We start from the raw sequence: 121896 nt of genomic DNA, 5'->3' as shown, positions 1-121896 counted from the left end.
CTCTTTTCATCGACGACGAAGAAAATTAACTGTTTTTTGATTGATCAAGTTCTACAATGTCACCAGCATGGAAAGTGATCCTTTGTGTGGATTTGCGGCTATATTTTAGGGATCCTGCACGGTTTTGCAAGAAAACCTTGTTTATAATAGTTGTTGAAATTCCGATACCTTAATATCCCCTTTGAGAGTACAAATACATGGAACCAGAACTGTAATAGATGCAATATTGATTAGATCGTTGCCTTGTGTTTGAACTGCAATAGATGCAATATTGATTAGATCGTTGCCTTGTGTTTGAACTGCAATAGATGCAATATTGATTAGATCGTTGCCTTGTGTTTGTTTGGGGTTTCATAATCCCTCGATGCTATGCAATGCAGAAAAACTGTCAGCCATAGCCGTTTTGAAACGAACGTCCTGGATGTGTCTTATGTGAAATTAAATCTTGAAAATTAATCATGACATACATACTTGCGTGCGAGCATATATTACTTACATACACACAGGTATGTGCGTATATACATACACGCATACATATAACATACATACATACATACATACATACATACATACATACATACATACATACATACATACATACCGACGGACGTACAAACAGACTGACAGACAGACAGATAGATATATTTACGGCCAGGAAGAAACGGAAAGCCATAATTTGGAAATTGACATGACCTGTAAGATAGCCATCATATCCAGCGGCCTCATGTCAAACCGATATAACCAACTTTACACTTCAACATTGTTGTTAGCTTATACTAAAATATAAACTTGGAATGGAAATGTGTTTTCAATTTGACCATACGCTACCTTAACAGTCATGATAGATGAGGATGTCGGCTTTTATACTGTTGTAGATGTTCTTGATGTAAGTTATATTTTTGCAGTCACCTGTCTCGCGGAAACTTACATGTTGTGAATCAAGACGAGTGAAAGATCGTGATAAGTTCGTCTAATGAGGTGAATTTAACCACTAGGAGAGTGATGGATTTGGACTGTATGCCATGAACATCGCTGTTGCTTCGACGTCTCGTTAACTGGATATACCGTTGGCTTATTGGCAGTTATAAATCCTACGTCAACACAGATGAGGTTACAAACAACAACAGGGCTGAACATTCAGCTATCAAATTCAGCAAATGTTTGAGCTCTCTCCTTCAGATTCCCATTATTTTAATTCCGTTTGCTGTGGAATTGAAGACTATCACACTGAAGCCATATATACAAGGCGCCATTGGTTTGTGATTTCGCTGAATTGAGGGATCGGCGATATAGCTGGCGGGTAGGAATATCAGCTCACGGTTGAACAGACTACATTCGTCTCTCTCGTTATGATCATCAAAAACCTGCCGATTAGTAAACCTACACTGTCCTTTGAGTCGCAACATCTGTAGCAGAAGCTGGTCACATCACGTCGTCCATGAGCTGAGTAAGGCAACTGTAGCCTAGAGCTATCTGATCGTGTTTTACTTTGGTCAGAATACTCCCGACAAACTCAGGATTAGCATTGCTGAGATAGCGTAAGTATCCATAGGATAGCACTTTCATGAGTATAAGTATGCTACTCTATGTTCACATATTCAATGGTTCAACGTCAAGTCGTCAATGAATATTGAATAGTCTTGTCACAATATCCAGGTCCTGGAAATACGTAATCCATGTGGATTGAATACGGATCTAGGGATCCAAACAATTGATGGCATTGAAACTGCCCATTCTCAGGTGTCTCTTGTTTCTTTTAGAACATATTTCAAAACCTGTTGTAGAAGATTCCTGACGAGCTGATGAATGGCTCTATTGATTTTTTACTTTGATCATTTTATTTCTACGTATCCAAGCGATACCTACAGACAACTAAAAACACATCTCCGAGTGTCAATGAGATACGGGTAACATACGTTAATGCTTCACATGTTAACAACGATGGTGCAAACATTTCATTTTACACTTTTCTGTTGTCTTGGTTCTATCAGTGTCAACTTTTTGTACAACGATTAGTACATTACGTCTGGATAAGCCATGGTGTTCAAATATGAAACTGGCTGCTTCAAAGACACAACATTGTCTTCCTGTTGTTACCTTGGACATGCGCCATGGGTCTAGGTTCTCTGAACGTAGATCGTCCCGCTAAATGTTTGAATATGCCCGATGAAGCGTTGCATTGTCATAACATTAACGGCCCATATAAGTGTATTAGGCTGAGTCGTGTTAACTGAGCTCATATTTGCAATTGCCTGTCGCACTAAGTAATGAAAGCCTTTCATTTTAGCAAAAAATAAAACGAAACGTCACCGGGTTTATGTGGAGACGTTACAGTATACACATATTGACTGGCCATGAGGGCAACAGCATACGTCTGTACCCCGAGGGACTGTGAGTCACCCCCAAAAACAGACTGTTTCCCGAGGCCGTAGGCCGAGGGAAACAGTCTGTTTTTGGGGGTGACTCACAGGCCCGAGGGGTTAAAGACGTATGCTGTTGCCCTCATGGCCAGTCAATATGTGTTTTGTAACACACCTCATCCGTAGTCATACATAAGCACGTACCATACACAAAAGTTGTCGCATGATGTAATATGTTGGAGTGGTTCAGCAAGAAAAAGTTTTTGCCGACAGGGTCGCAATACTTCTGCAAAACGTTCAATGCACCTTTGATTATCGTCTTCGTTCGTTTCGAGTCCTTGTTTGAAACCAGAGCATTCAGTTCTTCTTCAGAAAGTAGGATAAACCGAGAAATTTCTCGACTATCGTTTCGCTTGTCCGCAAACGGCATCTTTGTTTACATTCTAGTTCGCGCATGCGCCAATGTTTTTTTGACGTCAGCGGGCATCATTTTTCGGAACTGATGCCTGGCAGGCAACAGTTCCGACAAATGATGCCTGATGACGTCGTTTACGTGGATCAGCACAAAAAGAACGCATCCCACGTGACTGTCAATTGGCGAATTAGAACATAGACTGCGGATGAGGTGTCGTTACAGTATAAAATATCACATATTACCACTGAACATCAATAAGCTTACTTGATGAAAATTATTATTTACCGAGGAGAAGCGCCTGAAAGCTTGTGACTGATGGGTTAGGAACTTGTCACATTTTGCAGGATTTTAAGCTTGTAGGTGTCACCAGGGTGCTGCAGTAATTTTGACCGTGGTTTCCTTTATGCTACACAGTGACGACGGACAGGACAGAAGTCTGCTTTAATAGTATTCCGAACCATTCACCAATTTTACCTCAGCGAAATTAACTTTAGATTATGAGTGAACCTGTTTATGATTTGGGATATCCAAAGGTAAATGTTCACTTCAAAATCATTAAAACACGGAGTGCTATTAAGACTAAATTCACATTCAAAATGTTTCAGACTAATTAAGCAATGATGTTGTATACATAGCCAAGGAAGGGCAAGCTTCAAATCGTATGATTTCATTTCACTGATGGAAGTAGACAAAATATGTATGTATGTATGTATGTATGTATGTACTGTGTGATGTATGTATGTTGTATGTATGTATGTATGTATGTATGTATGTATGTATGTATGTATGTACGTACGTACGTACGTACGTACGTACGTACGTACGTATGTATGTAGGTAAGCAAAATATGTATGTATGTATGTATGTATGTATGTACTGTGTGATGTGTATCGTGTGTATTGTGTGTATGCTTACATATTAATGTTTTCATTTTTAATGTACATGTATTATGCATTCATGTCTGTTATACAGACAGACAGACAGACAGGCAGACAGACAGACAGATAGACAGACAGACAGAGAGTTTCCTGATGTTAATTTCACACTTGAATTGTTCTCACTTCACCGAACAGCCATAATTAATTCACAAGCCCGCCCCTTTGGGTCAGTAGAAACTGACAAACCCCTTGGGAGGAGGCACAATACAAATTAATACAGCGCAACGTACATAACAAAATAACTCTGCTCCTCGCAAAGTGTCGATATCATAATCACCTAAAATTGAACATCAAACTACACAGTACGGAGACCGGTGCGATATCAGAAATGCAGGTTATATTTCGCGACAGAATGACGCACAGTGCCCGAGAATTTCTCGTTGTAAAATAATTAGGTTTTTTTTTTCCAGTAGTGTGTATATTTATTCGAAATAGTGATGTGAGATGTCAGCGTGTACGGTTTAAGAGTTTATAAGGAAAGGTTAGGAACTGACACTTGTTGTTAATGTACATTTCAAATATAAAAAAGTCGGACCAGCATCTATGAATAGGGCCTTAATCATTGCAATTTAGATGTAAAATAGAAATCACTAGAGGTTACAGAGAATTCAGATAAGCAATACGATACGTTCATTTCCTTTTAATTCCGCCGAGATTATTCACCATGCTTATTTGACAAAATCAACCTTCAATTCGATCGACCATTTCTGATTTCAGCCTCTTCAATTTATTGTTCCTCGTCTGCCTCTGATTTCAGCCTCTTCAATTTAGTATTCCTTGTATTGTAAAAACTTACCATTTCCATCGCCGTTTATGCACTAAACACTTATTCCTGTTACTAGGGATATAGTTTCATGATGACACTGTTCTGTTACATTGAGTGTATGCATTAAGGTGGATTTTCTGAAACAAAACATAGGTTATGTCAAATCACGTCTACCATAACATATCTTAGTGCAATTGTTCGTAAACCGAACGAATGCTCTTGATCTTCCATACTTACCACATTTCAACAAAATTAATTTTGAATATGACATATCAGTAACGACGAAAATTTGCTTCGCAAGGAAAGCAAACTGTTGTCACGCAATTGGATTCCTGTTTCCATGACAACATGTCACCTTTTGACTTTAAGGACAACCGTGTTGTTGATTCCGTCAATTTATGTGGTGTGTGTCAATTTACTGGATTTGATTTGATATTTGAGTAGAACTTAAAATCTAATATCTCTTTGGATTATTAATTGGCAAAAGGAAGTAACCTTAAGGAAGATACAAAATCCATGAAAATGGATTGATTGATACTCTGACTTATAAGATTTAAAAGTGCTTACTGTGGAAGTATTTTTAACACGTGACATCAATAATCCGCGCATGCAAAGTTTATGTTATACCATCGACAGAAAGTTCCAAATTATTCCTGTTGTTTTCATTTATCATCTTCCAGGGGTTCTTTCCAAGCCATTGGTAGATTAAGAGCAACAACTGCAAGTGTATCCTCTTTTCAGTAGAAGACATCGTTAACATCTCCTTAGAAGTCGGTCATATGAGTTGTAATTTGAGAGTGTGCATCATGGTGATTTGGTGGAAGCAGTGCAGATCTTGCTCAATAAATGCAAATATGTGGCGGCTCCAGTAAAAGTGGATTACAAAGTATGGAAAATAAATAACACTGCAAATCCAGAGTATGAAAGAGAAAGGCAGTTGAAAGGTATCCAATTTTGAAGAAAAGGTAACAAACAAAGTACTTAAGTACTTCAGAGATATCAGTAAAGGGAAATACCGCAGCATACTGTAGATATCGTCCTGACCTTTGTAATTTGGTACCGGAAGAACATCAACAACAAAAGACCTCTCCATTCTGTAACAGTTTCAACAAATGACGTCATGTAGCGCATTGCCATCCGGATATTATATTATTCTGAGGTTAACAACATTGATGACATCATCATCACCAAGAGCTAATACCATTGTCCAAACAGTCGAAACGTCAGATGAGTTGAGGTTCAACATAAATTTTCATGATATGAAATTTGCATTATTCATGTGAATTAACTGGTGCGTGCATTAGAGAGTTTGCTATTTCACAGGTATGACATCACTGATCTATTCGTAAATATTATCGTTTCGGAAGGCTGATGTCTACAATACAAACGCAGGACAAGCATTTTTGAGTCCAAATTCTTATCACCTTGCTTCCTGTGCCTTCCTATGTTGCCCTGCGTTAACAGTCATTTTCTTGACGATTGTGACCTGTGTATGGAACAGTCCAGACATGCATATTTTACTACAATTGATAATTTAGCATGTCATGCTTGAAGTAGTTTCATTAATGGCTTGCAGATAATTATATGCATTACATTAACCATTGCTGGAAAAATAATACACTTCTTTGGAGATTATGAATGCCGTCGAGACAAGAAAGGTAAAACAACAGATGAAATGTGTGGTGACTGATCTCGAAAATGTTGTAGATGAACTTAACGGGGTGACAAGGCAGTTGGGTTCTCTGCTAAAGCAAATAGACCGAGTGACGTATGCTTTAATTCAAGGATGTGAACATGGCTTACGCTCTCCAGAACTTGAAGAAGCTACCTACAAGAGTATAATTCCGAAGCTTACCGAACGTGACGTTTCAGCTGATTGTAATTCCGCTATGCGATGTGTGCATCCTGATGGCAGATGTAACGGAGATCCAACTTTTAAGGAAACAGAATTTGCTGAGGACGAACCTAAAGCTCTAGCTCTATGCAGGACGCAAAATAAAACCAGCATTGACAAAGGCACTTCATCTGAAGGTTGGTCTCGCATCGGAGAAACTGTGTCGGCTGGATCATCTCCACAGTCACGAGGTAGCACTTCATCAGCAAGTGATGGGTTGAATGCGGGTCTAGATGTGCACCGCTCGATGGCAGGACACCGTCGGGGACGTAGAACGACTTCACAATTTAATGAGAAACGTCAGGCAATGGGAAGTTGCGGAAATAGATCGTGGGAAGGCAGCAATGTGTTACAAAAAACCATTTTCAAAAGGTTGTCCGGTGAAAGAAAAGTGACCAAACGTGACAGTACTTTCAATATTACAAGCGCAGATCAAGGATTGTCCGCCCATCTACAGAAATCGGAGAAATTTTTTAGAGCATCATCTCTTCATGGATTGAAGACACTGAAGAGAGTAGGTGTTAGTGAAAATCATCCCACCAAGTATGGACATACACAAGACCGCAAATTGTACGACTCATCAAGCATGCATGGCAGAGATACTAACGTGTCATTCGACGTACTACTTCAAAACAGATATAATCTAATTCCATTGTGTCGGACAAAACTGCAGGGTGAATTTTATCAAACTGATAGCTCAGACTCTTTAGAAAGTGCAAGGCTTTTAGCAGATTTTAGAGATAGCGAGTGTGAGTCCGACAAGATCACTGCCAAGTTTACATCTCATATGCATAACTCTGTTACTTCATCTGAAACAGACGACATCGAAAAAGGCCTCTTACAAGAATACGAAGCTAGCTACAATAGGAGCGTAAACACATGGACTACGTATGCATTGGTTCACATTGACAATACGTCTGAAGAAGAGACTGTCTGTCTTGAAGACGGTTAAAAGTAATGAAAATGAAACTATTCAGAACCTGGTCCGCTAGGATCTTTACCCTGGATTTTCATAGTGGCTTTGTTTCACCATCCACAACAGCGTTGATATGTGTTAGCAGACGGTGAAGCCCTTCTCAAATGAATGGAATTCATGCTATGTTGTACCAGGGTTATTATAGAAATGTTCTGATAGACAAGGAATAATTGCACGTTTATTAACCGGCTAATTTGTACGACACTATATTCAAGCTATGCAGAAAGGATACAACGGAAAAATGTCAAACTTCATTAGAAGAGGAAAATATGAATGAATGAAAGATGGTTTGAGAGTTGCCTGATGTACCTGTGAGACTTGGTAAAAGGTGACAAGTGATTTTACTAACTTCACTGTATGCAACGCGGGAGTCATGACGTCATAAATGATGAATTCAAATGCTATCAGTTCATCTGTCTGGTCCAAAAGCGTGTCTCCTGTATAATTTTCCAAGGGAAGATAGACGACAATATCATAATAAAAGCTTTGTGATCTATTAGTATATTCACGACTCTTAAGATAAACTTTAAAAGGATATCTGCATGTCATAGATCGACCTGCATCACTTGGTTAGGACTCCTGAGATCAATGCTGCCAAGATGGCGATTGACTAGATCGCAAAACGATAATTCCAATCTCCTTGTCGAGTTTTTGTAGAGGGACAACACAGTATAAACGGGAGTCTGTAAGGTCAGCATTCATCTGGAGTTCAGAGGGTAACTTCGTGTATCAAGCTCCTGTAAGCGACTTTTTTGTTCATTAAGATTGAATATGATCAGCACCGTCCTGCATTTGTATTGTTGCGATTAATTTCATTCGAATATGCAGATTCTCGGATGTTGAGATATGTGAAATGGTGACAATATTTTGTGCAAAACATGGCTTGTGGGGTGACCTAAATTGAATTTACTGTATTGGCAATATCTGAAAAGACACAGGAAGTTGACCTTTTTTCAATGTTTGATAACGGTAAACAATTTAGTTGATGGGCGTTATGACTCCTAGAAAATTTAGATCTTCTTTTTCAAACTTGAATTGACATTTAATTGTTAGCAAAAACTCTGCAAGCTGAAGGTTGGACTTTAAGAACATAGAGGTCAGAGCGATGCGTTCAGGGTAAAGGGAAAATCAAATATTAAAACCAGTAAGACTAGAGGTTGTGAACGGAAATTATTCATTTTGAAATGGTACCCAGCGCCACATATTACAAGATGATCGAGAGCCTGCTTAATGCTATTTTACGAGAACCGAATCGTTTCAGAATCTAGCAATTTTCAAGTCAATTACCCAGACAGGGGAAGTTGATTCAAAGAAGCCAATTTGTCTCTTGCTTGAAACCATGTGTCTGTGTCATTCTGCATGCTTTGGTTTCATCAGTACTGTATTACAGTGAGAGTCCAGACTTTTATTGCAGATTAAGAATGAGCTCTGCAATCAAGAAAATCTCTCGTTGACTTGATTTCACAGCTATCGGCCGGCGATAGTTGATTGTGTTGTATGTGCAGCATGAATGCCTGGTCGATAGCAATGACTGCACCAACATAGGTCTTTCTTCTTGGCCTTGCCAGAAGATTGTACACTAATATGACAATCTAAAATATAAATTAAGAGTAAATGAACGAAGCATAAACAGGTAATAAAGATAGAAAATGGAACATGGTAAATGTAATATTTCAGTGACCTTTTGACCTCTCTTCAAAATGTATTGTCATCTGTCGGAGGCGTTCCAGTAACAGAACAAGTATGGGATATGACACCTTTATTCAGTTGAGTACGGGTCGATATCTTTTGTGTATTTTTCTAATGGGATAATTTTGTCTCTGTGCCTTTGTCGATCTGGAGCGTCCTTCTAAAGATACCCTATATTTCTCAGACGCTCAGATATTTTGTAATTCCCGTTGATACAGCTTTGCGGTCCAGTCACTGTACAGATGCAATACATCACGTAGTATCGCCAGAATAACAGCGTAATCCACATGGATCATAGACTGATTAATCACAAAGTAAGAGAAATATCCTACCTGTTTAAAAATGACGAGAACAGCAACATTAAGCGTTCATGAATTGATGTGTGGAATTTCGTATTTATTTCAGCAACGGCCATTCCTCCTCAATTAAGTGTTTAAAGTGTTCAGTAATTAATCACCGGGCGATGAATGCATCAAGGTAATAACTGAAAAGGTCAAAGTGTACATTGAAGTACTTCAATTGGAAAACAAATTGATCTCCAGTACCAGGTGTATTACCTTAAGTGTTTTACAGTTTTATGTCTCACCATAAAGCATTATATTTTTCCAGTTTTACCTTCGAATGTAAGAATGTTTTACCCTAGATTTTGTGCACGTTTTCAGAAAGTAATAGTAAGAAGATATTGCAAATGTTTTTTTAGATGAGTGATGTATTTTTCCTTGGCCTTGTTCATGGCATTCAAGCACAGTCTATTCGTGATCATGAAACAAACTGGTTTTGCAGTTCAAACAAAGTAAGGCCATGTTCACAACTAATTTGGAGAGATCCGAGAATAGAATTTTGAATTAAGTATCCTCCTGCTAGTTTATCATGAATTTTCTTCGTAGCCTAGATAGCGATCTAAGTCAAAGCTAATGGCCTTGTATGTTAACATAGTATTTCTAAATAAGTATACGTGCCTCGATTTCATATTGTTTGCTCTAAATCGGCTTGACAGTCACATATTAAAAAGAGTCGATTTTTGAAGATATACCTGAAGGTATGATACTATGGTGTAAAACTTAACCATGTAAGAACAATTACATGTTGACAGGAAGACAAACACATTCACGTGACATGCCAAAATGATCGTACATATTCAGCAAGTAACATTATTCCAATACATACCAATGGCCACTTCATTCTCATTTGACCTCGGTATATATTTGAAATCACCCAAGGCGTTAATTTTAATCCTTATGAAATCAACAGAAACGAGGGCAAGCAAAATGTAACGAGGACATTTTGAAATGAAAATAAAATGTCCGACAGTAAGAACATTCAAAGGCGTGGTTAAACCTCATTTAGAATACAGGGACTTTCTTTAAGTGTGACATTATGCCACATAATTGTAATTAGTAATCGCGATCTTCGGAAATTACGGCAAATTTAGGTCTCAATGTAATTTGTTTATGAAGGGGTCTTTTACAGATTTCCGTATTCTTTATTTATCAAAAATGAAAACAGTGTATACCTAATCTGCTCCTATTGAAACCGATATCTCAGTCGACGATGGTAGACAAGTGAAGACACGTAATAAGAAGTGTGTTTTTTCAAAGAATAGCATTAAAATGTTCCATGATGTCAAGGCATAGCTTCAATCTTTCCACAGTCTGACACATTTTTAAGTAAAAAGACATTTAACTTTCTGTGATTGCAATGAAAACATTTACATGGCGATAAGAGGCATTTGTTTTCAAAATAGAACATAATTCCTCACATAACTGATCCGCTATGCCAATAGGTTATGAAATAGGCAGCTTCAAGCAAGTGATTGTTCATGTTATATGTCATGTTCATGTCCATCTTATTTATCGGAAGTAAAGACGGAAAAATAATTCTGCCAGTGTTAAACAGATGGAGTGTTTTGAGTGTCACCCAGCACCAGGTAGTATCGCGTAAAGTAACTGTCAGTCGTTCATCTTGAGTAGCACGCTCATAAAATAATTGTAATTCAAATTTTAGTATCGTTTACACTGGAAAAGAAGAAACATTTAACTTAACTATTGTGGCTTATTATGTTGTAATTCTCCACAATTTAAAAACCGTTCTTAATGACGCGACCTAAACATGCTGCTTAAAAGTGTACGTTTCCCATTTGATGTAATTTTGGTCAGTGTTGACATACTTTGTGTTTTCAGATCGCTCCTATCCATGGATTGAAATTTGTTTCAGTGTTTCTTCAAATTTCAAATTCTCTTTTCCGAATTCCTCGACTCTCTCCTGGTATAAGTGAAGGCGACTCAACACCGAATAGAAACCTCTAACCGGGAATGTAATTAAGAATTTCACATAATGAGCCCTCACATAATTTACTTCGGTAATATTTTGCATTTACTAGCAATAATTGAATACACGAGTACTTCGGAAGGAGAGGGCACGAGTGTCAATAGAATTGTTCTGTCAGTTTCTAGGCAGCTGGACATGCAAATTAAATTAATTACCTGCATTTACAAAGCGATTTTCAGCCCTATTTCCAATAAGTAAGGCTACCTTCATATCTGTGAGTCGTTATCAACTGATGACGTCACTCAAATTCACTTTTCTCTAATATGTCGTAAGTGACAGCTCTGTACGTCTTTGTATTTCCAACAAACACTCACAAGAGTGCAAGCCTGCGCGCTCACGGTAGCAACTCTTACGTAAATATGTAAATATACATGATCCAAAAGCTTGAATTGTTCTGTAAATAAATACATGTGACTTCATGTGACGCCTGATCACGTGACCGAGATGTAAATATTAACCAAAAATCATTTTGTTCAGAATGTTCTTTAAATTTGCACTTATTGAATAGTTATGTAGGATATCATCCAGTTCAATTTGAAGGGCCATAGATGTAACTTTGATGATTTTTCTGTTCACTTTTTTGTTTTGTAGTATACCAATACTGCAAGTTCTTGTTCCTCTCCCCAAAGCATATCGAAAACATATATGATGACCTACTATTAAGCTTGTCAATTCAGCTAAAGTGCGTTTTTATTGTTAACATTTTAATTCCAGTCCGGACCAGAATTCACTTGTCAGAGATACATAGGGATCACACAAAAACGAAATCGCGAAAAGGCGATTTCTCATTATATACTAGAAAAACTTCACGTATAACTCTTAATGAAAGGAGAGAGTCATTAAATGTTAAACATTTTCAAACTAAAGCTATCATTCCTTACGATCCCATAAAGCCTTATTTTTAGTTTCTTGATGACAAGACGACCAATGGAATACAGACGTAAATCTTATATGTCGTATATGAAGCATAAAGTTTCAAAGTATCTGATGTTAAAGTCTTCCATTCAGTTGTTACATTATCTACATGCAGATAGTGTCAAGTTATCAAACCCACATACTAACTATAATAAAAGCTTCAGTCTAATTTTGTCGCAGAAAGAACAGGTAATTGTTTAAATTAGCGTACAGTAATATCTTTCCCAACGGATACTTTTAGAGATTACTTTTCCCTTTCCAATAACTGGCAAATTAAAAATTATTTTTACTTACGGAAATTTTATCGATGAACGCGTTTTGTTTAGAGGTCATCATAATTTATTTATATATTATTTTACCGCCTCTCAAAGATTCATGCATGACAGAATTGTGAGAAGCTACCCGACCATTAATAACATCCGTAGAGGTGGGTGGCGCTATAATAGCTGAAAATGTCGCCAGGTTATAAAGGGTTACCAAAGAATAAAGGGGAATATTTCCCAGACTTGATTAAGGGCTTCTAAGCTTGGCGGAAAGTCACACATTCGTAAATCTTTGTACCAGAAGAAACCATGCAACCACGCCTGACATTTATGTGTATTACATTTGCATAAGTAATTTATGTGCACACGTTATTGAATCAACAAACGTTTACCGACACGCCTTATGTTTTGTCCTCGGTATACAGGACTCAAGGAGGACAATAGATGTGGTAATATAGGCCTCTTCCCGAAACTGGTCAATTTCTTCAGACTGGGGGAGGGGGGATACTGTGGATGGAAACTGTAACTGAATGATGCGATTCATGGCTGGTATGTTTCTTTACAATTTGCAAACATCCAGATATCTGTGTTATATTTCAGAGATATCTGGATCATTTCTGTCATTATTGTAAACTTTAACTGTTGAGACTGCCGAGGCAGTACTGTGACCGCGAATCAATTTACTGTGCAATGCTCTACAGCTGTAACTATATTGACTTTATTTCTGAGAGTCTATACTACAACTGCGTGAATTTGGCATAAATACTAATCATCGAGGATTCCAGTGCTGAGGGCACTTTTGCAACTACACAATAATGTCAGAAATGTTATTTTTTATCAATAAAATTCACAATCATAAATTTGGTAATAATAGGGTCTGTATTACAGCTGTGTAAATATTGCATACTAATCATCATTCAAGATACAATAATGGCAGAAATATTAATTTTTTATCAACGGTATTCATAATCACACAGTTATTAATTATTTGCTCCCCAACTGATGTGACTAGCAACGCTATATAGCCCGTGATTGCACTTGAATCTGGTACAGCTGACTTTCAGATCCTCTGACTCAGACCTCGGACCTCAGATCACGGCATCTCAGGACTAAGACTTCAAATTCAAACCTATATGTCTTGTATCCTCGGTAACTGCATAATGATATTGATTTTTAATGTTTTACTTTACATATGACCAACTCTACAAAAAGGCACAACTTTTCGTATTATTATGGGAGAATTTTGTAAGTTCGGGATTCACGGATAGAAATGATCATTTGTTTTGATTTCGAATGTACGCAATGCCTTCATCAAAATTAATCATGTTTCATTTTTGATTTTTTAATATGTCAACTATTCTTGTGCGTACAGTTTAAGAGTTCTGAGATTTTAATTTCACGGTTCTGAGATATGAGGTTCTAGCATCTGAGGTCTGAATATGAGTCTGAAGATCTGAGTCTGAGAATTTGAAAAGTCAACTCTGCCACTTGAATCCCGGGTCATTGTGAATGACGTCAAATATATTCGTGCAGTTGAACTTGTAGCACTGAAGGTAGCATAACACAGGGATGAGATGTGCGGTCACAGAACTGCCTTCAAGTTGGCAGTCTCTCTTAAAATCTAATATTTAGGGAGCATTTGTATTTTACGGAGACGGGGTCGGTGGAACTTATTAATAAGGGACTGGTCAGTTTCTTCGGCCTGGGGGGCGGTGGATTCATGGGGGGGTGTCACCCTGTTTTTGACTTTGGTAAGGGTGACCCTTTTTTTTTTCTCTCATCTCCAGAGGAATTCTCAAACAGGGCGGGCGGGCGAAATAAAAAAAAACCTCTATTTGTTGCAGTTCAATGTTTTGTCCATTCAGTCTGTACAATGTTAAAGTACAAAAATGTGTATTTATTTTAGTTCAATGTTCTGTCCGTTCAGTCGGTGCAATTTCTTATCTTTCAGTTCAGTGTTCTCTCATTTTAGTCTCTACAATTTTTAAGTACAAAAATGTGTATTTGTTTCAGTTCAATGTTCTGTCCATTCGGTCGCTGCAATTATTTCTTGCCTTTCAGTGCAGTGTTCTCACATTCTAGTGTCTACAATTTTTAAGTACATTGCAGTGTTTCATCTAGGATAGTACACCAGGGCAATCCCCTGTACAGGAATTTTGAGGGGGATTTTAAAACTTGGGGGAGATTTAACTGAAACATATACTTTACCCGTAAGTTTTAATGTTGCAATGATGTCACTTGTGATACACATACTACAAGCCATAAATCACTTGCTTACACAATCCAAGCTGTACTTGCTGCAAACAGCATCCTCTATAAGATTTTTTCAAAAGTCAAAAAATTTGAGTATCACTGTTGTGAATTTATAGGGCTCTTTATGGCCACTTTTTGATGTCGGCAAAAATAATCAACAGCCTCCCCAGGCCGAAGAAACTGACCAGTCCCTAAGTTACAAATGAAATGCAAAAAGCGACCCCTTCAAATTGAATTTCTAAAATTTGACTCCCCCTTTCATCAATTGTAAAATCTGACCGTCCCCCATTATTCATCTGATTTGATTGATTAAACCCTTTGCACCATAAGGCTGCATTCACAAACACCTCTGGAGGGGGTGGGAGAATCATGAAAAAAACGCTGCATGTCTGTACATTGGCCTAATGCATGTTTTATATTTCATGTAAATGTACTTTGCTTGAAGTGGTAGGTAAAAAGTGGATGTGTGTACAAAAATTATTTCATCGATAATATTGATTCGCTGTACATGGTGTAGTCTATGAGAAAACTATGTGCAATAAGCTTATTTTCCAATATAAAACTAGCTATGTGCATTTATAGACGTTTGATAACTAATATAGGCCTAAATGTACTTTATAAGGGATAAGAAGGGATACAGGGATAAGAAATGTCATTCTGGTTGCTGGGGAATAGCCAATGTATGCAAGTACTTGGGATGCCACGTAAAGCTGCTTGCAGCTTAAATTGTTCATATTTTTGTCGTATTTTTGTCATCGTTTTTCCATCATTTGCAAACGCCGCCGAACAGTGGCGGCGCTGTCGGGGCGGGCGTATGCGTGCGTACATTCATACGTATAGGCACAGGGCGTTGTCTACATGTCCGTCCCCAGGGGTTGGTAGGTGTTTCGTTGTATCGCTAAGGACTGGTCAGTTTCTTCGGCCTGGTGGGGGGGGGGGGCGGTGGATTATTTTTTGCCGACGTCAAAAAGTGGCTGACCCCCCCTATTCCAAATTTTGAAAACAGGGTGACCCCCCTATTACAAATTTCTAAAACAGGGTGACCCCCCCCCCCCGGGCGCGACAAAGGTAAAACAAAAGATGGACATAAATTTATATATATATATATATATATATATATATATATATATATATATATATATATATATATATATATATATTATATTTTACATTTTACATATATTTATATTTTAAATAGTCATTCTATGTTTTAGTGAATTGTTGACATGTAGTTGTAAGATAGGAATTTCAAAGTGTCAATCTTAAAGTTTAATACAGTACATTTTGAATGAGCTGTATTTTGAATGAGCTGTGAATGTATTTCACACTTTCTCTGCTTAACCAGATGTCCTGAACTGTTGTACAGAAATGGATGTCAATCATTAATATCAAAGAGGAAAAAGCAGTGAATCAAAAACTTTGATGGGTGTTAAGACTTGCCAACCATCCAATTAAATCTACTGAGGAGCCATAGAGAGCTTTTTTAGCCAAATCTGATGTGTACAGTGTCTGAGAGGACCTTTTCTTGTGTAACATTGAAACCATAAAAGCACAGCTAATAATGACAAAAACTGCCTTTTTTAACTGTTATTTTGTTCATAAAAAAGCATCTTTCTACAGAAAACCTATGAAACAAAGGAAAATAATTGCATCAATGAGAAGGAAAGATATCTTGTCATTTTTCTATCTCTAAAATAAGTCACTGTATCAAATATATATTGTGAAATATTTGTGCATGTTGCTTTCTCATACTGAATTCTCACAGAGAGAACAGAAAAGTATCAGGAATTTGTCATCCTTTTCATATGAAATGCAGATTTCATAATGGTACACTTTCACTTAGCAAACATCAAGATATCTCTGAAAGTATGGCGCCCGAAGGGCGCGCCAAAAAATATGAAACATCCTGATATCTCTGATATATATGCCTTGTATATTAAAGTCATCATGTGCACCTGAAGGGCATGCTGAAAGATGTATGATATATTAAAGTAATGAGCTTGAAGAGCACGCTGAAAAATATTGAACATACAGATATCTCTGATGTATGTATGCTTGATATGTTAAAGTTGGGCGTGCTGAAAAATATGACTGATTATTAAAGTTACGCGCCCGAAGGGCGCGCCGAAAAATACAACTGAATGATGAATTTTGTGGCTGACACTAGCATTTTAGGCAATGATGAGCCTGTGTCAAAATTCAAAAACACACTGACCCCCCCTATTGGGCATTTCAAAAACATGGTGACCCCCCCCTTCAAACATGGACCCCCCTATCACCAAAGTCAAAAACAGGGTGACCCCCCCCCCCATGAATCCACCGCCCCCCCCAGGCTGAAGAAACTGACCAGTCCCTAATAAAGATATATTCTACCAACCTTTGGTGTTTCGGTCTTAACTTAGCACTGCCCTTGACAATCTTGCGTATACGTTTTATCAACATGCTGCGTCTATTATCTGATGAGTTTGAGTGCTAATTAGCCAAAGTAATCAGGGGTAAATTACTAATCTGTGGACGCTCTCACCAGATTATCACCGGATTAAATTTGACAAAGTCAACAACGAACGCACCAGCGAGGTATATCTTCAGTTATACCTTGCTGGTGCGTTCGTTGTTGACTTTGTCAAATTTAATCGGTGATAATCTGGTGAGAGCGTCCACAGATTAGTAATTACCCTTGATTACTTTGGCTAATTAGGCACTCAAAACTCATCAGATAATAGACGCAGTATGTTGATAAAACGTATACGCAAGATTGTCAAGGGCAGTGCTAATTTAAGACCAAAATACCAAAGGTTGGTACAATATATCTTATTAGCGATACATCGAAACACCTACCAACCCCCGGGGACGAACATGTAGACAACGCCCTGTGGTTGGGCGTTGCCACTTGGCATGATTCCTGCTAGTCCCGGAAGTAAAAGGGAACTACTACAGGTCAGGCCGGCGTCTGATGCAAGAGAATACATAAAACTTAGCGGTTCAGATTGGGGAAGCACAAATAGATCTACAAAACTGACGTTGAGAGAAGAAGATGGAAGCCGATCAAGAGAAGACAGGGGTTGGTAAGGCTGGCTGCTCGTATGTTCCGTTCTTTAATCGCAAAATTCGCTCGTTTCCTTGTTCACTGCTGATGGCATGGCCTCGTGTGGCATGACAATATGGTAAAACTAAAAGCAAGTTTCAAGGCTGTCAATGGGATGACCTTCACAAGTGCATGTACAGTGCCCGGTACAGTGATGTACAATTATAGGTATGAAGTAAATCGGCAGCGGAGTTGGTCACTTGCAGAGTTGGTCTATTAGGTGAACACAACCGGCCGTAACAACCTACAACCATGGAGGTAGCAAACTGTGTGTTTCTTTCAAGTTTTAACCATATGGTTCAATCGGTTCCCAGACACTTCGCACCAAAACCACTTCGCACCATACCATCTCGTCCCATACCATTTCGCACCAAAACCACTTCGCACCAAAACAACCTCGTACCAAAACCTCTTCGCCCCAAAAATCACGTCGCCCAAAACCATTGCGACCCGAAAAAAAAACACGATTTATCGGTAACCGTTAAAAGCTGAAAATAACCAACCGCTGCCAGTGAAGTTTTAATCACCTTTCTACCATCCCAGGACTGAAATCTTGAAATTGTACACATTTCGAGAAAATGACATCGCATCATGCAATACCGCGCACGGCACCTGAAATGTACCATTTAGTAGTTTGTGTGTTTCTTTTTTCTAATGGTTTCATGGAAGAATAAATGGTTCGTGGTAGCCAAGTTGCAGGTAAAAACAACGTTATGATACATCGTGACATCGATGTTTTAGTACGAGTTGACGGAACTATACGGTAAGCGAAGTGGTTTTAGTACGAGGTGGTACTTGGGGCGAAGTGGCGTTGGACGAGGTAGTACTTGGGACGAGGTGGTTTTGGTGCGAAATGGTTTTGGGACGAAGTTGTGTGGGGCGAACTGGTTTTGGTGCGAAGTGTCTGGACCCCGTTCAATCATTATTACCGCACTCGATCGATGTCCTTGTTGATTGTTGTTTCGCCAGTTGTAGTACTGGGATGTAAAATGAGATTTCGCCCCATTTCGCCCTCCCCAGCTCCCTTTTTCATGACATGCGTTACTCACACTAGGCTAGGCCGACTGATGTAGCTCTGAAAAGAATTTCCACAAAAACACGTACAACAACATTTTGTAATATTTCAGATATTTAAAAATGAAAATTTTGACGCAGTATTTGGTGATGAAGGCTGTGTACATATTTATTTGTTGCCGGCCTCCACGACAAGGTACAGACCGATAGAAGTCTGTTGGGGGTTGGGATTGCAAGTTCAATGATAGCTGCCACGTGAATATCCTTTGAACTTTATGAGCATAGGCTGGTTCTAGAGTTTGTCCTATAAAAATGTGGGCCTTACACTTTCAAACCACCTTGTCCCCCAGGCAATTGACGTGGATAATTTGTCCAAATTGTCATCATGTGGCTACAATATGATGTACCTGAGTGATCACATGATCTAAGGATTAATATACAAAGTACTAGTAGCTTGTGAAGAAGTAACAAATGATATGATTGTTTGCTCTGTAATTTCCAAAAGTATTTCATTGAAACCTACAACCATATTCTGAACAGTACTGTGGAGTCAAAGTCAACTACAGCTGTAAGCTGTAATGTTTGCTTCCTTGAGTGACAGTGCTTTGAGGTCCTAGGTTTAACACTCAGTCACTTGTTAGTACCAAGTCTGCATTTTGGTCTGTGACTCCATTTACTGTGAAAGAATAATCTCACATCCCAATGGATTGGGATTCAATCGCTGACATGATTTGGGGATTTTTCTACAAGAGTTGGAGCTAGGACAGAATTTTCCAAATTTGTGTCAGACATTGTCTTTAGCCTATCGGTGCGGTGGATTATTTTTCTCACGTTTCTTCAACTTTCAAAAGTTGCATTAATCATATTTTATTGCAGAAAGCACAATTGTCATCAATGACCTTTCTGTTGTTGTTTTCATTTCCTTCAGAAAAAGTAGTCCACCTTCATCCTAACCAAATGCTTTTCAAAATGTACAAAAAGTTTTCTGTCACTGCTGTACGTCAAGCAGTAACAGCATTACATAGAAATCATTTTGTGCTGCTACAATATTTAAAATAAAGCACATTATATCTTCCCTTGTTCTATTTTCATGTGTTTCTCACTGATAGGGGAATACACAAAACCTGCACTTTGAAGTGTCGTCTGCCAGAACTACAGTTCTGGTTTGACAGAGAGTGACCCAGAGCTCACACTAGTCAAATAGTCAACATGTTGGGACAGCGAATGACCAACAAGCATTTGTCATATGAAAACATTATTGTTCAGAGGATAACACAGATTGTAAGAGCAAATTGATTGCATGCTGGCATACCTGTGACATCAGAAAAGAAAGTCACGAAACCAGATCCTCTGTTGACAACGCAAGTCACATTCATTGTTTGATTTTTTTTGTCTTTAAATACCAGAAGAATTAAATCATCATTGAGATATATTTGGCTGAAGTTTGCATACTTTATATTCATCTGTGTCAAGACAGTTTATGTCAGGTGTATTTCCATCACTTTCAACCCTCAGGTCTTTTCACCATGCAGCACTTTGAACTGTGTTCCCCACTGATTATAAAAGTAAAGATTGGAGGCTAGTTGGCATATTAATTTGCATTTTAATTTGAATGTTCACTATTGGAATTGATTGGCCACATACAATCTGAGCCAAATAAACCTTCGACAAGAAAGCACTCCACCTTGTACATCATCTTCCTTGATGATATTCTGATTGGTCATAAGAGATATGGTGTGAAAAAAGTGACAATTAATGATCTATTGATCCTTCACTGTTGCAATACAAGTTTTGAAACAATCAGTGACCAACTTTTAGAAAGTCTGCAAGGCAGCTCACAGCCAACATATTCTTCATGAACACAGATATTCACTCCATTCATCTGATCCATTTTGTGACACATGTGAATGAGCTGTAGTCCCATGAGACATTAATATTTCTAATTCATGATGTAGTTGTCAAGGGACTCAGAGATGGATCATAGTGCAGAGAAATTTCAATTGGCAGCAATGACAGTTGAAGAACATTTAGAAACTGCAAACTATTGCAGTGGGTGGCAATGAGTATACTATAAGTGGATATTGACATTGAGTTCATAGGAATTTATCGAAGTGATGGGTCGTTTGTCACAATGAGAAGTATGCCTTGAGCTATGCTTCTGGGTTCAATACACATGTCTTTTTAGTTGTTTCCATAATAATATCTTTAATTTATCGCATTTATTTCAATATCAAATAATAAAGTCTTGTCCTTTACAAATAATGCTCTTTGATGTTAAAATTGGCAGTTTGAAAGGAAAGTACCCCACCTTGCATTTGTTACTTCATGGAGGAAATGCTTTCAGTTCTTTACTTTACTGTCTTATTCACACAAATATGTTCATCTTTCCATCTCAAAATATTGCCAGACATCTGTGCTGCTATCACACCTCTATTTCAGTGACCAGGAATGGTAGATATTCATAAGATGTGTAAATGTATAACACTTGCATCTTGAGTTTTGATTTATAACACAATCATACTGTAGCTACCAGACCCAGGGCTTCAACTTTAGCCAAAATGTTTTTCCACATCCTGAAAGTCTTACTATTAGTCAGCATAACCTGAAATATATGGCACCAAGGCTATGAAAGAATATTCATGAGTCTGTAAAGGCTTAACCTGGAGGAAGTTTTATTAGTTAATATTTGGTATACATGTATATGTTTTACACCTCACCTACAGTACTGATCTCATGATTGCCTAAAAGTCCGCCATGTGATATTCCAAAAAAGTGATATAACATGGTTCTATTTGCTATTGTGGTCGACTCTTGCCCACTACGCGCTAGCCGTTCGAACATAAGTTCAAAGCGTGCACATGAATTTTATTGCACAGATGCCGCACCAGGAACTTTTGCACGAGATATATAAAATGTGTTATTGAAAATTTGGGCGATGTTTCAACCTGTCGTTCGATGCGCATAATGCAAATACTGGATTTTGTGATGATTTCAAATGTACGGTGTGATAAAATGAACAACACATGAAGGTCGGGCAATATCACGATTTGTGGCATGCCCTTGGGCTGGTGATCCTGACCAAAATATTGATGATACCGTCGCCTACGGCTTGGGCATCATCAATATTTTGGTCAGGATCACCATCCCTTGGGCAGGCAACAAATCATGATATTGCCCTCACTGTCATGTGTTATTATTTAAATATATACGAAAGAGAGCTTACATGATATGTTCGCGGCGTTTTTATGTCTGTAAAAGTATGTATGTATTTATGTATGTATGTTCGTATGTGTGGATGCATGTCTGTCCACATCAAAAACTCCAAACCCGCAGCACCTGGCACCTACCTGCCATAGGCATGGCCATACATATATGTGCCAATGGTAGCTATTCTTATAGGTGGGAAAAATTGAGTGTCTGTATGTATGTGTGTATGTCTGATTGTGTGTCTGTTCACATCAAAAACTCCTTAACTGCAGCACCTATCATCTTACTATTTGGTTGTACAGGTGCACTGAGGGATGGAGCTATGAATTTGTTCAATAAACATCGTGCAAATTCCTAAAATTCTGTAACCGCACGCCAGATTTGGTTGAAACTTGGTATACAGCTTCTTTATAGTGACTTTAGTTCGATTTGTTCGAATTGTGGTGAAATTTTTGTAGCTGTATTTTTGGGCAATTTTTCACGCTTTTGGTTAAAAAACCATCTTCTCTGAAAGCACTCATCCCATTGCCTTGAAATATGATATGCATGGTTAGCCTCTGTCAGATTTGGGTCAAATTGTGGTGAAATTTCATATTTGTATTTTTTGGGCAATTTTTCACAATTTTGATCAAAAATATCATTTTCTCCACAAGTACTTTTTGGATTGCTTTGAAACTTGACCCTCGTGATCCTGTGCTTGTCTTCTGTTGGATTTGTAAAAATTGTTGTGAAATTTGTATTTGTATTTTTGGGGCAATTTTTTGCACATTTGGTCAAAAAATCATTTTCTCTGAATTAACAATTCTGATTGCTTTGAAACTTGGTATGTATATACCGAGAGGCAACCTTAATTGAGTGTCTTCATATTGTGGTGAAATTTTCATATTTGTATTTTTTGGGTAATTTTTCCCATTTTTGGTCAAAAAATCATTTTCTCTGAAATAGCTCGTCCAATTGCTTTGAAACTTGGTATGAATGTTCCAAGAGGTAAACTTAGATAAGTATAATCACTCTGGCCTGCCACATTGAACCCAATGTGAGCCAAGTGTCATTGACGCTATGTTTTGTAAACTTTCCTTCTGATACAACCATATCTCAAATTATACAGTGTTGTTTGATCATTGATGTTGTTCTCAATTGCTTACTTTATCTTATTTTCATCATTGTTCTGCTCAAAGGGTAATTTTTTATCTCCTTTACACGTAATAGTCGCGCCAGCGGCTTACTGACTACGCATGCGCAGATTCATAATATACTATGCGAGTAACCAGAAGTGTAGCCTACTTTCATGGGCGCCGCCATGTTTATTTGAGTACTCGGAAATAAACAAATACGAAACATGTAAATTATTATCTTGTAACACGCCATTTATAAAATATATCTCTTTTATCAGCCAGTAAGTGTTATTATCCACCTTGTCGCTGATACAAAATATTGTTAATATCACGTATAAAAAATAGAAAAAGGGAGAAAACTGTCATGCATATGAACGGGGGCATACGCAAAGAATGCTGGGATTGAATTTTAGAAAAGCGCCCCCTGTGTCAATAATTAGACTCGAAAATTGCCAGTTTTTAGACGGAACGTTATAGTTTCAGCTAGCAAGTGGAAGATGGGCAGTGCGGTTACCATTGCAATGATAATGATTGCATAATACGTCCCTTGTTTAACGCAATAGGCTCTTATTATGGTAAAAATTGCCAATTTTTGTCCAACATTTTTATATATTACAGAAAATCTATAGGCCTACCTGCACTGCTGCAGGGTTTGACGTATGTACGTACGTGAACTGCTTTCATCAGACAGAAACTGGGCATAGTTGTCACGTCATGTAAACGTATATGAAGTAACAATTAATTATATTTTATCATGAATCAATACAAATAACATTGCCAATCTTAACCCCTGGCGCAACACCAAGGGCTGAGCCCTATATAACATTAAGTGCTGATGCACACAATTCTGTTTCATTTAGAATAGTTCAGGTGAACTACCAGTACATGTGTCTGGTGGTTCTCACTGGAGCACTTGTTGTTTAAAGTGCTTTTGTAAAAGAAGGTTATGAGTTTTGTCTATTACATTTCCATACATTGTGCATACTTACAGATATTTCTATTTACTGTTTCTGTCTTTTCTCAATATTTAGTGTGACTTGTATATTTCTGGTAATACAAACTTTTATTACTCCTCTTACAGAGATGTCCTTAAACTGTGAGTAACTTTTCACATTGTTGACTTCATGTTCTTGATACTGTATAACAACTGACATGAACCAGTTGTTAATAATTTGTACCAAGCTAGGGGATACTTTCTCTTTCAGACATTTCAAAAGATTCCACAGAATTCTCATTTATTTGTCAGTGTCTTAAACTTGATTTCAGTAGTTTAACAATTCCGGTTTCATTAATCAGGGTCATAAATCCTCTGTGAATTACAGTAGTACAGTACATACCTAATACATTGAACATCTCACTATGCCGTTTCCTATTGAAACTTGTCAATGACAAGGCAAGTTGCCAAACCATCACTTGTGCTCAACTTGACCCAAACTACTTTATCATTTGCCCAGCTTACTTAAAATTGGAAACTGGACAGAAATGTATAAAACTGAAGATATTATGAATGGAACCTCTGTTAAAAATGCCTTTTTAGTCACTGTTAATGTAAACTTGTCCTCATATTTACTATGATTAGAATGTCTGTTTAAACTAAATTATAATCTGAAAATGCTAAAATTAATGTTTAATTCCAAATATTTAGGGAACATTGCACAAAGATACTGCAAATACATGTATAGTCCAAAAGGTTTTCACATACAGCTTTTACTGATGTACTGGTACACTGTACACGTACACACAACTAATACTCCTCCAATTTTAAATCTTTTCCTGCCAGACAGTAAGTCAGTAAAAAGTTGTATTGAATCCAAATCATTTGTATTTTCACCCATGTTGCTTGGTCTGTCATACTAATAAAACTTTAGTTCGTAAAAATCATGTTTAAAATATCTATGCTTTCAGGGGCCTTCAAATGTTCATTAAAATGCACCCAAGAAGACATGTTATCCTTATAAAGGAAAGTGAGGACAACTTCACACATTGTTTTCTACCTTTGTTAATGATGCAGAATATTGAATCAATCAATGTGGTTTTATGATATGGAGAAACATGGTGAGACACCAGTTCAGGCCACACCAGAACCATACTAGCATCTCTATTTGTTGAACAATTGCTACAATCAAACTAACATGTGAGAAAAGAAAAAAACATTCGAGCAAATGATGAAGGAACCACACTTTGGTTCGGAAACGAATCACTCCAACATGAAACCAGTTTTCCCGGGAACCCAGATCACATTACTAGGGTCAAAGCATTGTCAATTCATGGATGTCTCGCCATGTTTCTCCATATCATAAAACCACATTGATCGATTCAATATACTGCATCATTAACAAAGGTGGAAAACAATGTGTGAAGTTGCCCTCACTTTCCTTGATATACAGTGTACAACTTGACCTGATGGTGAAATATGAACTTGACAGGATAATTGATACAGCTGTACATATACAACTTATACTTACATGTCTGTATGCTCAGGTATAACAAAAATAAATACATTTTCCTCATCGTCAAATATACATTAAAAAATGTCATTTTTTAATAATGGATTGTCTGCAGTAGAACTTTGGACTGTGAATACTCTTTAGATTGCTTGACTGTGAAAGATTGCTCTACTTGAGCCCACCCATTGTCCTCTGTGTATGCATCACAGTATATGCAAATAAATTAGTACAGACAACTGACTGTAAAAAAGTTCAATAAAAGTTGAGGGTTTAATATCTGTATTGCACTTGAAGAAAGGAGACTTTCCACTTCAACTTGTTTTTGTTTGTTGAAAGGCATATGCATTCTACAAGGGTAGCTAATAAAATTATTAAAGACTGAACATGGAAATTTATTTGCCTCACAGCAAAAGATCACTTGCCTTCTTGATGTTAGGCCAATGGTCACCGGCCGTTGCCATATCTCTGAGTCTGTAATATATAGGATTTCTACTTTGAAAAGCCAGTTTTGAACCAATAAGTACTTGTAACTCTCAGAAAATAAAACTGATGTGTACCCCGCTGGTGATAATATGAATCACTTTGAACAATTGGCAGCAAAAGTGAAACAGCATCAGCAGGGGTTGTATGTATGGTTGAATTATTGCTTTTTATGAAGTCTGAATATGCAAGTCAAAGGTCCTCTTTTATACTCCTGCTAAAAATAATTTCTCTGGCATGAATTTTAAGCAATTTACCAAACTCTGATAGAAATCTGAATTACTGAAAACAAGGCCAATAAAAAGAACTATTGTTGCTGATCCTCACATGTGTCAATTATCTTTACAAGTTGTATCATTAAAAAAATAAAAAAAGAAGGTCGGAGGAAAAAAATTTGTTCTTCAGATATTTTGGCAAAGCTACAAAGGCAGGGAATTTTTAATTTCTTTTTCGCTCATATTTGGTATGTATATAAATACCAAAAAGAGCTTATATTTTATGAACTGGCAAAATCTCTCACTAGTTTCATTGTCACTGATGACTTGGAGTCTAGATTTCACAGGCTGTCCACAATAACAGAGGCATGTAGGCTGTGTCGACAGAACATATCTGAGCCCCAGGAAGAAAACAAATGGCTGTAAAAATATGCACAACAAAAATGCTTTACAAGTAAAACAATTTCAGTAACTGTGATATTATCTTGTTAATGTCCTTAAAAGTGGGGTCTAACACTTTGACTGTTGTCAGTTTACATACACCACATAGGCCTCTTTACTGTAATTATTCTTCCTAACGTAAATATCAAAGACTGGTGTTTCATGCAGTGCAAAATGACAGTGCCTATGTGTATAAGATCACATAAATGTACTATAGTTGTGACCATTGAACTTCTTGTAGTCCTCTTACTGTGTGTTTTCTTAATTACCACTACATTCAAACATTCCTGTGGCTTTCTTTTCATGTCAATAGAATTACCGTATATTCAGAGCATGAAATGCATAATTAATAGATATAAAGGTGAAACGTGTCATCCTAATATTTTGTAAGAGACCTATGATGAATAAAAACAATAATTTGTATTCGGTCAATTTGCATACAAATTCAAAACATTCATTAGCAGGGGTACAATATATTGGTCATCTGTGTATCTGGTACATGTAGGCTTGAGTTGCTGTTCCTTTGAACTCTGGACAAACCAGTCAAAGGTTTCCTCAGACACACCTACATGTATTGTTCTTAATCATGTGCATACTTTTGTTGTGCAAGAATTTTAGCAATTTGCCAAGATCTGATTAAATTATCCATCAACAAAGGTGTAAATTATATAAAATGGAGTGATCTTTCCCCAGCAGACCTACTTGTAGGTCATACAGGTTCAGGTACACTGGGTTGTGACTGTCATTAAGGTTATGTATTTGTAAATGTATATGTCTGTGTGATTGAAACATTTGCGTGCAAAACATTTTGTTCTTTGGTGTTTCTCACAAAATTTCATGTATACCATGTTTACATGTACTTGTACTGTACAATGTTAAAGGTACTGGTATTTTACTGATCCTTTCAATGTGTCTAGAAGCTACTAGGCACACTAATGTGTCTTGCAGCTACTAGGCACACTAATGTGTCTTACAGCTACTAGGCACACTAATGTGTCTTGCAGCTACTAGGCACACTAATGTGTCTTGCAGCTACTAGGCACACTAATGTGTCTAGCAGCTACTAGGCACACTAATGTGTCTTGCAGCTACTAGGCACACTAATGTGTCTTGCAGCTACCAGGCACACTAATGTGTCTTACAGCTACTAGGCACACTAATGTGTCTTGCAGCTACTAGGCACACTAATGTGTCTAGCAGCTACTAGGCACACTAATGTGTCTTGCAGCTACTAGGCACACTAATGTGTCTTGCAGCTACTAGGCACACTAATGTGTCTTGCAGCTACTAGGCACACTAATGTGTCTTGCAGCTACCAGGCACACTAATGTGTCTTGCAGCTACTAGGCACACTAATGTGTCTTGCAGCTACTAGGCACACTAATGTGTCTTGCAGCTACTAGGCACACTAATGTGTCTTGCAGCTACTAGGCACACTAATGTGTCTTACAGCTACTAGGCACACTAATGTGTCTTGCAGCTACTAGGCACACTAATGTGTCTTGCAGCTACTAGGCACACTAATGTGTCTTGCAGCTACTAGGCACACTAATGTGTCTTGCAGCTACTAGGCACACTAATGTGTCCAGCAGCTACTAGGCACACTAATGTGTCTTGCAGCTACTAGGCACACTAATGTGTAATGTGTCTTGCAGCTACCAGGCACACTAATGTGTCTTGCAGCTACTAGGCACACTAATGTGTCTTCCAGCTACTAGGCACACTAATGTGTCTTGCAGCTACTAGGCACACTAATGTGTCTTACAGCTACTAGGCACACTAATGTGTCTTGCAGCTACTAGGCACACTAATGTGTCTTGCAGCTACTAGGCACACTAATGTGTCTTGCAGCTACTAGGCACACTAATGTGTCTTGCAGCTACTAGGCACACTAATGTGTCTTGCAGCTACTAGGCACACTAATGTGTCTTGCAGCTACTAGGCACACTAATGTGTCTTGCAGCTACTAGGCACACTAATGTGTCTTGCAGCTACTAGGCACACTCATGTGTCTTGCAGCTACTAGGCACACTAATGTGTCTTGCAGCTACTAGGCACACTAAACCAAATGAGAGAAAATCTCCCCATCAGGAGAAACTTTCCTGATTGGTATAAAAAAGGACCCTAGTCAGGAACTTTATACAAGTAGTTCTTGGGATATTTTATGGCAAAGTTACAAAAGCGGCAAGAGAAATGTTTTTATTTATTTTTACAAACTAGCAAAATGTCTGACTAGTTATATTGTTACAGATGACTTGACATGGAGTCTGGATTTTACCAACTGTCCAGAAGAAAACTCAGGAATAGAGCAACAAAAATGCCATAATAGTAAAACAAATAATTGTCTTTTTACCGTCCTTATGGTGGGTCTAACAATTAAGGTTTTTCATTTTTAGCTACTATAGACTATAGTCTATAGAAGCTATTGGGATGGGTATCCGTCCGGCGTCCGTCGTCAGTCTGTATGTATGTATGTATGTATGTATGTATGTCCGTTTGTGAGGCGTCCGTCCACTCAAATATCTTGAGAACCGCAGTACTTACTGATTTGATATTTGTTGTGTAGATGAAAAGTATGATTTTGAGAAACTATTTTTTTAATTTTTTGATATTGTTGAAAATAGGCAAATTAATGCCAAAAAAGGCGTTTTTGGTAAAAAATCTTCTTCTTCATAACCGCTGGTCAGACAGCTTTGTTATTTGGTATACAGGTCCCTAGGGATAACCCAACTTAGATTTGTTCAAATTGTGATGAAATATGCAAATGTGTGTTTTTAAGAAATTTTTTTGTCATTTTTGGTCAAAATCTGACTTACATTGTATGGAATTCTTGTACAGTATAAACCCTATCAATTCACCCAGAAAAAATAATTAATATGATTTTAAATAATTGAATTAATTAGAAAATCATCAAAGCCAAAATAATTTTAGTGTGGAATTATCAGAAAGTTCAACTTTTTTTGACAGTTCAAAGTGAAATGCTTACCATCTTGGAGGATTAAAACATGTAAAGGCAACTTTCCTGAATCCCAACTTTGATATATTCTGAACCGTCATTTATGTTATCTAAAAGAAATTGCTCATAATAGTTTGTCATGATAGGGTGGTCAAATAAATAGAGATAGAGAAAGTTCTAATTTTCATTTATGGTTGACTTGGTAAGGATAAAATAAGATTACTTTTTGAGGAAAAAAATAGAGTGGTCAATTAAAAGAGTGGTCAAAGTGATAGGGTTTTTATGGTAAAGCTTGGCTGTAAGATTCCTCATGTGCTATTTATAGCACTTATGCAATCTGTGTAAACAGTGCAATGAAAGTGTAACATGATTCCTTATAATGCTTTGGATGACCTTGAACTTCTTAAGTTTCAAACATTTGTCTCTTCAGTGTGCTTTCTCTGAGTAGTACAGTCTCAACTTATTCAACAGAACTTCCTTACAATGTTAATTTGAAAGTTAAAATGTGCTTGGTTAATAGGATGAAAATACTGATATTAAAAGATAACCAGCTCAAGATTCTTATAACCTGACAGATATGCTGTTTTTTTATGACGTTAATCTTGATTTAAGCAAGTCTTGTTTACGTTAATTAGAAAGTAATTAACTCTCGTTTATTTGCTATTATAGACTAATATAGTCTGATGAAATATGCAAATCTGTATTTTTACGGAATTATTTTCCATTTTTGGTCAGGCCATCCTGAAATGAGCTATCAAAGATATCCACCTTCTTCATCAATACATGTGTCACAAAAGTTATTCTCTACATAACACAGCAGAGCTCTGTCAACTGTTGAGTCGCTTGTTTTTTCAAAAACGCTGGTCAGACAGCTTTAATATTTGGTTTACATGTCCCTAGGATGACCTTAGTGAGATAATTTCATACAGTCAGGAAATACTTAATTTTGTATCCATGTCTATAGTAGCTTCAGGGACTTTGGCCCTATGTTTCAATTGCCTGATTGTTGAATGCATGTATAAACTGCAGGAGAAAACACATGACAAACTTCATTTTGAATTCGCTGCAGAAGAACACGGCCAAATAATCTGTGACATTGATGCTATCAACCTTGTTTTCATTGTGATAAAATTTTTATGCTTTTAATGCACATCTCTTCAAACTGATTCATCTTTTATCATATGTCAATAATGTGTTGAACAAGTCCCCCGAATGTATCATCTGGACTAATGCTGATATCTTTTGAATATACGGCTAGTTTTCAATCGGGTTCGAACCCACAACATACGGCATCCGTCGCCTAGCGGAGAGGCCACAGAGAGAACTGCTCGGCTAAATCTCCACTCTTTTGAACTACACTGTCAATAGAATATTGGAGATCAAATTGATACTTATGATACACTAACCTTCATGAAACACAACTATTACTGCTAAACGTCTATTCCCACTGCATTAGACCACATAAAAATACTGACGCTATTCAACTTGTTTAGAATTTCTGACCAAACTTCATATGTCTCATTTGAACCATAGACCCACGTTTTTCTCGAGAATCTATGTTTGAACACCTGTGGATGTGAAAACTCAAGGGACTAGCCAAGAGCACTGAAATAATTGCAATGCGGGAGTACAAACTGTATTTATTTTGTTGCACTTTTAAAGAATTCCAAATTTGGTAGCGTAAAAGTGATGATATCAAGGAACAGTTCATTATTTTTGCTGGCCTTATATGAAATGTGTATGTCAGTGTCCTGTGGATCAACTCCATTCGTACTTTTTGAAGTCAAAAGTCATTTTCAGGAATTCAACCATTTACATTTCAAACCTTAATGTAGGATATATTCTCCCCATTGGGAGAAATCTTCATGTAAGAGAAAAATCAATAAACAGGACAGTTGTATCAAAATACATGCCATTGGTCTCAGTGGTTTACTGATTCAATGAATGGAAGATTTTCTCTTTTGTCCAGTGCAGTGTGCCCTGCTGACTTTAGGGCAGCTCATTTGCAAACGTTTGAAATGAATATTTTCAAATTGTTCCGTGTCTCCTCTGCAATTGTGTGTCGAAGTGAAAATTGCATATATCAAGTTTAAGAAAAATTGCATCCATGAAGACCCATGACTCAAGTGAGCTGCTTGTCACATATCCCTCGAATTTCTTTTCCATTTGATTGATGTGTGAAATTACAGTATTCATCATACATTTTAAGGATGAGTATCTTCACCAGTTTATTGATGTTAACAACCATGCTAGTATTAATGTGAATCAGATGCAGATTTTGCAGCGAATATGAAACATTACATCAGCAGGTTTTGTACAGTATATATATTATTAGTCATAAATGTAGGGTTGAGTTACTGTTTTTATGAACTATGAACAGACAAGTGAACATACTTTTGTCTTGCACGTATATTACTCACATATGAAGGCTTGAGCAACCCTTTTGTAAAACTCTGGATCAACCAATCAAAGGTTCCCTTGGACATACCTATCATGCATGTCCATACTTTTGTTTTGCAAGAATGTTGGCGATTTGCCAAACTCTGATAGGAATCTGAATTTTCGATCATGATTGCTTACAAACTTGAAACATTTCATCAGCAGGGTAGAGTTTATCAGTAATGTATTTAGGCTAAGGCAACTCTTTTTGTGAACTCTGGATCAACCAACCAACCAACCAAAGGTTCCCTAGGACACACACCTATGGTGCATGTGCATAGTTTTGTTTTGTAAGAATTTTAGCAACTTGCCAACTCTGATAAGAATGTCAATAACTGATTATGATTACCGGTACGTACAAACTTGAAATATTTCATCAGCAGGGTTTCAGGTAGTCACATAAGTACGCTTGAATCGAACAGCCTTTTTATGAACTTTGGACTGACCAACCAAAGGTTCTCTTGGATGCAATTGTTGTTTGTACAATTACTTTTGTTTTTTGAAAAAGTTGGTAAAATCTGATAGGAATTAGAATAATTGTTAACGTACATATGCATTGACTAAAGCAAGCTGTAATGTACTTAACACTTTGTCAACAAGAGATGTACCGGTGAATTTGCAGTACAGTAGCATCATTGGTGATGTGTATGCATGTAAGATGTACTATTGAAAATGATTATGATGTTTCTGCTGGAGGACATATCCCTGATGCTATCTGCCACCCAGTTTAGTGATATAGTCATTACTTTTATCAAGTTGCATGCCCATCAAAATGTTCAAACTACAGTCACAATGGCACAAGCAGCTGTGGATAGACTTTGTGTTTGCTACTGAGTATTTTGCCCGTGCATCATTGAGCACTTCAGCTGTGTGGAGGGGTCACAGTCAAAAGTTGCAAAATCTCAGCTCAGTTATTGAACTGCCTTTTAATGACATGTCCACATTGAGCAAAACTGTGTCCAATATCGCCACAATATATATATGTTTGTGTCTACCTGTCTATCTGTCCATCCATCTGCAGACAGATTTCATTCCAGTCATAACTTAAAAAGCGTTGGCCAGAATGTCATGCAATTTGGTACATAGCGTAATGGCAATAGTCAAGTTGTCAAGAAAATTGTATGCACCTCTGTCGTGCCAGAGTTGATGGTTTCACATATTTGTATTTACTTTATACATGTACTTGTATAAGGTTGATTAAATGGTTGTGTTTGTTTTTGTTTTGTTGCAGACGAGACAGTCATTTTGTACGCATCAGAAAGTAAAGGTGATGATGGTACTGGAGACGGCAGTGAAGCAAAACCTTTTAAAACTGTCTTGCAAGTATGTGAACAAGTTTCTTTACTTTTATAATATTTATTCAAATTTCATTTCAATATCTATGGAGTTATGATTCTGCACATAAAATTTACATATGGTGTAAATTTGGTGAAAGCTTACGTTTGTTATCATGACGATACAGTAGACATAATTCTCTTAATTTCAAATTTTGTCTCCTGTCAATATTTATATGGACATGACATCAGTGGTCATAGACTGAAAGATTCCGTCGTGTGCGGGCGCTCCGGCGCACTGCGACCTACGTCCCTTTACCAAGTTTGAATGAAATCGCTCCTTGCATCTCTGATTCATGATATGATACATTATGGCTGCATGGCAGCCATTTTGTTACAATTTTTTCGTGTCCTTAGCCAAAACTTGGCACGTCTCAACTGATTTTATTCACCAATTTTATTCAAACTTAGTACAAGGACATTGACCTATGTCATACATATGCACATTGATTTGTTTTGTGATACAATCCAATATGGCCGCCGTGTGGCCATTTTTTCCGATTTTTTCATGTCCGGAACCATAACTCAGACACGTATCAAGCAAATTTATTCAAAGTTGGTACAAGAACATTGATTTATTTATACATATGTATGTCGATTGGTTTCACGAGATGGTCCAATATGGCCACGTGGTAGCAATTTTGTTATGGTTGTTTCATGTCGAGAGCCATAACTCTGGCAAGTCTCAACTGATCTTATTCAAAGTTGGTACATGTACATTGACTTATGTCATACATATATGTGTTGATTTTTTAAATAGTAAGATCAAATATCGCTGCATGGCGGTGATTTGTTACAAGTTTCTAATGTACAGAGCCATAACTCAGACATATTTCCACCAGTATCATTCAAAGTTAGTACAAGGACATTGACCTATTTCATACATATGCTCGTCAATTTGTTTCACGTCATGTAGCAGTAACATGTCAATTATTGAAGTTTCGTAAGTAGGCTGATATGTCAAGAAATACTGCATCAAATTCATGAAACTTTGTACGGATGTTAAGCTCACATTGCTTTAACATTGAAAAAGACATTTATCAGTGTCATTTTAATTAATTTGTAATTGCATAAGTAATGAATTTTCCTAATTAGAGTGATATAGCCACAAATTAATACAACATCAAATGTGATGAAACTTGATACAGATGTTGATCTCATAGTGTTGTAAATACTGCATCAATCTTTATGAAATATGGTACCAGTGATAATCTGTTAAGTGTTAGGATTGTATGCAAAAATGTTTTGCAACATCCTGTTGATTAATTCCTAGTTGACTCATTTTATGAACTTTAGGATGGTGGCCTACATTGGTTTTATGTTTTCATCACCATGGAACTCATTCTTTGCCATTGAGCACCATCTGTATCACAGTATTTTTATCACAGACCTAATTAATGAAGAGGACTCTATCCTCTCTGAGGACATGTAATCAAAGTACCCATTAACAAGTGGGGACTGTGTCATCAACAATGACTTGTTTTTTTTATTCCACAGAGAATGTTGACTCCTTTTATATTTTAATAGTTTTATTGAAGTTTATAACTGACGCTCTAGCCTTTACCTCCACCTTAAGCAATTTATTATATTTTGGAGAAGTTCAGATCACATGCTTGTTGTTTGGATTTGTGCACTTCCAAGCTCTCATTCAGGGGAGGGGTATAAGGCCACACAATAAGCTCCAGTTCTGTATGCTTGATGCTTTTGTATTGCTTCTTGGTAGTGAAACAATGGTTTCTTGGCTTGAACTTATTTGCTTTCCTACCAGAGAGACTGTGAAATGAATGGATTTTCATGTTTTCCTTAGTACTGGTAAGATAATTGAATGTGAGGATGGACTTAGACTAAATGTACAATAACAGTCCACCAAAGCCATTCACAACACATGTACTAATGTTGTGATATACTGGTACAATATAGTTTGTGTCAACAGTAACATACTGTACACATAATCTGATATTAACTGTAGGTGGATCATTCGATCATTTGATGGAAACAACCAAATCATTTGATATGACGTGCTTTCCTCAAGCAAAGTGAAATACAGCAAGTGTTTCTTGTATGTTGATTGCAGGCAATGAAAAGTCATGGCAAAGAGCCTCTACCTAAGATCTATGTTGACAGCAAAAAGGAAGGGGAGGTGAGTTTACTAAATACTTGATCTATTTTCTGTAATTATAATAGTTTCATTTGTTATTGAGCAATATCAAATCAAGTGGTTTCAAACAGTAAATGATCAGGCCACAGTCCTCCTAATCAAAAACTGACCTTGAACTAGATTGAACAAGATGTTTTCAGTTGCCAGCTACATGTAGGACTGTTGCATCATCAATGATGGCTTGTCTTTTGTTATTCTGGGTCAAACATCTCAGATTGTATAGGACTGTGATGTTGGTCGTACATCCCTAGGAGGATTAAATCCTTTCAACTCTTGTTGTCGTTGAATTTCATATCCTTTGTATTTATGTTTGTATGATATTGGATTGCAGACATGGGAGGAATTGTCGCTTGCACAGAGGAAGAAGGTCACTAAGATTTGGCAAAAGGAGCAACGCAAGGCAGTAGAAAAGGAAAAGAAAGAGGTACAAAGGAACAATATGCTTATTAAAATATCATCTTTACTTGCCAAGTGGTGTTTATGATGGCAGGCACCCTCCCTCAAAATGTGCCTTGACAGAACAAGTGTTTAAATCATGTGATTGGTAAACACCATCGGGCAGTTGTAAATGGTCTGTGAATAGCCAATCAATGAACTCCTCGGTACTGTACTGTTCACTTCAAGATTGCAATGTCCATAAGACTTACAAGTAACTTCCAAAAGGGCTGTGACGTTTAATTTAAACAGTGATGCCTTTATGATAAGCAGAAGTGAAACTACCATTATGCTTTCAACTATGTAGCCAAACCAATCAAGACTGTGGTAGTTGTATAGTTCTTCTGATTGGTCTGTAGAACTTTAATGCAATTGACAGTTAGTTACATGGTATACATGTAACTGAAGGGTGTTCACACTCAGTGTGGTGATGGAGTTTTGCTTCAGCCCAGTTTAGTTTTGAAATTGTCACTAGGTTTTGTACAAGAAATGGTAAAAAGGGAGTTTGTAAAAAATGGTAATAGAGCTTGTTTATCGTTATTTATCTTTTTGTTGATCTGTAATGGAAAAGGATGAAGATGAAGTGTACTATTTCATTGATGTGTAAAGCATTCTTTCTCCTTCAAAAGTTCAGACCCTTGCCATAATATATAATAAATACCTAATATATCATTTGATTAATTGCAACTGCTCACACTTTCAGAGAAGATAATGTTAATACATCATGTAATTGTCTTAAGATTGAATAACCTATGGTGTTGAAGCAATTCCTATCATTGCTGTATGGATCTTTCCAGGACAACATACTCCATATAGCACTCAGACTTTGTTGTGTATGTTCTCAATTCCTTATGTACAATGTATTAGTCTTTTGTAGAATCATTGGTTTATTGTGTAAAGATCTAAATTATAAATTGTCAGCACTCAGAATTGAAAGGAATGAAGCAAGTCTTACATTTGTCATATAAACTTTCTCTTATACATTGATTTATTTCAGGCAGAGGATGCAGAAAGACGGGAAAAAAATCTTGCCAAAGCCAAGGAGATTGTTATCAAAGAAAATCCAGAGTTACCAACGGCAAAGATAGTGAGTTACAGATCATTCACTTCAAGAAAACTAGTCTTTACTTGAAGAAAATCATCCAGGTCACATGATTATGGAGCATCCATGGAAGTTGGTGTTTGAGCTCACATTTCGCATACCAATGTCAGGTTATCGCATAAGCTGAAGTCAGTGGCGTCTGTATGTATGTATGTATGTATGTATGTATGTATGTATGTATGTATGTATGTATGTATGTATGTATACCGGTAGCATATCCATCAACAGAAAAAACACGCAAACCACTGCACTTTTTAGCTTTGTATTTGGTGTGTTGATGCATCCTGGGCTATAGAAGAGATTTTATTCAAATGAAGTTTGCATTGCCAAAATTATGCAAATGAGCTTACAAAATGTGAAAATGATTAAGAATTAATAACTCAAGAACAGCTGTTTTGATTGCTTTGAAAAGTTGTGTACAAGTACCTTAGGTGAACCTTAAACAGTTTTACGAATATCGTGAAGATATCTTGAATTTTGTATTTTTGCTGAATTTTTTGGTTATATTTCTCATTTTAAGTAAAAATTATTCTTCTCTGCAACCGCCAGCCCAATCGCTGTCAAATTTGGGTTGGATCTTTACGAGGGTGTTACTCTTGTAATTTCTTGAAATTACAAAAAAATTGGAAAAATTAATGTTTTGGGGCAATTTTTGTCATTTTTGGTCAAAGCCGCTGGACAGACACTTTGTATATTTGGTATACAGATGTCAAGGGATGACAATAGTTAGATATGAGGAAATTGTCCTGAAATATACAAATTTGTATTTTTATGACAATATTGTCATTTTTGGTCAAGAAAACTTGTTCTTAAAATTACCTGTCTGATAGCTTTGTAATTTGAAATAAAAGTCCCGAGGCATGTTATTAGATAAATTTTCTGCTCAAAGTGTTGGTAAACCCCCAAATTTGTATATTTTGGGAATTTTCTCAGTTTGTGACCTTAAATGACCTACACCGACCCAGGATATGTTGTGAGACAGTTTTGAAGGCTGTGAACATAATTTTGTCATATTTGGTATCACTTTGTAGTAAAATTTGATCCAGAAAACAAAGCTGAGGTTAATTTTTTCATTGCAGACCAATTGTTGCAAGTTTTCTATGTAAGACACACAAGAACTGATGAGAAATGTGGATTCACTGTGCTGTTTACATTTGAATGATAGCATTAATTAAAAAAAACCCCCAAGGTTATAAATACATTTCCTGCCATCTGGCTATTGTAGCTCTTAATGTAAACATGGTCAATACCAAGGGGTGGAACATTTGATATTCAGGAGGGGGTAGGGTCTAGAAGATTGATGAGGTACATATAGCATTACTTTTTTACCAGATCCTTTGTACATTTTTCCCCCACTCTTTATTTTTTCCCCTCTCCCCCACCTTTCATTTTTGTCAAACCTTCTCTGGCTGATTTTTTTGTTGACATTTGCTTATGTATTTAGGATCTGCTTGTCCAATTGCTATAGAAGTTGATATGCATGTTCCTAAACATGACCTCCAGTACCAAAATTGCAGACCTTATTTGCTTTTGTCATTCTTGTTTTTCTGGTTTAAATATTTCTTGAATGGACCAATTCAAACCGAATGTGAGCACATAGTGTCCTTGACTGTATTTTTATTGTTTGTATTTGTAATTAATGTGGGTTTATAACGTGAGTTGACTGGTATACGTCACAACCTGGGAAAGTGTGAAGTAGAGATTTGTAGTGTTGTGTATGTGACATCAGTGTCACAACAGTTCTAACATGGCATGTCTTTCTAAGTTTCGTACATGGCCAATGTGTTCAACTCCAATACTCCTAATAAAAATTGCATTAAAATAAACAGATTTTCAGTTTGATACCCAGTATCAAAAGAATATTTTAAACATCAGAACTATCAAATGCTCCAATTAAATAAGTCATACACATGCTTGGACACTATCATGGTGCTGTATGCAGATTTCAGGGAAAATGATCAAGTGGTCACAATTAAGATGTGATTTCTAATGGGAGTTTACAGTTTAAATGAATCAATCTGATGTAACCAGCTCTGAGTTAAGATCTCATATATGATACCTCACTTTGATGTGCAGTATGGATTAATTTTTTCATCAGAAGCACCATTGCTATTTTCTAATCCAGTAAAGTGATAGCAACACTTATTGAAAATTTTGATATTCTATTACGTAGATTAAAATTCGAGACGGTGCAAACAACAGAAATGGCGTTCGTATCAAACTATTTGGATGGGTACATCGGCTCAGAAGACAAGGTTAGTTAATATTTATACTGATGCAAATCTTCTCACAGTGAATGACTGCAACTACAGTCAATCTGTGTATAGTGGTCATGCAAGGAACTGAGAGAACTATTTGGATTTGACCATTCTATAGAGGGTGGATGTGGCATTACGTTTAGTGAAGGTTGTGTGCTGAGTGGTGCATTGAGGAAAAGATAACAGTAAGAATAAAATGCAATCTCCTAAATGTTTTGAAAGCATTATACCGGTACATACATTTAAGTTCTGAAAAAACTCTGATGCAGATCAGTCAAAATAGCCATTTCTTGCTTTCAATTGAAGTACAATTTTAGACTATGGTCATTCAGAGTATCATATGCTGACAATTATACACAGGTGTTGTGCCAAATTCGAGAGATTCAATATGGCCACTTGTAGAGGACCTTTAACATGTAAAAACCCACACGACCGCTGCAAGGAGATGACCGTTCTGTAAGGGTGACCACTATGACTGGCCTGACAGTAGTTTACAATATCCTCAAAGGAAAGCTTCCAACTCAATGTGCCCTTGAAATTCTCTTATTGCCAACTGTTAGGATTTCTTCTCCTAGACACTAGACACTGTGCTCATTTTAACTGTCTCTTGCTCAGGTTGTGTTCTGTGTTTGTTAAATAGCTGAGATGTGCTCTTCTTAAAAAGTTTGCCTGGTCGACTTTCTTCTGCTTTCCCAAGATTGTCCAGTCTTTAAGAATAAACATACATAAATCCGATTGCACATCTTTGAAAAATACCTTGATAGTGACAGTAAGACAGGGCTTGCATTTTATAACATCAGGTGCTTGTTTTAGGAGAACCATTTCCGTTTTCCCCGTAAGGCGCTTTAAATATAATTCTTTGTTTGCCGTCCACGTTCTGGTAGGTTTTCAGAGAAAATTAATACAACAAATACAATGTTAACACTTTTACAAAGAAAATTAATATTTTTTCACAAGAAACCAACTAAAAATTGAGCTTATGTTAATACACTTGTGTTTTTTGTCTGTGTTTGTTTTTTTTCCCTGGCTTACTGGTAGGTTTTTCAAAATCCAAGGATGGCAAACAAAGAATTTTCTTTAAATGGCCTAATGAGAGTTTTGTGTTTCTTGGTTTCCCAAAAAGGGTTTGCAGCCACATTTTACACTTTTCTGTCCACTGTATGGCAATGTTACAGTACTGTGCAGGGCCAGCTATTGACACAGCCAATCTGTCAATGACTGCCCGTGGCTTTCCCATATATGTGTGTGAGATCTAAAATTTGCATGTAGTTGAATCCCCCAAGTAAAATGTCTTTGCACTGACTGAGTTGGGCAAATCTGGCACTGTCTTACAAGGGATATTTTAAGCTGGCAATTTCCAGTTTGTCTATTATCAAGTAATTGTTTATTGACAATGGGAAATTTACAACAGACTTGAAATGTGTTTCTGGATATTTATAGTTCTTGCCAATGAATGACTGTAGTAAATATTGGTAGGCTGAGATTGGCTGACACAAATCAGGGGAGATCACATAAAAGATTCATAGAGCAGAGGTAACAATGTAGGTAAATAAGAGCAATGTGTGTTGTTTTTGGTCTTCAACTGTACTTTTAATTTGAACAGGGGTCCTCCACGCTCTGTTTGGTCTGCTACCATCTGCTGTATCTTACCTAGTGCTAGGCCAAGTTTCAAAAATGGTCTTATCAGCTGATCTGAAGTCTCCTCTGTATATCTCAAATTTTGTCTGCCATGTAAACTCTTGGTCAATGTTAAACCAATCACAAATATTCCAATGGATATGAAAATAGGTAGTAAGGGCATTTCATGGGCTCTTTAACTTTGTGTTGATTGAGATTTAATATTGTCTGTCTAGTTAGAAACATAGAACTGTTGTTTTTTATAAATTATGTAATTGATTCTGGATTTTAGTAAAAGAAAATGGATTTTTGAAAAAGATACAGTAAAGAAAGCATGCATTCTAACTTCCATACTATCACAGAAAAATGTATGATGGCTGGTGAATACAATTTTCCAATAAATTCCAACTGAAATGCCCTCATTTTCAAGATTTGGCTTTTGATGATGATTTGATTCTTCAGGAGGATGTGTGATTGCACATTAAGAGAATTGCAAGCATTTTGAATACCATGACAGGTAATGACATGACAATGAACTGACGTTGGAGTATTTGTAATATTTACAGGGAAAGCACTGATGTTCATCATATTGAGAGATGGTACTGGATATCTACAGTGTGTCTGTTCTGATGAACTGGTAAGCAAACTGAGCCACCTTTACTGCGCTGTTACAAAGTACTGTTGTTATTTTTAGCAAGAACACTTGTGCCAAGTGACCTGATACAGTTTTATGTAATTAATATGTAAACAATGAAATCACTGTCAGAGAAACAGGGATACCGAAGAAATTGTAAATGAGATGTGGAAATAATGTCCAAAGTACCCTCAATGGCAGTGATGGTTAAGAGTTGTCACTGCCAGGGAGTCTTGTTGCTCAGATGTAATAGCAGTACTTCAGAAGAATTGTTGATTCCACTTCAAATGTTGGTGGCAAACAAGCAGAAGTAATAGATCAGTGATTTGAATCAAATACCATATCAGTACTGTATTCAGTGAATTTAATTTATCCTTTCACCTCCTTTTACATCAGGAAGATATTCGACTTCATTTATCTATCTACCATTTTTTATCGGCACTTTTAAAACCAGTGTGAAAAAAACACAAAGTTTGTAAAGCCAAAATAGTCAGCCTACTGATCAAAGGCAGTCTTTCAAGGATCATAAAAGTTTTTTATGATAGTTAATAATAGTTAAAGTTGGCATAGTCTATCAGACTGTTATAGGAATACATTAACAGTGTAAAAATTTGCAAACCAAAATTTTATTGACTGAATTAATCTATGCTCATGGACTTCACTGCACTGATGTAGCCTAGGAAGTTGCTTTTTCCCATTGGACATGTACAGAGGGGAAAGTCCAGCGCCTCCACACAAATATATTTTTGAGAGTAGTTGCTTCACAACTGCAGCTACAAACATAAAATGTTACCTTAAAGCCAGATTTGATATATTTGCGTAGTTGACTGTTCAATTGGAAAACAGGAGCATTGATTTCTTGGTAAGTCTTGCACATTTAAGAAACATGGTGTATATGCTCCTGGAAACGTCCTTGACAGATCATTGAAAATGGAATTTAGTCCTGGAAAGTCCTGGAAAACTCAAAAGCCATCCACAATTTGTGAAAATCACAACAAGTTCAGTTCAAAAAGTTCAGTTATAATATCAGGAAAACGATATGTAAAGTCATAATATCAGGAAAATAATATGTAAAATAAAAAATTAAGAAAAAATAGTGTATTGTAAAAATGACACCTGTAAAATGGTGTTTTAGACTTCAAAAAGTTATTGAAAATTGTTATAAGTCCTTAAAAGTTCTTGAATTCTAAGTGACTTTGACTGTATGCAGTGTTCGCGGTGACTTTTTTCTCCTCGCATACGGCATACGCATTAGTCTGCTAAAATTGCGTATTGGCTGGATTTGAGTGCGTAATTTCACTCCCGCACTCGATTGATGAAAAAACCGACAGTAAAATACAATGTGCCGTTGAATAAACCTACACTACATATTCCGATTGTACGATGTAAATTTATTTTAATAATGAAAACAGTTTAACGAACAACTTGAACGATGTTGAAACGTAACAGCGAAGGGTATACATGCAACCGTCACAACACATCGGGCAACCCAAAAGTTAGAGTTATGGCAGCTTATCCAGACGGTTTCTGGACGTTTCGGCACCAAGTCGTTTCGGCCAAAGACGTTTCGGCCTTCCAATTTCAGGCCCCTAGTCCGAGTCGTTTGGCACCACAACCCAACGTTTCGACACCGCTGAAGGCTACCTGTGGGAACTAGTGCTGGAGTGTAATGTTACAAATCAAAGTACTAAAAAGTATAGTGTCAACTAACATTCACGTACATGCTTAATCTTTGTGAGAACATGGGAAGAGACCGTAAGAAAAAACTTCATATCATTTTCAAATCTGTGACACAAGTTTATCGATATCAATAGCCGCTGACACGGAAAAAGTTTGAAAGCGGTGAGGAAACAGCACGGCAAAATTCACACAAAATGCACATAAAGTACTGGTCAGAACGCAAAGGTCACGCTTACAAATATGACGGATCAGTCAATTACTAAATAGTTTGAAAAAAAAATCGAAACACAGATGCCGAAACGTCTTGGGTTGCGGTGCCGAAGTGACTTGGGACCGGAAATTGAGAGGCCGAAACGACTTGGGCCGAAACGACTTGGTGCCTGAACGACCAGTTACCATCCAGACACTTCTGCAGTGTTCAAAATTTATCGGGATTCCGACGAGCTCTACCAATGAATCATTTTTTTCACGGACTCGTAGAGCAAAGTTGAAAGAAATTAAAACAGATTTGTCTGCTTCGACGCCATGCTGCATGTGTGCTTGATCAAAATTTGGGAACAGCGAGACGCGATGATTGGCATTTATATAATTTGTCGCAACATTTCTGTCAATCACTCACTTTCAGAAACTATCGCTCGCCTGAAAATTAGCAACGTAATTCATAGGCACAGCTGACATGATAACGTGCCTAACGTGATAACGTGTGGACTACGATGCCGATTTTTCAGACAACGCCCAGAGAATTCGAAACTTTCCACACAAAATGAGTGATTGACAGAAATGTATGTGTTGCAACAAATTTCGTCTGGTTGTCGCCTAAGCTCAGTCGTTGGGAGTGCTTTCGGTGTTATCCTTTGCGTATAGAAAACGCATAACGATGAAAAAAATGCGTAGAGAGTCAATTTCAATGCGTAAATACGCACGATTTTTGCGTAAACGCGAACTCTGACTGTATGAACCTTGAAGAAATATCATTAGGCTGAGTCTAATCATAAGTCTCATGTGGTACAGTGTTTTGCCCAGAGTGCATTCTTGTGTCTTTTGACGCAAAATTAGCAACAATGTCCCGCAAAAATACCGGACATGGGTCACAGGGACGCACTAAAATCAGGGCTAGAATTGTAAGTCCAGCGTCCACAGACAGACTACTTTTTTAGCTACCAAATTACACACTTGATAGCCCATACAGTTATTGCTTCTCTATTGAGACAATGAAACATTAAATTTAGTTTATTTTTTTCGTCACAATGTAAACAAAAATCGGAAAATCAGTTAGTCTGTTACAGTCTACAATTCATGGTATGAGCAAGGCGATGTGTGCGTCCGGCCACTGGGCCCTGCAGCCTTGGGGACAAAAATCAAATGCCGGGCCACGTACGATCCCGATAACCAGACAATGATTTTGGAAGCGAAAGGCTTGTAAAAAAACAACTAACTTTTCACAAAGCAAATTTTACTGACCACCAACTTGAAATGAAACGTTTACATGTAAATATATGCCAGTACAGTGAAGTACGGAGAGTCAACTTTTCAGTCACTATACTAGCCTGCGGCACATGGCATCAAACGGAATTGACTGCATGTGTATTTGGTTTACTGGAAGTTCATGACTTCACCTAATAATATCATCAACCCCACAATTTTGTTGGAACACTATATCCCTGACTTTCAAAGTAGTAATTTGCCTTAAATTTCCCCAGAAGGAGTTTCATACAACTCTCTGATCGTCTTCAAGTCAGCCAGGTGCCGTGCCGTTTTTATTCCTTGGCGATTTCGTCCCTCCACATGCGCAGACAATCCAACATGGTTTCTATAAAACGGCCCCAGACATCTAGCACCGCATCTGAAGCCACTTTCTTCTATCAAATGTCAGCCGTTTTGACTTTTGTTGAGAAGCATTCTGATCATACAGGGAAAGACACTTATTTTTTTATCCACTTGCCCTTCAGGCAAGTAGGGGGTGAAGTTCACTTGCCCGAATTGGAAAACCACTTGCCCTGTAAAATTATGTTTTGAAAAAAGCAAAAGCAGGGATTTTTTATTTCACACTTTATCATGTTATTCATCAAACTTCATGATGTAGTGAAAAATGTCAGTCGCTCTCTCACTATTCTCCCCAGACTTCCAAGAGTGCTGGGCAGCTCATTAATATTCATGATCATTAATTAATATTCATGAAAAATTATAATATTTAATATGCTTGTAGGTTTACTTTCTTAGGGCTATAATAATGTACAAATAATAACAGCCACTTCCACTGTACCTTCAAGATATTTTTTCAGTTTTAACTGAACCATACAGAAAGAAAAAATCTTTAGAAGTTATAAAGGAATTTTTGAAGCTTCTGAAAATAATGTACTTCTTTGTCATGTTTTTACACTGCGTATATCATCCCTCACCACTATGAAGTTATCATTACCTTACACTATACCAGTATCCTGTTTTTCTGATGACTTAGGTGGTCTTTTTAATGCTCATGCGCAGATTCAGTAACTTTAAATCAACAACTTAAGGGTGTCGGCGAGTTTGCGATCTGTTTTGAAAGCTGAATTTCTTGATGTGAAATTCGGTCCGATTGCTTCTTTGCAGTCATTTTAGAATGGGAAAATTCATAAACAGAGAGGTTGATTGCCACGGACAAGTAACTTTTGGCATATTGACCTGAGAAATAAGTCAGTGTCCATCGAAAATTCAAAGACTGGACCCGTTGACACCAAAGCTTTCGCGTGACCATGCATGCTGTCATCTTTGCATGCAGTCTTTCCACAATGAACCCTGTGAATGCCAGTCACTAAACTGAACATTGCATTGTAGAGTATGTTTTAGTAAAAGTCCTATTTTTTGGTGCTAATTTTCACTACCTAATTTTATTTTTACGCTCCCATATATGCATATGTATATATGCAAATGGGAAGTATTCGTATAAGGTGGCAAAATGGCGTCTGTGTGTATGTAAGTATGTATGTATGTCTGTAGTCCGTCCGGATCAAAACTCCTAAACCGTAGCACCTACTGTCTTAGTATTTGGTGTACAGGTGCACCTAGGGGTGGAGATGTGAATTTGTTCAATGAACATGTCAGTGCCAAAAATATGCAAATGAGGGGGAAAAAAGGAAAAATCCTGCAAGTGGCTAAAACTCAGTAAGCATTGGTCAGATTTTGTTGAAACTTGGTATGCAGAGTTCTTTAGGTATTCTAAATTATGTGTGCAAAATTGGGATGAAATTTGTATGTTTGTATTTTTAGGGTATTTTTTCCGTTTTTAGTCAAAAAATCTTGTTCTCTGAAATCGCTCGTCTGATTGCTATGAAACTTATTATTCATGTTCCTCAGAATGACCTCAGTCATGCTTGTACAAATTGTATTGATATTGTCATATTTGTAATTTTGGGGCAATTTTCCCAATTTTTGATAAAAAATTTTTAATCCAAAAACTGCTGATTTAATAGCTATGATACATGTATTTGGTATACAGGTATCTAAGATTAATCTCAATATAATGTATTGAAGGTATGTTGAAACTGGCAATTTTTTTTTTATTTTTTGGGCAATTTTTGCCTTTTTTGGTCAAAAAATTTTTCTCCTAAAACTTCTGATCTGGTAGCTTTGATATCTAGTGTACAGGTTCCTAGGGTTTATGTTAATTAGATATATTTAAAATTAGGATGAAATCTGCAATTTTGTATTTTGGGGGGCAATTTTTCTCATTTTTGGTCAAAAAATTTGTTTCTCAAAATTTACCAGTCTGATTGCTTTGATATTTAGTGGTTCTTAGGGTTTTTGTTAATAAGATATATTGAAATTAAGTTGAAATCCGGAATTTTGAATTTTTGGGGCAACTTTGCGAAACTTTCAGTTGTACTGGGATATCTTTCATTATGTATTTTTAAGATTTTTTTTTGGTAATTTTATACCTACTGGAACTAAGAGTATATAATGTGGTGATTTTGGTGTTGAAATGCAGTAAAAAAATCCTGGCAGATTTTGAAAAATTCCAAACAAATGCCAATAAAAAATTCAGCCAGAGAAGGTTTGACAAAAAGAAAAGGTGGGAGAGTGGGGAAAAAAGAATGTACAATGGATCGGATAAAAAAGATAATGTACCTCATCGATCTTCCAGACACCATCCCTTATCAAATGGTCCACCCCGATGTATTTTTGTGCACAATTAACCATGCAGTGTATTTTAGTTTAAGATGTCAAGTTAGGTAAGGATTTGAAAGGAATAGTCAAATTCATCACAGTTTAGCTTTATCTCTTGTGTCATCATCCTTGTGTAATTGGTTAAGTTTGTAAGTTGTTCCAGATGTGGATGTACCAGCTGTTCTGGAAGAAAACAATGTTTACTTTTTCCTGTAGGTTTCTGAGTTGATGATTGTATGTTGAAATTTCTCCATGTATCTGGTGTATGGGTAAAGTGTAAACATTGGTTGCATGTTATGTATTTCAGTCTATGTCAAATATTGTAAATGAAAAATCAAGAACAGTTTACTGTGTGCTTGTAAAAGATAACATATTTGTCAATACATAAACTGCCTTGCAGATTGATTGTCTTAAATATTATCACAGAAGTAGAAAAGGAAAAGAAACTAATAAAATTGCTGTAACATATTCACTCTCAGTGCCTGTATAGGCCTATACTTAACTATTTTATCATTACATTCAGCTGTTTGTTATATCTTTATCACTCTCCATGGGCCAAGGCACACTTGGGGTCAATGTCATCACTCTGTGCCAGTCTGTGTATGTCAGTCTGTCTGTATATGTATGTCCATGTTTCATACAATTGTTGGCTTGTTTTGATAACAATATGGGAGCGAACAGTGATGTTGTCACTATTTTTATAGTGTTGTAAACATTCATACAAAACAAAAAAACTTTGTGTGGCTCCTTTTAGATCGTACAGACATGTGACACCATAACCTTATCTTGTGAGGGCAAGGAACTTTGTGGACGTACACTCAACCAGCGTACTGTAATTAACTGATGGTATTGTTTATTGAAAACGATCATGTAATTTTGTGACATAAAATGATTATTATTTGTTGTTTAAGTCGGTGTTCCCACATCAGAAAATCGATCTCATGGATTTGATTTCGAGGTAATTATTTTTTCACTTGTCCCGCCGGGTAAGTGGCATCGGCGTTTCACTTGTCCGAATGCGACTTTCACTTGCTCCGGGCAATCAGACAACCTTTAGTGTCTTTCCCTGTCATAGCCTGGCAAATCGTATACTTGTACTGAAATTCCTGCAGATGAAACAGTATTGGTCAATAATGGGGCGTAAACTGGCAAGATCCCGTACACATCCGAGGCGACTGAGGAAGAGACCACACGCTGGTTTCGAAACGTAGCGTCAAAGGAACACACTGTCATTCGACAACCAGATTATGGCTACGTCTCACCATCTTTTATATCTACACCAATAGCCAAACACAAAAAATCAAACATGAATACAGAGAACAAAAAATAGTACAGGCGATGTGTGGAGCCGCTTTCCCTTTATTACATTGTTAACTGGTTTGATGTGGCAACAGAACCGAAATCGGCAGCTATAGCATTTCTATGTTCCAAGTAAATTACACCGATTGATGCACTTCCCCAAACTTATAATACATTTTCAACTAATTTAGACACTTAACAGTGATCACCAGATAGATTATACGAAATAAATTTTAGCGTGAACTTTAATCTTGCATCGAGGGTCGAAATCGGCATCAGAACCAAAATCAGTAGCTAAAGCTGCTGATCTGATCCCAGTGAAGCCCTGTTGGATAGTCAGCACACCCGCGGGGGACGAAATGGGCAAGGGATAAAAATGGATAAAAATGGCACGGCACTGGCCAGTGAGAGATTGAGGTCACCATGCTGAATTCCTTATATAGAGAAGACCGCCTAGCTCGATTGTAGTAGCTGATCTTAACAAGAACCACCTAGCTTGTCAAAACAGCTTTATGGCAATATGCTATTGCTATCATGAGGATCAAGGAGTTCTCTCAGATATTTGTGTTTTCAAACTATATTTTTGCAATTTTAAGGGAAAAGTGTCAGTCATTGGAGCAATTATAAAAAAGAAGAGAACTTTAAAGCAGTAATGAAAAAAAACCCCAGGTTACAATGTGCATCAAACTATTGTCTTCAACCACTTCTAGTTCTGGAGTCATAAATGTAATGAAACATCTTCTGTATATCTGTTAAACACATGTAATGCAGAAACTGGCAAGAATCCCTATACAAGAAAAATGCGCATGAAATTGATTTTATCATGATGATGTCTTTTTTTACAATTCAAAACTGTAAATTCAACCAGTTAAAATGACTTTGTCGCAAACCATTATAGGAGACGTTCAGCAATCTTAATTTTACTATGAAATATGTATTTATGATATCAAATTTTTGATGAAAAACAACAGCCCTACATGTTTAGAATACCTTTCTGCCTTGGTGACTTTAGTTTGCTTTGCGTTCTTCGCTCACACATTGACCCCCTAGTGTAACTCAGTGCCCCCCTATTTGAACAATCATTGGACACTGTGTCCCAACCTTTACAATTCCTGGGCAAAACACTGGTGGTATCTTAATTAAATTCACCCTATATTTGAAAAGACTGCATTAAATACTGACTGTTGCCAATGTTTCCTTCCACTTGTTGTGAGTCCCCTATGTAGCAAGTGGAGTCAAATCATTTCAGAAGTACCATTATGATATCTTGACTGCCAGACTCCATTGCATCTACAACCATTCTCCAATCACCATTTACAGGCAATAATCCTGAACCACCACATATGGTGGAAGCTTTTCACCATTTTTATAGGTCATTCAATTGTGTTTCTGAATTGCTGTCATTGTGTTGTAGAGTCTCCTTTAAAAGGAACATGTTTATAAACTTAATCACCTTTCTAACCAGGCTCCATAGACAAACCTTAGAAATAAATGCTACTTGGGAGAAAGAGGATTAATTTTAGAATCTGCCATCTATTTTTGTTCATATGTACTTATAATGAATAATGCATCATAATTATCTTGTATCACTTGATATTATATTTTGTATTGTAGGCATTACAAATGTAAGGCCAACACCGTGCCCTATTATGTTATGTCCATGGATTGATTCAGGTTTTGTAAAGTTATACTGATTTGTTTGATTTGTGTATTTGTTTCAGTGTCAGTCTTATGATGCACTTGTGTTGTCCACAGAAAGTACAGTTGCTGTAAATGGTGTACTCAAGGAAGTACCAGAAGGAAAGTCTGTAAGTAGTTAAGGGAAATGTACACTTAATTTACACAAATAGCAAGATGTTTCTAGATCATTATGTCTGTCTGTCTGTCTGTCTGTCTGTCTGTATGTACGTATGTCTGTATGTATGTATGTATGTCTGTATGTATGTATGTATGTATGTATGTGTATATGTATGTATGTCCATCCACATCAAAAACTCCTAAATCACAGCACTTACCGTCTAATTACTTTGTGTAGAGATGCACCCAGGGGAGGAGATGTGAATTTGTTCAAATGAACATGTCAGTGTCCAAAATATGCAAATGACGAGAAAAAAGGAAAAATCCTGTAAATTGCTAAAACTCTGTAACCGTTGGTCAGATTGGGTTGAAACTTGGTATGCAGGTGCCATTAGATATTCTAAATTAGGTGTGTATAAATTTGGATGAAATTTGCATGTTTGTATTTTTGGGGTAATTTTCTCATCGTCGTCTCTGAAAGGGCTTGTCCAAATGCTCTGAAAGTTGGTATCCATGTTCCTCAGGATATCCTCAATCAAATTTGTATAAATTGCAGTGAATTTTTCATATTATAATTTAGGGCAATTTTCCCAATTTTTGGTCAAAAAATTGTTTTCCCAAAAACTACTCACCTGATATTTTTTATATTTAGTATACAGGTTCATAAGGTTGATAGATACATTCTAATTCTGATGAAATCTGCAATTTTGTAATTTTTGGGGCAATTTTTGTCGTTTTTGGTCAAAAAATGTGTTCCTCTTAAACTGCTTGATTGACAGCTTTGATATTTAGTATACAGATTCCTAGGGTTTATCTTAATATGATATATTGAAATTAGGACGTAATCGGAAATTGTGTATTTTGGGGGCAATTTTTGCCATTTTTGGTCAAAAATTTGTTTCTCAAAAACTACTGGTCTGATAGCTTTGATATTTAGTAGACATGTTCCTATGGATGATCTTAATGTAATATGTTCAAATCATGATGAAATCTTCAATTACGTATTTTTGCAGCTTTTTTTGCAATTTGGTCAGATCAACCTGAAGTAGGCCTTCAAAGATTTCCTCCACCAACACATGAGTCACAAAAGGTTATTCTTTACATACCACAAAGGAGCTCTATTGGCTGTTAGGTTGCTTCTTTTAAATTTTCAGAGAAATATCTCCAATTTTTTGTTTTTGAAGTTTTTCCTAATTTTTGACAGAAAAAAATTACAAAAATAGTTTGCTGTATTGATTTAAAATTTTGGTTTATAAATCCCTACCAATGTTCTCATATATATATTACCATGTCAGAATTAGATGAGCAATTGTAATATTTGCTTTTATTAGCTCGCATTTGGTATATGTATATATACCAAAGAGATGTTATCGTATAAGGTGAATCAGTTCATTGCATCCATTTGCATGTCTGTATGTCTGTATGTGTGTATGTATGTATGTATGTATGTATGTATGTATGTATATATGTACTGTGGAAACCTTTTTTAAAGCAGGGAATTTATTTTTTGCTATTTTCACGATGGGGAAAGTTTGCGCGAAAATTCATTCCAGCGAAATATTGAATACAACGGATATGAATATAATGAGTTGAGTTGACCCGACCACTGTACACATTTTATGTGTACGCATTGCAAACACAGAACTCACACTTTCATGCACTTCATACACATACCACATCATTCAAAAGATAATCAAAAGACAATAGTTGCAGTCATAAATAACTCAGTTTATTAATAAATTACTTGTAAGTATAAGTAAGTTCCATTCATCAAAATTTTATAAGTTCAAGAAAAATATGATTATTCAAATTTAATAAATACGAGTATGGTAAAATAAAAAAACTGTGACAATGTCACTGTTCGCTCCCATATAGTTATCAAAACAAGCTAACAAATGTATATGTATGAAACATGGACATAAATACAGACAGACTGACATACATTGACTGACACAGAGTGATGACGCTGGCCCCAAAGTGTGCCATGGCCCATAGAGAGTGATAAAGATATAACAAACAACTGGATGTAATGATGAAATAATTTAATATACAGGCACTCAGGGTGAATATGTTACATTAGAGTAGTTTCTTGTCCTTTTCTACTTATGTGATAATTTTTTAAGACAATCAACCTGTAAGGCAGTTTATGTATTGACAAATATGTTATCTTTTACAGGTACACAGCAAACTTTTCTTGATTTTTCATTAACAGTAGGTGACATTGACACCATATTCTGCATCACCATCATCATTAACCCTATCAACCACGGCTTCAGACATCTATGTGTTATTTATGTTTTTAGAATGATTGTGTATTTTTTTGTTTACATAGGCACCTGGTGGACATGAATTAATTGTTGATTATTGGGAACTCGTTTCAGCTGCACCAGCAGGTGGTATAGATAATGTGTTGAATGAGGTAAGATTTTAAACTCTTCCAGCAAAAATAATGTACAAATTATTGTGGACTAGTTCCCAGTAGTGCTACATACTGACTTAGGTATAGCAGTGTAGTGCTGTTTTTATCCCCGGCTGATGTTTTGCCTGCAGATGCTTCACTGGGATTAGATTAGCAACTAGGCTGCCAATTCTGTTCCGTTGCTGAATTCAACCTTTGTCACAATATCAAAGCGAGTTTTACAATAATTATATATGCAGTGATATATATGCAATGATATATATGTTGAATTTCTATATTGTACTAAAATATGTTATACTTTAAGATTTGATAAAGTAAAATGGGTGAAAATCTGCCCATGGGGCCATGACTATCAATTCTTCGATGACCAATACATTTTCAGTCATTGGACATACTTGTGCAGGACATGTGTTGACAGTTTAACTGGACATTGTTATTTGCCGAAAAGTCAGCAAATTTCTGACTTAGAGGAGAAAGAGATGCTTGAAAAAGACACAATTTTTTGAAGCATGCAAGTCTAAACATGACAGAAAATGACGTTGATCTAAAGATATGCATATGACAGTATTAAATGTGTAACTTTCCAAAATCTCACATTCCAATTACTATGTCAGAGGTATGATATTTTTTACATCAAATATGAAAGATTTACATATACAGCCTATAAGGACACTCAAGCTGTGTTGAGATACGAATCATATACCTCACACAAAGATAGAAACAGCTGTCAGACAGATAGTCGCTCAGGTTCCAGTACCGGTAGTAGATATCTTGGCTGTTTTATGAATAGAAACCAAGTTGGAGTGTTCGCACATGTGCAGTGATAAGATCAGCAAGGGATAAAAATGGCAATGCACCAGTACATTAGTAGTGCTATGTACAGAGTAAGTTATACTGGTACACTAGTAGTGCTGCATACAGAGTTAGGTATACTGTTACACTAGTAGTGCTACAAACAGAGTAAGGTGTACTTTTACACTAGTACTACAAACAGAGTTAGGTGTATTGTTACACCAGTAATGCCACATATACGGTAGAGTTAGATGTACTATTACACTAGTAATGCTGCGTACAGAGTTAGGTATACTGTTACACTATTAGTGCTACATACAGAGTTAGGTGTACTGTTAGGCTAGTAGCACTACAAACAGAGTTAGGTGTACTTTTACAGTAGAAATGCTACATATAGAGTTAAGTGTAATATTTATGCTGTGTATGGATTTAGGTATACTGTTACACTAGTGGTAACTAGTAGTGGTGCTACATACAGAGTTAGATATAGTTTAGGATGACACTGTTCAATCAGTGAGGATGACATTTCAATCAGTGAGGATGACACTTCAATCAATGACAATGACACTGTTCAATCAGAGACAGAGACACTAATCAGTGACAATGACACTGTTCAATCAGTGACAATGACACAGTTCAATCGTTGAGGATAACACTGTTCAATCATTGAGGATGACACTGTTTGGTCAGTGATAATGACACTGTTCAATCAGTGATAATGACACTGTTCAATCAGTGACAATGACACTGTTCAATCAGTGACAATGACACTGTTCAATCAGTGACAATGACACTGTTCAATCAGTGATAATGTCACTGTTCAATCAGTGACAAAGACACTGTTCAATCAGTGACAATGACACTGTTCAATCAGTGACAATGACACTGTTCAATCAGTGACGATGACACTGTTCAATCAGTGACAAAGACACTGTTCAATCAGTAACAATGACACTGTTCAATCAGTGACAATGACACTGATCAGTGACAATGACACTGTTCAATCAGTGACAATGACACTGTTCAATCAGTGACAATAACACTGTTCAATCAGTGACAATGACACTGTTCAATCGGTGATAATGACACTGTTCAATCAGTGACAATGACACTGTTCAATCAGTGACATAGACACTAATCAGTGAAGATGACACTTTGATCAGTGACAATGACATAGTTCAATTGTTGAGGATAACACTGTTCAATCATTGAGGATGACACTGTTTGGTCAGTGATAATGACACTGTTCAATCAGTGACAATGACACTGTTCAATCAGTGACAATGACACTGTTCAATCAGTGACAATGACACTGTTCAATCAGTGACAATGACACTGTTCAATCACTGACAATGACACTGTTCAATCAGTGACAATGACACTGTTCAATCAGTGACAGAGACACTAATCAGTGATAATGACACTGTTCAATCAGTGACAATGACACTGTTCAATCAGTGACAAAGACACTGTTCAATCAGTGACAGAGACACTAATCAGTGATAATGACACTGTTCAATCACTGACAATGACACTGTCCAATCAGTGACAATGACACTGTTCAATCACTGACAATGACACTGTTCAATCATTGACAATGACACTGTCCAATCAGTGACAGAGACACTGTTCAATCAGTGACAGAGACACTAATCATAGTCTGGTTCCCTGACCCATTTCCCCGGTAGAGTGCGTGAGGAAATATAGGGTCAGGTACCGGGTAGCCATCTTGAACAGAATTTTGTTCAAGATGGCGGAGGCTAGTCACCTGACAGAACATGCTACAACAAATATGGCTGCTACCATGAAAACGCCGGTCAAAATTCGACTGGATCAGAATTATGTTCGAACAATGGTATCCGAACCAAAAACATTGGCACACGAGATGGGAAACATAAACTGAAAGGATTAATCCAGAAGTACGGGGAAATAGAGGTGATTGAAGGCTGGCTGTGATATCGCAGCAGTACTTGTTGCTTGTATCGAACGCGCTAGGGTCATTGAGGTCATCGCTGACTGTGGCGTGACCTAAATGACCCGAGCACGTTCGATACAAGCCACAAGTAATGCTGCGGTATCACAGCTAATTGAAAGCAAACTTTGTTGGAACTGTGAACGACGATTGATTTCGATGGATAGAATGGTGTCCGAATTTCGTGAAAAATGTCAGGCATCATGTCGACATTTTAAAAGTATTAAGAGGTGTGCTAAATCACAGTGGCTAAATCATGGAGGTAGAAAGTCTTTCTTTCTACCTCCACGGCTTTGTGGTACAAACAAGAAGTTGGTGTCAAGTGAGCCTGAAAGTGCGAAACCCAAGAAAGATGAGAAAAAGTTACAAGTGTTACTTTCATCCAATCACAGCTTGTTTTATTTTAACCCAATAGCGTCCATGTTTACATTAGCCGGTACATGACCCTATATTTCCCCACGCCCTCTACCGGGGAAATGAGTCAGGGAACCAGACTACACTAATCAGTGAAGATGACACTGTGATCAGTGACAATGACACAGTTCAATCGTTGAGGATAACACTGTTCAATCATTGAGGATGACAATGTTCAATCAGTGACAATGACACTGTTCAATTAGTGACAATGACGCTTCAATCAGTGACAATGATACTGTTCAATCAGTGACAATGACACTAATCAGTGAAGATGACACTGTTCAATAGTGACAATGACACTGTTCAATCAGTGATGAACTTAACAACTGTCAACTTTGCTCAATTCATGGAAATATTTACAAAGTGTTAGTTCAGACAGAGGAGTGATTGTGAATATATGATTCATTGATGTCTGCGATACCACTCAATGAAGAGACAGTGAAGGTTACTCTGACGTTTTATTAATCTGAGTTATACCTCATTCATTGGAGATGCAATACAAACTTCAAAGACAGACCAATAGTAAAGGTCGCACATACTGTTCTTCTATCACTGGCTTTTTTTCTGACTGGGTGAACATTGATGTTTTTGACAAATTTGTTTTTTAGGAGTCTCATGTGGATGTACAGTTGGATCAGAGGCACATGATGATCAGAGGAGAAAATGTGAGTATTATGATTTCCTTGTTCCATTGACTCTATCAGTCTTCCCTCCAATGACTCTATCAGTCTTCCCTCCACTGACTTTATCAGTTCCCCCCCCCCACTGACTCTGTCAGTTTTCCCTCAAAAGACTCTATCAGTTTTCCCTCCACTAACTCTATCAGTTTTCCCTCGGTTGACTTGATCAGTTGCCCCTCCATTGACTCTATCAGTTCTCCTTCCATTTACTCTATCAGTTTTCCCTCCTCTGACTCAATCAGTTGTCCCTCCACTGGCTCGATCAGTATTACTTTACTTTTTGAAAACATACTGCAGCTTAAACACTGAAAAGTAAACCTTATTGTGATTCAAGTGACACTTTGACAAAAGAGCTTAAGTAAAAACCTAGTATTTTGTGTCTTTTACCTATTTCTGTATCATGTCTTGATAACAATCAGGGATTTAATGTCAACTGTTTAATGTGGGAAAATACCAGGAAATTTTCCCAGGACAAAACTTTATGCTCTTTAAATTAGATATTCAATATCAAAGTAAAGTCCACTGTTTTCATGAAAATAATACTTTTGTTGCTAATTTACATATTATGTGTGTCTTTTTTGTTATTTATATTTCATAGTTATCCAAAATAATGAAAATTCGATCTGTAGTAACTCAGTGGTAAGTAATTGCTTTCTTGTTGTTTTTGAGTCATGGCCATTTGAAACCAAATTACTGACTATGTACGTGAGATTTGATAGAAGTGCCAATACTCTGTTTTTAATCAGTCCAAATTAATTCATATTCTTAGTCAGTCCTTTCCCCTTTTCATTGCTTATTCATGTGTCCTTTGGTGACTAATAGTTCATCCTAAAACATTAAAGGCCCATGAGCTGCAACTCTGCAAAATTTGTCCAACTTCAGTGTACCTCCAATTTCGTCAGATATTTATTGCAATCTGCAAATTGAACGATATAGTCAATAACTATGCCTCAACAACATTGCTTTTGGCAGAATAGGCAAGAAATTGAACAAAGTTTTGTTCATTTTAAATTTCCCCCATTTTCAAAATCTTGCCATGTTATGTGAAAATGAATTTTTGTCAAAGTGGAATGGATCCCTTTCCCATCCTTTCAGTGGGTTGCACCATGTTGTATTTGTAAAGATTCAAATGTGTACATGCACCATTTACGCTGTTTATCATGTAGTTGTTTGGAAGCGGCCATATTTGGGTGGGGCACCCGTTGATTATTTGCCTTACTGAAATCTCCCCATGCAGTCCCTCACAGTGGATAATTATACGTGAGTAAACATCAAAGAGTAAGAGCATTTCTATGAACTAATTTTAATCTAAATATTAAATCATGAGAATAATACCAAAAGCAACAGGTCATGTGCCTTTAAAGACGCCCATTGGTTATAAACGCCAGAATACATGAAAGGACGCTCATTATGCAAAGAGACGCCGTGCGAGTAGCTTGAATTGAGAGCTCCAAAGATTGCGTTTTTTTGCGTGTTTTTTATGAAAATTTACAGCAGGGTAAATACCTGATCAATACATAACGGCACCATATTTTTCAAACTGATTCGTTTTCGGGACAATTTTAGTGAGTAATTGTGCGTGGCCAGTGAGAACATCAACCCAGGGGATGCCGATTGGGGTTTGAATAGCACTGTCAATCAACTTTCTGCAAAGTAAGACATGAGTTAGCTGAACGTGTACCTAATGTCAATTAGCATTCGCCTTATCTGCTAACAGTGACTAAATGTAAATAAAATATGTGTCAAGATTTCCAGTTTCGAAAGACGTGCGCAATAGTTTCTTCACAGTTCTCCAACTTTGTACCAAACCGCCGCATTTCTGGGGATAAAAATTGTGATCAGACGACATTCAAGTCGATTACATCCCTCCACAAAACGTGCAGTGAAGAAGAAAATGTATTATCGGGTTCTCTCTTACTGGAAAGTTTGATGGCCCTGAAAAGGGCCGTTTGGTTTGGTTTTGTGGCCTGAACTAATGTTTTATTAAATTTGGAACCATCGGTGTTGCAATAATTTGGTATAACGATCGAATGACAGAAGTCACGCAAAATGGCATATCAATTTTCTTCTTGTGAGGAGTACGTCATCAGCCTGCATTAGATGCTGTTTTCGGCCAAAAATCGCTCATCACACCGAGCGTGTGTCCAATCAAGAATATCCCAATACTTCTGGCAGAGTCGGAGTCAGACACACATGTTGTCATTGCCAAACTAATGATGCTACAAACTCAGAATGACAAATCAAGAAATGTTCAATACCCGGCACAGAGGTGTGAAGCGGTACAGTATCCGTGTATAGTTTCTGATGGAGTGTCGTTTGTACCTCCATGAGTCTACTAATGTTTATTTGACCATGGAGCTAAAAAGAATGATTTGACTTCCTCTGTTTCGTTCCGTCGTCCACATGAGCAAGTGCCATCGTATTGATAACTGACATGATGCAGTTCCGCCGCATGTCGATCAAAGTTCATTACACCTGAGAAATTTACGAGATTTCCCGTCTGAGTTTTCGATTGTTGTACTTTTTTGGTTCCAACGCAAAACAAAGTCTCGCAAAACAAATTGGCAAATAATGTGATACACGACAATCTGGATTTGTTTTCTGACTTCCGACCACCATCTTGGCCTCATAAAAGTTTTACTTTGACTGATTGAGTACGTCAGGATCACGGTTCAATCTTCAGAAAATACTCATTTCATATTATTTCAACACCGATGTTTCCAAATTTGATAAAACATTAGTTCTAAGAATTTTGGGAGATTCGAACGATGCAGATCGTGTTTTTGCATACCAGTATATTGACTTGTAAGTTTGTGGGTCGAGGCATAGACAGTAGAGGGGAAGATGGTTGAGGACACTGCCCACATCTGGCACCAAGCGACACACTGATGGAATTGGTGAAATCTGTAACTTTAACGCACCAAGCATAGTGAAAACACGTGTTGCCAAAATGTACGTAATCCGACATGCTCATCGATGTTCGACGTGAATTTATGTTTGTAAATCTACTAATACAGTGGCGTTTGACGCAAAACAATGAAAACGATACAATGTTGACAGGGTAATCCCTGGGAGTACCCACTAATGCGCGAACCTGGGATTGAGAACGGCGGCTTTAATGATTTAGTTCCAAGAACTAACAACTTTGCAATAGCATATAAGTAGGAAACTGCAACATCTAAACAAGAATGTCTTGTGATTCTGTGAAAGTGTTGGCAGACATGTTTAAACCTTACATTAACATTACAGAGGAGTGAATATTGTGCTGTCAAATACCAGTATGAGAAATGCTTTCTTGTACAATCTTGTTGTAATTGTTGTTATTCTGACATACTTGCTATACAGGGTATTAGGTTCACTATGACATTTGTTGGAATTGATAATTGACTAAGCTGTTCCTGTACATTGTTTCTTAACATAGCTAATGATAAAATTTAATTTTGATCATATCTTTGTTCCACTTACCTACAGGATAGTAATTGGACCTGTCAGTCAATACTTCAAAATATTTCATTATGAAAATTTTAATGCATAACAAACATTATAACTGAAGAAAATACATCAGTCATTGTATTGAGCTCATAGATGCTCTTCGTGTCTACATTTGTTATTATTGATTTCACTTAGAGTTTTAGCAACCAGTGTTTTTTGAAAGTTAAGTCCCCTGGGACATTACAGTCGTCAAATGTTCAACCATTAATAAGAGCATTATTTATTTACATTGTCAGCTTCCGTGACCATTATTTCAGTCGAGGGTATTATGAGGTAAGTGGGTGTCAGAATAATTCTGATTTCTGTCAGTGGTTTTGTATACAATGTTATGATTTCTGCCAATGATACATGAAGATAAAATGAACAGTGACCTATAATCAAGATATCTGTACTGAAAGACGGTACATACCATGAAATCAGATACTGTATCTCAAAGATAGACAAGACTTCATAAAATTGTTTGTTATAGAGTGGTATATAGCCAGACTTTCTTCAAATGGATCTGTTTATGAGTTTGTAACATTTGAGGTTAAGTAATGGAACACAAAGTGTGAGAAATGAAATGAATCTCCTTTGCAGAAAAATAAGTACCACAATATGATTAGACTATTAATCAGTGTTTGCTATTTAAATGTCAGTTACTCAGGTTCGTTGGTCAATTTTAGCGATTTTGTGATTATTTCATATTCTGAACCCCTGAAATATGATCTTTGTATTAGAGAAAACTGTGAGGTAACATTGTACTGGGAAATGTCTGAAATTTTAGTGAAAACACGGCCTTCTAACCACTGCGCGAGTTATTATTATCTTTTTGTTTTAACGTCCGGATTACTGTCAGCATTATCGTTATACCTTGAAGGAGATTATGTAAATTTTTACGCACTATGTTGCGCATGTGCACAAGTCTACATAAGAGACGCAATTCCAACATGGCTGACGACAGCCGGCAGTATTGTGGTGTAGAAAACGTAAATGGGGGCCAAAGAGACTCTATTTAATCTTCACTGGAAAATATGGTTCTAAAACAGCAGCCCATATTTTGGACTTAGTTTTTAAATTGTCAATCCGACACTGTTATGTCGGTCTAGAGCACAGCAACGTACGCGAAATGTCGCTTCACGATCGGTGCCAGTCTATTTCTATCTGTGGTCAAGAGAGTGTCGCTGGGTGTAGCGACACGTCGCCGTTTCAGTTTTACAATCAGTGAATCTGTCGAGTATCGCCTCAGTCGTTTATTTTAAGTCAAGAAGAATCGCTTTTACATGTAACTGAAGTTGATTTTGGTTTCATACCCGGGACCATAATAGTACATGTCACAGTCGAAAGCGAAATAGCGCACGAAAAACCCGGTATCATTCCTGATGGTGAGCAAAAAGACTGCAGCAGATCACATGTGAAAACTACAAAAACAAGTGCGACTTACTCGCATTCCTTGAACTTCTCAACTACAGAATTTTTTAGAGCATCGAGAGTTGGTCGTGCCATCATCGAAAGCAAGCAAGCAAGTGACGTCCTGTACTATAGGCACAAAAATCGGCGCTAAAATGAACTGGGCAACCATTTCACACTTGGTACGTGCATAAATTACAAGCTATGAGACCGGAAGTCGAGCGCTTGCGAGCAAGCGAGCCCTTGTGTCGTCGGCAGAACACAGACCTGTAAACTTTTCTAGTCTTGTAACCAGACTCTAACCGTTACCAAACAGTGTACAGTTAATATAATAATAAGCTAGATACGTATTTGACAAACAGATTATGCCCTGAATGATCTTTCTAGTGTTTATCGTGTAAATAGTACCCACCGCTTACGCTGAAAAGCCTCACGTTTCTACGCACAATTTTCATCATTTTTAGGCGAACTAGTGTTCAGGACTTGTCAGAAATTCTCCAATCTGATGCCCAATATTTAACCTAGACCCAGATCGAATGAATTTTTTTTAAACGCGCAAAAATCTGACTTTTTCGGCGAGTTTGTGTGAAAAATGGGACGTTTACACAAATCGTCGATTTTCTCAGTTCCGATTGTTGCTATGTATGCGCACCTTCAAATGAGTGTAAGTCGGCGACGCGTGGGCGGATTTCCCCAATTTTTCGCATGCTAACACTTCATGATTAGACCTGAAAAACCGTGTTTTAGATTTTTGATAAACCCCCCTGAAGGGACGATAACTTGACAAACGTGAACAAAAGCCGTTAATTTATGCAAAAATCCGACAGTTCACACTTCGAAGGCTCACTGTGCAGAAACAAAAGCGAATTTCAAAAATCCAAAACACGGTTTTTCCCCCAGTATATCCAGCTGTCTAGTGCAGTTAACAGATCACTTAGTGGTGCTTCCAATTCTTACTTATACTTTTTTAAGTGAAAAAACTCAAAATCACACGTTTTCGACTTAAACAAACATACGAATGCATGTTTTGACAACTAAACAAAATTTTTACCTTCTTCAAATATAGACCTAACAGAAAATGTACCACATGTTGGGTGTGAGACCCCGTTTTTATGTGGAACATTTGATTGAAAATATGTGTCAACGAACCTGAGTCACTACCTTAAATGTCAGTAGCATTGTATTTAGAAAAAGTATTGCAGCTCGTTGTTTTGAAGGCTGGGACATTCCAAAATTTACTTGAAATGCTGAAAGTCTACTTGAAATTGTAACAATTAGCAGTGACTTCCAGCTTGTCAGGGACTGGCAGCGATCATTAAGATAGCCTCTTCAAAGACTTATGTACATTATATATCATTTGTACAAACTCATAGTCAGTCATCAGGATAAAAGTATCAGACTATCAGAATCTTTCAAAACTGGACCATGAATCAAAGTCGTTAGAAATAGACAACTGTACCATTATACCAACTGCTTCTGCAAGAAACCTAGGGGCCAAATTTGATAACTCAATGAGTATAGATGTCCATGTAAATGCTATATGCAAATCTGCATTTTTTTCATATCGGGAACATTGGTCACATTCGCAAGTATCTGACAAAGGACACAACCAGACACCTAGTTCACGCTTTTGTTACATCGATACTAGATCATTGTAATAGTCTCCTCTATGGAATCTCTAAAAACCGTATGAATAAACTACAACTTGTTCAGAATACTGCTGCCTGCCTCATCACCAAAACCAGGAATTTCAATCGTATCACTTCCATCCTTCGCGAGCTCCTGTGGTTGCAGGTCAACAAGGACATTGAATTCAAGATTTTGTTGCATACATTACACTTAATTCACAATTCCTTACATGTGTGGTCTTCTTTCCATATACTAACCGGTTAGAAGTCTCCCCTCTGAGAACAGTTGCATGTTGAAATAACCGAGAGTTGCAACCAAGTCATTTTGAATTCGTTCATTTAGCTACACTGCACCGAAATTATGGAATGACCTGCCGATCTCCATCAAACAGTACTTCCCTTGATAATTTTAAACTATTGCTGAAGATTCATCTTTTTAAACACGTCTATGGATTTGAATCTAGCCACTGTTTTATGCTCTTTTATTGCTCTTTTATTGCTCTTTTATTAGAAAATGGCGAGATGCCGATCAAAGCGTTAGATAATTGAAGTGGAACAGCAGTTCTAGACACTGATAATTACATAATAAGGAAGCGTCCAAATAACCTGTCAACCAGTGATACCACACAAAGTTTATGACAGATGACTCAGAACAAATTACAGAGAAATATACAACCTTATAACAGAAACTTACGACACAAAATATATTGACGAGAACATATATCTATATTTCAATCTAGTAAAAACAATACGAACACTACCTTGAACACAGTAGAACAAAATTAGACATCCTAACATCCCCAGTGAAGGAACAAACTTCAAGTGGGACAACATAGGAATACAGACAATCTATCGATTATTCCACACAATTTATCCACTGAAGACGAATTTGAGGCGACTGATTAAGAAAGTACGGCAAATTTCGAAAAAACGGCGTTAAAGGATCGTAGTGTTATACAGTCTCCTCCACTCTGGAGTAGAGACTGCACTGACATTCATATTACGGCTGTGTCTCGCCATGGCCAATCAGTTCTGTACACAAAATAGGGAAACATAAAATTCACTTTCAAATATACAAAACACACTAAAAGTAAACAAATAAGATATGAATAATGTGTGTAGTTGCTTTCCTTATTACATAGATAAATATTGAAGGGCTAATTCCTCAATTGCAACAACAAAATAGATTTATTACATTTATGGTCGACAAGTATTACATTTATGGGTGATTTTTTTATTACATTTATGGTTACCATTTATTACAATTGTGGTTGGTGTTTTTATTACATTTATGGTTGATTTTTGTTACATTTATGGGTGGTATTACCTTTATAGGTGCATTTTATTACATTTATGGTTGATGTTACATTTATGGAGATTATTACATTTATGAAGGTTACAACATTTACTAGAACGTACAACACACAATGACCAACATTTTGTTGTTGTAATCTTTATTTTCTCTGTCTGATGATTAGTTTTTGAAAATGGCGGGAAATCCAAAATGATGTTAAAACGTTTGAATTTACATGCCACTTTTAACACATGACAGTGTTACACACTTTTCCAGTCTCTAATGGGTCTTATTCAAAGAAAACTCTTGGAAAACTCAGGACATTTTGAGATCAGTTTATTACACATTCACAGCTATTAGGGCTTAAGAAAAGCTTGATCAAGCATTTAAGTCTTTCATTTTCAAGATGCAAAGAATTAGAAAGACAAGATCATAGTATATACATTTTAGTTGTTGTGGGAACTTGACAAAGCTAAAATGATCACAGCTTTTCAGTTCAAATGAAGTTGTAGGATAAAAGTATTCTGACTTTTTATTGACAGACTTTTCCACCAACCATGGTACAAACTCAAGTAGAAGGAGGTTCAACTCTCTTCAAACTGAATTATTTTGGAGAAGAGGTAATTCACTTTTAATTGAGTTTTTATACTTTTAGTATGAAGTGCGTATCCTGTGAGAGACAAATTATGAATTAAATACGTTTCATTCTTGAATCAAGCAAATAATATCAAAACAGCTTGGTGTGGTCACTATGTGACCTGAGTTGTTATGCGCAACTAGAGATCCTTTAATACACCTTTAAATTTACTACTGGTATTTTTCTTTTACTTTGATGTACTTCTATACTGTCAAAGAAGGGATATGGAAAACTGAACGTAACATACATGTACCCCATTATATTCTTTACCTGTGTGCTTTTATTGGTTACTCATTATTTCCATATACGGTAGGTATATCACTCTTAGGTTAACAATAATAATAATCTATTTCACCAGGAAGAATTTGTGTAACATAATTAATGGGCACCAGAGAAATAGATCTAGTGGCCCTAGCTTCATACAAATCATGAAATCAAAGTAATATAGCTTGCCATTTTTTCAATAGATACATTTCAATTTCAACAGCAAAATGTATAGAGATTTTAAAAATTCTGTGTTCAAAAGAAAAATTTTAAGTGAAGTTTTAAACAAATTTCTTGATTGTATAGATTTAATCTTCATTGGAATTTCCTTCCAATGCTTAGCTATCCAGTAATATATATTATTTTGAGTTAAATTTACCTTTTGAATAACAAAACTTTCGCTAGGTAGCTAAGTGTGTCCCATATGAATGTGAAATAGATGTAGCATAATGATCTACTGAATGGCCATAATGACCAGTTTTGAAATCAAAAGCAAATACACAGGTCTGGAACTTACAAAGTTTATACACATTGAAATACTAAGGTGCTGGAAATTGGAAATCATTCATTTTCAACAAGTTACACTTGTTTTGATGTCTGGTTGATTTGATACATCACTGCTCTTGTCTGAATTTGACATTTGAATACATCTTCTGGACTTAAATGCTTGAATATATTTCCATGATTTTTGTCAGGCGTACTTGACCCAGTCGTCACAGTTGTATTTGGAGACAGCTCTACCATCAATGGGAGATGTCTATTGCATAGCACAGAGTTACAGAGCTGAACAGTCTCGTACACGCAGACATCTATCTGAGTAAGTTGCTTGTTGTCTTGTTTTAACCTTTTTGCAATACTTATATGTTTCTTTGATTCTGTTTCTTAATGTAGCAAGAGATGTTATTTTTTTGTCTTTTGAGTGAATACATGTACTTTTATATGTCATGAAGGTTTTTACAAACCTCCTCATTATAATGATCTAATTTAATATGAAAAAAAAACTACATTAAAGGTAGAGTTGACACTCCTCTGACTCAAAAAATTTCTATTTGTAACTATTTGTATGACTGAAAGACATTTCCAAAAACATTTAAACTGATACAGACATTTCAGAAATGTCATAAATAAGAGGACTTACAATTGGGATTTCTTGTTGTCATGGGAATGAATAGTTGATTTGATGACAAAAATTTAGTGTATGAGGGATATAATCAGTGATTGCTCTGTGACTGACAGATGTTACGTTCAGACAGGTAAAAATTGAAATGCTTCTGTAACACTATTTGTGATTTGTAAACACAGGGGATTAATAGTTTGAGTCCGCTTGCGTCCACACTCACAAAATTAAGCCATCGTTTTGGTGTTTAAGACGTCTTAATGCGCCGTCTTGAGTTCAAAAGGTGTGTATGACCAAGCATACGGCATTGTAACAAGATGGCTGAAATGAACGACGTCATACTGGCTTGTCTTCTGTTTTTTTACCTGCTGTATAAGCTGTCCAGACTGTCCAGACGGAGTCATCGTCACCTTAAAGATCTGAATGCAGACCAAATACAATCCTTAACCCATTTAGCCCTCGAGTTTGATATGTAATAAAGGGAAAGCGGCTCCACACATCACCTACACTATTTTTTTCATTCTCTGTGTTCATGTTTGATTTTGTGTGTTCGGCTATTGGTGTAGATATAAGCCATGCTGAGACGTAGCCTTAATCTGGCTGTCGAATGACAGTGTGATCCTTTGATGCTATGTTTCGAAACCAGTGTGTGGTCTCTTCCTCAGTTGCTTTTTGATACTTGCTCTCCTTTGATTTTTGTTTTACTGTCTGTGGCTTAATCATTTTCAGTGTTTTGTTTGTCCAGTAAGGTGGCTGGAATACTTATATTTGGGTCAGTTTGTCTTGTTTCATTTTGTTCGGTCTTTTCTGTAAGATTGTGTACTTGTGCATTTATGAGTTTGTCGCCAATGTTTGGATTTCTTTTGTATGCGATGATGGGTTTCATCGTGAATAAATTATATAGTGTTTGGTCTTTTTCTATTTCTTTCCAGTTCTTCAGGAGTGCTTGTTTGATGTCTTTTGATATGTGGAATATATGTGGTAGAAAATATCACTTTATATAGTGTTGTTGTTGTGCGTTTGTTTGTGATTTAAATGTGTTCTTCGTGTTGCGTAATTTGTGTCCGCATTGATGTTTGATATTTCTCGTTGTGGATATTCTCGTTGTAGTAACTTTTCATTAAATGTTTTGATTTTGATGTTAAAGTCCTCTTCGTTGTTACATGTCCTCATGTACCTTAATGTTTCACCTTCGATAAGGCCCTTGAAGGTTGATTTTGGATGACATGATTTTCTGTGTAAGAACTGGAATGTACTGTTGGTTTTGTGTGCGTTCCAGTGTCTAGTATGTTTTCGTTGTTGTATCGTTGACCTTTGTAAATGACGAGGTCAAGATATGTTATTTTGTGTGAAGAACTTTCATATGAAAATTTGAAAGTAGGATGCATTTTGTTAATTGCTTTTATGAATTCGTGCAGTTCATGTTCTGTTCCAATGAAGATTAGGAAAATACAACTTCTTTGTATTTTAGCTTCAGTGTCTTGAGCTTGTGGTGGCACTGATCTGCTGTCCTGTTTAAACCTCTCTATAGAGCCTTTTCTGCAATTTTTTTGTAAACGAGGCTGTCGCGACACATTCTGTTCAGCATTCTTTGAAGGCTTTCGTCTGCCCAGACTGAGATCAGAAACTTATTTCGTCGTCTGACCAGTTATTTTCACGAGATGTAGAACTGTGTTCGGCAGCCATGACGAAAGTGAATATTGTATGTTGGTTGTTGTTTGTTTTATGTTACAAATACCTATCGCGTGAGGGCGTTTAAAATGCCTCTGAAGTGGCTCAGTCCGTCCACACAGTGATTTGCGGACAGAGTTAATCCATACAACGGCTCAGGTCGGGCCGACTAAACTCTCTCAAATCTGAAACGCTTCAGACCCACTTCGGAGCGTCCACACATAACTTTTTATGCCAGTATTGACCCAGAACCATTTCAGAGGCAATTTAATGGCCTGTGTATGAACGGCATAAGATATATACTTATTATCCATACTTTAATCCACTGTCAGCATCCATAGAGTAATGCTATCTTGAATTGTGACAGGTACACCCATGTGGAAGCAGAATCCATAGAGTAATGATATCTTGAATTGTGACAGGTACACCCATGTGGATGCAGTATCCATAGAGTAATGCTATCTTGAATTGTGACAGGTACACCCATGTGGAAGCAGAATGTGCATTTATCTCATTTGAAGATTTGCTAGACAGAATAGAAGACTTAGTCTGTGATGTCGTTGACAGGGTAATGAAATCTGATGTGGCACCTCTTGTTAAAGAATTACATCCAGTAAGTTTTATTTTGTGCATATGTAAGTTTAAGTAGAGCTAGTGATTGGGGTCCTATTAGCCATGGACCACTATGGGAGCAGAATTTTGTCACCAAAACTCTTGGTGACCTTTGAGCATATGGTCATATAATAACATCGTTCATATTTCTCTGTACTATATGTCCTATTTATTGGTGTGTAGTAAAGCATATTTGTTGTAGAATTTGACATTGAAAGTCCAAGGAATTCAAGGACACAGGGACCCATGTTTCAAAAATCCTTGTAAATTATGATTATGTTTGTGAATCCACATTGTCTTCCTGAAGACAACAGTTCAAACTGTACTGGAGGGTATGCTGTGTGATAAGTATCATTAACAATTGTAATTAACAATATCAACTGTATATGTATAGTCAGCGGTATAAGTTGTAACATAGAATGTGTATTTGGACTTTCAGACTTTACCGTCTGAAGAGGGAGAGAGTTTGAAGGCTGAGTTAAAGGTCTGGTGAAATGCCCATGTTGCAAAATCACAGAAATACAGTTGATGGTCTATAAAACAGTTGCATTCATTCCTTTTTTCGTTTAGCGCGCGTGATTATGAAATATGGCAAAAGAAAAATGCAATGTGGGCGTGTCCCCCAAGCCTCTCCAGTCGACTGTTTTCGGCTTTCCGAAGTTTGCCCGACGTCGTATCTCATAACGGGAAGTAAAGTATTTCACACGTACGTAAGCTCCCCACGGGGAGTAACTTCTAGGGTTTCCGCTAACATGATCAGGACAGTGTCCTCCTTCACTATGGAGAACGTTGTTTTTTTGGTGGCTGTGACAGCGGCAAGAACATGAACGGCTCAACTCTAAACTTTTTCAAGTTCCCGTCAAGTGTTGAGTGTTTGAACCATAATGTGCTTGTTTCCGCTGGTTCGTACGATCGGCCACGGTCCCTCGGCTGAGCCTGCCTCGCTACTCGCTACACAGAAGGTTGGGACCGCAATGCAAGTCAACTGCATGAACACCAACACTGAACGTTGTGACTGCCATTAAAATGCACTAGTCTACAACACGGAACGTCGGGACCGCAATGCAAATCAACAGTAAAAAACGTAAATGGGACCGTGATTAAAATGCACTACAACTACAACACGGAAGGTTGGGACCACGATGCAAATCAGCTGCATGAACAGCAACACTGAACGTTGAGACTACCATTAAAAACGAGCAACAACACGGAACGTAGAGATCATGATACAAATCATGGAGGTAGAGTCCTCCATGATACAAATCGACAGCAACACGGAACGTGTCGTTGGGACGGCAATTAAATTGAAGAACAACGGGGAATACCGGACCACGAGGAACGCGATGCAAATCGACCACACATGGAATGTTTAAGACCGTGATTAAAAGCACAACACAGAACATCTAGACCGCATTGTAAATCAACTATAACACCGAACCTTGTTGCCTCGATTAAAATGCGTATGTCTGCTATGTATAGCAAAAGTTTCAATTCTCGCGAGCGAGCGTTCCTATGCCTGCTGTACACTGGCAAAATGACGTCAAATTTATCGCAAGGGCTCGATTGCGTGTGTCTAAGTTTCAATTCTCGCGAGAGCCATTTATGCATGCTGTACACTAGACTAAATGACGTCAAATCTCTCGCGAGACTTGGCTCGATTGCAAATACGTACGACGGAAAGAACGCAATAATACGGAAGTAGACACAGTTTTTGCGAATTGCCGAGAGAGAAGCGCAGATTAAACAAAAGACTAAAAAACCCACGTTTTTTCTTTATTTTACCATATTTTTTAAACAAAAATCAGTTTCGCCACTGTGGCGAATTAGGATCGATTTTTTTTTCGCCACTTCGGATTTCAATTCGCATTGGCGAACGTGGCGAATGGGCAGCGCGAACACTGGCTCAGCCTGTTTTGTTAGCGGATACCGGGCAGAGATAAGGCGGCGTTGGACCGCTATTCGACGTAAATGAACACACCTGTGACGTCACAGACGGCCAACCTTGGGTCCCGCTGAGGGCGTGACCTGAGTGTCGCAAAATGACCCATGAAGCCGCGCATAGAAATATCAAAAAAATTAACACTTGCGCGTACTTTTAGGTTCAATTCTGTTGCGAGTGTAATAGTATTGACCTCCTGGAAGATATTCAGTCACACGAACGGGACCATTTCACCAGACCTTTAAGCGCTATGAAAACTATCTTTCCCACCACAATGCTTACACTGCTTTTCAGCAAAATTTTATTCTTAATAGCTCTATAAATATCTGTTGAAGTATTTTACAGTAAAAATAGAGGATTTGATTCAAAGTGATTAAACGTTTCAACTATGGGCACTCTTGGGACTGTTATGAATTCAAAGTGTTGTCAATCATGAGTCATGGGAGTCGCAAAGATCCACACACACTTGCCAGGTTTACACATCATACTGCAGAGTCAGTATATTTTCATATTACAATGTTTCTTTCCATATGAAAGAATAACAGTTAACTAATTAAGTCAGTCATGGGTAACAACAGTTCAACGCCAAGAAATGCAAAAACCATTGACAAATGGCTTCTAAATTCTATCTAACGAATTGAGAGGATGAACAATGAAATGTCTAGTGCGCTTGATCACTTTTTTTGGACAGTTTCATGGCCCTGAAACTGACTGTTCTGTTTTTGTGTGCCATGTACTGTGGTTTGTTCCACATACAGTCTGTCTATGCTCAATTTAAGACAGAACATTACTTCTTAATGATGTACGTTAGTATATTTTGACTCTATATCCCTTATGAGTGTGCATTGGGCAAAGTCATGAGAAATGTTTGTTACTTAGCTTTAAATGCTCTTCACATGCTATAAGTACTTTTCCACAGTTTTACTGCCATATACATACGATGCAGTAGAATACTGTATGCTCGGGGTATCTTGATTATCATTCAACAAAATCATTGTATATACCAATTTTGATAATGACCAAATTCATCGTCATACATCAGTCCGTATTCAAATGAAAGGCACCTACTTCCAAGTTCCCTCCATGGGATTCAAAATCCTCACTTTTAGACACCAACATTTCACACCAAAGTCATATAATCCATTAACATACATTTCATTATTTGAGTCAGAGCTAATTCAGTGCTTTACAGTGAAACATTCAAACAATTTTCATTTTCACAGAACTTTGAGCCTCCAAAAAGACCATTTAGACGCATGGACTACAAAGATGGCATCAAATACCTTCGTGAACATGAAATTAAGAAAGAAGATGATACATTCTATGAATTTGGAGAGGTATGTTGTTTTCAAATATTTTTATAGCAACAAAGAGATTAGTTTGATTTGTGCTTACAATTCATCACTTGTTATTTTATGAGTGATTTATGTAGCATATACGGGTATAGTGTAATTTGAATAATTTGCAGCTTTGTAACAACCAGTGCTTTTGACGTTGGCCAAGCACATGGTCAATATATATTGTGTGTATAAGATTTCAGTGATTTCAATGTAGAAAGCTACAGATTTTGAATTCAAAGGTCTGGTCATTGTCAACCAGACTCTTTTAATCTTTACAGTATGATTACTGAATGCAAAGCTTTTCATTTTGTCTCTATGCAATATCATAATTGCAAATTTAACATGAACATGGCATCAATGTCAAGATGGTACAACATGCATTTCACAAAAATTTCTGATAATGATGAAACTGACATGTACGCCATGTTTATAAGACATGGTGAGCAAAAGTGCTAGAATTTGAACTTCTTTTTCAAACAATGAAATTGTGAATTATCATTAAATCTGGAGTGAATGAATTCTGCAAATGTTTCATTTATGAATATGAAACGAGTCCTTGAAAGTCCTGTAAAATTGATAATCCACCCACAATTTTCAAAAATGACAAGACAATCCGATCAGTTGTAATATCATAAAAATGATATGTAAAATGATATAAAAATAACATATTGCCAAAATGATAGCTGGAGAATGGTATTTCGACCTCGAAAACTCTGTGAAAATTGCTGAAAAACTCCTTGAAGTTCTTGAATTTGAAGTGACTTTGAGTGTATGGACCCTGGAAATAGTAATTCATGACAAAATTGTGAAAGTTTATTTTATTTCATCTGCAGGATATTCCTGAAATGCCAGAGAGGAAGATGACAGACAAAATCAATGAGGTGTGTACAACGTTACTTTCACTCCAGATATTTTGCTTTTTAAAAACTTACAACTGAGAAAGAATTTAAAGGGCAGCCAACTTGCTAAATGACAGAATTTAGGGGGCAACCAGTTTGCAAAATGATGAGCACAATAGATTATCATTGTCTAGCCCTATAAGTTCTGTCAACTACCGATATAGTTTACATAATGTTACCATGATGACAATGACCATGTCAGCTGAGAGAACTATTGATACACTGTTGTGTTCGTGAAAAATTTCATCAATGGCATATTGACTTGTGAAAACATTTAGTAAAGTTCATCTGCAAATTGGGTATGGTGTTTATGAGATTAAAATTGTTTTAGTGTTAACATAGCTAAGTACAAGGTTTCATGAAAATCACTTTATAATTTCTTTGTAATTCTCAGTATAATCCGACAGATAAGACAAATTTGATGGACTAACAGTCAATCCTAACAGAGCAACCCTATTGATTTTACAATGTACTCTCACTGGGTTTAAATTCAATGTAAAGTTTATTAATATGATATTGAGTGATATGATTATAGAAATATAACATATGACAACTGCATTGTTTTGTCAGATGATAATTTTGTACTGTTTATTTAATTGATTTCATTATTAAGCATGTAACACCAAATGCCTGTGATACTCGGACACTCATTTTCTGTCACTTTCATTTTAGCCAATTCTGTTTACTCGCTTTCCTGCTGAAATCAAATCGTTTTATATGTCCAAATGTCCAGAAGATCGTAGAGTCACTGAGTCGGTAAGTATTGATCTATGATGCACATTCCATATTTCAGCCAATTTACTGAGGCAAGACTTTCTTCAATGTCTTACCATGCAGTCTTTCTACTTCTAAAATTAATTTTGCTGATGATTCATTCCCAATTCATCTGTTTCCACAATTGTACTGCTTTGTAGATTTGCTCAGTTTAATAACTCATAGCTTTGCATGTGGCTACTTGGATGATCATGTGCTGGTGATGGTATACTAGGGGCCAATATGAAAAGTTATTTCCAAATCTGTCTTCAAACTATACATCAACATTGATACATTATTCAACCAAAAATTGTCACAAGTACTTGCAGTATTCTTCAGCAGAAATAGTTAAGATGTGTGTGTTACCATGGGCACTACAGTGGAACCAGTTTACTTTTTATAATCATGATACCCTGGAACTGGTACAGTGTTTTGGTCATGGTCACGAAAAATTGGTAAATGATTAGAGAACCCATGTAATATATCTGCTGTCCCCTAATCTGATTGTATTGATATATAGAGGGAAACCCAGGAAACTTTTACCTGCTTATCGCCTTCCACAAAGACATTGTAGTGTTGTAGTTATTAAGCATACCATTTCCCTCAGGTTGATTTGTTGATGCCCAATGTTGGTGAGATTGTCGGTGGATCCATGAGAATGTGGGATTATGATGAACTCATGGAAGCATATAAACGTGAAGGGTTAGATCCAGCTCCATACTATTGGTACACTGATCAGGTATGTCAACTTGTAGTCAGTATTTGTGTTCTGATAATCAACATTTCTGTGCAATCTAGGTGTCAGATACAATAATCAAAGAGTGAAAATTTAGAAATGTTGGTTCTTCTTGAACAAGCACCTAGTTTAGAGAAAAAACTCAGGTCAAATACTGTGCACTAGAGAACAAATCTATAGATTTCATTATCTGTATTTGACAGATCATGTACTGTGGTTTTGTTAAACTCCGGTAATGAACAAATATACAGATATGCAATAAATTCAAGGATTTTGCAATCAAATAATTTTGGCTTTTATCATCATTCTTTCATTGTTAAGAAATGTCAGTATCATAATTAAAAGTATCATTATCATAATGAAATGTATCAGTATCATGGTGAAATGTATCAATGTCATAATGAAATGTATCATTATCACAATGAAATGTATCAGTAACATAGTTAAATGTATCATTATCATAATGAAATGTATCATTATCATAATGAAATGTATCAGTATCATAGTGAAATGTATCATTATCATAATGAAATGTATCATTATCATAATGAAATGTATCAGTGTCATGATGAAATGTATCAGTATCATGGTGAAATGTATCATTATCATGATGAAATGTATCAGTGTCGTGGTGGTATGTATCAGTATCATGGTGAAATGTATCATTATCATAGTTAAATGAATTAGTATCGTGGACAAAAAGGCAAACACAAACTAATTGTTTGTGAATACACAAAATCCAAATTGATGTCATGTTTGTTTGTTTTCTAGCGCAAATATGGATCATGTCCCCATGGTGGTTATGGTTTAGGATTGGAACGGTTCTTAACATGGCTGTTGAACAGACCACACATACGTGATGTCTGTTTCTATCCTCGATTCACAGAGAGATGCAAGCCCTAAAGGTGCAAAGTAGAAAAACAAAACTTGTCAAATTAACAATTCAATTTAGATTAAAATGAAATGTCAGATTTTTCACAAAGTTTGGCTAAACTAATAGCATTTATGATATATGCATGATCCAGTCTAGTGTTTTTTTGGCAACATTGAACTTAAAATTATCAGAGAAAGTGAGCTGACATCTAAATATTATGAAACAATCAATGCCTGATGTATCACAGAATTTGGTAACTGATCTTGTGCAATTCATTATTGCATTTTGTGATAGCACATTTCAACTACCATGACAAGTTTACATTTCAACATTGTGAAATGTATTGACACTCTATATATATCTAAGGTCACCATTGGTAATTACATGTCAACGCACTGACACAGAATTTCTCAATATTGTTACATGGTCAATAACCCAGACCCATATCATGTGTCAATCAAATTTGATTTCTCACGATAGCTGGTGTTTTGAACATAGAGCTTTGACAGAATCTAATTGATGATAAAGAGAAACATTATCAAGGAAATGACAGATTCAACATGTCCTAAAGTCTCACAAGAGTTAATCAAATATGCATAACAAAGATGTTATTTGTATTTCCTTAAAGTGAAATACAGTAATTTTAGCATTGATAATTATTTTTACATATTTTCACATCTGCCCATTCCCCCTACTTACTCAGTTTATACAATACTGCACAGCTACATTGATTACAAACAGTGTCCGTGGAAAACTAATCACAAACAATTCAGTTTTAGTTTAAACTGATAATTCTCCATTCAAATTTTGAAGTCAATGATTTTTGTGTCATAGCTTCCAAGAATTTAGAGAGAAAACTTTTACTTTTGTGATCAGTGAAGTGTCCTAGTTGCGATGCAATAGCTTATGTATATACAGTGCAGTCTATTACTTCAATAGTGTGTGCCGCTTTGGCTCAGAAATACTTCATTTCTCTGTACTAAAGATATGATTCACTCTAATTTGGATGATGAGAGATTCCTGAGTGAAGTCGGCCATGTCTAGAGAAACTCCCAGACCTGTTGGGGGTGAATCATTTGATATTGAGAGAGGTTTCGGTTAAAAAAATAAACGAAAGATGGTTTGACAGGAGAAAAGATGGTAAGCTAGTGTAAAAGAGAAAAAATCTGGCATATAACGTTTTTCAACAAATGGTACAAACCAGACTGACTATAATTTCTGGTACGATGTGTCAGACACATACTAAATGCAAGAGGTAAAATTTGAAATCATGAGCAGGATGAAGTAGAATCCATTTCATGAAGAAATCATGAGACAGATATCACGGTACAGACACAAGAAAACATGGCATCTGTCATTGGACCAACTACTTTGTATATGTTCTTTCTTATTTGATATTGAAAGGGTCAAATTATGAAACATGGTCAAGAGGAATATTTAAAGGCTTTGAAAGCCATTTTTATTTGGTTACTGACTGACATAATTTCAAAACTCTTCCACAATGATGTTTCACAGATATCTGATGTACCTCACTGAGTGATCATTGCCAATTATCTAAATAAATGTCACTGGTTCAATGCATACCTTCTGAAGCCGTGTTTTATTTGTAAGTTCCAAATAGTCTAGAAAGGCATTTCAAGGAAGTGTTTCCTTTGTCAGGAACTGTTTCTCACACATAGCCAATTTACAACTCCATTCCAACTTTGCATGAAGGCATGTTCACAGACTTTAATAGGATATTATTTTATAAAAAAAGTTGTCTAGCAACATCAATGAAATGCATTGAAAAGCTTTGCTTAAAAGCAAGCAATTTGTTTTCTAAATGTCCTGAAGAAGAAAAACAGATACAAAATTGAAGTCAGCATTGAGTCATAGTGTTATACATTACATTTACTATTGTTATAAACTGTAATTTGACCAATTTAACGGTCAATTTCCCTTCTAAGAATTCTGTGAACATGAAATTTGCTGAGTACCTCAGATCCTACCCATGGTGATTTTTTAAAGCAGTGTGTAAATATCATTGAAGATGTGTACCTTAGGTGTGTTTGAGCTTGTTAATTGTTTTCAGTCTAGGCTTTTATAAGGAATGTTTATTATCTCTTTTATTAAATCAACATGTATTTATTAATTTTTACACACCAGAAAGTGATACAGCTAAACAAAGTACCAACTGATCCAATTAACAGATAAGTGAGATTTTACAACAAATGTGCAACATATTATATTACAAGCCATGAGACAAGTACTATATAAAGTCTCATTGAATAGTACTGTATATTCACACTGGAGCAGAGAAAGTGCTAGGAATGCTACAATCACTGGAGGCCAAGAGACCAGCCACTAGGAATTGAAAAATTGCCACTGTTATAGCTCAATATTTTATTTATGGTACCTACTATCTTAGTATTTGGTGTGACAAAGAGAGCTTATATGGTCAGTTGACGGCATCTATATGTTTGTATGTACCATCTAAGTGTTTTGTTGGTTTGCATGTTCCTTGACGCCACTTCAGTCAGGTTTGCTGTAATTCTTGTATTTGTATTTTTGAGTAACTTTTCCGATTTTTGGTGCAAAATCTCTGAAAAAGCTTATGCAATTGCTTTGAAATTTGATATGCAGGTTCTGTGTATCATCTTATGATTCTCCAAATTGTAGTGAAATTTGCATATTTTTATTGTTTAGGGCAACTTTCCCTTTTTTTTGGTCAAAAAATCTCTTATTGCCTCAAAAATTTAATATGCAGGTTCCTAGGGATGACCTTGGACCTTATTAGCTCACATTTGGTTATACCAATGTGAGTTTATCATATAAGCTGAAGTCGATGGCGTCTGTATGTACCGGTATGTGTGTATGTATGTATGTATGTATGTATGTACGTACAGTATGTCCGTCAACATCAAAAACACGCAAACCGCTGCACATTGCAGCTTGGTATTTGGTGTGTAGATGCATCTTGGGCTAAAGATTGGATTTTGTTCAAGTGAAGTCTGCATTGTCAAAATTATGCAAATGAGCTTACAAAATGTGAAAATGGTCAAGAATTAATATCTTGAGAACTGCTGTTTTGATTGATTTGAAATTTGTGTGCAAGTACCTTAGGTGAACCTTATACAGTTTTATGAATATTGTGAAGATATCCTTATTTTGTATTTTTGCTGAATTTTTTGGTGATTTTTCTCATTTTCAGTAAAAATTATTCTTCTCTGAAACTGCCTGCCCAATCGCTCTCAAATTTGGGTTGGATCTTTGCGAGCGTGTTACTCTTCTAATTTGTTGAAATTATGACAAAATTGGGAAAATTACTATTTTGGAGCAATTTTGTCATTTTTGGTCAAAAAATCTTAAACAGTATTTTCTTTTTAAAACCCCTGGACAGACAGCTTTTGTATTTGGTACACAGATGTACAAAGATGACAATAGTTTGATGTGTGGAAATTGTCCTGAAATATACAAATTTGTATTTTTAAGACAATATTGTCATTTGTGGTCAAGAAAACTTGTTCTCAAAATTACTTGTTGATAGCTTTGTAATTTGGTATAAAGCCCTGAGGGATGGTATTAGATAAATTTTCTGCTCAAAGTGTTGGGAAAGCCCCAAATTGTATATTTAGGTAATTTTCTCAGTTTGTGACCTTAAATGACCTACACCAACCCAGGATATGTTGTGAGACAGTTTCAAAGGCTGTGAACATAATTTTGTCATATTTGGTATCGATTTGTAGGAAATTTGATCCAGAAAACAAAGCTGAGGTGAATTTTTTCATTTGGACCAATTTTTGCAACTTTTCTATGTAAGACATACAAGAACTGATGAGAAATTTGGGATTGATCCAGGATAATTCCAGATGTTGTAATCACTGCCCACAGTGGAAGGCATTTCACTATCTGTAACTAACTTAAGTGCTGTTTACATTAATGATAACACTCATTGCATTAATTAAAAACTCCCCAAGGTTGTAAATACATTTCCTGTCATCTGGCGTTATCCAAGGGATGGAACATTTGATATTCAGGAAGGGGTAGGGTCTTGAAGATTGATGAGGTAGCATTACTTTTTGCCAGATCCCTTGTACATTTTTTTACCCACTCCCACCTTTTCTTTTTATCAAGCCTTCTCTGTCTATATTTTGTTGTTGACATTTGCTTATGTATTTAGGATCTGCTTGTCCCATTGCTATAGAAGTTGATATGCATGTTCCTAAAGATGACCTCCAGTACCTAAGTTGGAGACCTTATTTGCTTTTGTCATTCTTGTTTTTCCTGGTTTAAATATTTCTCGAATGGACCAATTCAAACTGAATGTGAGCACACTGTCCTTGGTGGTATTTTTTTTAAATTGTGGTGAAATTTGCGTATTTTTATTTTGGGGTCATTTTTCCTTTTTTTGACCATTATCAATTTCATTTTTGTTCAAAGAGTGTTAAAAAATTTTGTATTTAGGGCAAAGTGTTAAAAAATTTTGTATTTAGGGCAATGTTTGTGGTTTTTGGTTAAAAACACCAAATATCTCATTCTTATAATTCCAATGGTCCAATTGCGAAAACTTTCAGGGCAGGAGAGCTTCAAAAATTGACAGCGGGAGGGAAAAACAGGCAAAAAAAAGTGGGGAGAGGGTAAAAATGAAATTTGAGTGCGGGAGGGCAAGTCGAAAAGTTTTCTGTGGGAGGGCAAATTATGAACAGCTAATTAATTACCCTTATGACTTAAAATTAGTCAGTTCACATTACTTGTCATGCACAATATGTCCTGTCATAGTAAAGACCCCTTTAAAAGTGCATTGTTCGTTGACTACACCTGTGAATATTGTGTATATAGAGCTAGGAGGTTGTAATGTGTAAAGGAGAGCTCAGACCTTTGTTGGTCTCCACCTCTGCCGGTTCAGACCATTGCTAGGCACAGCTACGATTCCAATAAATATCAATTTCAAGTTTGTGACGTCGCTGTGTGGTCGTAACGAGTTGGTACCTCTCAATAAGCTCATTCCACGAAGTAGAAATTACCGACCGTACAGAAATGCGGTAGCACATGGTGGAGCAAGTTACAAGCTCATGAAAAATTCAGCTGTAATAATGTGTATTAGTATCAGATAGCATAATTCTGTATGTCTGTGCCCCGTCAAAATCTATTTGATGTCAGGATGTTTCATGAGGTGAAACTGGTATTACGTTGGTCCAACAAATACAAAAACAAGGTTACATCGCGAAAATTGTAAGAAATACTGGTGGTACAAACATTGACTTTAGCTCAAATAATATAATTTACACATGTAATATTTTTAGAACTTTCTATAATTTTTCTCTTAAACAAAATCTTCCCTACCAACACTTGTCAGACCGCTCTTTTTTACATTTCTGGGGATGACCTCAGTCAAGTTTAGTCAAATGACAACGAAAAGTACTGTTAATTTATGGGTCAAAGACTTACATTTTGTTGAACCTTTTTCTTCAAAAGACTCCTCTAAATAGTTTTCAAGTCTAGTTTTCTATGTGATGATCTCACTTAGACTTTTCTTCCAATTATGGTGAAATTAGTATATGTACGTTTTTTAAGGGGGAGATTCGGGTCGAGAAGAAATTGTCTCGAGAATTTTCCCAATGCAGTTACTGAGTTTAACTATCGCAACGATAAGGTCCTAAAGACTGCCTGATGGCACAATATGATTCTCGTATTTGTTTATGAAGGTTGTTGCGATGCCCCATTTTCATTTTTGTAAGCTTGGTCGAGAGAGGTTCAATAGCTTGGCGGACTTTTGTAAAAATGGACTGGTCAAACTAATGCTCGAAGCTCTCGACCAAGCAGGGTAACTTTTATATAGTTTGAATTATTTGTAGGTATTTTAGTTTCTATTAAATCAATTTGGTTAATATTGATCTCCATATAGTGCGCTTCTCGTATTCACTGTCTTTGTGCGGTACTTTTTACCGTAACAAGGTAGAGCTGAAATTTCTCGCCCATGTTAAACGTTTTTAAGGTTGGTGTAGGTCATCAGAAAACTTACCAGTCTTGCCCCTGCTCAGGCATTACAGACAGATTTCTATTCTCATGGTTTCATCAGTATGTTTTATAAAAGAGTTTTAAAATGGTAATTTTAAGGATTAAAAGAAATAATTCATTATGGACCTTCAGCTATCAATAAATTGATTTTTCATGACGTCCAATGTAGTGGAATCATATTTAACTTACAAAACTTTATCATTATGATAGGGCAGCCAACCAGTCTATTTTGAGAAATTGTGACCATGTGCTTCTACATGTCATTATGCTATTCTACCGTATTTTGAACAAAATTTAAACTGGAGGGGAAATTATTGTTCGTTAGTGCCTATTCCCTTCACCCGACTCCATGCTTCTCTTGAAACTCTCCCCGTTTTCCATCTCCATATTACCGATTTAAAGTACCCATTGCCATATCTTTGCCTCATGCTTTTCCCTATCAATTGTTATACTTGCCTTCTAGTTGTCCACTGATCATTAGAATGTAGTCTCCCCCTCCCCGCTAATCAGGAAACGCCGCCCGTTCCCCGCCTGCTACAAGTACAGGAAAACATGCTTGCTTGTAAATCGCTTTCTAACAGCGTTTGTTTGCTGTCCCTGATGATGGAACGGGAGATGCAGGTGTACTATTACCAAGGTTTTTATTTACTTACAAATTAAGGAGAGTCAAACATGTGGTATTCGAAAAGACTCAATTTTATTTCAAAAAAATATTTCAATTTTACACACACGACTACCCAAATTGACACTTTCAATTTTTAGCGTCATGCAGATGGCTAATTTCTTACATAATGGAATTTTAAAGTACACGTTTTCCTGGAATCAAGTTTAAACCTAAATCATAAAGCAGCTACATATCTCTGACGCCAAGAGCAAGGTATGTCAATTAGGTGGTATGTAAAATTATCCCCAAAACTGATTTTAATTCATTTCTATCATGCAAAGACTTGCGGTGAAGTAATTTCTTTGCAGTTTCAAGCTTACATCGTCATGCGAATATTAAGTGAATGTTGAAAAATTCGCACGAAAGCAGTATTCAAAGTGTCAGAACTGTTGATGAATGCAACTAATGTCAGTTATTAATGTTAATGAATGATGTACTTCTTCAATGTAAAGTAATCCTCGTCAGAAGTAGAAACATCTTGCATCTGCTGTGAAAAATTGTTACGCTTTCAGGCGGACTTGTTTTCAACATTTTAAAATTATGCCAAGCAAGGTATGAGGCGCGAAAATTTCTACTTTTGTGTTAATGTTTTCATTGCATGCGGACAAACTGAGAAATTTGCCATGCTATGCTTTGCCTTGCACACAGATCCAGCCTTCTGGATCATGGGATATTTGACGTCACATACACCGCTGTAAACTTGCAATGTCATATTTGCACCATTACATATTACTGATTGTCTGGAAATTTAGCGAAACAGCCTTTTCCATATTGGGGAAAATTTCAGATTACAAAGGATAGACTTGGTGCAAGTCTGTGAATCGTTGAATGCGAAGTAGAGTTCTCGCGAGATTCTCAGGTCTGTGATTCCGACTGAAAGTTGCCGATCCCTTTCATCCCACACATGCGCAGATGCCACTGTACTGATAACATCAACATCAACACCTTTAACATGAGAGCTTCATTCAAGTTATCAGTGGCATATGATTTGAAATGTTCTGTTGCAAACCTTCAAGAATAGGCAGTACTGAATGAGAAATAAGCCATCAACAAAATGACCCATGTGTACTTGTAGTCACACGTGTTACATTTCCTGGCTTGTCATTGGCTGTTCTACTATTGACAATGTGAAAAGCAGAATTAATATTATTCTTACAGATGTTCATCAACTGTTCAAAATACCAGCTTCATTGACAATCTGATCTTTGAAATTTCTAGGATATGAAGTGAGACGACTTGCACAAAGAGGCTTCAACAGGCAAATGGTCAATAGAATCGTCCAGAATCTGTTCCGGTTCTGGCGTTGAAGTTCCCTCCGATGATAAAATAGTTATTTGGATTCAAATTGAACAGAACGAACCAACTTGTTTTCAATTCCAAAGCTAAACGTCTCTAAAATAAAATCTGGTTTGAGATAACGGCAACCAATGACAGTACTTTTGTCAAAATAAAATAAGCTTTCATCAAGATTTATAAATACACAATTATTTTCCATTTTATAGCATTTATCGTCAATGGTTTTCTTTACGTACGATGCAGTGCCACCACTTTTACGCTCTTTTGTTTGCAGTTTTGTGGCAGGAAAAGAATACATAATGTGCGAAATCTCTGAAAAACTCGACACTGTATAAATGTCCTAAAAGTTTCCACCCAGCCAATCACATCATAGTTTCCACGAAAAGAAATCATGCGATTTGGACATTAAACCTCTCATGTTCCACATTACGATAGAAAAGTCAAAGTTATCTGAGCTTGTATTGGTAATATTTTTCCAGTGATTTCATTAACCGTATAAACAGTTTTTTCTCAACGCCAATGTCAGTAGACAACTTGTCGTAACAGACTTGAACCTGTCTCGTTGGGACATCGATCAGCGACTTGCGAAACACGGGTCGGTCGGATATTTCGAATTCGTCCCGGAAGGCCTTAGCGCTCGCTAACACTGATGTTCGATCCTTAGTCAAACTTTTGGCTTTCGAGAGAACGTTCGATTAGTCCTCGCACAGAAGCATTGGCAATGCGGCGTACCTTCCGTACCTTCTCAAATTCATTTATACCCAGGTTATTTTCCATTGTGTACTTGACCTTCTCTTTCGAGTCTTCCTAGCATTATGTCGGAGCATCTTGTACACCGTAGAAGATAAAGTTCTCTCTTCAACTGCAATTGTCCAAATCATCGTTTGTTTCGTTTTAGGCTGCCATTCTCTCTCCTTAGTTGTTCTAGTGTTGTTTTGAGTTCATTTGGAGGCTTCTTGCTTGTTTAAAATTAACTGAGTTTTGTGGAAGTTGTTCCCGAACAGCTATCATCTCCTCTGTTCTGAAGTACTCTAGTTATTGATGTATCGTGGAGGTATACTAGTAGCGGAGATGGATGTACATATTCAGATTGACATGTGCAAACTTCAGACATGCACAGAGACTACATAATGCGCCCTCCCTGTTGAGGTAAGTCATAGTTCTTCCACCACATGCGTAAAGCAGGTAAAGCAACCACGTACAGGATTGCAGACAGTCGGAATGGACGCATTCCAAAGTCCTCATTTCCCTAGGGTACGGACATGCAGAAATATGGGATCACTTTCTTCAGAAAGACTCGACAGACCAAGGTTTAGAGTGAGTTCACAAGTGGGATCTTTCACACAGGTTTGATGCAATATACCAGCAACCTAGAAAATAAAAAATAAGGCCAGGAAGAAAAAATAAATTGTTCATCGGAATCGCCGCTTCTACTTTGGCGTATTTGGAATTTTTTTTTTTTTTGATCGCGGCAAATTCTTACTTCCGCATTACAAATATTTTTAGTACTGCCGCTGGTGGCGCCCTACACTTTGTCGGGTTTTCGCGGGCACGGGATTTTGAATGAGACTTCCGACGTAGTTGACCGCCAACACGTTGTTGTGACGTCTGAATTTGAAGAATCACGACGCAAAGTGGGTCGATTTGGCCAGAAATTTCCTCGTTTTGTAAAGGTTCGTACATGTCACATCGTGAGTATTAATTTGATCGCCAACATTCGACGTGATGGCCAACAGTTAGTTCCAAAGACGCTATTCAGTGTTTGTCCTGAATACGTTTGGCGATTTATTCAACAAGATCGTGACAGCAGATGGACGGTGCGCCCGATTGAATGAAAATTGCATCGAAAGTATAAAAATTTACGGCAATGACAAAACACATTGTTGCGTCGATGTTAAAGTACGATCTGAATGATGAATATATAACTTCATTCCAATCACAGTACAGTGTTGTTAGACCATTGTGTAAAATGTGTAGAGACAGTGGTAAAGACACAGGTGTTCGGAGTTGCCGGTGTACATGCATAGATGCATGTACACCGGCAACTCCGAACACCTGTGGGTAAAGAGGCCAAAACATGGGGCCAAAGTAAAATGAAAGAACTCAGATGCTAGGTCCCACTAGGGCAATATTAAAGGACAATACTGAATTGTTGGATTTCAGTGATTTGCTGTACATTTCAGTTTTATTCTGAGAGAATGTTGAAATTCTTGACCGCGAAGTGACGTCACTTTCACCTCACGCACGCGAGTGAGGTGAATTGGGATTTGACTATACAGGACAGTGAACAATGCAGAAATTATGTGACAAGGGACAGAACTTAGTGTTTATCATTGACATAATGTTGAAACTTTGAATTCTGCTGTAAAGGTTGAAATATTCACAGTTCAATATTTTGTTCTCACGGCAGTGTGACGCAAAAATGACGTTAAAAGCGCAAGTTCCCGGATGTCCGCGGTCAAGAATACTCAGAATATGTTGTGCAAACACTAACTGTGAATGTAATTGCCTATGTTATTGTTGGGAAATATAGTATTGAATTCAGTTACCAGTATCAGTGTTTCTTGTCTGAGATATTTCTGGTAAAAAGGGAAACAATTAATTTGCCTTGTCTGCATCTGTGCAAAAATGCCAGAGAACAGCGTTTACCTTCGGCCTAAGAAAAAAAAAAAAAAAAAAATTCGCTCGCCGCTCCTGGGACTTGGTCCAAAAAATCCGATGAACAAGATTTTTTTTTTCTCTGGCCTAATCGATTAATATGCTAAAGGAAGATTGACAGTCAACGGTCATTTTATCGTGTCAAGGTTTGATTGGCTATGGAAACTAAACGTTTCTTGAACATGCCGATATCACAGAATCCTCGTGATTTGAAAAACTGACTGATTCAATCTGACCGATTGTAAAGCTTATTGGATACATAATTAAACGCAGTCAGGATACATAACTCTTTCTCCCAATGGTATGCAAGTTTACATCTTTAAATGTTTGTTTATGTTCACCAACGGGTAATACAGCGCTATGCTGACCTCTTTGCAAATGAATAAAAATAGATCTTTACAAACACTGAGAGAAGAACGAAAAGAATTCAAACAAAAACCGGAATTAATATCGACTCGAATACATGCTAAAATAGCATCCTAGAAGAGCATCCTAAAATAATATGAGCAATAATGTTTTCTTCAATCGACAGGCACTGATAGAAACTGTAGTTGTTGGGTAGCTGCCTATACCCGGTAATTGAGACTTTTATGATGTGAATTTCATAGACATGGGGCGTCTACTGTTCAGTAAATCACATTAAAATTGCCCATCACTCCTTCCTTAACCCTTTTCCTGCCAGACAGACTGTATCACTCCCTCATCAGCCAAGTCAGTAAAAAGCGGTATTGAGCCAAAACATGACGTATTTTCACCCACTTGGCTTGTTATGTTATAGCTTCTTTTGTCGAAAAAAGGTCAACTTTACAGTATTGTTTTCAACAGCCTTCAAATGTACAGTGTTATGTTAAAATACATCATATGGAATACGTTGTGTTTCATTAATTTTAACCATCTTGGTGAAATATGGGCTTGGCAGAAAAAGGGTTAATGTTGCATAATAATTGTCGATCACGGTCTGTTGTAAAACTCAATATTATCCTTCGTCTTTGTACTATATAGCGGTTTCATAAATTTTCTTGAGCAATGAGATGAAAACCCAGACTTATATGGGTGAATTTCGAAAAAGGACTTTCCGCGTTAATTTACAAAGTTTATGCTATAACTTCTTTCATTTGGATTAAACCAAGGACCCTACAAAGTTAGGATAGAGTTGTTGCCGTTCGGTAACCTACAACTTTGCTCGATGTGGTCGCGAAAGGTGCCACTTTCTCCTTCACATTAAAATCGTCGGGGAAAGTTGCGGGCTGCGAAACTGCGGCAAGACAGATAACTGTCCAGCGATCTACAAATGTAATCAAAGACCATATAATACTACTGCCATATTCTCTCATTTCTGGAAATTGTTTCATAGATCGGAAGAATGTATATAGTACAGTTCAAGCATGCAATCGTGATGTGGTATTAGGGTGGAGGGGCGGTGTTCGGGAGAACCACAGCGGCAGAGCTGATGCCCAAATTTTGGAAAATCCAATTTTAGAGTCAACGTTGATTTGCTCATGGGCCATGGCACAAAGGTAGGCTAAATGAGTGATGAGCATTGCAATCACTGGCGTCAATGGACGTTACATTTTGGTTTCGGCAGAGTTCGACAATTTAGTTTAAATGTAGATGCGCTTAGCAGCGAAAGCGATCAAAAGTATTTCATTAATACTATGTCAACCCTGTCATAATGTAATTATTCAAGATTTGTTCATGTATGACACAATTGGTGGAAACTTTTACTTCACTATAATACCATGTTATAGTTTGATCGAGGAGGGGATCCCTAGCCATGGAAGGAATCTACACTGAAAATGGATATCATGTTCTCCAGATATTGAAACTTATCGATAGTTGGCGTATTGTTCAAGGACCCCGAAGGAGCTGCATGGGTCATCGCAAATTTAACCTTTACCTGATAAGTTCATATTTCATTATCAGGTCAAGTTAGTTAAAACTAGTGAGGTAAAAACTTGTCAAATATGGTGCACTTTCATAAAGACTTGAAGATTTGAAGGTCCCTGAAGACAGGGATACTGTGAACATGATTTTTACAGACTAAAGCTGCTATAACATACCAAGCCAAGTGAGTGAAAAAATAGCATATGGTTTTGGCTCAACACTGCTTTTAACTGACTTGGCAGATGGGGCAGTGATACTGTCTAGAAGATACTGGGTTAATGATGGTAATAATTCATTACAGCTTTACGCTATCTTAAGCTTATGTCTTGATACTAGAAACGAACTATAGTTACATTTTGTAAATTTTACTGCATTGTCGGACATAACACCGAGCGATTTGTGGTAAAGTCATTTATTACTTCAAGCATTGTGCGGCAGTCAATAACGTGGACCCGTCATATTGGAAAATGTAATCACGAGTGCAGAGTTCACTGATGATTGAAAAGAAAGTCATTTGAACAATGTATAGCGCATTACAGTAAATATTAGTTTTTGCGCGAAAACGCTTTGACTAAGATGATCGCATGACGATCCCACGCTGCCTTCATTGAGTTGTATCATAGACGATACTAGTAGAGTAACTGTTACAGGTCAGTTTGGCACTTGATCATTACGTTCAAAGTTGTTTCAACATCGTACCGAAACGTCTAGAAACCGACAGTAGAGGGTGATAGCGTAGCATATAGCTTGTGCGAGGCGAGATTGAACTCTCTCAGTAGTGCACTTGCACGTGCGTAGAGTGCCGCGATCATGCAGATCGTGACAAACTTTCAGCATAAAGCTGTGATAACCAATGTACCCTAGGAGTCTACTCTACAGTCCAGTTATAAATAAATAATCGGTATGCTACGCCTACCAAACCTTACCCATGATATTACGATAGAGTAATTAATGTTATTACAAAGTCGTATCAAATCCATTCAGAAATTTGTGAGATATTGCAACTTACCGTGTAGTTTCGTCTTTCGCTTGACTTTCATCATATTTGGGGATCGCTATTCCCAAATATGATGAAAGTCAAGCGACGGAATTTGGAAAGTTATGTATTTTAGTTAGCCCTTCAGCAAAATTTAAGGAAAAAATTTTTGTCGATGCCTAGTACGAAGCTGTCAATGTATTAAAAAGCACGATAGTCCCGTGCTTACGGAATAGGCCTTTTGTTTTGGTACCTCTATACGTCCAATTATGCTAGTTTCCTAAACTCGACGAAGGAACACACAAACATTATTAGAAAACACAAATAATGGCTTAAGAAAACTTACACTGTTCATGTCCATCGCTCCAATCACGGAGGGACTGTGCTCGAATGGATGGTGAGATTAACAGAATTAGGTAAATCTGCACGGCACTTTCTACACACGGTGCTCACACGTGGCAGTTTCACTAAAGTTCGTAAGACATAAAGTGGCATACTTGGTGTATGGTCTTGCGAGTTCCTCACAAACCACGTTACGTCTGGAAGGACCTAGCAGCATCCATGATGGTCTCACGGCAAACTATCAGTACTTTTAATAGCCACTAACGCTTTCCACGACATACCCAAGAACCTCCACGTCCCTCACTTCAAAATTCGTTTGCATCAACAAAAACGAGCATTAGCATATCATCTAAGACTTTAAAATCTGCTTCAGATGCATTTCTAAATATTTCGCCATTGGTGCTTGATATATAAGATATTCATTCACATCTGGTCCTTTTCATTGCCTTGGATTGCACCATTCATGATCGTCCCACAAGTGCGCATACAAATGTGTAAAGCGATGCGCCGTGACAGTTACTTTCTACAGTGAGGGAGGTTTATTTCATTTACTTAAAGTCAGCGACTATTTAGTGAATCGTCTTACCATAAGCCACATGCACAGACAGACGCACAGGCTGACGCACTGCAAAATAATTGGCCGACTCTACACTGCGGCCTAAGGGAGCCTTCAGTAATTACACGGGGTGGGGAGGGTCACTTTTTAGAAAACTGTCCAAGAGGGAGGGTCACTTTTTATAAACCTATCTTGTTGGAGGTTCACTTTTAACAGAAGATTATTTTACGGCCAAACCTTAGAATGTCCATTTGATATTTCCTGAATAGGAAATTGCAGACGAAATACATAATTTGATTATTTTAAATACATACACATTATCGACAAGCTTCACAAGCAAATAAGATGCAATGGTATCCTACATTCTACATCTTGAACAGTTAAAAATGATGAAAGACAAGAGACAAAAACATATGGGACAGATGGCAAAGTGTATATCAATTATCAAATGTCTATAAATGCACAGATATTGTTAGTTTTATGTTTTATATTGGCAAAAAATTGATCATAGTTTTCTCATAGACTACCTTGTATAGTGAATCAACATTTCGGTGAAATTCCAAACTTCAATTTCTTGCACACACATCCATTTGTAACCACCCTAGTCTAATTAAATACATAAATATCAATAATCAAGCATACATAAATACATAGATTCACCTATTTTTGTATTTGAAAAAAATTATTCATAGTTTCCTCATAGACTACCATGTATAGTAAATCAACATTTTCAATGAAATCCAAAAATCCAATTTCTTCTACAAACATTCATGCTTTACTTCCCACTTCAAGCAAAGTACATTTTCATATATATACCTTGTGTGGGGAAAATTGTCAATAGTTTGCCTGATAGACTCCTATGTATTGTGATTTGATATTTTTGGTGAAGCACTACATCAGCCACATCTTGTAGCCTTATAGTTGTGCAAAATATGGTGACCCTCCCGCGCACAAATGCATGACCCTTCAAAAAATGCTTGCGTGATAAATTGTGACCTGAGCCCTCCCAATGTAATTTCTGTCTGTAACTTACATAACAAGTCATCGTTGATGACACAGTCCCCACTTGTTAATGGGTACTTTAATTACAAGTCCTCAGAGAGGATGGAGTCCTCTTCATTAATTAGGTCTGTGATTAAAAATACTGCGATACAGATGGGGCTTAATGGCTGAGAATGAGTTCCATGGCGGTGAAAACATAAAACCAATGTAGGCCGCCATCCAACTTTGAATGACATTTAATGGAAATATGTCTGAGTTATGGCTCTAAAAATGTAACTAAATGGTCACCAGGCAGCCATATTGCATCGGATTGTGAAACCAATTGAAATGCATATCTGTTACATAATATGACAATACATCAATGTCATTTATCAACTTTGAATAAAATCGGTTGATACATGTCTGCATTATGGCTGCAGACATGAAAAACTCGTAACATAATGGCCGCCACGCAGCCATTGTATTTGATCTCACCGTAAAAAAATTCGAAGAGCATATGTATGACATAAGTCAATGTCCTTGTACCATTTTGGATAAAATTGGTTGAGATGTGCCTGAGTTATGGCTCTGGACATGAAAAAAAACGAAACAAAATGGCCGCCATGCAGCCATATTGAATCATATCGTGAAACAAAGCCACGTGCATATGTATGACATAGGTCAATGTCCCTGTACCAACTTTGAACAAAATCAGTTGAGACGTGCCGAAGTTATGGCTCTCGACATGAAAAAATTGTACACAAGCGACCTAGCTCCGCTGTGTTTATTTACAGAATAACTATTTTTGACACATGTTGATGAAGAAGGTGGAAATCTTTGATAGCTCATTTCAGAAAAAAAAGTGGCTAAAATAGCTGCAAAAATACACAATTGAAGATTTCATCATAATTTGAATATATCACATCGGATCATCCCTAAGAACATGTCAACCAAAGCTATCTGACGAGGAGTTCTTTGAGAATAAATTTTCCGACCAAAAATGGCAAAAGTTGCCCCCAAAATAAAAATTGCAGATTTCACCATAATTTCAATATATCATACATTACAATAATCCCTTGGAAACTGTATACCAAATATCAAAGCTATCGATTTGCAGCTTTTGAGAAACAAATTTTTTGACCAAAAATGGCAAACATTGCCCCAAAAATACAAAATTGCAGATTTCATCATAATTTCAAAGTATCACATTAAGTTCATCTGTAGGATCCTGCATATCAAATTTCAAAGCTATCAGACCAGTACTTTTTGAGAAACAGTTTTTGACCACAAATGGAAAAATTGCCCGGAAAATACAAAATTGCAAATTTCGCCATTGTTTCAATAAATATCATTTAGTTCATCTATTGGAACCTGTATACCAAATTTCAAAGCTATCAGATGAGTAGTTTTGGAAATACACTTTTTTGACCAAAAATGTCAAAAATTGCCCCAAAAATACAAAATTACAGATTTCATCACAAATTCAATATATATCATTAGTTTACCTGTAGAAACTTGTATACCAAATTTCAAAGCTATTAGACCAGTACTTTTTGAGAAAGAAATTTTTTGACAAACAATGGAAAAAAATTGCCCCAAAAATACAAAATCGAAGATTTCATCATAACTTCAATAAATATCATTTAGTTCATCTATAGGAACCTGTATACCAAATTTCAAAGCTATCAGATGAGTACAGATGAGTAGTTTTGGAAATACACATTTTTGACCAAAAATGGCAAAAATTGCCCCAAAAATACAAAATTACAGATTTCATCAGAAATTCAATATATATTACTTAGTTCATCTATAGCAACCTGTATACTAAATTTCAAACCTATCAGACCAGTACTGTTTGAGAAACACATTTTTTGACCAAAAATGGCAAAAATTGCCTTAAAAAATGCAAATTTGCATATTTCTTCACAATTTGAACAAATCTGAAATATATCATCCCTAGGGACCTATGTACCAAATATCAAAGCGATCTGACTGGTAGTTTTGAAGAAGAAGATTTTTAAAGATTTTTTTACCAAAAATGACAAAAATTGCCTTGATTTGAACAAATCTGACTGAAGTCACCCTAAGTAAACTGCATATCAAATTTCAAAGCAATCGGACAAGCGGTTTCAGAGAAGATTTTTTACCAAAAACAGCAAAAAATGCCCCAAAAATACAAATATGCAAATTCCACCACGATTTGATAAACTTCAGTGAGGTCACCCCAAGTGTACTGCATATAAAATTTCAAAGCAATCGGACTTGCGGTTTCAGAGGAGAAGGCAATTGTTGACGGACGACGACGACGGAAAATCAACCTATTTGATAAGCTCCGCGTCGCTGACAGCGGAGCTAAAACATGGCCACCATACAGCCATATTGAGTCATATCATGAAACAATTGACGTACAGATGCATGACATTAGTCAATGTCCTTGTACCAACTTTGAATAAAATTGATTGATACATGTCTGAGTTATGGTTCGAGACATGAAAAATCGTAACAAAATGGCTGCCATACAGCCATATTGAATCGTATTGTGAAACAAAGTGACGTGCATGTGTAGACAAAGGTTGATGTCCTTGTACCAACTTACAATACAATCGATTGAGATGTGCCTGAGTTACGGCTCCGTACATGAAAAATCGTAACAAAATGGCCGCCATGCAGCCATATTGAATCGTATTGTGAAACAAAGTGACGTGCATGTATGACAAAGGTTGATGTCCTTGTACCAACTTACAATACAATCGATTGAGACATGCCTGAGATATGGCTCTGTACATGAAGAAATTGTAACAAAATGGCGGCATGGCGGCCATATTGGATCGTATCACATAACAAATTGACGTGCATATGTATTACATAAGGAGTAATCCTTGTACCAAGTTTGAATGAAATCGCTCCAGGCATCTCTGAGATATCTGCGTGAACGGACGGACGGATGCACGGAATGACGCACGCATGCATGCATGCACGGACATGACCAAACCTATAAGTCCCCCCCCCCCCCCAGGATGGTGTCTGTGGGGACTAATTAAACCATTGGTTATGTAAATTAGCTGATACTGTACCAGTTATTCCTGAGGAGAATACTGCAGTGATTGGGGGAGGGTCAAGTTTTAGAATGCTGGACAAGGGGGAGGGTCACATTTTAGACACAAGGATAGGGGAGGGTCAAATTTTACAGTACAGGTACGCACGGAATTCCACCGGCCTACTCCCCTGTAATTACTGAAGGCTCCCTAAGTACTTGAAAGCAACATGAGATGGAGAGAAAGGCTCAGAGCACTTTGGTCAAGTGACAAACAAGTATATATGGCTAATAATATCGGACAAGTACGACAGGACGACTGTTCATGAAATAGCTGCACTTTATAAACTCTAGCTTACACTCCTGACAGCTACTTGTCGCAGCTGAATCTTTTCTGATTGAAAGATATGCTAATGCACAGCAGCAGGAAAGGTTGTACCAGATTAACTGTGTTGAATTGGTTTATAAATGTCAATAATATCCAGCCACGGTCCAGAGGGACCGTGATCCAGCTAACCACATGTGTTGTAAGAGTCTGTCAGATGACCAATGAGCTACAATTATCCTAGACGATGTACATCAGTCCCAGGAAAATGTAGAAAAGCACTCCAGTAGCATGATTGGAGAGACAACAAAAGTTTGTGAATGCTACTAGAACCTCATTTATTCCCTCCCTGCTGGAGCGAAGATAAGCAACACCACAGTGGCTTTCTCTGTGTACTTGTTTTCAGTGTTGGACGATGTTACTGGGTCTGCTAAACTCAAACAATTTATAGTAAACAAAGGTCAATATCGCTCCTTTTGGGTTAAAAGTATATTAAGCTTACTTGTGGCGACGTATCTCAACTTTGACAGCACTATGAGAGTGCTCTGTAAGGTAGAGCTATCTATATACCGGTTGATCTACTATCTACCACACTCCTCGAATCGAAGCGGTGCTAAACTCATCGAAGAACTGCATCGTCACCTTGCTCCAATTATGTGATTGTAAATTGAGTGATTTCTCCTCAAACTGTACTTGTGACCCATTCCATGTCGTACAAAATCAACCCAATAGCCAGCACCAGTTCCATTGTCATTAATTTCAATATGCAGGCCGTTCGAAGCAAAACCACAGCTTGGTTAGGGATAAGTTGAGGGCCTTTCACAAAAACATGTTTCACTTTCGATGTTCGAGCTCCAGGACCTCTAACTCACACTATAGCCAGCACATTTTGTGCACTCTGCTGCAACAAGTCATTGTACCAACGTGATTCGTTGAAAAGTCTATTTTGGCTTTGTGACTTTGTTTCATAGCCTTACGGTTTAGGGCAAGTTGCTTTTGCAGTGGGGTCGGTTGAGTGGGACAAGATGACAAGCACCTTGTGACGAAAATGAGCTAGGATGAAGTAGGTTAGGAATGTACCTGCTAAAACAAATCTACTTGTCACGTTACCCCTCCCGGATAATTTGAGCCGGGTTTATCGCCTGAGTGGATGCTTTGACAACTTGACCTGACAGTGAGTTGAATCTGGCGGAATGAAGTTTATTGTTGTAACTAGACTAGTGGAGGTTAGATGTGATTTAGTCTTAATCATCAAATTACACTAATTTCAGTAGAATACTTTGAAAAGTGCATCTGAAGGGAGACTCCACCTCCTTGCCTCCCCCAGTCTTGTCAAATGCCAGAAAGTTTGCCAGAGGTAATTCTTCAAACACCCCAACCCGCGGTGTAAATAATGATGGCTCCCTTTAACTCGTGGCTGGTTGGTAATAATTTGAAAAAAAACTATAGAGAATTCCCTAGGAATCAATAATACATACCTCTATTAATGACAATGCTTAAAGTGGTGTCCTGTTATTTTTCCAAAAAACTTGAAAGAGAATAAAGAATTTGATATATCGCCATCAAACTGTCAATTACTCACTAAAGAGAAAACCACTAGTAGATTACAGAATATGCGAATAACAACACGTAACTATGTTACAGGATCTGAAAAACTACACAGATTTCAGGGCAGTAGGCACAGGGCTGATAATACAGGGTTGTGTACAATAGTTTTATCTCCAACTCTGTTCAGTAATGTGAATACAGGTCTGAACAATGTGTACTGTATTTATCCATGTAATGAGAAATAAAAAAATTAGCAATTGTATTTGTCACATTGTACATTTTCTGTTGCGGATGTAATCCTCTTCATGTGTGGTAGCCACGGTTAACGGTTTATTGTGCGTTTGACGTGAGACAAATCTGATGACAAAGCTTGAACAACACAGCATATGTTGCATTTTTTCTGCCTTTTCTTTTTACAATGACAATAAAACCAATCATATTTGAACATATCTGGGGGGGTCCAGTTAAGCATCCATCCGATTTCTGAGGAAAATTACATGCCCTGTATGCTGGACTCTTACACCGATAAATATAGTATATGGATGGTGGTGTACCAGTATCCGTGTTGATTTTACAGGGCATGACATGGGATCTTTAAAGTCATCATAAATCAGGGTGGTATATTTTTAAAAGGGGCAAATTTTGATGATACATACCGAACAGGAATAAATGTGTGCAATAAAAATGCAAGACCCTGTCAAAGATCCATGTCTACAGCATTATTCAGTCCTGTAAGTACAGACACTGTAACATCCATGTGTACACAGCGGTGTTCTGACCCTAGTGTATACAAAGGTGCGGCCATGGACTGCATGGATGAGTATTTCAGCTGGTGTATAATTCAGCATTTTCCATTATTTGCCATAGCCGTCAAGTAATGTTAGCAATTCAGGAAGCTAACTTTATTTTCATGGGGATGCTCATACATGTAATATGAAGTACGTGTATGATATGTTAACTTTTTTGCAAAAATATGACCATATTTAAAAAGGATAGAGTGTCTTGGTACCATTGATTAAAATCTTCAAAACTTTATTAGTAAACCTAAACAGTGGTATATTCATAAACAACAAAACAATGTGACATCCTACTTGCTGTAAAATTGGCATTGAAGAATCTGACTGACTTTTGCATTCTTACCTTGCCAGAGATAATAAAATACTGTTTTACTGCTGTAAATGCAGCTTCATTCACTGTTCGGATAAAATTAATACAGTTTAATGAAAAAGAAAAAAAAACACACTTGTGTAAACTTTACAGAACTTATGATTGCAGATGAAAAAAGCAGTTGTTAAAATGGGTGTAAATTTCAGTTTTATCTGTGACTTAAATATTACATTGATGTACCATGGTAACAAAACCACCGAGTTTGGTGATGATGAAAATGGCTGATGTGAGTGGGAATTTTTTTAAACAAAAATAAACTCATCTTTGATGAGATTTTAGTCTTTTAATAAACAAAATAGCACATTTGATATGAAGCTTGATGGTTTTGATAGCTTGATAGGGTTTGATTAGATTTTATTATATATTTCACTTTAAAATCACTCACTGCCAGTTGTAAAACCTTTCAGCACTCAAGACAGTCATTAACATGTGCATCACTTGAACTGCATCAACACATGGCTGTGTAGTAGAGCAATAGATCGTGTACAATGTCAAGACATGCATTTATCTACATTTGTATCGATAGGGATATATCCGTGACCACAGTGGTAAAATGTGTATTATATCATACCAGTATATTGACGGTGCAAATACAGTGATCTGATTGGTCAAGACGCGAAAAGAACCATGGTATATTCGTGATATACCACAGCTGGCATAAGCGCGAGCTCTCAGCTTGAGCAAGTCCTTTTTTGACATTTCATGTAAGAATTTCAATATACTGTTATGATATAATAGCAATAAATCACACCCAGCGACGGTATACCACTCGATTTTGACCAGTTCACTTCATATATGCACTTGCTATCGCTCGTATGCACTTGCTATCGCTCATGCATATATGTCGTGAACTGGTCAAAACCTCGTGGTATGCCATTGATGGGTGTGCTTCATTGCTTAATCATATAAGATATAGACAACCTCTACAAGAGATATAATGGTGAATACTTAACATGTACATGTGGTCCAATAGTTGAGACTGTTTGTCAATAAATTATTCCATATTCACTTTTTCTTATCAATATTCTTTTAAAGTGGACTTTTGCAATCTGACACCATTGCCGTTCACATTTTTAGTTTCATTGGAATTAATACTATGGTAGTGATACCAGTTTCAATCACGGACAAACAGGACACAGAACAGGAAAAAGAAGTTTCACATTGGTTGAGACACAAATAGTAAACAGGTGTACAGTATGTTGTATGAACAACTACAACAGAAATTCATTGTCAAAAGATTGTCAAAATTCAGGTATAATGAAATGACAGCATGGAATACAGCTATCCAGAAATGACTGTTAATTACCATATCAATCTTAATTTGAGGTGATATTCATTGTGTGCCATTACAAATATGAGGGAATACAATACCATTGGTTAATGTCGCAAACTTGACAATCTTATAAACATTTTCAACTTTCATGTACAAGTTTCTTTCCTTCTAGGTGAGGTACTGTATATTTTTTGTTTGGAGAAATGACCTGGAAGTCTTGGGAGCCGACAGAAAACCTGGTTTCTTGAAGGCACCATTGGAACGATTTACAGCAGATGGTTTTCTGAAGATAAATATAAGAGTTGATAAGTTTGCAGTCAACAAAGTTTGCTGTATGTGAATGTAGTGTTGTGATGACTGTGTACATCTGTATAAATCTGCAATGTCATCTGTTCACAGAACACTTCCCTACATTGCAAAAGACTACATTGGGATCCCTCGAAAATTTTTTAAAAAATTCACTTGCCACAGGGCAAGTGAATTTTCAATTTCACTTGTCCGGAAGAAAAATTTACTTGCCCTGAATTTCAGATGATTTAAGGAGTAAATGTGTATGGTTTTATTCATGTCATTGTAAAGAAGCCGTAGCTGTAACTTACTGATAAATTTGTGTCCTTATTCTGTGTATCAAAAATAATATCTTATGTAACGTATATATGCACAGTGTTTCAGCCAGCTTTTGCTAGCATGGGGACACAGTGACCCATAGTAGGTCTTAATGGGGACCGGACAAATTAAATTTTGGGGGACATGTAATGTATTTCAATAAAACAACACCGGTACATTGTCACTGTGTGTCATCATGACCTGGTACCTTGTGTTAAATAGGCAAGTCAGGTAGGTGCACGTAGGGTAAGTATATAATAGGCCACCGGTGTTGTGTCAAATTGTGCCCATGTGAACTTTCAGTATCATTTAGTTTACTGCTACCACGTGGTATGTGCATAAACTGCAGGGTTTCCCCAAGTCACCAAAATGATTAGCCAACTCATTAGCCAAATCAAAAATCTTGTAGCCACTTTGAGCAACTTTTAAACAGTTTATGATCTCAAGTGCAGCAACAGCTTTCTCGGCATTCAGGAGTTCCTAATTTTACAAATCAAGATGTTTTGTATGTTCTTCATGATAGTTTTTACATTAAAGAAATATTTGTTTAGTTTTTATTACATTAATTATCTGTGTTTTTTATGACATTGAAGGGATTGAAATACTTTTTCATTTCTAGTGGTAAACTTTTGCCAAAAGAAATAATTAGGTGGCAATTCTAAAAATCAGGTAGCAATGTGAAGTGTATATTACCACAGATACAGAATACTTCTGCAGCATTGAGTCAGTGTTCACAGTATGACAACTTATCATACATATACACTACAAGTTCCTTATGTGGTTTTGTTAGCCACACACATACAAATTTTCCATGCAGAAGAAAGCATTTGGTAGCATAGCGATAGTGTAGATACAAGTATTGTGGTGTTGTGTCATAGTTGTGATCAAGCAGGCTCAATAGCATCTTCAGCATCAGTATTTTTCTTGAGACAAAAAGGGTCAGGTCAAAATCCTTTAAAACAAGACACAATGATATTGTTCAATTCATTTCCAAATGTTTTAAAGAGTAATAATAGTTTTAATGATAATGATAACATTGTAGCCCAGGAACATTTTCATTTGATATTTTGATATCATCAAGAAATTTCTAGTGATGTTCACTATTACATCATTAAACTGGAGGAATCTGCAGAAATATTAATGTGATGATTTGAAATGGATATGCTTACTGCAACTACTGTTGACAATTTCCCTTTGCCATAACTGTTAATAAAATTTAATTTAAAACTGACAGTCAAGCTAAATGCCATTAAATTGGAAAGCACCAAGAAATTACCTTTTATCATAAGATTGTACCTATTAGACCTCCCTAGGTGGTTTCTTTTGAACCATAATTGTGTACTTAAGGGGTTTTCATTCCTGACATCACATAAGATGACCCAGATTTGACCTTTCAGAAAACCTCAAGTTTTTCTCCTTTTCCCTTGTATTCTGACTCTGTTTGTGAAAGTTTCCTTTGAAATAATGGTTTTTACTATCAAACTGAGTAATTGCAGGCCAAATTTTGATTCAAGCAAAGTAGGTAAAACTTTGACTAAAAAGGACGACCGGTACGCGGGACTCACAGAGGCAAAGCCAAGCCTCAGTGTATTCATGGTCGTTATGTATTGTAGCACGGTTGGTCCGTCAATGAGGGACTGAGGGACCTGATTGCAGTATCGAACAGCAACAATGTTTGCTTCACATACCAGGGAATTTGTAACTTTGTACAAAGAGAGTAAAGTGTTTCAATACATTGCAACTTTGTAGGAAGGAGGGTAAATTGTTTCAACACCTTACAACATTTTGTTGTAAGCTGTAGTTTTCAGTTGAGGAGACATCATGACATGATTTCATGAGAAGATATTTTGCCATTTTGTAACCAAGCAGAACAGAGCTATTTTATCGGCCGGCCATATCGAAAGCGGTACACAAAAAAAAGAACTAGAGAGTGGCAGCGCGTATGTACAGTGGCCTCATTGAAATTCACTTGTCCGTCGGGCTGGGAGAATGTTGTTTTCACTTGCCCGGACTCAAAATTCACTTGTCACGGGCGTCGGGCGGCGAGAATTTTCGAGCCCTGTATTGGATCCCTGAAATATCTTCAATAGGTTGTCCTCTGCAGTGCTTGCAGCCATACCTACTTCTTGCCTTCTACTACAACTAGCACTTATATGCAAAGAAATGGTGACAACAGAGCAACAATGTCCAGGAAATCACAGACAGCTTTGTTCTATGTCCAGCCTAATCAATGGGTCTAGATACATGTTAATAATGTCACCCACACTCGGTTTGTAACTCCCACTATTTATGCATTACTAATGATCCAATGAGTGCAATGACTGGAGCTGAGATACTTGACACTAATCAAATTAATGATCCAATGAGTGCAATGACTGGAGCTGAGATACTTGACACTAATCAAATTAATGATCCAATGAGTGCAATGACTGGAGCTGAGATACTTGACACTAATCAAATTAATGATCCAATGAGTGCAATGACTGGAGCTGAGATACTTGACACTAATCAAATTAATGATCCAATGAGTGCAATGACTGGAGCTGAGATACTTGACACTAATCAAATTAATGATCCAATGAGTGCAATGACTGGAGCTGAGATACTTGACACTAATCAAATTAATGATCCAATGAGTGCAATGACTGGAGCTGAGATACTTGACACTAATCAAATTAATGATCCAATGAGTGCAATGACTGGAGCTGAGATACTTGACACTCATCAAATTAATGATCCAATTAGTGCAATGACTGGAGCTGAGATACTTGACACTCATCAAATTAATGATCCAAATGAGTGCAATGACTGGAGCTGATATACTTGACACTCATCAAATTAATGATCCAATGCGTGCAATGACTGGAGCTTAGATACTTGACACTAATCAAATTAATGATCCAATGAGTGCAATGACTGGAGCTTAGATACTTGACACTAATCAAATTAATGATCCAATGAGTGCAATGACTGGAGCTTAGATACTTGACACTAATCAAATTAATGATCCAATGAGTGCAATGACTGGAGCTGAGATACTTGACACTAATCAAATTAATGATCCAATGAGTGCAATGACTGGAGCTGAGATACTTGACACTAATCAAATTAATGATCCAATGAGTGCAATGACTGGAGCTGAGATACTTGACACTAATCAAATTAATGATCCAATGAGTGCAATGACTGGAGCTGAGATACTTGACACTAATCAAATTATGATCCAATGAGTGCAATGACTGGAGCTGAGATACTTGACACTAATCAAATTATGATCCAATGAGTGCAATGACTGGAGCTGAGATACTTGACACTAATCAAATTAATGATCCAATGAGTGCAATGACTGGAACTGAGATACTTGACACTAATCAAATTAATGATCCAATGAGTGCAATGACTGGAGCTGAGATACTTGACACTATCAAATTAATGATCCAATGAGTGCAATGACTGGAGCTGAGATACTTGACACTAATCAAATTAATGATCCAATGAGTGCAATGACTGGAGCTGAGATACTTGACACTAATCAAATAATGATCCAATGAGTGCAAAGACTGGAGCTGAGATACTTGACACTAATCAAATTAATGATCCAATGAGTGCAATGACTGGAGCTGAGATACTTGACACTAATCAAATTAATGATCCAATGAGTGCAATGACTGGACTTAGATACTTGACACTAATCAAATTAATGATCCAATGAGTGCAATGACTGGAGCTGAGATACTTGACACTCATCAAATTAATGATCCAATGAGTGCAATGACTGGAGCTGAGATACTTGACACTCATCAAGTTAATGATCCAATGAGTGCAATGACTGGAGCTGAGATACTTGACACTAATCAAATTAATGATCCAATGAGTGCAATGACTGGAGCTGAGATACTTGACACTAATCAAATTAATGATCCAATGAGTGCAATGACTGGAGCTGAGATACTTGACACTAATCAAATTAATGATCCAATGAGTGCAATGACTGGAGCTGAGATACTTGACACTAATCAAATTAATGATCCAATGAGTGCAATGACTGGAGCTGAGATACTTGACACTAATCAAATTAATGATCCAATGAGTGCAATGACTGGAACTGAGATACTTGACACTAATCAAATTCTATAAAGCACTATAAATCTCTTTGTTTAAACTCAGTTGTAAGATTTTTGAATTGACACCATCTATGCTCTTCTTTTGATTCACTCTAAATTTTGGTGAAGCAGACACTAGTCAGTTCTGAAGTGACATTGAGTTTGGTGCATGTACTTTTAATCTACAGATAGATATGCTTACAAGCCTCAAAGATAGTTTATCAGTAAGGGATTATATGTATCATTGATATGAGAAGCTTTGTTGGGTCTGACTGAATTAAACACTGATTATTAAAAGCTAATCAAAACTTTGACAAATTATGAACCCTATAGGACAGATAACACCCCATGGATGACACAGAAAGTCTCTGCAAATTTGTGTATTTTAGACAATGTGTACATATGGATGAATACTCACTATCTTGTCTGCAAATAATTCTCTGATAAAAACTGATGATACCATTAGCCACCTTTCAAGTATGGTACTGCCAGCATCAACACTTGGTGACATACCTTTCATTTGTAACTGAGGATGATCTGCGTCTCTTTGTATTGCCACCTGAACCAGTTCGACGTCTCTTTGCTTGCCTCTGATTTGGTCTATTGTTTGCGTCAGATTCTCTTGATCCTGAAAATAAAGACAAATATAATTGTAATGGATTTTTTCATATTCTGACTTGTTCTCATCTTCCGATCTGTTCTTCCAGAATCTCCTTTCCACCGCATTGGTTGAGAATTGTACTTCAAAAGCCATTTGCATCACAGTACTGTATGAAACCACGTGTCTTGTTGCACATGGGGCTCTCTCTCAGAATTCTCCTGTGACCCTTGGAATGCAATATCTTGGATGTCAAAGGCTGCTAGCATTATTGCAGTTGCCTATCTGGCATTGACCTTCCATATCCAAGGCTACATTTCAGACATGCAATATGTAACATTATGATGTCTACTGGAGTTATCAGGTAGCCATTTGGTACTCATTCTTTGTGATGTTCAAAACTATTACTCAAATATGCCATTGACAACATCTGCCACTCTATACGTTTACCAATAGCACACATACATGTATATATGATTTCTCAGTATGATATTCATGACCGTTAATACTGAGATGTCTACACCAATACACTCAGGAGCCATGGTAAAATTGCACTTTTCCCTTGATATGATTACATCAGTACACTACACTACTAACAGTATATCGAGCATATCGATAATGCAGTTAAGAAAGCAATGCGTAACCTTGGCTTTTTAAAGCATTCTTGTAAAGATTTCAGTGCTGTTAAATCTTAAACACTCTGTACATCGCCCTGGTACGCAGCTGCCTCGAATACTGTTCTATTATCTGGAATCCGTGGCAGCATAATCTTGTTGATAAGGTTGAAGGTGTTCAAAAGAAATTCATTAAGAACTTGTGTTTTAAACTGAATATGTGTTACTGTTCATCAGAATACACAGAATTATGAACATTTTTCAATTTGCCTCCTCTATACAATCGTAGGAAGGTTTCTGATCTTAGCTTCCTGTACAAATGTGTTCATTCTGTGGTAATTGTTCTCATTTTCACTCAAATCCCACTGAACGTTCAACATAGTCTACTGGCAAACCTACCATTTCGGGTACCTTTTTCCAGAATCAATGTTCGTAAACACTCATTTTTGCAACGTGCTTTAGGCACTTATAACGATTTTTCAAAATTGCGCTTGAGTATTGACATTTTTAACAGATTTAGTCTTTTTAAAACAGGTGTTAGGAATTATTTTTATTCATGATTTGTATGTTTTTTGTAATTGTCCTATGTGTTAAAGTTGTGTTTGTCTGTATTTTTATGTATCTTATGTTTTGCGGAGCCTGTAATTGGGAATCTACTCCTGTTGGTTATCTAAATAAATAAATAAATAAATAAATAAATAAATAATAAATAAATAAATGTCTGGGAAACCCTGACATGAATTGAACTACTGCACTGTTAATACAAAACCACAGGTCAGAGTTGACATCTGTGGACTGATTAATGTCTTTAACACTCGTCTCTGATCAACACACTTGGCTTGTTGCTGCTATGATGGCTGGAAGTAAATGATCTCTGATTGACATTGATCGTCTGGCTAAGCCTGTCCTATGTTTATTTTACTGATGCTAGTTGGGAAATGTCAGAAGAAAGCAGGTTACTGGGTGAAAGCATAATTGAAATTACCTATCTTGTTATTGATGTCCCTGATTTAAGAATTAAATTTGCCAATACACCCGTCTCTGATCAACACATTTCATCATATTTATGTTCAATCCAAGCTGATGCATTTAATCATGGCCATTTCATTCTCGTGTATTTGTTTCATGAGTCATATAACAAGATATGCTTCAACTCATTTCATTGACACTGTCAATGTTAACCATGAAAATAAAATTATTTCCAGATAAATTCTATCATGAAAGTTGATTTGCCATTTCATTCAATCTTTTCATGTCAGACGCAATAACTAAGATATGTTAAAAACCTTTTATTCAAAGTTGTTTCACAGACAACTAACAAGTCTACGTATTATAGTTAGTTTTGTAACTCTGTTGACATTGACACAGTGATGTCATTGACACTGACATTAACAGCATAGCAGTTCTTACCTATACTTGACTCCAATGATGCATATTTGTTGATAACCAGAAGGAATCTTTGACCAAATCGTCTCATACTCTGCTCAGTAACACCAGTAATTTGTAACATTTCTTCTTCAGTACGAGGCATTTGGTTGACAAATTCCTGCAATGTTTCACCTGTAATGTCCGAGAAATCTTTATTTGTAACTTTTTCTCATTTTGGATGTCTCTATGTCAGTATAAAGAAGTATGAATCTAACATTTTAAGTGTAGGTCTAACATCTTGTGTGTGGTCTGAGGAAGTTACACTACATATCTATATCTATATCTATATCTACCATTTTGGGATTTTGAAAATCGACAAAAATAAAGTGTCGAAACATTTGAGTGAAATATGCTGTAGATCCGAGGCTCAACCGCGAGAGAAACTCATTTTGTGGTCTAGGCACCCTCAGACCATTTTTTGAGCAGTCCGATTTTCTACTTTCAAATTAAGCAAAGGTTAAATTGTTTTGTCTATAAAGTATTATTAACCAGGAGAAAGCTCTCTAAACCTCTGTTAGGGGCCGTCGATAATAAAAGCTGACGCACGACAAACGTAATTCTTTCATTTAGGGGGGAGGGGGTAAAAGCTCATTTCGTTTTGTGTGGGTCAAAATCGCATAAGGATTTTCGTCTACTGTTTTTTGAAGTGCGACTTTGCGGCGAGAACACAATACTACCTTCGCGTTCATCGAGAACAGAATGACAACAAAATACGGAGACAAAAAAGACAATGAAAAGACATAAATGTGAAATAAAAACTTGTATGCTTTTTCAAAGTGAAACAAGTATGTGAAACGTTTCCTACGTACGAAATACATTGAAATATTCTGTCTCAAAAGCTGAAACGCGTAAAGTGAAGGTTTATTAATTAATGTGCTCTTCCGGTATTTTTTCATGGGCGTGCAGTTCAGAGAGGTACTTGTGGGTTTGTCAGAATCGGCATCATAATACGAAATTGATTTCGCATAAGAACTTTCATTTTGAGGGGGGAGGGAGGGGGTTTCAAGTCAAACGAAGGAATTACGTTTCTTATGCGTCAGCTTTTATTATCGACGGCCCCCTTAACATGGATTAAGCACCTACCCTAAATACCCTAACCCTAACTGGGCATATTTGCACCTTGACATGATTTTCACCCACTTAATGGCTTAATTTCTCTAATAGTTTCCAGGCATCAAAAAAAATTGAAATGAATCTATGACTGTTTTCAAATTTAAAATATCTTAATTTTTTATATCACTTTATGACATGATGCTACTTCAGGTAGCAATGTGCCCAGTTATCCCTAATTTCCGGTATCAACAGTAAATGCTGGTAGTTATAGACTGGAAACCTACATATATACTGTACAGCAAAGTAAGTTTTCTCTGTCAACAAGGCCAGTCAGGAATAAAGTTGAGTGATGTTTAAAGTAACTGACGAACCTTTTAAAAGGAACTTTGTAGATATATTGTAACAATATTTGCAATAAGTTCCAGATTGCACTGATTTTCAAACACAACGACAAAATTTGGGTCCAAATTGGATTGTTATTACCTGATGCAAAGATATGCGCATGGTTGATTGCATTTTCTCTACCAAGTTGTCGGCATGTTTCTTGAAGTTCTTTCATCAATTGTTCTTTGGCATTGGATGTAACTTTGTCATATTTCATGGCTGTGCATTTCTTTCGACCACTTCCTGGTTTTATCTTAAGCCCAACCTTCAAATATAAAACAAACAATATCTCCAATGGGTTACCTTGGAATTTCATACTTGGTTGAGATACTGATTCAGTAACAATGCATGCACAAAGACTTCCTCACTGATGTACATCTCATCCATGTCACAAATGATCAGCAACATTGTCAGCGATGGGCTCAACTCATATATCACACATTTCCTTGTTTCAAACATTAAAATTACTGAGTTTTTTGAAAAATGGATGAAATTTTCTGAATGGGGGGGATGTATAGAATTTTGTGTAAAGATCTCAGAGCGCCTGAAGTACAGACATCTACAAGGGATTATAGTCAGCTATTTCTTGTGGGATGTCATGCTGCAATGTTTTGATATCAAACCATGCAATTGAAATAAATCTATGAATTAAAATTTTAAAAAGGTTTACCTTCATGTTACTGTGACGTAACTGAAATGCTTTGTGACCAACGTGAACATACAGTGCTGTTTGGTCCTGGAAACTTGACTGCACTTCTTCACGTAGAATTCCTGTTAACACTAACTGTCTCAACAGTCTTTCACAGTTGTGGTGGCCAAGTTCACTACCTTTGCCATACAAAGGCAAGCGATTGTGACCATTAGACAAAACCTTGGCAGTCTGTGCACCTATTCAAATATAGCATCACAATAATTTAGTGATCAAGAATTAAACAATCGTCACACTTCTTGCAACTTCAGGAAAAATGTCAATCGGGGACACATATTCTGACACTCTCAGTTTCCAATACTTTTCTTGATCTACCACTTATTGGACTCATTTTGAAGCTTATGGAGTGAAGAAAGTGTTTGATGTCTTCTGTTTGTGAGAATCAAAAATTGAATTTCCCCGCATAGAGTTAGCACAGGGATGGTGGTCAGTAAATATTGGGTAATTTGTTCCTCAAGTACTAGATTTTCTATGGTGACCCCTGATTTTTATTCTTTAATTTGAAAGGGAATGGTTCCAGTTTCCTTATAGAAGGTTTGAGCAAAAGTTTAGTTTTTTCAATTTTGAGCTGTGATGTACCTTGCTTTTATTCTCTTTAGGTAGAACGATACTAACCCCTTAAGATATCCACAATGTGGTTCAGTTTGAGCAAAAGTTGAGGTTTTTCAATTTTTAGCTGTGAGCTACTTTGATATTATACTCCCTAGGTAGAGCTGTACTAACCTCGTAAGATGTCCACGATATGGTTCAGTGTATAGCGATTGTTTGCCCAGTTTTTCCTTCCTGTGTTGGATTGAGAAGTCAGCTGATCAACAGAGTCTACTACAAGTTTAGATAACTCTGTCATGTCTTTCTCCACGATGGTTCCCTGTAACAAAGCAACATAATGATAATAATTATGATTTGGAATAATGTAGTCAGATTTGATCATGATTCTTACCATTGTAATGCAGTTACAGCTAATAATACCTGTAAAGTCATGAGAAATGACTGATATTACAGCTAATATCATGCAAAATGTGGCTTGCAAATTTTGTCTGGCCTGATACAAACATTTTGACATGTGTACTGAAAGGTTCATTACTGTGTTTTTATGCAAATCTACCGGTATGAACACTTGATATCTTGGCCCTGAAATATTCCCCACACAACAAGTACATGACATTCTTGTTACGTTAATTTGTTTTACCTCCATCACAGACTGGTCAAAATCTACCAGCATGCAGTGTTTCTCATGTGCATGTATTTAATTGAGCAAACAATTCTATATACAAACTGATCAGAGAGCTTAGCCTGTCATGTATTCATTATTTGTTGATTTGTTTATAGTAGCTGACCATTGATAGCAATATTTCTCCTCAAGATACCCAGAACCCCAACAACAAATACATAATCAGTTATCCTAGACATGTTGCAAAGACACATGGAAACTTTAAGTGCACAGATAACTGCTGAAGTATATCATGATCATGTTGCATATATACATGGACTTACTTTATCAAGGCAATTGTCACATGCAGTCTCTAGTTTTTCTCGGCATAGTGAACTATCAAAATCACTTTCACCCAAATACTGAAGTAACTGAGCTCGACGACAGTCAGTTTCATTTTCACAGTACTGCACCATCCGATACAAGTTATCTAAATGCACCTTTTTCGCTTCATAGTTGTCACTCTCTCCTGCAATGGAAAACAAAACAAACTTAACAGATAGTGCATTAATACATGCCTCAATGTGAGTGCAAATCAGTGCATTGATTTGAATAGGAACATCCGGCAATTAAGCGGGCCTTGTGACTGATGTACTGACCGGTTTCCATAGTTACCTGGTCCAGTGAAGCCCTTCAACATTTTCAACGTCAAGGTAGACACTTAACATTATATGTAAAATATCCACGCATGCACTGCTATTTTGACTTTCATTAAAATCTGTTTGATGCTGGTCGATAATGGTAAAATTGTTAGAGAATGCCTTACATCATTGCATGTAACTAAATGTCATATAGCGTTATATAACTGTGAAGAGGCATGTTATAAAAATATTATTGCCTGAATACATGGTTTATGTGCATTTGCAGCAGGTAACAATTTGCCCTCCCAACTTGGGCAAATTGTCACCTGCTCTCGGACACATAACTCCATGTATAGTGGTTCCACAAGGGACTACAAAAATATGGACACAACGCAGAAATGGTCTTTCTATATAGGGTTGGTGTAGCACTAGTTTTGAGGTAGGTAGTGAGCTGAATGGTAAATTTAGGAAAAGATAACAGTAACAATCAAAATCTTATGAAAATCACAATACATGCATTAAATTTTGGATAAAAATTGTTATGCAAATACAAAATTAGTCCAAATAGAGTCATTTTTGACTATTACAAACAGGTTTTGTACCAAATTGGAGCAATTAATGGCGACTGTCCACATGAGAGTTGTTTTGTAGAGGGCTTTTAACATATAATATGTAATGGGATTGCCATAAACGGTGACCTCTTTGTAAGGGTGACCACTAAGCTACAGGTTTGACTGCAAGTCATTGTCAAGAACATGGCCTGTGACACATTTTGTGGTTCTTTGACAGTAACATCAACTTATATAATGTAGATTACATTTGTAGGGTAAGAAAACACTGTCATTGTGAAAGGTTTGAAAAAAATTATTTGAATTTATGGAATCAGCTGCCCCTTATTGTGTGATAGGAGGATGATTTTTATGACTCATCCAGAGAGTCTTATAATGTCTAATTTGTGTACTTGTCTGCTCACTGTGTCACAGTACAATAAATTACCCACAATTCTCTTTGATTTGTGTCCTTGAAGGTTACTTTTCTTATAACTTTTTCAGTTCTGCATATAAGCAATGATATGCAGCATCATAATAGTTTTTAAATAATATCAAGTAAAAGTACGTTTGAAAATTTCAGCAAAAGTTTCCAAATAACCATTAAACAACCACAAAAGTCACGTTTTGTACGTACTACAAAAGCCATACTTTTTAGGCAGCAATTTATGATGAACTGAAGGGGTCATTCTCTGAGAAAACTTAGAATGCAAATTTCTTTTGTCATTTCCATTGGAAAAAATCAATATCTGTTTGTTTCAAAAAACAGATGCAACTGGTGTCCCTACTTTTCATCACATTATTCAGTATGGCTGAAGACACAATCAGTGGAAAATTTTACAAAAATGCTATCTCCTCTCTCAATCTTGCATAATTTTCTAAATCATTTAAAATGCGAATTGAGAAGAATGGTGTCCTCAAAAGTACGTTTTCACAATTTTTACAACTAGTCTATGAATTTGTCTACACATAGGAGACCTAAAAGACTTCTCTGGGGAATCTCTGAGGATACAGATCGCAATGAATTATGGGAAATTTACAGTACTGTGTGTGTCATAGTGTGTCATGCTTGTCGTCTCATAGTTTTCTATTGATTTTCATGAATATATTTTGTCTCATTGTCAGCGCCTACTAACTTTCTAGGGATCATGATGCTCTAAAGTGAGTTTACTTATTTATTTATTAATCATGTCTCCATATATGGCTGTCAATGTGAAATAGGTCATAATACGATGGTTACCTGGCAAAGACACTGGACTATTGAGCAAAATAAACAGAATGAAAAAGTACTGGAAATGCATTAAAGAGTCTATGACATGCCCCATCCAACCAAACGTAAAATCACTCTTTGGGTCTTGATATGTCACTGCCTTGAATTGCGTATTGCCCCTTGTGTCAAGACGACAGGCTAGTAAAAGTTACGGGTGGGCGTGTACCCCTCACCAAACTAGGTCGACTTTTTTCGGCTTTTCGAAGTTCAGCTGATGACTTATCTTAATACGAGCAAACAGTCTCTTACACCTTCGCAAATCCCACATTCACATAGGGATGTGAGGCAAGGGCTTCCTTTGCTCAGAATGTACACTAAGCGTGCAACGCTGTTTTAGTTTTTGTTTTTAGTTTTTAAATGTTTTCGTTTGCGTTTAGTGACATGGTCATGTCAAACAAGATCTAAACCACGGTCTTTTCATGAGATCACCAACAGTACCGCGGCGTCTCATGATGAGCGTACGGCTGATCACCGTGCTGATCAAGTAAACTGGAATGATCTGTAAGGCTGTTAGATTAGGTGTACAAGAGTATAACTGCTTTCATGTCAAATATGGAAAATAAAAATAACAAGAAGGATGACACTCGATGTCACATCCTCATTCACTGGGAAACATTTGCGGCAAGAAGCTTTCCATATCCACACAATCGTGAAGACGGCCATTCAAAATGGTGACCTGACAATGCGGCAACAAGCTTTCTTTGTTTTTCTTCATTCCAAATATGTACAGAATAGGCCCTAACACATCACTTTTTGCAGGATTTGTTTGCTCTGAAAATGCACGGAAACATGGGTTGATTTGCAGCATTTGTCTCGTGCTCCAATAAAATAATAGTTTTGAACAGGTCAACAACATGCAATGTATGTGTTTTACTCATTGAATGGAAATACTCAGGTGCGGGATTGCTCCACTTTCTAACTATAAAATACAAGCGACCTAACGGCCGATATAGCTCCGCTGTAGAGAATAACTATTTTTGACTGCTCATTTCAGTGGCAAGAAAAAAGTGGCTAAAATAGCTGGCAAAAATACACAATTGAAGATCATCATAATTTGAATATATCACATCGGATTATCCCTAAGAACATGTCAACCAAAGCTGTCTGACGAGTAGTTTTTTCTGACCAAAATGGCAAAAATTGCCCCAAAAATAAAAATTGCAGATATCACTATAATTTCATTATATCATATCATTCCCTTGGAACCTGTATACCGAATATCAAAGCTATCGACTGGCAGAAAATTTTCAACTATTAAGTTAGATCTACATCATCTTAAACCACAACTTACAGTGAACCAAATCTTGAGAATCAAAACCACATAGTGATAATTAAGAAAGCTACTGAGGAGGGAGTACTCACGCTCTATTAGTTTTCTAAGTCTTGTCATGTCTTGGTAAGAATAGAATAGAATACAGCTTGCTACATTGCCATCTCTTCCTGCACGTCCTGATTCCTGATAGTAGCCTTCTATTGACTTGGGAAGAGAGTAGTGAATGACAAACCTCACATCTGGTTTATCAATGCCCATGCCAAAGGCTATAGTTGCACACACCACCTACAATACCATCAAGAAGTTTCAATCAGATCTAATCAGATAAAGCTGTTGTAAATTGTGAAATAGTTATTATAGAAACAGAGTTGAAAATAAGTCCATGATATACCCAATGATAATAAAAGTTATCAAATGTAGGCAACATTAACATTGAATATGTTTTTTTCATGATCCATTAGTAATCAGATTATATATTAACCAATTCTAATGAGAATGTATAGCAAAGTTGTCTTATGTTGCTGAGATCTGTTTGTATGGCTGAAAGTTGTCTTATGTTGCTGAGATCTGTTTGTATGGCTGAAAGTTGTCTTATGTTGCTGAGATCTGTTTGTATGGCTGAAGAGGAGGGACCATCAATCATCCATCAGATTCCCTTCTTTGCAACTATAAATATATGAATAACTCAATTGAAATATTATCCTGATATAACAATGTACAGCACATAAAGCAGGGTGTAAAGGGACAGTAGCTGTAACTTTTGATGATTTTTTTCCAGCTATTTTTATTTTGTATTTCAATTACAGTTTCTCATTCTACTTCTGAAAGAATGAAATACACAATGTTGATTTTGTCAACTCAGTCCGTACATGTGTAGACTACATCATTATTGCTGAGAAGTGAATTCTGGTTCGGGCCGAAATTCAGATAAAAGACAATAAATTCAGATAAAAAACAATAACAGTGCATTAAATGCATATAGACGCTGTGCTGAATAAAAAGTAGTTGTTTTAACATACTTTTTTGGGGAGTAGTTAAAGAACTTGATATACAAAGCAAAAATGGTGAAAAACTTATCAAATTTTATTTTCTTGTTGAGTAAGGTTTTGCTTTTTTTCTTCTGGTTTTATGAGCACATTCTCGAATTAAAGAATAAATAAAAAAAATAAAAGTTACAGCTACTAGGTAAGTATGTTAACATTCACGCCTTTCTCACCATTATGATTATTGGTATACAAATCAGTGAGTACTTGCCTATATAAAAATTGAATGTCCCTCTTTATCAATTCTTTGTATATATAGGATTTGATATAGGAAAAAACTGTGAAACTAATTACTCTAGGATGTAAGATGGTAACTAATAGTAACCTTACCTTGTATTCATCACGTACCCAGGCTTGCTGTGTGTAAGTTCTACTTGCTGAATCTAACCCTGCATGATATGGCCTAGAACTGATCCCATTACTTGTCAAATCTGCAGCTACTTTATCACATTCATTCCGTGATAAACAATAGATGATTCCAGATTCTCCCGCATATCTACTTTTAATAATGTCAATACATTCCTGGGTAACACGGCTTGGTTTCTTTGGATACATAGAATACTTGAGATTGCTTCGATTGAAACTCTGAATAAACCTAGAATCAATGAGCATTACAAGCAGTTAGTCTATGCCATTGTAAATCATTTCATTTTCTGGACAATGCATATGTACATGACACTTCATGATAAAATATTAAATTTGAAAGTGAGAATGTCTGTCACCAGTGTGATGGTCAATGTCCTGTATCTGTTGATAGTTAAGCATAACTCTTCATTTAGCATCACCTGATAAGTGTGTTACGAGATCAATTACCCATAAACTAAGGTATGGTGAATTTCTGAGATAATATCTATTATATCATACCAGTCTATTGATGGTGCAAATGAAGTGATCTGATTGGTTAAGACGTGAAAAGAACTACATGTATGGTATATTCGCGATACAGCATGGTTGGCACACAAGCAAGCTCTTGGCCCATTCCAGAATTTCAAAATGATATAATAGCAATAAACCACACCTAGCGACGGTATACCGCTGGATTTTGACCAGTTCACGACATATACCAGTACGCACAAGGGATATTATGATGTGAATCAATACTTACCAAATAGGCTTACTGATTCTCAGCTGTGTGACGATATCAGTACGTACTCTAGGTGTAGCTGTTGCTGTCAAAGCCATGATAGGTACTCCAGGGAATTTCTCCCTTAGCTTGTGTAAACGTTTGTAGTCAGGTCGAAAGTCATGTCCCCACTATTGCAGAAAAACAATATACCATGGAAAGAGACAATGACACATGGAGTGTCAAGGATATAAAATTAGCCTTACAGAAATCTTGAAGGTGTAGTTTACTAACTCGGAGAAGTGAAATATCAGTTGTTTAATGTTCCTTTTTTATTTTGTGATGAGAGACATACATTTAATGTTCCATTTTTAAAAACAAAGTAACAGTCACTGTGCTGCACATTTATTCCCTGCATGACACTCAGTGCACGTTAAAACAAAATTGATGACTACCATGCAAGAATACTGATAAAAGACTGGCTTAAAATGTCTATGAACTCACCTGACTGACACAGTGAGCTTCATCGATAACAAACCTAGCTAGTAATCCACGACTGTACAAACTCTGTAATGCTGTTATCAGTTTTGTACTGGAACTGATCTGTGGTATAATTGGAATACAGTGTGACATGACATGATATACGTATCTCATTCATCCTATATGTTAGGTTAAAGTGACTAGCTTTGAGGTAGATGGATACCCATTATAATATTGCTTGTTGTACCAAAGCCCTGAAGATTTCAAGAAAATCACAATATTACAATGACATTTTCTGGCATTTCTACATGCAAGTCAATGGAATTGACTAACAGTGCAGTGCCCATGGGACTTTGTACAAGAAGCAATATTAAAAAATATATTCAAAAGGTGGTGCCAGTGTGCTTGATTTCAAGACAAATTTAAAAGGTTTTCTGTACAAAAGAAACCCATGACAAAATACTGACTCAGCAGTTTTTCTTTGATAACCATATAACTATGCATCCTGATTGCTTAGTTTAGCAATCCACTTATTTCTTCGGACATTTGAAAGTCAATCGTAGAGGAACATTTTAGAAATCTACATTGAAGACAACTGACAATGCTTCAGTCTTCATCATTTCTTTTTTGAAAGCTCAAATTTGTCAAGCAAGGCGTGCTCTATGATATCAAAACATACAATACTCAGTACATGTCTTGTCTGCTCGCTGTTACCCAAAATGAACACAATGATAAGAAAATGACAATATTTTTCACTTTTTGTACACTTACCAACCTTAATGAAGTGTTTTTAGTGATGTCTGTTCAACATTACATCACACGTCATCTGTAAATGGCTGGAAACAGTGTGCTCTCTTTACTACTGTGACGCTTTGCTGATCCACAAACGTTCTCCTACAAAATTTTGCCCATTTGAACAACTTTTATCCATAAACAGGACAAATCAGGCAAAGTACTACTAACATTATGCTAATTATTTGCATATTTGAACACCATGTCTGGTGTCATCCGCAAGACGGACAACAGGATGTGCACTTGTCATATCTCTAATGGTGACAAGGCTAACAGTATGTGTACTGTTAAAATGTGCACTGTTATTACTAAGCAAAGCCACCCACCTTCTCTGGTGTGACATACAGTAGTTTCAATTGTGGGTCTCTCCTTGACAACTCTCGATAGACAATCTCAACCTCTTTAGCATCAACATCACTTGACAGATGTGTGGAAGGAATCTATAGAGAAAATGATTGAAACATATCTCCCCAGAAATTATGCAGTGAAACAGTACAGTGTGCAAATTTGATATGTCAGTGGCCACACTACATCAGATGATTTTTTTATTACTTAGCGGGCACATAAACATCTCTATATTCCATCATTGTGTGTATACTACCGTATTAACAGCTATGTCTTTCTCAGGTAATGATGGAAATTTATGATGATTTATGACATAGGTCACTTATCTGTTGTGATCTTCTATTCTAAGAAGCCAAATTTCCATGGATGTTTAACAAATTGATTCAGCCTTTATTCATTAGTCACTTACGTCACGAAGACAGAGTTTTTGAACTTGATCTTGGATAAGGGATCTTAGAGGAGATACAACCAGTGTTATCCCTTTAGATATGGCCCCTGGTAATTGATAACACAGACTTTTACCTCCACCTGTAACATTGAGAACAAATAATTAAACAGACCATGTAATGATGTATTTGTCAGTTTTTACATTCACTTGACATGCCAGACAAAATCTGTTATTTACCAATGACACTTCAATCAACCTGGTGATTGTCTTTGCCATTATGCCTAGCACCAGGTAAGACCACAGGGATTCGTAAATGATCAGAAGAAGATAATTATCCCTTATTTTGATATCAAAATCTTATAGGTTGCTGTTGCAACATTGTGCCAAAAGCCTAGTACTCTGCGACCTAGGCATATGTGCGTACCCAGGGGTGAGTGCGCCCTCAACAGTGGGACTCACAAAAAACCATGACATCATGGTTCATGGTAGAATGTGCACACTACTGCTTTTTGAAACCAAGGATACCAAAGATAAGGACAAGGTGATCCTGGTATCAAACACAGCAGCACATGTAGTCAACAAGAGATGGGTGAAATTCACTCAAGATTGTTATAACTGTGGCGACAATATCTCAAAGTATTTTTATTTGAAACCAAACATGGAGTTTTAACAAGGTATTACTACCACAGTCTCTGCTAAAATAAGAAGATTTTGTTACTTTGACAAAGATGGGCAGGCAAAACTATTCACAGGTTGCTCTCTGGATCAGACTGTTGTAAAAGTATCATAAAACTGCAAAAATTGCAGTTGCGTGTTCTTATTCTTAATTATTTACGAAAATGGTAGTTTTGTAATTTAGCCTCTTGCTGGACCAGTAGAAGGGAAGACTCTGACATTAAAAACCTGTGAGTAGTGGTTTTGCTAAACCCTAAATGTTGATATATGAATTCATCTAATATTCTAATATCTGTATTACCTGTTGGCATTAAGATAAAGCAATCCTTTCCCAGTAAAGTGACATTGACAGCTTCCAGCTGGTTGGTTCGGAATTTATGAAGGGCAAAAGTTTGACGGAAAACCTTCAACATTTCCTTAGTGTGAGGAAAGTCTTGTCTTGCAAAGGATGCTGCTTCAGCTGGACTAACACCTTGTATAATTCCTTTGGATTGGTTACAATATTTGGCTTTCTTACTTCCAATACTATTTACTCCATTTGTATCAGATTCAACAGTGTTTGTATCAGTTGCAGAACAGCTGAAATACTGGCTAACACCGTCACACTCTATCCTTTGTTGTGGGAACTGCTTTCCAGTTGAAACACCAAGCAATGATGTTGATGACGATGACGACGATGGTGTAGACATAGTCCAATCGACAGAACTTGTCATTGACGGTGTATTGATTGCTCTGTTACCGTTGACACTGGGTGAGTTGGCTGATTGTAGATTATCTTGGTCTTGGAATGGAGTTGATGTTGAGTTACTAACCACTGAAGTGTCTGTACTTTCACTACTTGGCATGTTGAACAATGGCAATGAACTCTGCATTGCATGTACAGGTGTCAATACAGTTGGTGTGTTTGACACCATTGGTGACACCATTGGTGTTTTACACTCACCAATAGCACCACTTTGTTGTTTCAATTTACCCGTAACTTGCTTGGATTTCGCTTTTATCCTCTTCCTGTGTAAGACAAACACTCCATAATATTACAAAGTGCCCAAGCAAACCCTTCTTATAAAATGTGTAAAATGTTGTCAAGAGCATTGATAGCCATGACATAATTATTTTAGGGAGTAGTCCAGATTTGTCCTGCACTTAGAGTTCCATTTTGATATTACCAGGTAGGCACATTATAAATATTCTTTGTTATTATTGTTATTACTATTATTGTTATCATCATTATTATTATTACTGAAATACACATAAATTCTATAATCTGCAAGTTTAATATATTGCCTTGTTACATTAAGAGTTTGTAACTCTGCAGTTCAGCTGTGATCTGTGTCTGGCATGCATGATTGAGTGATGGAACTTGATCAAGGATACACTGTAGTCCTGTTACAAGAACTCTGCTGGTCTCTGTCTAAATACATTGCATATTGCATGTAGACGGCAAATACATAGTGAACATACAGGTTAGACAATAATGTTAATTCAATTCTGATCGTTGAAAAAACTCTTATACTTGCATAAATGGCAATTGAAGAATCAATAACAGTCTTCTTCGGATACACACACACATTGAAATTATGGCCAACATAAAATTACAGTCTTTTCAACAGTTTGTAATGTTAGTAACAGATCTACAAGGAGTGTTGCTGTTCACATTTATTTTTTAGCTATACTACAGTCTGGTCGTCACAGAAGCTCCATGTTCACACAGCTTAAACTGGCAACATGGAGATATAGATGTTTAATTTTTGCACTCCACGATAATTTATAATAAGCCTTTTCCTGCCAGACAGTAATAACTGTATCACTTCCCCATCAGCCAAGTCAGTAAAAAGCGGTATTGAGCCAAAACATGACGTATTTTCACCCACTTGGCTTAGTATGTTATAGCATCTTTTGTCCAAAAAAAATCAACTTTACAGTATTATGTTTTCAACAGCCTTCAAATGTACAGTATTATGTTAAAATACATCATATGGAATATGTTGTGTTTCATTAATTTTAACATCTTGACCTGGTGGTGAAATATGGACTTGGCAGGAAAAGGGTTAATAATTTGATTTCTTCATTAACCATTACTTCATGCAAGTGGAAGTCAAAGCCACCATGTGTTACTTACATTCTGGCAGCAACTTGCTTTGTTATGTTTATGGAAATAAAAGATACCAGTATTTTCCACCTCCTGGCCATTATTTTTAATGTATAATGTTCCTCAATTCGCATTCAGGAATGAAAAACTGAAGGTTGAACTCACCATAAACAGAGAAACCTTTTCAATTTTTTGGAATCTTCATCATCCAGAATCTCATAGAGAATATCGTTATCAACCAAGTTACAAATATTATCCGCAATCTTACATTGCAATTTACTCAAAGCATCAAGCTTGACTTTCAGTTCATCTTTTGACATCTGTGAATAAAAAGGTTAAAGTTAGGTTTGATAACGCTGTTTTATACAGTTAAAAACATTTGCCCCTGTGACAGGCCCTGTACAGACCCTAACACAACCCTTTGGTACAGGTCTGTGTCAGCAAAGACGTCCCATTGCTGTGACAGGGGCTGATGTACAGGTCTGTGGCCAGTGCTGTGATGACATGGCTATATACAGTGCTGTAGACACAGTGATGTGACAGGGCCTGAATTTTCTGCCTGTCCCATCACTGTATTTACAGGACTACACAGCAATGTGAATACAGACTTGTAACAGGGTCAATAATTTTTAATGTACACAATTATGCCTGTATTCATTTCTGTCATCAAAATTGGCCCATTTTTCTGAAAATATCAAGTATGTAAGGGTAGCTCAAACCCCTAACTGGGACCGCCAACTGGGACTCCCAGTTGGCTTAAAATGCACTCTGGGACCCGTCCCAGTTCACTTCTGGGACCGGTCCCAGAAGCGAACTGGGACTGGTCCCAGTTGGCCTCTGGGACCGGTCCCAGTTGGCTTCCAGGACCAGTCCCAGTTGGCTTCAAAATTAACTCTAGGACCGCGGCCGCGGTCCTAGTTGGCCTCCAGGATCAGTTCCAGTACACTTCAGGAACACATCCAATTTGTGAACTGGGACCACTATGAAAAACCCAGTTACTGGTACTTAATACTAACAATCTGTTAATGTTTTCATCTTTTTACTCTGCCATAATCGTAGGTATACGCCACATTTAATAGATCCCAACTATTAAAGGCCAAAGTAATTTAATTCTTTGTTTTGTCTATGTGCACATACTAGGGTTTTTTCTACTGCCAATGGTTTGAATAGGATTTTACTGAGCTTTCCTGTTTACAAAATTTCACATCTTGTAGTATAACTTATGATGATCACGATGAAAGGAAGTTTCTGATGATTTTTGTATTGTTACATGGAAATAATCAAGAAAATATAAGGTGTGTTTTGATTTTCTTGTATGTGTTTTAGTACTGCCTTCCCGCTCATGTTTCGAAACATTTGAGTGGGTGCGCTAAACAAAGAATTTGATTACTTTGGCCTTACTGTGATGTACTCATTCTTAGCACTAGTAAGTCCTGTGCTATGGTGTGTGTTGAAATCTTACTGCACGGATCACATTGATAGAGAGACTGTGTACTGAATCAGATGAAAAAGGAGATGAAAATAACTGTGCAAGACTAGCAATTAACTCATCAAGGCTTTCATTACATTAAAAACAGCAAACAAAACATTGAACGAAAACCCGCTGTGTTTTAATAGAATTGCAATTCACTTGCAGTATATGACTGATATCTTAATTTGGACCTAGTTATATTTCTGAACAGATAGACACAAATAGGAGAGGGGCAACCATTAGTGCATGCATGTACTGTTACAGCAGAATCATTTCATTGTGATGCGAGGAAAAAATAGACATCAATGAGCATATAGTCCCATTACATTTTAAGACAAAGGGTTTTGAATATACAAGTCAACAACATGCACTGCTTCAAAACTTCATTGACAGCTAGTAGCTATATGTAGTATATGCTGTCTCAGTGTTTTCTATTTCAGTCTGTAAGTCTGTCATAGCTCTATGGAGCTACGAGTCCCAGAATTGAAATGAGACCTGACTGTCCTTGAATGAAACTGGGAGATGTTAGCTTTCCCACACAAAAAACATAATTACATAATTTTCACAACAGTAACAGAGAATATGAATAAAACAAGAGCATACAATTGCTACAAAAGGCATATCGTGGGATGGGGAACTTCTTTCCATTAATATTATGGTTTCGTCATTACAGCATGGAGGTACCTTACCTCCATGGTACAGTTCATTTGATACAAGTGTGTTTCCCCGCAATCATAATGGTCCCAGTTACGTCGAGCTAGTACGCTTCTGGGACCGGTCCCAGTTCGCTTCTGGGACCAGTCCTAGAGGCCAACTGGGACCGGTCCCAGTTCGCTTCTGGGACCGGTCCCAGAAGCGAACTGGGACCGGTCCCAGAGTGCATTTTAAGCCAAC

General features: G+C 36.8%; 4 protein-coding genes across 4 annotated transcripts in view; 3 read left to right on the top strand and 1 right to left on the bottom strand.

Annotated features, from left to right (window-relative positions):
• The first annotated feature begins 1115 nt into the window (after nt 1–1115).
• LOC139122112 (uncharacterized) lies at nt 1116–8792 on the top strand. Its single transcript, XM_070687505.1, has 2 exons — nt 1116–1538; nt 5160–8792. Exon 2 carries the CDS (start codon nt 6114–6116, stop codon nt 7323–7325), a length of 1212 nt encoding a protein of 403 aa, XP_070543606.1. The 5' UTR covers nt 1116–1538; nt 5160–6113; the 3' UTR covers nt 7326–8792.
• An 8880-nt stretch (nt 8793–17672) lies between these two features.
• On the top strand, nt 17673–77159 carry LOC139122111 (asparagine--tRNA ligase, cytoplasmic-like). Its single transcript, XM_070687504.1, has 20 exons — nt 17673–17862; nt 33428–33519; nt 35605–35670; nt 36020–36112; nt 37121–37210; nt 39399–39480; nt 41667–41737; nt 50578–50664; nt 52986–53072; nt 56862–56918; nt 57532–57572; nt 60662–60698; nt 65279–65356; nt 66333–66454; nt 68903–69038; nt 72200–72313; nt 73150–73197; nt 73888–73971; nt 74576–74707; nt 75476–77159. The coding sequence occupies exons 1-20, from the start codon at nt 17832–17834 to the stop codon at nt 75605–75607; spliced, it is 1680 nt and encodes a 559-aa protein (XP_070543605.1). The 5' UTR covers nt 17673–17831; the 3' UTR covers nt 75608–77159.
• Nucleotides 77160–96854: 19695 nt separating this feature from the next.
• Nucleotides 96855–121896, bottom strand: part of LOC139122107 (recQ-like DNA helicase BLM) — a 50390-nt gene continuing 25348 nt past the window's right edge. The window contains exons 10-24 of the mRNA XM_070687497.1: nt 119697–119851; nt 117744–118450; nt 116789–116907; nt 116361–116474; nt 115267–115365; nt 114805–114953; nt 114030–114294; nt 112746–112941; nt 109269–109453; nt 108498–108642; nt 107736–107953; nt 107165–107330; nt 105611–105760; nt 103502–103616; nt 96855–98562 (exon numbers count right to left, since the gene is read on the bottom strand). Of these exons, the coding sequence (XP_070543598.1) occupies nt 98448–98562; nt 103502–103616; nt 105611–105760; nt 107165–107330; nt 107736–107953; nt 108498–108642; nt 109269–109453; nt 112746–112941; nt 114030–114294; nt 114805–114953; nt 115267–115365; nt 116361–116474; nt 116789–116907; nt 117744–118450; nt 119697–119851 (2898 nt within the window). The 3' untranslated portion in view covers nt 96855–98447. The remainder of the gene's footprint in view (nt 98563–103501; nt 103617–105610; nt 105761–107164; nt 107331–107735; nt 107954–108497; nt 108643–109268; nt 109454–112745; nt 112942–114029; nt 114295–114804; nt 114954–115266; nt 115366–116360; nt 116475–116788; nt 116908–117743; nt 118451–119696; nt 119852–121896) is intronic.
• Nucleotides 121210–121896, top strand: part of LOC139122110 (large ribosomal subunit protein eL36-like) — a 33828-nt gene continuing 33141 nt past the window's right edge. The window contains exon 1 of the mRNA XM_070687500.1: nt 121210–121214. The gene's annotated coding sequence lies outside the window, so the exon portion shown is untranslated. The remainder of the gene's footprint in view (nt 121215–121896) is intronic.

Source organism: Ptychodera flava, chromosome 21, assembly GCF_041260155.1.
Source record: "Ptychodera flava strain L36383 chromosome 21, AS_Pfla_20210202, whole genome shotgun sequence".
Taxonomy (NCBI): domain Eukaryota; kingdom Metazoa; phylum Hemichordata; class Enteropneusta; family Ptychoderidae; genus Ptychodera; species Ptychodera flava.
The sequence above is the reverse complement of the archived record's forward strand: the minus strand, read 5'-3'. Positions and strand labels throughout refer to the sequence as shown.

Excerpts from the sequence above, each read along its gene's own strand:
- LOC139122112 (XM_070687505.1), top strand. The coding sequence starts at position 6,114 with ATGAATGCCGTCGAGACAAGAAAGGTAAAACAACAGATGAAATGTGTG.
- LOC139122111 (XM_070687504.1), top strand. The coding sequence starts at position 17,832 with ATGGAAGCCGATCAAGAGAAGACAGGGGTTG. Across the intron at positions 73,198-73,887 it reads TGACAGACAAAATCAATGAG|CCAATTCTGTTTACTCGCTT; the intron begins GTGTGTACAACG and ends CTTTCATTTTAG. Across the intron at positions 74,708-75,475 it reads ACTATTGGTACACTGATCAG|CGCAAATATGGATCATGTCC; the intron begins GTATGTCAACTT and ends TTTGTTTTCTAG.